Source organism: Ruditapes philippinarum, unplaced genomic scaffold (genome assembly GCF_026571515.1).
Source record: "Ruditapes philippinarum isolate M1 unplaced genomic scaffold, ASM2657151v2 ctg570_1_1_1_1, whole genome shotgun sequence".
NCBI lineage: Eukaryota > Metazoa > Mollusca > Bivalvia > Venerida > Veneridae > Ruditapes > Ruditapes philippinarum.
The window spans coordinates 185,088-329,266 of NW_026859409.1; the positions used below are offsets into that span (position 1 = coordinate 185,088).

General features: G+C 32.2%; 3 protein-coding genes across 7 annotated transcripts; 2 read left to right on the forward strand and 1 right to left on the reverse strand.

Moving 5' to 3' along the window:
* The first annotated feature begins 273 nt into the window (after window positions 1-273).
* Window positions 274-7,404, forward strand: LOC132756385 (uncharacterized). Its single transcript, XM_060747447.1, has 2 exons — window positions 274-292; window positions 6,689-7,404. Exons 1-2 carry the CDS (start codon window positions 274-276, stop codon window positions 7,402-7,404), a joined length of 735 nt encoding a protein of 244 aa, XP_060603430.1.
* A 1,726-nt stretch (window positions 7,405-9,130) lies between these two features.
* Window positions 9,131-25,055, forward strand: LOC132756387 (ubiquitin carboxyl-terminal hydrolase 3-like). Its single transcript, XM_060747448.1, has 14 exons — window positions 9,131-9,138; window positions 10,896-11,066; window positions 12,009-12,315; window positions 12,607-12,661; window positions 13,143-13,161; window positions 17,507-17,620; window positions 18,055-18,170; window positions 18,715-18,825; window positions 19,530-19,619; window positions 20,536-20,654; window positions 21,170-21,286; window positions 22,013-22,086; window positions 22,675-22,715; window positions 23,475-25,055. The coding sequence occupies exons 1-14, from the start codon at window positions 9,131-9,133 to the stop codon at window positions 23,645-23,647; spliced, it is 1,515 nt and encodes a 504-aa protein (XP_060603431.1). The 3' UTR covers window positions 23,648-25,055.
* Window positions 25,056-35,945: 10,890 nt separating this feature from the next.
* LOC132756393 (uncharacterized) lies at window positions 35,946-102,654 on the reverse strand. Of its 5 annotated transcripts, XM_060747458.1 has the most exons (10): window positions 100,367-102,652; window positions 51,332-51,488; window positions 50,478-50,609; window positions 48,673-48,867; window positions 47,975-48,114; window positions 47,182-47,338; window positions 46,517-46,636; window positions 45,778-45,858; window positions 43,955-43,969; window positions 35,946-41,086 (listed from the first exon to the last, which is right to left on the reverse strand). In XM_060747458.1, the coding sequence occupies exons 1-10, from the start codon at window positions 101,743-101,745 to the stop codon at window positions 40,889-40,891; spliced, it is 2,574 nt and encodes an 857-aa protein (XP_060603441.1). In that variant the 5' UTR covers window positions 101,746-102,652; the 3' UTR covers window positions 35,946-40,888. The 5 variants fall into 5 exon arrangements, with proteins under 5 accessions (XP_060603441.1, XP_060603439.1, XP_060603440.1 ...); XM_060747456.1 differs by lacking the exon at window positions 43,955-43,969 and having other exon boundaries at window positions 45,733-45,858; window positions 100,367-102,654; XM_060747457.1 differs by lacking the exon at window positions 43,955-43,969 and having other exon boundaries at window positions 45,733-45,858; window positions 47,975-48,111; window positions 100,367-102,653.
* Window positions 102,655-144,179: the final 41,525 nt, after the last annotated feature.

The following is a 144,179-nucleotide window of genomic DNA, read 5'->3' on the forward strand; positions in this document are numbered from 1 at the left end:
TTCCACACTTTCTCCCGGAATTGAATTCGTTTTTACGAGATAATAATTCCCAATTATAAATATTATTTCGTTTCAACGAAATATAAAATCTTAATTACGAAATATTGATTCGTTATTACGAAATTTTTTTTTTAATGAGAAATAGACTCTTTCCTGAAAAATATACAGAGATATTCCATAACTTGTTTACCTCGTAGAAGCCTAAGCACTGGTTGGAGCTTCGAACATGAAGAAAGTTTTTCAATTCTATATATAAGTAACCCGATAAAAAACATGGCGGATGGCGTGCCCCGTAGGCGCGGGGACTTTTGTCGTCCATTTTCTTATCATGCGGTGTTAATTTCTCCATTTTGATTGGCTTAGGGCAGGCGGTGTACGGGTAGAGGTGGTCAAATCAGGAACAACGGCAATAATTAACAATTCAGTTAATAATCTAATTTGTTAACGATATGCTTGTTCTCGTGTGAAAAGGTTTTTTTATTTCTGTGCCCAAGTCATTATGAAATTATCTCTAGTTGATTAATATGCTCTTTTTTGCAATTATATTACTTGTATCAAGTGCTTAAGAAATACAGTGCATGCGTACTTGAGTATGCTATAGCTAATAAGTGTGCTAAATTTATAACAGAATTTGTAAACATTATAAACCGTCAACACCATTTGCTTTATGGCACAAATGTTGTACAATTTGCATCTGTAATCAATTTATAAGAAACCTATTTTAGTGACTGTAAAAACTTTTTAGATATATTTTTTTTTGAAAACCAAACCCCAAGGCCCCTTTTATAATTTTCTATTTGAAAGATTATTTCAACTAGGTCGGAAATTGGGTTATTTAAATGAAACTTTAGGTTTAAAAAGTGTTTATGAAATTAAAGATTTTTTTAAAATTTTTTTTAAAAGACAAAAAGGTACACATTTTTTAAATTAATGAGAGCTCTTTATTAAAGGAACCAATGGGTTTTTAAAAAAATTTTGGGGGTTTTGTTTCTGGCCCAAAATGTTTAACTAGTGTTTAATTAAATTAAAGGGACTGTTTCCCCCCATAGTTTTCCGATTTTTTTTCAGATTTTTTTTCACGGTGGAAAGTGAAACAAAAAAGTGTCATCTGGCGGTAAGGACCAATTTTATGTTTTTTTAATATTTTTTTAAAAAATTGCATGAATAATTTTCATAAAATAATGTAATAACTTTACCGATCCCTTTTGCTTTAAAATTTCATATTATTGTGTAGCAACTGTGTACCGCCTGAAAAAATTACAAACTTTATTGTTTGATCAATTGTGATTATTGTCCTATTGGTTATTATTAACCATTACCATGATAGTTTAGTAATATCATTATTAACCATTACCATGATAATTTAGTAATATCATTATTAATATCATTATTAACCATTACCATGATAATTTAGTAATATCATTATTAACCATTACCATGATAGTTTAGTAATATCATTATTAACCATTACCATGATAATTTAGTAATATCATTATTTAACCATTACCATGATAATTTAGTAATATCATTATTAACCATTACCATGATAGTTTAGTAATATCATTATTAACCATTACAATGATAATTTAGTAATATCATTATTAACCATTACCATGATAATTTAGTAATATCATTATTAACCATTACCATGATAATTTAGTAATATCATTATTTAACCATTTACCATGTAGTTAGTAATAATCGATTATTAACCATATTACCATGATAGTTTATTAATCATTATTTACCGTTTACCCTTAATTTAGTTTAATATCATTATTTAACCATTACCCAAAATGGACGAATTTAGTAATATTCATTATTTACCATTACGGATGATAATTTAGTAATATCATTATTAAACCATTACCATGATAATTTAGTAAATCATCATTATTTAACCATTACCGATTGATAGTTTAGTAATACATTTATTACCCTTTACCATGATAATTTAGTAATATCATTATTAACCATTACCATGATAATTAGTATATCATTATGTTAACCATTCCATATATTTAGTAAAATCTATTTAACCTTTCCTATTTTATAAAATCTTTATTTAACCCAACCTTATATTTTTCTTATTTTCCATTCCTGGGAAATTTTAATTTCATTATTTTAACCCTTACCATATAATTTTGTAATATCTTTTAACCCTTTCCCTGATTTTTTAGTTAAAATATTATTTAACCCTTTCCCTTATTAAATTAAATTTTTTAAACCAAATTTCCCCTGAAAAGTTTTTTAATACCCTTATTTACCATTTCCTGTAATTTTGTAAAATCCCTTATTAAACCTTCCATGTAATTTAGAATACATTATTAACCATTCCCTGATTAAATTTATAATACCTTATTTCCATTCCAAAATAAATAGTAAATCATTTTTAACCTTACCCCTGATAATTTGTAAAAATCTTAATTCCTTACCATTAAATTTGTAATAGCTTATTTTAACCCTTTTCCTATTTGTTTATAAACATAATATCATTATTTACCATGATAGTTTAGTAAATATCATATTAACCATTACATGGTAATTTAGTAATATCATTATTTACCATTTACCATGATAGTTTAGTAATATCATTATTGAACCATTACCATGATATTTTAGTAATATCATTATTTAACCATTACCATTGATAATTTAGTAAATATCATTATTAACCATTTACCATGATACATAGTATAGTCATATTAAACCATAACCATGATAATAGATAATATCATATTTTACCATTACCAAGAATAGTATAGTATACATGTATTAACCATGATAATTTAGTAAATACTCATATTTACATTGATTAATTAGCAATATCATTCGTACATATTAATCCATTACCGATGATAATTTAGAGTATACATTATTAACCATTTACCATGATTATTAGTAATATCATTATTAACCATACCAATGTAAGTTTAGTAAATATCATTATTAACCATTACCATGATAATTTTAGTAATATCATTATTTACCATTACCATGATAATTTAGTAATATCATTTATTAACCATTACCATGATAATTTAGTAATATCATTATTAACCATTACCATGATACTTTAGTAAATATCATTATTTAACCATTACCTGATAATTTAGTTTAATATCAATTTATGAGCGCGATAGTGAAATAGTAACTATCATTATTTAAACCAAATTACCATGAGTAATTTAGTAATAGTTCATTATTTACCATTACCTATGTAGTTTAGTGAATTTCATTAATATTAACCAATTTACCAATAGTTTAGTAATATTCATTATTTACCATTACCATGATAAGGATTTAAGTAATAATCATTATTTAATTTTAGTAATATCATTATTTAACAGTTACGCAATGATAGTTAGTATTCGATTAGTTTACCATTTACCATTGATAATTTAGTAATATCATTTATTAACCATTACCCATGATAATAGTTTAGTAATATCATTATTTACCATTACCCTGGCATAGTTAGTAATTGATCGATTATCTTAACCGAATTACCATGATAAATTTGAATATCATTATTTACAATCTTACCAATGATAGTCTATGATGATTCGATTATTTAACCGATTACGCATTGATAATTTAGCTATATTCTTATTTACCATTACCATGGATCGTTTTAGTAATATCATTTTATTTAAAACCATTACCATGAGAGTTAGTAACCCATTATTTTTACCGGGGAGGTTAGCGCGATGGAGATGGTTGGAGTTACGATTAGTTTACCATTCCATTGAACATGTAGTGAGACAAAGGAGATCCAAACAAAACCTTTTCCAATAGGCAGTGAAAAACAAACCATATAGTTTGGATTAATCGTTTGACTGATCGAGCGCTGCGGCCAGCTAGCACCTATTAAAGGCGGAAATTACATTATCGACACTACAATTTTTATTTCTCAATATCTTCTTTCTTCGGCGTGCGTGTTTTATTCTCAGCGGAAAATGAAAACAAAGGGTTTTTTTTTTATGGGAGGGAAAACCCCAGCAAAAAGTTTTAAAACCCGTCGGGATTAAAATTAAAAAATTTAGTTTTTTGGGTTTATTTTGTAACTTAAACCTCGTATGTTCCCTTTTCCCCTTTTCAAGGGAATAAAAAGGATTTGGGGGAAAAAGCAAAAGGGCCCAAAACCAAACCCCAAAACCCAGTTATGTGGTTTAAAATCCGAAAAATTTCAAGTTTCGGGTCAATTTTTCCCGAAGGACCACAAATATAAAACGGTGAAAGGGACAATAACTTTACCTTGGTTGTTGGGATAAAATTCGGGAAAAAGTGATCCCCCTTTGAGCCGTGAAATTTAAAAATAAAAAGGGTTTAAAAGACCTGGTTTTAATAGTCTGTTCATGGAAAGAAAAAGGTTTGGAAACTTATTCCGCCCCCAAAACCCCTGAAACCCACTTAAAATTGGGAATCGTAAATTTTTTTCCCCCTGAGTGTTTTTGGGGGGGAAACCGCCCAAGTCCCCATTCCCCGGGGTAAAGGGGGTTTGATGGGGATTTTTTCCCCTTTATAAAATACCGGGGACCATCTTGGCCCGAAAGCAATTTAAAAAATAAAAATGCCTAAAATCCCAGGTTATCTTCCGAAACAAAAAATTTTATTCACTCGGCAAATTGGGCGGGGGATGGGTTGCAAGTCACCCCTCTTGTTTTTGCTTTCGAAAAGGGGCCCCGGTTTATTTTGTCTTTTTTAAAAAGCTTGGGACATTAAAAGCTTGGGGGGGGGGGGGTTTTTTTTTTGGGTTTTTTTTGGGGGGGTTTCCCCTTTTTAGGAAAGGGAAAAAAGTGTCAATTGAAATGTTCCATGTAACCCCCCATTTTTTAAACATCTGCGGATTTTTTTTCCAAAAATTTAAATTTTTACCAGTTTTTGGGGAAAAGGTTTGGGAAATTTTGCTTTAAATCCGGGGGGGTAGGGGTGGGGGGTGTTTGCACTTGACAGTACCGTCCATAAAAGGGCATCAAACCGAGCCCCAAATTTTAAATTTTTTCCCTTTTTGGGCTTTTTTGGCTTTTTCTCTCTATTTTTCGCCCATCGCGTTTTTTTTGGGGGGGGACCGCGTGGGGGGGCCCGGGGAAAAAAAGTTTGGCCCCCGTTAATTCAATTTTGGGATTGTTTTCCGGGGGTCCCAAAAAATTTGTTCAGCACACAAAATTTTTTCTTGGGGTTTTTTTTTGTTTTTTTTTTTTTTTTGGGATCTTTCTTGTTGGATGGGTTTCCCGTATTCCCAACTTAAAACTGTTTGGAAAACCTGTAGGATTTTGTGGGCCCGCTTTTTAAATTTGTCTTTTTTACGGGATATCTGTATTAAAGCGGGTTCATGACCCCAAACCCCCTTTTAAAATTTTCCTTTTATTTGTTCCGCCCCTTGTTTTCTCGTTTGGGGAATGCATTTTTTTACTTGGGGGCCTATGCCGGGTTTTATGGAATGGCTTTAGTGTCCTTGAAAGGGTTTCCCTAAATTTAACCCCCATATGAAAAATCTGCGGATTTTCAAAATTTTAATTTTTACCAGTTATGTTTAAAAGTTTAATTTGCTTAACCTGCCCATGGGGGTGGGGGGAACGGTAGTTTTGCACTTTAAGTTTCCGGATGAAAACTCAAAACAAACCAGGCCCGCAAATTTTCAAAATTTTTCCCTTTTTGGGTTTTTTAGGGGGTTCTTATTTTTTCTATTTTACAAGCCAGGTTTCTTTAAAAGGGGGTTTTTTTGATATCCTTGTTATAAATATGCCTTTTTTAGAAAATCGAAAAAAAAATGGTTTGGGGAAAAAAAAACAAAATCTTTTAGAAAAGAAAGAAATTTGAATCCTAAAAAAAAGGGTCGTTGTACAATGCAGAAAGCGGGAACTGGGGGCAACTTTAAAATTAAAATTTTTTTTGGCTAATTTAAAAGGTTTTGTTAAAAGAAACAAAGGTTTAACCCCAAAAAGGGGTTTGGGAGTTCTACATGCCAGTAGTTTAGGGTGTTAGTTAAATTTGGGTCCCTAATCTATTTACTTTTTCTTGAAATTTTTTTTGGGGTTTTTAAAAATTTATTGGGTTTTTTATTTACTTTTAAAAAAAGGGGTTTAAAATTTTTTTAAAAAAATCATTTTAAACATGAGGAATTTTTTCATCTGGAAAATAACTTAAATTGTTATTTAAAAATCTTTTCCCTTTTAAACACTAAACAAAAATCATTCTTTGAATAATTCTCGTCTGGTGAATATTACTCACTCGGTAAATGTTGCTCACTGAGCACCAGACCGGTGCTAGGGGCATGAGGAATGTTACACTATTTCATTATCCCTCATGAACAGGCTCAATCAAACTGAGTCTGCAGTTTTCTTGTGGTTAATGCTTTTGTGGGACCACACTTTTCCGGCGGATTTTTACTCACTTTGTGAACACTAGTCATTGAGTATTGCTTACTTCATGAACACTATTTACTGGGCACTTCTCACAATATGTTCACTACGCACAGATCACTACCAATTCATAAACGTACACTTGTACTTAATGATCACTTCTCACAATATATGGACAATAACTCTATGAATAATACTCACTTATTACTACTCTCATAATTATATAAGTATCAGGACCGATACTTATTGAACATTATTCATAATAAGAACATTTCTCACAAGAACTACCCATATCATTCCATGAGCGATAAGGTGGTTGTGAGGAAAAAAAGATGATGATAATAAATGTGGTGGTGGTGGTGAAGAAGACAAAGGTGATGATAATGATGGTTGTGGTGAAAAAGACAAACGTGATGATAATGAAGGTAGTGGTGGCAGTGAAGTAGACAAAGATGATGGTTATGAAGGTGGTGGTAAAGAAGACAAAGATGATGATAATGAAGGTGGTGGTGGTGAAGAAGACAAAGATGATGATAATGAAGGTGGTGGTGGTGAAGAAGACAAAGATGATAATAATGAAGGTGGTGGTGAAGAAGACAAAGATGATGATAATGAAGGTGGTGGTGGTGAAGAAGACAAAGATGATGATAATGAAGGTGGTGGTGGTGAAGAAGACAAAGATGATGATAATGAAGGGGTGGTGAAGAAGACAAAGATGATGATAATGAAGGTGATGGTGGTGAAGAAGACAAAGATGATGATAATGAAGGTGGTGGTGGTGAAGAAGGCAAAGATGATGATAATGAAGGTGGTGGTGGTGAAGAAGACAAAGATGATGATAATGAAGGTTATGGTGAAGAAGACAAAGATGATGATAATGTATGTATTGGTGGTGAAGAAGACAAAGATGATGATGATGATGATGAAGGTGGTGGTGGTCCATGGTGATGGTGAAGAAAAAGTCAAAGATGATTATAATAAAAGTGGTGGTGGTGGTGGTGAAGAAGAAGAAGAAAATTTTGGTGATTATATTGAATAAACAGATCATATATATAGCTGTGGTGGAAGAAAGAGAAGAAGATGTTAGTGGTAGAAATCGTCAATTAATTTATTTTTTTAAGCAGCATGCCTCCAGATTCATCCTAATTTTCATGAAAATTTTGAAAAATATTTTAAGAAAAACCAACAAAATATTGTGAAATGAACAAAGAAAGAAAATTTTATTTTGACACATTTCAATCGGCACTTATAATCCACGTAAATTACGAAAAAGGTCAAAATATGCAAAAGTAGTCCAACTGTGTTTATAACGCAGTAGAAATATGGTGATAAATACTCCAAAATAAGTCATTAATTGCATTATCACTTGAATCTTTAATCTGTTTACTTTTCTTAAAAATTTAGTACAGTTTTTCCAAGTTTAAATTTATTGAAATATTTTGGCTCATCTGGAGGCGAGTAGCTTTAAATAGCCTGAATTATTCAGAGTATATTTATTTTAATCATATGGACCTTGGGATATTTAGTTCGGTTGTTTAAAAAGTTAATTGACTAATATTGCAGGTGAATTATTTTATTGCATGAGATGTCATGGGAGATCACAAAAAGTCAATTCCGATTTTATGCTGACTTGTTCGTTTCGTCATGTTTATGTTAAGTTGTACATAGATAATAATCTTTTCTAGCTAATACTGACACGCAATATTTGGGAGTAGATCTATATTTAGAAAACTCCTTTATTTTTTTTACTTGCACTTGCCTAAATCCATAAAGATCGAAAAACTGTGGTTTTAATGAAATAAAATGAACATTGCAAGGTGACAAAATTTGAGATATGAAAGCCAAAAATTATTCATACTTTATTAAAAAATAAATTGCGTTCGCGAAATTAGTCTCTTTTCGCACTTTACAATTTAACGGACATATCACCAATCTCCTACGCAGTGATCTCCCCTTATCAGTACAGAGATCTCTGCCATCACAAACATTGAAATATCCAAATTTGGATATTTATTTTTTTTAGCTTTTTAATTTATTTTTCATTATTTTGTGTACTTTTGATAATTTTTTGTTAAAATATAACGGACGTAGGTACAAAAAGTTAAAAATAAAACAGAAAGAGAAAAATGACGTTAGATTTTCTATGTAACGGTCGATATTTACATTTGAATTTCGACGTTACGTCATGTGACTTTCATCATCATGTGACGTCTGTGAAGGCAGTGATTACAATTCTGCCAAGGGAGGTAATCAGTGTGAGGAGTTTGACATATCACGTGACGATGACGCAAAACATAAAATAAGCATCCGCGTAAAAAACAGAACCGTCGTAGAAATATAGTGCAAATTCTTAACCGAAAATTTACAAATGGCATGAATCTGAGATTATGCACACAATTTTGCTTTCTTCGCATAAGAAGAAAGAATGATGAATGACACGAACTTTTACACTATTCAATAAGGCTTGCCTTTATTTTCATTTTCTCGCGTATGAATAATTTGACCTCAAAATACACAACAATGTGATCCGTTGAATGAACGATAATTTGTGAGCATAACTTGCATATTTTGCTCGTATATGTGGCGTTTTTGGTATTTTACATTAGAGTTTCTCGTTTCAATGTGTATTTAGCATTGGATAATTTGTATAAAAGGACAGTTTGAGAAGATAATCTTATGGATTGCCCTCATTTGGAAGAGTCAGCTCGAGTTACGACGCCCTTTGAAGTTGATGCAAAATCAGTGAATATCCCGTGCACTTTAAGATGTGCAGGTATGATGAAAGTATATATAAAAAACCATGCAAAATTAAGAGTTGTAAGGTCATTCAGCAGTTAAAATTTTTAATAGAAGGAATACAACGGGGGAGTAACTTAATAGAAAAAATTTTTCATTTTCCGTATATTCGCCCTTTAAAAATTTTCGACCCAAAAAAAAAATTTAAATTTTACTTTTCAGTATCCCCCATTTTCACGTAAAAAAAGTCACTCTTCATGACAGTTTTGAAAGTCGATAAAAGGTTTTTTGAACTTAAAACTATTTGTAAACAAGTATATTTGTATTTATATGATTTTCTCTCGTCGATTCTGACTCTTATTTGGAAAAAAAAACTTGCCCCAAAAATAACAAATACATTCATTTTTGTCTTTTTTTAAAAAATTCATTTTCTAAAGTTAAAAACTTTTAAATACTTCAAAAAACAACCGTCAAATTAGAGATGGAAAATTACCATGACGCCCGCTCCTGGAGCTTACCTCATTCGGAAAAACCTTTACCTTATGAAAATATAGGGCCCACCCCTAAATTTGCAGGGTTTTTTTCAGCTGATCTGATCAAAATATATTTTAAATTAAAAATTTTAAGAAACTCAATATTTTTTTTTAATTGTAAAATGTGTTTGATAAATTAAAACATTAAAAATTTTATTATTTTTAAAAAAAAATTTTATACTGAATTGGGTTATGGCCCCGTTCATTTAAACATTTTGATTGGAGATTGGGGCAAATGAGTGTCTAATTAAAATTTTTTGTTTTTGGATGGTGTATTTTTTTGCAGAAGTATTCATACCCAAATTTATTTAGGCCGAATCGTGAAAAGGCCGAAAGATGAGAAAAGGAAATTGAAATTAAATTTAAATTTTTATTTTCAAAAATTTTTTCTGATGACCCCGACAAATTTATACCTGGCTAAATCTTTTAAAAAACAAAATGTAAAAATATTTTGTCAAAAATTTTTTAGGATGAAAATTTGGGTTGAAAAGAAAATAAATTTTTTGAAAGTATATTATTGTAACCCAAAAAAACATTGGCACATTTTTTTCACACTTCAATTTGTAAATTATGATCTTTTATTTAAGTTGAGGGAAATTTTTTTTCCATTACTTCCTTTTTTATCAGTTAAAAACAGCAAATTTTGATTTATAAAAATTAAAATTTAAAAGTATCTATTTCAATGTAAGACGAAAAGAAACCCGGAAAATTTTGACATGTGGAAAACATGCTTGGCAGTAAATATTTTTTAATTTCCATGACAGAGGAAGGGGAAACATTATTTTGGTTTTTTGGGCGTCTTTTGTCACAAATCTGTTATCTTGACCATATCACAGAAGCGACAAGTCCTTTCAATTCCATCTACAGCAGTACAGCTTCAAAACTTGACCGGTGCATGCACCTGTTTTAACGCTACCTTCAAGAACCACTTAGAGGCTCATATTTTGTTCAAACATTGCACTTGTTTTCCTTTATGATTAATTTCATTAAACATACTTTATCAATTTGGAATTAACTTTTTGTTAAAAGTGCAATGGTATTGTACGGAAATTGTTTTCGAATAACAAATTTGATAGATTTTGAAAATTTTACATACTAAGTCTAAAAGTTAGGCTTTAAATGAAAATGTGACATGAACAGAAGTTTATTTTTCATTCAAGTGCTTTAAATTGTAAATGATTTTGTTGCTAAAATACTGTTAGTTTTCCTTACAAGTAGTTTATTTTATTAATTGAGAGAGATAATTTAATTTATTATTTAGATATGTGAGTGGTCATGCATTGAAGCATCATGAATCAAGGACTGGACATTGTGTGTGTATGGATGCTGACAGTTTTGCTGTGTACTGCTACACATGTGATGAATTCGTCACAAATGACACCAAATCTGGACATGTAGACTTGTTGAGGAAAAACTTACAGACCATAAGAAGGTAAAGAGAAAATATATATCACAAGAACTTGCATTTACATTTATGCATGTATATAGAATTTGGTTAATCTGTTAAGCAGTTTTATGGAAGTTTTTGTGAAAATGTAGCACATTAACAAATATTTGTTCACCATTTGGATTCAGGCCAGCTCCATAAAATTAAATGTTTCACCTAAGATCAGGGCTTCCATTATGATTAAGTTCTAAAATTTGGAAGTCAGAGACTGCAAATTGTCTGACATAGGGAGTTACATTATCTAGATAAAGAAAGAAAAGCATTACATGATTTTGGAAGTCACTAGCCAAACCTGAGGAATAAATGACTCCCAAACTTCCACTAACAGTAGTGCGATAGCTCAGTTAGACCACTGGCTGTCACTCCTGAGGTCCCGGGTTCAATCCTGGGTAACATCCTTGGGTTTTTTTTAATGACACTTTCAGTGTTTCTAACCTAACTAGAGTGTACTGGTAAGAAATCCAGGTATTCCTCGCATTAAAAAGTGCTATACACTGGGCATGTAAAAGAACCAAGGGATCTATTCAATAAGAGCTAGGGACTGGTTCCCAGATTCCCTTGTATCTCATAGCTGTCTCTGAAGTGACTAGTCTAGAGTCATGTCTATGTCACCGTGAGGGGTTTGACATTGATTAATGGAAGATAGATAGATAACGGTAGCCCTGCCCAAGGTTATCAATGAATCATGTATAATTGTTCATGTACACATATAATTGTTCATGTAGTACACATATAATTGTTCATGTAGTACACATATAATTGTTCATGTAGTACACATATAATTGTTCATGTAGTACACATATAATTCTTCATGTAGTACACATATAATTCTTCATGTACACATGAACTATCTGCATTATAATGCTTTCCAATAATTTTCTGTTATTTTATTTTTCCCAACATTATGTTTATGTGATTAACTAACAGCGCACAGAACCAGTTACGCCAGAAGTCACAGAGACGACGGTCAGATAGTTCACAGTCTGAATCGGAAAATGACAGAAAACGACAAAAGAAAGACGATAAATTAAAAAAGATAAGACCAAAATCTTCTGGTCTTAGAAACCTTGGCAACACATGTTTCATGAGTGCAGTCTTACAATCTCTTAGGTATGCTGGAGATATTACCTTGTTAATTGAATTAATTAACTACTTTTACAAGCATTTTAGTGCTTTTGTAGAATATATTTTTTCATTAATATGCCATACTTTTGCATTGATGGAAGAATTTGTTGTATTGCACTATGTTTGGAAAATTTTCTTTTTGTTATAAATGAAAATTAATTATGGTGGCTAACAGATGGGTCTCAATGGCAGAGGGTTTAAGGTTGCTCACTTGCCCATTTTCAGTTTGGGTTCAAGTGTTGCTAGGGATTTTGGATTTTTTTTTTTTTTTGAGGTAGCTTACTGAAGGTTAATGACTCTAAAAGATGCAGATTAGTGATGAAATTGTGCTGCATACACAAGAGCTTCCAAGGTCTTCCTCTACCATATAAATGTGAAGGTTACCTTGTGACCATTACAGCATTTTAAAAACACGAAACTGATAGTTTTTGTAGTTTACCCTGCAGATCAGGGCAGTAAGCTGCTTTGAATGTACCAGAGCACAGTTTGGCTAACAAATTGTTCCTGTCCTTTGCAAGGTACTGCTTTTACTTCTGCAATTGTCAGAGCAGAGGTACAGTGCAAATGACCGTAGAAAGGATTTCATGATCCACATCAAGGGAAAATTTACCCGCCTGTCCCGGAATCTAAAACCCGGTCGCCCGGTTTTACATCCCAAAGTTCACCAAAAAAGGGTTACAAGACGTTTCAGTTTCATTTTAAAAATTATCAGCGTAATTTAGTCATGAAAAAATATAATTCTAATTTATGTTGCTTTATAAAAATCAAAAGATAAAAGACATATTGGTTTAAGTTATTACGTTATAAAGGGGTTATGATTTAAGTTTAGTCAAATTTTTTAGTAACATTCAAAAATTTCTGTGGTTTTTATCAAAACAATCCTCCCAGATACAAAAACAAAAAAATTCTAAAATTTGAAAACGCAAAAAATTCAAGGCGGCAATGATGAAGATGTGTAAGTCTTTTATATTAATATAAGGTCCAACAGATAAAAAGGAAAGTTTTACTAACCAATATCTGGAATTCGGTTTTTAAAAACTGTCTTTCTGCTTCCACATTTGTTTGTTTGGCAGTGACGAAGATGGATAGGTCTTAAATATTGTGATAAAGTTTTACGTCTAAGGGAAGATTTTAGCATTTAATCATTCAAGTGCCTTGTCCATTATTTACTGGAAAACAGTATGTAGTGTGGTTCTCCAACTCTTCTTTTTTTTATCTCTCTCCTTGATTAATTCTTAAAGTAAGGGTCATTTGTGGCAGAGTTGTTTAAGTTGCTGATATTGCATTACTTTTATCCTTTTATGTCACTTAACAGTTCCAATGATAAGCAATCATTTGTTTTTTGTGCCCCCACGTTAGTGGCGGGCATTTAGATTTACCCTTGTCCGTCCGTCCGTCCGTTCACTTTTGTGTCGCACGTAACTCAAAAAGTATTTGACCTAGAGTCATGAAACTTTACAGGAATGTTGATCAGCATGTGTAGTTGTGCACCTGGGTATTTTCGTCTGGATATTTTTAGTATTTTCAGAGTTAGTGCCCTTGACTTAGTTAAATTTTGCAATTTTCAACTTGTGTCGCATGTAACCAGGCTGTCAACCAATTCCTATATTCCTATAAAACTCCTATATTTTGGGTCGGAATCCTATATTTTAAAAAGCCTCCTATTTTTCCTATATTCTCCTATATTTTGAATATTTTTCCTATATTTTTTAAAAAATATATTGCCGAGGAATTCAAAGAGATTTAAATTTTGGTACTGCTTTTGGCCTTTTGTATTTTACAGGTAAGAGAATGTGTATGCCTGCATCAGCATCACATTACTATGCTCAAGGCTGCTGTGCTCCACATAGCAATCTGCATGGTCACCATGAAAAGCAGTGCATCAGTATGTCAACTTTATTTTAGGTGACCATTCAGATGATGGTCATGCATTGCTGTAACTTTCTGCCGGGATGCTGATGCTGTGGTTCAAAGCTAATGCAGGCTGTCCGCTGCGTCCCTAAAAATCCTAAAAAAATCCTAATTTTTTCAGTTTGGCTAAAATTCCTAAAAAAGTGAAAAATTCAAAGGGAATTCCTAAAGATGCCCTATTTTTTCACTGAGACTCAGAAATTCCTCATTTTTTTTTATCTTTTGTTATAAACATACTTATAACTTGTAACCCTGTCAAAATAATCACGGACATAACTAAGTTGACCATGTTTTGAACATGGTCAAAAATGATTTGGCCATGATTTGCCAACTCAAAATTGATGACATTGTAACATTGCTATTTCATAATCAAAGCAGTTGTTGATAATCATGTTGACAGCAAAAATACAGTCTAACTTGCCCATGCGACCACGTGTATTAAGCGACTTTTGTCTTAAACGACCACTTTAAATTCCCCCCGATCATTTACTCTCTATATCTTTAATGTATTAAGCGACTTTTGCTCAACGCGACCAGCGACCGCTAATTAGTCACCTAATTAAAATAAAGCTTTTCATTAAACGACCACTTTTACCTGTCAAGTAATTGTGTTTTAAGAGAACGCCGCCTTGTAATGTGACAAGTGTCAACAATCAAAACACAACAAATAAACGTGTGAAAATCTCTATTTCCCAAACCGGTTTAGCGTATGCAAATGAAGGTAAGTATACGCGTGACGTGTATTATCCAATAATATCAGATAAACAATGCAACGCTCCGCCCCTACTGAGATGGTGAATACGCTTGGCTTGTTGACATTTAGACTGCATTGAATTGACCTTGAACTTGATCAGCAGTTAAATTTATCGTAACAATTAGATGTAGTTTGTTTATTTCAAATGAAAAAATGCACAACACAAAACATCTTCACTATTAGGGTTTTCGTGTTGGAGACAAGGAAAAACAACGGAGAAGTTAACAAATTCTAGAAAAAATGTCAAACATGTACGTAATGGATCAAAACTGTTTTGCACCCCGTTTTGTCAATAAATATCAGAAAGTTATGTTTTACATTTGCATCCATTTAGATTATCGGAGCGTACTAATTATTCAACATTTATATAAAAATGAAGTTAAAAAGCATTCCTACCGCATAAGAAAGATGTCATTTATAAATTTTGACTTTTATATCATGCTGACTGTCTTAAGAGACCGTTTCATTAAGCGACCGTTTTGGGTGTTTCCCTTGCGCGGTCGCTTAATACACGTTTGACTGTACTACCATATCATGGTCCTGAAACTCAAATCATAACCATAAGAGTCCACTTATTCTGGAATATTTTGACACTTTTTTACCAACTCCAGATATCTTGAATTTTATGTTTGTTCATTTTATCCAAATTTCTGAAGTGGTCCATTTATATCATATCATATTTAAAAATGATCATTATGAAGCTGTTGTAACACAATCTTAATTAAAAACATGTGTAAATAGTTGTCAAAAATTAATGTACAATTTGTTTACTCACAACTCTTTTATTTAAATCTGCATAATATCAAAACAACATTGTAAAGTACTGAATGGGTTAACGTAGACTTTGAAAAATTAATTCTTTCCCTCATACTTATTTATCCTTTTTGATGTCTTTGTAGCAGAAATTACTTATTTTGCCACAAAGTTTTCAATTTCATTCAACTCTTGTTCTTTCATTCATCTGGTACAATTTAGGAAAATGCAGACTCATATAATTAATCACACTCAAAAATAATTTGGCAGTTCAGTAATATAATGCTCATTTCCAATTACAATGTACACCCATTTTGCAATTATGTGATCTAGATAAACTGCAATTGAATGGTCTGTGTGATGAACTTTTTTGATGTGCAATTCTTTGTGTTGATTATAGATGCTTCCCATTTATTCAAATGACTGTACTAAGGCAAATGCCTTTTTACTTCCTACTTGTACAAAAAATTTCATTTGTCCATATTCAAAAACTGCATTGTGCAAGAATTTTACTGTATAAGAATTCCTTTTAGACACTTGTGGTTATAACATTCCCAAAACATAGGTAAAACATGTTATTTTTGACATGTTCAGCCAGTTTAGAAAAATATGATTTGACCATTTCTGCAGGGGAGGCAGTTGACCAGTGAGTCCACACTGGTAGCACCTTTGCTCTAACTAAACTAGAACATTATTTGTGAGTTACTTTTGTGTCAAATATGCAAAGATTAGCCCTCATCATGGTCCTTTGGGACCTTAGTTTATTTAGTTATAAAATTGCAAATTTTAGCCCTAAAATTTCTATTATGTACCCTAACATTCCTAATTTTAGCCCTGAAATTTCTGAAAAATTACCCTAAAATTCGCCCTTATTTTATGTGGGAAGGTGCTGGACAGCCTGCTAATGGTGTCCTTCACTTATACGGTAGACATTTTATTGTAGAAACAGCATGTGTAAAAGTAAGAATAATTAACATTTATATAAGCATTGGTAAGTTAAACAATTTAAGTTGAAAACTCCTATTTTTTGCCTTAAAATGGTCCAAAAACTCCTATATTTCCTGCAAAAATATTCCTATATTCCTCCTTTATTTTGGATAAGACCTGGTTGACAGCCTGATGTAACTCAAAAAGTATTTGACCTAGAGTCATGAAACTTTACAGGAATGTTGATCAGCATGTGTAGTTGTGCACCTGGGTATTTTCGTCTGGATATTTTTAGTATTTTCAGAGTGATTGCCCTTGACTTAGTAAAATTTTGCAATTTTCAACTTGTGTCGCACGTAACTCAAAAAGTATTTGACCTAGAGTCATGAAACTTTACAGGAATGTTGATCAGCATGTGTAGTTGTGCACCTGGGTATTTTCGTCTGGATATTTTTAGTATTTTTAGAGTTATTGCCCTTCACTTAAATTTTTGCAATTTTCAACTTGTGTTGCAAGTTTCTCAAAAAGGATTTGACATAGTCATTAAACCTTATGGGCAGGTTGCTCAGCATATTTTAGATTTGCACCTGGGGTTTGCTTGTGGATTTATCCAGTATTTGCAGAGTTATTTCCCTTGAATTAGTAAAAAGATTGACAGAACAGTGGCGCGGTGGGGGCACCCGTGTCCTATAGACACATTTCTAGTTCTTAGCTACATTTATTCATGACTAATAATGCACTCAATTTGCACCTTTGGTCTTCCCCAACTGCCATAGCCGTATAGTCACCATATTTCTCTAAAACTGTTGGTGTGTCTTTAAATCAAGTCCTAAAAAAATAAAACATGAACAAAAATTAAACAATAATTTTTCCTTAAAAGAGACATAAACTTGTTTGATGCTTCTGTTTATTTGCTATTATTGACAACATATTTGGGTTTTTTTTCTCTCCCCAGTTTGCTTGTTGAAGAGTTAAGGAAGACATTGATAGCTATATGGGAAGGTGGGAAGTCAGCAATATCCCCAGAATCCCTGCTTCATGTTATCTGGAAACTTGTCCCGAGGTTCAGGTATGTTGAAACGTTCTTGTTAATCCAGACGTAACATATTCATATTACGTAAATTCAATGTGCTTCAAAAGTTAATTGCATAAACCATGTAAGTACAATGTAAAGTAGCATTATGATATTGAACGATCGCATGACAAAACAACCCTTACAGTCATTTTACAAATGACGCCAAAAGACTATAACAATGTCATTGATGTTTAAAATAAAAAACACAACTGAATTACCTTTGAAATGTTAAAGATAAATATGAACAGGTAACAAACAATAAGCAAATTTCAAAAGTTTTTTTTTATTTATTTCAAGACCTATAGAATTGAATTTCTTTAAATTTAAAGTAAGTGAGGTTAATGGTTGTTATGTCATGCTGGGGGGGGTCAATTTTGATAGTGAGACAGACAGAACAATGATGAATGTGTAAACTGTATATATTTCAGAGGGTATCAGCAGCAAGATGCTCATGAGTTTATGAGATATCTGTTAGACAGACTTCATACAGAGTTACTGGCCCTGCTGCCATATACAGCTACAAATAATAATAGCCCATTTATAGGTAACCCTTTGAACTGTGATGAGATAGATTTATATATGATTACTGTGTATGATTACTGTGTTCTTTAATGGAGAGAGATTATTTTAGCATATCGGACTGGATTTTCTGGCAATATCATTGGTGCTGAGAATTGTCCATCCATTTACGAGCTGGGATCGAAAGTGATTAGCCTTTGCCACCAGTATAGAGCCAGGCCAGCCTGACCAGGCTCTATACTGCCAGCTCAGATTTTGTTATTTGATATTGAAATCTCTTAAACAGTTGTGATATTAGGATGCTTATAATTGATCACTCTAGCATATTGCCTTTGTAATTTTATTACTGCTCATCCGAAATCCAAACTGTGCATAATTATTCCACAAACAGACGAAAAACTAATGTTGGATCTATTAGTGTGAATTTACTTGTAATAACTACAAACTGTGCATAATTATTCCACAACGCACCCAAAATAAATATCAGATCTAATACTCTGAATGTAAGTGTATTTAGTATATGCTAAAAAAAATTGTTTTATTTATCTTGTGGTATTTTCTAATTTTAGGTCCGAAAGGTAAAAGTACTATTGTAACAGCCATATTTGGAGGTTTATTACAGAGTGAAGTCAACTGTCTTATATGTGGTGTAGAGTCCAAAAAACATGATCCCTTCCTAGGTACAGTAGATATATTATTCTTGATGGTGATTTCAATTTTAAGTTCAGTTTGAGTACTGTTCAAATTTAGCAAGTAAATAAGAAGCCCTGTTCAAATTAAGCAAGTAAAGAAGTACTACCATCCAAATTTAAAAAGTAAGTGTGTAGTACTGTTCAAATTTAAGAACAAATAGCATAACTATTCAAATTAAAGTGGTCTTTAGCTTTTATTTTCTGTTGGAAAATCAGTTCAGTGTTGTTTCAGTAATTTTATCTTGGAAAAGTGCATCATATCACTGTTAAACCTTCTTCAAAACAGCGTCCTGAGAGCTTTTTATATCACGTTAGTGAAGTTCATTTCTAGAAATAGAAGATTTTTGGAAACAAATTGTCCACTTTATAAATTTAAATATAGAGAGCGGAAAGATAGATTGGAAGTATGGAGGGGTTTCATTATTGTTTATTTACTTTATCATCAGCAAATTTCATTTTCCACCTTAATTCTTTTGATATGACAATTGTAAGTAAAGAGGTATCTAAAAAATAATATATTTAACCTTTAGAAAAGCTTTAAACAACAAATAAATGAGTATTACAGAATAAAACCAAAATAAATTTACACATCTGGAGATGTGGCTCTTTAACTCCTAGAGATATGTGCCATGGCATAAATTTGTAACTATGTATATAAAGAAAGCTGTCATTCTAATGTTTTATTTTTGCAGATCTTTCATTAGATATACCAGTTCAGTATCATAACATAAAATCCTCAAAAGGCAAAGAAAATATAGACCAGCCTGTATGTAAATTAGCAGGTAAAAACTTTCTGTTATGTTTTTGTATGATGTATTCTTTTTCTTTATTCATGATTTGCAAGAAGAAAGAATAGTGGGCACGCGTTATTGATGCTGACCGCTCCAAAAAATTCTATTTTGGATCTCCCTAACCTAACCTCTATTTTGATTGTCAACCCTATATTATTATTTTTTTTGCCTGTCTGTCTGAGATATTGCATTTACACTCTTTGCTAATTACTGTCCCCAGACTTTCTTTGTTGCAATATTGTAATTAGTCATTCAGTTTAATGGTATTAAGCTAAATTGGACTGTAACAGATAAATTATTTAATTGTATATTGATTTGAAAGAGTAATGTTTGTCAATTTTTTGATAAAGTTGGTGACACATGATAGAAATCATAGAAATCATTACATAATCTGCATGTACCTACAGTACTATAATAGCAGTTGATTTGTTGTGAGGGAGCATTTAATTTTGTTTTCATGTAGAAAACATGAATTTAAACTTTTTTTAAATTTGAAAACAATACGGTTTTTAGCTCGACTGTTTGAATAGGGAGAGCTTTTGTACTCGCCCTGGCGTCAGTATTGGCATTGCTGTCGCTGTTTGGTTCAGTTTCTGCATGCAAGTTGGTTATTTCAAAAACTACTGGTCGGAATGGATTGAAACTTCACACAAATGCTCTTTGTGATCAACTAATGTGTCCCATAAGTATGAGTTACCATTGTGAGAGTTATGCCCCTTTTCTTGCTATCAAGCACTGAGAAAAGTGAACAGCTCTTGTTTGTTTCATTTTACTACAATAAAATATCATTGAAATGTCATTGAACATGGTTAAAAAATTCTATATCATCCATGTAAGCAGTATTATCCTCTTTTGTGTATGGGTAGAACAATATTTCAGAGATAATTCTGTTATTTAACCATTTCAGAATGTTTAACGCATTTCACAGAGGTAGAAGAGCTAGAGGAGACAGAGTTGTATATGTGTACAGGGTGTAAAAAGAAACAGCGATCTACTAAAAAATTCTGGATACGTAGACTTCCTAATGTAAGACTCATTTTGAAGGTTTTAAGTGTTAAAACCTTGTCATTTTGCACCATGAAATCCCTTGAGAAATATTAAATTGGGGAAAATTATAAAAAAAATAAAACATTCAGTTGGTGAAAATTGTGTATTGGGAATGATGCCTTATTTTGGCCTGAAAATGCCCTGCAACAGGAGGAATTGTTTATAAACTGCCTGCCTATCTAACTTTCCCCATTAAATAACCAAATTTTTCTGTTTAAAAAAAAAAAATAAACATAATAAAGGAAGTGAAAATGTTCAAACTTTTTAGAAATTGCATGTAGAATGACTGTTTCAATCTTGGTTTTTAGTTTTGCAACAGCATATCTCAGGGATTCTCTTGACATGAACCAGTACCTTCACATAACAATTATTTTATTTTCATATCCAAAATTTGAGCTCAAATGGACATTATACATGTTAAGTTCGACTGCAATTAACAAGCCCATATGGCTATTTTCAGCTCATTATTCCATCATTCTTCTTGCACATTTCAGGTTTTATGTTTACATTTGAAGAGATTCAAGTGGGTGACATCATTTCGACAAAAGTTGGAGACGTATATAGAGTTTCCGTTAACAAATCTTGATATGAACAAGTACATTTTAGACATGGTAAATAACTCAATATAATGTTTGAATGAAGAAAAATATGGTCTCATTTTGGCAGAATACAATATTTTAAAGACTTGGAAACTACTGGAATAAGAATATTTTGAAGCATCTTCTATGATATGGTTATAGTTGTTTAGTTTGTGGAATGAGAGTAATGACCTTGTGGTTTAGATGTTTGCCTCTTAACCGAGGTTTTGCAAAAAAAAACAACAGCAGCAAAACATGCTTCTCTCGGGACAATAAGGTTTTCAATATCAGAATGTTTGAAGTTTGTAACACTAGAGGTCAGTCAATATCATCTTTCCTGTTTTGGCGCCGTATGACCTAAACTGTGTTGGTGTGCCATATCAAACAAACAGAGCTGATGTTTTCCTTATCAAGTTAATTGTACTTGCTGAATTTGTGAAGACCAAGCCTATTTGTATAAACACTTTTATACTTTAAAATGCTTAAGAAAGCTTCTTGACAGCGTTCCCAGGAATTTAAATATAGTGCTATTTGCAAGGGGAGCAGTGGCCTAGTGGTTAAGGTTTCTGCCTGTCGACCCAGGGATCATGGGTTCAAGCCCTAATAGGGTCATGACCATGTTTCTTCATATGACACCAGTACTGGTTGGTTCCAGGAGTTATAGACTCGAAAGTGATTAACATAAGTTGCAATAACTTGTTTCACAGTCAAGCTTAGATAATTATGTTTAAACAAAAGTGCTATTTGTAAATATTTCAGCATGAAACAAGGGGTACAAGTGTAGGAAGTAATATCTATGATTTGGCTGCTGTGATTGTCCACCATGGATCAGGGTGAGTCAACAGTTACCATGTCTTGCCTATCAGACTGGACCCGGTTGTTCAAAACATTGGTTAAAAATAACTTATGAACAATTTTTCATTAGTTTTACCCATGTCAGAATTTTCATCTGGGTTCAATATTTTTAGTATTAATATGCGCTCATTCAATATCCTCTATTATTATAGGGTTATTACTAACTCAAGATTGAGGAAAAGAAATAACAATTACAGAGAGAAAGCTGTGATAATTTTATCATGTTGCTATGGTTATATTTTGTACATATAATAATTTTTTTAATCTTCCCAGGCTAGTTTTTCGAAAAAATGTCTGAAAATTATGAACCATTTAATAGAGAAAAAAAGGAATACCTAAAGAACACCCAAAACTGCAAAATTGAAAATGTTGCAGGCACATTTGATTGAGCTTGTTCATGGAAGGTACTGTAAAGGCACGCGCCCTAGTCCTGGCTTAAGCAGAATTCAACATTTAAACACACAAATGGTGAAATTTTGATTTTAGAAAATCAGCATTGTATTTATGAACCATTAAATGCATGGAAAAGTAATAATTTGTTTATTTTGTTATTGTCTGATTTCTAGGGCAGGGTCAGGTCACTATACAGCATATGTATTAAATGAAGGTAAGTCATTTTATACCCTGGAAATGTTTCCTTTGTATTTAATGGTCAAAGTTTACTTGGACAGTCTGCTATCAGGAAAACAGGAATGATTAAGTGTCGTATCATTATAGAATAGAAATAAAGTATTGCAATGTTAATTTTGTTTTATTACATGCCCATTCTCCTTTTTTCGGCTATGTTTAAACAGAACAGTGTATGATATGCAAATGAGGCGTTTGACATGAAATGTATTTAACTAGGCTGTTATATTTCCCTTAGTGGTTGAGGTAGTAGGTTTCAAATCACTTGCCCCTCACTGCTGTGGGTGTGAATCCTGCCAGTGAATTTGGATTCTTTCATGTGAGGAAGCCATTTAGCTAGCTTATGGAGCATCGGTGCCTGCAGGCAGAGTCCAATTTTGTGAAGAGCATAATATCTCCTACACTCATGGAGGGATTTTATTAAAACTACATAGAAATGTTTACTATGAGAAGCCGTGTCTCAGACATAAACCAGGTCTCTAGTTTAAAGGTCAAAGTCACACTTAGAGCTCATTGAAAAACGCTGGTAATGATTTCTGGCCATGTGGATTCCCTGTCGGGCAAGCCATTGTTTCCTTGACTTACACTTGTTACAGAAACAGGTTCAAGAACGCGTCTATAAGCTTATAGCTTCCTACAAATTAAACTAAAATAAGTTCTGTATACACTGAAACCAAGCTTTTTAACTTGAAAATAAAGTCAGATCCTTTTTCATTTAATATTTTCTCTATATTTCAAGGTCAATGGTACCATTTCAATGACAGTTCAGTAACAGCATGCGAACAGGAGACGGTGATGCGATGTAAAGCGTACATCTTGTTCTACATCCGACGAGAGATACGCCTGCCAGATTATCTTAACGTATCCAACGGCAACGGCCGAGCTGGTTCTCATTCCAGTTCACGTAGTTGAGAAACATTTTAATTAAACCACTTTTTACCAATTAAAGAGAGAGTAGTGAAACTACTTTGTGATCTGGAGAAGGGCATCTTATTATTATATGTTTAAAAAAATCACCATCTAAGCTTATTATTTGATGAGCTAAAAATAGAAAAGAAAAACTAATGGTGAGCAGTCAATATTCTTACAGCCTTGTGCTATTGTGCTATGGGTTTTGTTATGATTAAAAGAAGGGACCTATGACAGTAAGTGTAAAATGACTACACTCTGTAGTTTCAATTGTTGCTGATTTTTTTTTTCAACCAACAAGAGTAGTTTCCCTTGTTTCACATTGATTTTTTTTAGCAACAAGAGTGGTTTCCCTTGAAACACATTGATTTTATTTGTCTACCAATACAAGTAGTTTCTATTTTTACATTTTCGAAATAGTGCTATTGTCGGAAGTAAGAGTTTCTTTTATTGAAATGGAACAATCATTAGATGTAATTAAGTATACTTTTCAATATCAAATCATATTAAAGTAGATACAAATTGAGTTCGGTTATAAGGAATGCAGAAAATCCAGAATTTGACAAGATTCTTTTATTCCGTTCCTTGTATTATTAATACAATTGTTTATAATATTTCATAATTTTTAGGGTGATAATAATTGATAATCAGTCTCATATTTTGCCAGATTATATTCTGGTTTAACCCCTGCCTTGCTGGAACTGAATGGAAATAGCCTTTGCCTTCAGTATATAGCCAGGCCTACCTGAACATCTGATGCAGTCTGACTAGGATCTATATGTGGGTAGCTCAAGTTTTTGTCTTTGGATATTACTAAAATAATCCCATAAACTTTAAATGGAGTGTTCAAAATACAAGGCTGGGCAAATCCTATGTGAAAATTCAGCAGTGTTAAGGGACATTATCTGTAACAAGTCTTGTTTTCGTACAAAATTAAAAAAAACTAGTTCCAACCATGTCAATAAATGTTATTATTTTCTGAAGAAGAAAATAAGAAAGAAAAAGAAACCATTGATTATTTATTCATTGTAATTTTTTTTACAAAAATGTTGAGAATAAGGGAACTACTTTACTCTATCATTATTCAAACATGCATAAAGTTGTGCTAGGATGTACATAATATTATACAGTAAACTGTTTCACAGTTTCATCAAAGTTTTCGTTGAATGTTGGGAGGAGGGTTAAACAACCAAAGTCTTTCTTTTGTGATTAAGAATGAAAGAAGAATGAATAATTGAGGGAAGAATGAATAATTGAGAGAAGAATGAATAATTGAGAGAAGAAATGAATAATTGAGAGTAGAAATGAATAATTGAGAGAAGAATGAACAATTGAATAGAAGATTAAATGATGTAGTGACTGAATGACATTGTGACAGTATTTTGAATAAGTTTTTTATGCCCCGGGCATATAGTATTTGAACCGTCCGTCTGTCTGTCCGTACGAGGTTAACCTAGAACGGCAAGTTGGATTTTTCTTAAGTTCTACCTGTACCAATGGCTTCTAAGTTTACACACTTACTAATCAGTACAAAGTACATGATCTGAGCAAGTTTCATACCTCTGGCTTTCATATTTACCAAGTTATTGCCCTTTTCAGCACTTAGAAAATGAATAATGGTTAACCTAAAACGGCAAGTTGGATATCTTAAGTTCTATCTATACTAATGGCTTTATAATTTCCACACTTACTTATCAATACAAAGTACATGATATTGCCAAGTTATATAACTGTGTCATCCATATTTCCAAGTTATTTCCCTTTTTTCACTTTGAAAATAGGGCCTTGTTCGGCAAGTTGGATTTATCTTAAATTTCTCCTAATTGCTTTATTTCTTTAATGATATCTTTCATATTTAGTAGGTGGATACCTTTAATGGTCCTCTAATTTTTTGTGGAGTAAGCGGTCTCTAGGGTCAAGGTCACTGGTTTAAAAAATAAATATAAACATTTTTGCTCATACAGCCTTTATTTTTTAATTGATGTCTTAGTTTAATACAAACATGCCAAGGGAGGTCCTCCTTCTTTGGCTGTAGTAAGGGGTCATTAGGGTCAAGGTCAATGTTACCAATGTCAAGGTCACCAATGTTAAAAATAGATTTTTACAGGTGTATTGACCTTATTCTATAGACAGATGTTAATTATAATTGATAGAAACATAAACTTTGATGGAGTTAGTGGTCAGTTGGGTCAAGGTCACCAGTGCTAAAAATAGATTTTTACACATTTGCTCATACAGCCTTTATTAAGTGACAGATTTATTTCATATTTGGTAGGAAGATAACTTGCATGGTATTCATCCTTTTGATTGGGGTAGGGATTAGTGGGTCAAGGTCACTTGTGCTAATAATAGATTTTTACACTTTTGCCCATACAGCTTTTATTTATTGACAGATGTATTTCATATTTGGTAGGAAGATAACGTGCATGGTATTCTTCCTTTCGATGGAGTAAGGGGTCATTTGGGTCAAGGTCACCAGTGCAGACTTCCCGAAATACGTCGGTCCGACGGACATGTCCGATAAATTTTGATCAGGTCCGACAATTTTTTATTCCGGATCGGTCCGACTGTCCGGCTTTTATCCAAGCCGCATGTATACAAAATGGCGTCGCTAAAGGTGCCAAACCTGGGAAAAACCGAAAATCTACGTCAGAAGAGTGCGCAGAACAGCAATAAAAGGATGAAAAGAATAGACCCGAGACGAAATTTAATGAAAAATGGAAGCAGAACCATGAATCATTGGTGTATGACAGGGAGGAGATGGAAATGCGCTGTACGGATTGTGCCGATTTTTACGGCGAAAAGATAAAAAACAAAAAGTGTCTTAGAAATACAAACACAAATTTTTCTTTGATTTTGATCAATTTTATTTGGTCTGACAGATTTTGTTTCGGTCCGACAGATTTTCATGGTTTGTCAGACCGAATGTCTGACAGTTTTTTTCAACTTTCGGGAAGTCTGCCAGTGCTAAAAATAGATTTTTACACTTTTGCCCATACAGCCTTAATTTATTGACAGATGTATTTCATATTTGGTAGGAAGATAACTTACATGGTATTCTTCTTTTGGATAGAGTTAGGGGTCAGTTTGGTCAAGGTCACCAGTGCTCAAAATAGATTTTTACACTTTGCCCAAACAGCCTTTATTTGATGACAGATGTATTTCATATTTGGTAGGAAGATAACTTGCATGAAGTTGAATATTTTTCAACTTCACAAGTTAGAGCAATGACTTGGCAACTTATACACTTAACGAAACTTATAAGTACTCCGATTTCAAACTTGCAGGAAAACTCCGGTTTTCAAAATATATACTAAACTTGAAGGTATTTGATTTTTTTTTTACATTGGTGATCTCAGTTACTGATTTTCTGTTAAGTTTGAGTTATTGTAAAATGCATTTACTATTATAAAATGATGATACTATGATAAAAGTTTATACAGTATCGACTTAGACTAGTTATAGTTATTCTAACACAATATAATAAAAAATTGGTCGGAGTACTTATAAGTTTATGGGTAAACATTTTTTGAAATATTGCTACTGACAAGAATCTGAGCCCGGGGCATTTGTGTTTAACAAACACGTTCTTGTTTTTTCTTCTATTGTGCTGGAACATATGTGTACAAGAATGTATGTAGGTACAGTCAAAGTATGTTTAATTTACTGCAGAATAAATGGAATATTTTTTGTGTGTGATTAGATTCGACATTTACAGATGACATGTTAATGCGACTGTGAATATATGTAATGTGGCATTTGAACTGGCTTAAATGAATGTGCATTTTCAGCCACTTGATTTGAACAGTTGTAATGTGGAACTACATCAGAATGGTGTAATGTAATAAATTACTTGTTTATGTAATGTGATACATGATTTGAAAAATGTAATGTGACATTCACTCTTGAGGGATATAATGTGACACTCAGTCTTGAGGGATGTAATTTGACATTCACTATTGAGGGACGTAATGTGACATTTACTCTTGAGGGATGCAATGTGACATTCACTCTTGAAGGATGTAATGTGACATTCACTCTGAGTGATGTAATGTGACATTCACTCTTGAAGGAATGTAATGTGACATTCACTCTTGAGGAATGTAATGTGACATTCACTCAGAGTGATGTAATGCGACATTCACTGTTAGAGATGAAATGTGGCATTCAGTATTAGTGATGTAATGTGACATTCACTCTTGAGGGATCAATGTGACATTCACTGTGAGTAATGTAATGTGCCATTCACTCTTGAGGGATCAATGTGACATTCACTGTGAGTGATGTCATGTGATATTCACTCAGATTGCAGATTGATGAAATGTGACATTCACTATAAGTGATGTAATGTGACATTCATTCTTGAGGGATCAATGTGACATTCACTTTTAGTGATGTAATGTGACATTCATTATTGTGGAATCAATGTGACATTCACTGTGAGTTATGTAATGTTACATTCACTCTGAGTGATGAAGTGATGTTCACTCTTGAGAGATGTAATATGACATTCACTTTGAGTGATGTAATGTGACATTCATTCTTGAGGGATTTAATGTGACATTCTCTCTTGAAGGATGTAATGAGACATTCACTCTGAGTGATGAAATGTGACATTCACTCTTGATGGATGTAATGTGACATTCACTCTGAGTGATGAAATGTGACATTCACTCTGAGTGATGAAAAGTGACATTCACCCTTTAGGGGTGTAATGTGACATTCACTGTGAGCAATGCAATGTGACATTCACTCTGAGTGTCATAATGTGACATTCACATAGGTTATGTTATGTTATGATTTGAATCATAGAATAAGTTGACATTACCATTGAAATCAGAATGATATTGAACTGTTAGGTAACATGTGTAAATTTAGTTTTAAGTGCTAATTGTTATTAAGTAACTTCAGTCAAAAGTGCATTAGGGGTCACCACTATATGACGTGACCCTGTCAGTAACGATTACATTTAGGTCTGGCGGAAAGAAATTCCTGTACATTTATATGAACACTGATAATATCTTGACCCTGTTTAACACGGTAAGTGGCCACTAAATATCTGATCAAAACAGATTAAATAATGGTCAGCATGAGAAAAATATATGACAACTTTTTGTTCTCATTATGAGGATATTTTTTTTTTTTGACTTTTGAGCGAGATATTGCAGTTTCGTGTTAAAATTAAGTCTGCAGTCGTGTTTTGTTAGCTATTACATGATGGCTTCTTCTAAAAGAAAATGTTATTTCCATCTGTCAAATTACGGATATTGTAAGAATTGCCGCATAAAAGAATAACAACAAAGGATTTATTGTTTATAATCATGAACATTAGACATTTTAAAAAGAAATACTATAGGCTTTTTGTAAAGCAATGAATATATTTCAATAAGAAACATTCATATGGGGTGATATTTTATCATAGCATATAATGATACCATTAGTCCCCTTGCCGACCACTATAGGCTTTTTAGACAGTAATTATTTTGATTGGCAAAATATTATTTTTGGTGCATATATTTTGAAACATAAAAGAAAGCTTGAAATTTATATATGCTGATAATTAAAATTACATGTAGGTAAGGGTTGGTTATTTTTAGCTGAAATAATAAGAGGATATTTTTTCGTTTGTGTGAAATATGGTATATATTTTCACGCAAACATGATAAAATGCCACATATTTTCACGAGCCGGTGTGGCGAGTGAAAATATGTGGCATTTTATCATGTTGAGTGAAAATATATACCATATTTCACAAAAAAGAAAAAATAACCTTTTTATTTAATTTCATTATCAAAGAAAATGGTAACGAATCCCCTTGCTTGCTACCAACTGCAATTGTACAGCGCGCAGTAGTTTATGCGTAAGCACGCGCTGTTTGGCGCTACATCGTGATGTCATGTTAACAACTCTTTAAACGTCTGTACAGCGTTAATTACAAAACGGCAAAAGAAGTCCCTTAAAATAAATATGAGTTTTGACCCCGCCCACTTTCATATTTATATTTCATATTTATTTTTAAAAAATATGAAATATATTTGACTGATATAGCACCATATTTCATGGGTAAAGTTCAATAAATCGCCATATATTTTCTAAACTGTGAAAAAAATGAAAATTTGATTCTGATCATATGGTTAAATATTTTTGGTAATCATATTAGAGTGTACATAAAAGTTTCAAGAAAATAATGCAAACTTTGTTAGTAGATTTGTGATTTGACAGTCTGGCTGTAAAACTTGTAATTTATGTGAGTGTCAGGAGTTACTAATGTTGTGTACAAAGCCCTTGAAACTTTTAGCAATACAGAAGTGTTAAATTTGCAAAGGCATCACTTGCGTTAGAATTTGTTGGTTTAGAACTTGTAATGTGTCCCAAGAGTATGCTGATAAATTTTCTTGAAATTACAAAAAAAAATTATAGAATTTTTTTTCCATTGAATTGTTTGATATCTTTTATAATCTAATGTTGAAAACGTTACCAAAGAAGGTTTTTTTTGAACATATTTTTCTTTCTTTTTGTATTATAGCTTACAGTGTACATTTTGAACATAAATTTCATTTAATAACAGTATTGGTTGCTGATAATTACATGAAATACAGTACAGATTGCATGTGAAATACAAATATAGATTGCATGTAATTACATGAAATACAGTACAGTTCACAGGTAAATACATGAAACAGGTACAGATTGCACATAAAATACAATACAGATGTACATTTTGCATGTTATTTGATGAAATAAGTACCGATTGCAAGTAATTACATTGAATACTGTACAGATGTACAAGTTGCATGTATTACATGGAATACAGTACAGATTATAAGCAATTACATGGAATACAGTACAGATTATAAGCAATTACATGAAATACAGTACAGATTATAAGAAATACAGTACAGATTATAAGCAATTACATGAAATACAGTACAGATGTGCAAGTTACATGCAAATACATGAAATACAGTACAGAATATAAAATAATAAGCAATTTCATGAAATACAGTACAGACGACAAGGTGCATGTACAATGTAATTACATTCAGTACAGCACAGATGTGCAGATTGTATGTAACTACATGAAATATTGTACAGATGTACAGGCTGTGTAAGTGATTTAAAGGTTGTAAATACAAGAAAAAAAAACAAAAAAAAACATCAACAAAAAAATATTTTTTGTATATATATATTTCAGTACAGTGCTGTAAAAAAAAAAAAATTGTGATAAAAGCAAATGGGCATTTGTGTCACTTACAATTAAAATATATTACACAAGTTGATTAAAGTGTATAAAAAAAGCTTGGCAATTCTGTTATATTCAACATGTGTTGTAAGTTTATTGTGAGAATCCAGCCATGTTATATGTTTGTTTTACTCTTTATATTGATCTCATTTAGTGTGTGCATGATTTACAGAATAATAGAAGACAATTTTTGTACTGTTTTTTCCTAGTTATTTTTTTTCCTGTTTTTAAGTTCCTTTTTATTTTTTGGTTGACTAAGTTTTGTCAGAACAATGTCTAAGGTTACAAAGAATTTTTCTTAGCTTGAACTCGTACCTCAGGTATCTCTGATTGGTCAGAAATCGGCAGAAGGTTTATATTGGCCAATAAAAATCCAGCAAGATTTCTATTGGCCTATCAAAATCCAGCACATGATGTGTATTGACCAATGAAAATCCAGCAAGATTTATATGGCCAATAAAAATCCAGCACATGATGTGTATTGACCAATGAAAATCCAGCAAGATTTATATTGTGCCAATGAAAATCCCGCACATGATGTATATTGACCAATGAAAATCCTGAGATTCGAGACGGACCTAAGAAAAATGTTTTATGACCTTGAGGCCAGATTTTTCTGTAGACGCTTGTAGAACAAGATAGTTATTTATGTATATATAATTATATGTCTGTACATTGTACATTGTGTTTACACTCACTCGTTTGAGTCTAGTTTGCTTTCTCAAAGAGATTACTTACATTTACAGTTTGTTTTTTTCCATCTCGTATTTCTTTCACAGATGTGTCTTGTAGGGGACATTTTTTGTAAAAAAAAATTTTAACATGTGTGAGATTTTGATTTAAACAGAAGTTTCATTTAAAAAATTAGTGTTTTATACATACAATTTTAGGCTTTTTGCAAGATTTTTGAAGTATTTACTCATTTTGTTAGTTTCTTACTATGGAAGCATCAAGATTTTCAGTTGATTTGAAATCATAACTGTGGCCCCCTATATTTTGGCTTACTGCAGGAACAAAAGCAATACACATGTGGATGCTTTTATAGCTAATACATACACGTAGAACAAAACATGTGTTGGATAGTTTGTCGACATGTACATGTAACTGAAGTGATTGGATGTTAGTGCTTTATTGTTAATGCACGACTGTAAACAAGAGCTATGCGTTGAATAAATGTGAAACATGTGTACACATTAAGCCGATAATATATATATGTTAAATTCTTGATTCACACGTTTTAAAAAATGTGTATGTTTAAGTAACCTGGTACATATGTGTAAAGATAACTATAAAAATGTTTGCATAAAGTGATGCTGGTGCACATTTTAAACGAGACATACATATATGTGAATGTTTTATTCACATGTGTATATATGAACAAACGTTTTTTTACAGCAGAATGATATACATATTAAAATAAAAAGTTGATGTATAACTGTGTAGTACATGTGTAAACATTAAAACGTGTGTGAATGCAGTGCCGCTAGTTGGTTTACACGAGTTGATACTTTAGGTTAGCATTGGAATGACTGTTGTTTTTGCTTGTGTCTATATGTCAGACATAGAAAACGTGGAAACTGTGTTTCCTTTAACTGTTAATAAATTGATTCATTGTCTTTTGTGGGTTTTTTTCTTTTTTTTTCGTTCAGTTTGGAGCTCAACCATACAAAGTAAATGGAGAGATGACAAACATCTAGATTATTGAAGTTTTTGTGTATGTTTGTTTGCCAGGTGCTCCCTCATCTCTCAAATTATGCATATAGGGGCCCCTGAAGTTTTCTTCCAGGGGCGTCCATGGCCAAGTGGTTAAGGTCGTTGACTTCAAACCACTTGCCCCTCACCGCTGTGGGTTCGAATCCCGACAGGGACTTTGGATTCTTTCATGTGAGGAAGCTATCCAGCTAGCTTAAGGAACTGTGGTGGTTCTACTCAGGTGCCCGTTTGTGCCTGAAATAATGCACGGAAGGGCACCTGAGGTCTTCCTCCACCAGTAAAGCTGGAACGTCACAATATGACCTATACTGTGTTGATGTGACGTAAAACCCAATGAAATAAAAAAAGAGTCTTCTTCCACCAGTAAAGCTCAAAAGTCTCCAGTGACCTCTACTGTGTTGGTTTGGTGTAAATATCCACCAAAAACCCCACAAAAACAACAGATAAGGTTCATAACTGTAGCTTCTTCGTCTTTAATCTTGGAATTTTGCTTTTATTATATGCCCGAAAGAATTTCGGGCATATTATGTTATACCCCCTTGCGTCCGTCTGTCTGTCTATCCGTCCGTCCGTCCGTACGTCCGTCCGTCCGTTAGCAATTTGGTTTCCGGAGCATAACTTAAGTTCCATTTGGCCCACAACATTCAAACTTCATAGGATGATTGCCCATATTGGGTAGAAGACCCCTATTGATTTTGGGGTCACAAGGTCAAAGGTCAAGGTCACTATCACCTTAAAACTGAAAACAGTTTCCGGAGCATAACTGAAGTTCCATTTGGCCCACAGTGTTCAAACTTCATAGGATGATTGTCCATATTGGGTAGAAGACCCCTATTGATTTTGGGGTCACAAGGTCAAAGGTCAAGGTCACTATTACCTTAAAACTGAAAACAGTTTCCGGAGCATAACTTAAGTTTCATGTGGCCGACAGTGTTCAAACTTCATAGGATGAATGTCCATATTGGGTAGGAGACCCCTATTGATTTTGGGGTCAAAGGTCAAGGTCACTATTACTTTAAAACTGAAAACAGTTTCCGGAGCATAACTTAAGGTCTATTTGGCCCACAATATTCAAACTTCATAGGATGATTGTCCATATTGGGTAGAATACCCCTATTGATTTTGGGGTCACAAGGTCAAAGTCACTATTACTTTAAAACTGAAAACAGTTTCCGGAGCATAACTTAAGGTCTATTTGGCCCACAATATTCAAACTTCATAGGATGATTGTCCATATTGGGTAGAATACCCCTATTGATTTTGGGGTCACAAGGTGAAAGGTCAAGGTCACTATTACTTTAAAACTGAAAACAGTTTCCGGAGCATAACTTAATTTCTATTTGGCCCACAATATTCAAACTTTATAGGAGGATTGCTATTGGAAGGAGGTAATACTTTATTTAATTTATGTAATGTCTTACAAATGCTTCATCCTTAATATAAAAAAAAACACTTTCGGGCATATAATGCTCCGCCTAGCGGTGCTCTTGTATTTTGTTTCCTTCCCTACCAGGCATTTAGTGTTAGAGTGACCTTTAAGCAACCCTTGTACTATGCCCATTATGAGACAATGATGAACAGAAACAAAGTATTGACCTTGTGTCACTTATAACACTATTTATATTCTTTAAAACGCAGGTATGTGGATAAAATGCAGGAATTGTTCAAAAGTAAAACCATCACCGATAAGGTTGTGGCATAAGTATGGATCAATTCATTTCTTTTCAATTTGATTTACTATAAGAAATTGAGATTTGTTTACCTACCCAGTTGTTGTTTTGGTCATATATTGATTACTATTGCAGAATTCCTGCGATATTTTCACATTTCTGCTTTACAAATAGCCATACCGATCAAAGTGACAATTTGCTCATTTTTTTCGCTGAATTAGTAAAATATTTCAAAATATTGACTTTTATAATGATGATTGACCATAATTGAAGATGAAAATTGTTTTGAATAAAATATAAAAAACTACCTAAAATATAACAAGACTGCTTCACTCCTTGAATGCTACTGATACATTCAAAACGATATTTATAGAAATTGCCTTGGTTCTAACTTTTGCATAGTGAAATATAAGTCAACACAATAATGGCAAAATGTAAAATTATTCTGACCATTTTGCTTTCACCATCTGACTTACCTTTGAACTCACCATCTGACATTTGCCTTTGCACTCACCATTCAACATTTACTGTTACACTCACCATTGGACATTTACCTTTGCACTCCCCATTCAACATTTACACTCACCATTCAACATTTACCTTTGCACTCCCCATTCAACATTTACCTTTGCACTCCCATGTGACATTTACCTTTGCACTCACCATTCAACATTTACCTTTGCATTCACAATCTGACATTTACCTTTGCACTCACCATCTGACATTTACCTTTGCACTCACCATTCAACATTTACCTTTGCATTCACAATCCAACATTTACCTTTCCATTCACCATCTGATAGTTACCTTTGCACTCACCATTCACCTTTGCACTCCCCATTCAACATTTACCTTTGCACTCCCCATTTGACATTTACCTTTGCACTCCCCATTTGACAATTACCTTTGCACTCCCCATTCAACATTTACCCTTGCACTCAGAATCTGACATTTACCTTTGCACTCCCCATTCAACATTTACCCTTGCACTCACAATCTGACATTTACCTTTGCACTCACCATCTGACATTTACCTTTGCACTCACCATTCAACATTTACTTTGCACTTCCAATTTGACATTTACCTTTGCACTCGCCATTTGACATTTACCTTTGCACTCCCCATTCAACATTTACCTTTGCACTTCCCATTTGACATTTACCTTTACACTCCCCATTTGACATTTACCTTTGCACTCCCCATCTGACATTTACCTTTGCACTCCCCATTCAACATTTACCTTTGCACGCACCATCTGACATTTACCTTTGCACTCCCCATTCAACATTTACCCTTGCACTCACAATCTGACATTTACCTTTGCACTCACCATCTGACATTTACCTTTGCTCTCACTATTCAACATTTACCTTTGCTCTCACTATTCAACATTTACCTTTGCACTCACCATTCAACATTTACTTTTGCACTCACCATTCAACATTTACCTTGGCACTCACCATCTGACATTTACCTTTGCACTCACCATCTGACATATACCTTTACACTCACCATTCAACATTTACCTTGGCACTCACCATTTACACTTGTCACCAAGTTGGGATACCAAAATTTGGTGCATGTTTAAGTTAGAACTTGTGCACAAGTATGAGTAAATGTTGGTTTTCAGCTGAAGCCAACAACAAATAAACACAATGAACAAAAGAACACATATTTATCTCTTAATATATTTTATTACCATATTTTAATGGGAAAATTACACAATTCCCATGTTATGTTGAATAATTAATTTATATACTGATGTATGACAACAAAATTAACAGTTTTGAATTCGGCAGTACATTTATGTATGTATAGCTACCACATGATAAAAACGAATGATTTCCTAAAGCAATGAAATGTGGGAAGCAAAGCCTATTTGATTCTATGTTACTTTATATATATATTTAATATCTTAAATAAATGTCTTAAAAATGTTTTGACTTTAAAAGACGTCCTCGAAAATTATTTGTATTGACTTAATTTGGAAAAAAGTAGTCCTGCAAGAGACAAGTGAAAATATGGAAAAAATGTTTCACTGCAGTGAAAAATAAATTTTTACAGTGAAAATACAGAAAATGAAAATATGCGTTTTATTTCATCAGCATTTTTCAATATTTCGTTTATAAGTATATAATACATTACTATATGTGTTACTTGGAGCTACATTTCTTGGATTAGGATACTCGATTTAGTTTCTTTACATTATATTACATATGTCTAACACAATTATTAATATTATTATCATTATTACATCACATTATCCTGTTTTTACTATCAAATATACATACATAAAAAAACTGTGTATAGTAAAATAATATTAACATTTAAAAAAATATTAATAAATATTTACAAAATTATTTTCTTTTTCATAAAAACATTTAAGATATTTACATTTCATGTATATTTTAATACAAAAAGAAACAACAATCTTATGGAAGACCAGATGTGCCTTCATATTTTTGTGATATGCCATGTGAAAAAGATACTATATTGTTTCATGTCCTCATACAAAAAAATTCATACATGTACTTAAATAAACAGCAATCCTAGACTATTCTCAGTGCTTGATAATGAAACAAGATGCAGCTAGGAATTTAGTGTTATAATTCAGTGGAACTCATTGCTAGAGTTATGGCTCTTTGTAAGTGATTAACAATTACTACCATTAACATGTATATAAAGATTAAAAAAAATATGTCAGTGATGAGAAAAACATTTGACATTTAAATGTTAACCAATACCTTACTGGGAGATGTTACCCAAGAGAAGTAAAATGAGCCGCATCACGACAAAACCAACATAATAGGTTTGCGACCAGCATGGATCCAGACCAGCCTGCGCACCCACTATCAGTTTCTTTACTTGTAATAGGGCCTGTTAGCGAACAGCATGTATTCTGATCAGACTGCGCGGATGCGCAGGCTGGTGTGAATCCATGCTGGTCGCAAACCCATTATGTTGGTTTTGTCATGGCACGGCTCAAATCTATTTTGAAGTTTTAGCCAGCCTGTATAGCTCAATGGGTTGTAATCTCGACATAATGGGTTCAATTCCCAGGCAGGCCAACTTAAATTACTAATCAGTCTTGTAGACGAGTCTTTAAATCGAGGTCCCGTGTATGAGTGCTTTAACATTTGGCATGATAAAGAACCAGGAGAAGCTTCTGGAATTGGGGCATCTTTCTGTATCTGTATCTTGCACTATCCTCCAAAATATAAAATGACTAATACTTTTCTGGGGGACTCCCCTATATGGACAACCGGTATCTGTTTCCATGACATACCACATTAATAAACATCTTAAGTTATCAAAAAAACAAAAGAACAACTTTGCTTAAAAGAAATATAGAAATAAAATTTTGATATAAGTTCTGACTAAACATGAAATACTTTTTTATTGTAAATAAAAGCAATGTATATTTATTAATATCTATATTATCAGATCCACTGATTAATCAAAATATAATATAACTTTAAAAACTAAAGTCTACAATAATAAAAAATAGAAAAAAAAAAGAAAGAAAAATAAAAAAGTAAAATGGATTATTGGCTGTAAATAATAAATTCACAACATGTCTCAAAATGTGTCTTAAACCTTTAAAGATGTACTAAAATCCTTTAAAAATTGCTAAGCATTAGTCTATAAGTTATAATGATAAAAACAAAATCTTATGTTTTATTTCAGGTGTTGCCGACTTGACAAAAATACACCATAAATGAGCCGCGTCACGACAAAACCAACAAAATGAGTTTGCGACCAGCATGGATCCAGACCAGCCTGCGCATCCGCGCAGTCTGATCAGGATCCATGCTGTTCGCTATCAGTTTCTCTACTTGTTATAGGGTCTGTAAGCGAACAGCATGGATCCTGATGCTCAGGCTAGTCTGGATCCATGCTGGTCGCAAACCCATTATGTTGGTTTTGTCGTGACGCGGCTCAAATCAAGTTAATGATCATTTTACCAGTGGACTCGTCCATCCTGCAATCTGGACAAAACTATTATTATTAAGGCAGATTTCAAAACAATATGTACTGACTAAAATAGTGAACAGTGCAGACCATGATCAGACGGCACAATTATTCATGTTGACTCTGGTCTGCACTGGTGGCATGGGTAGAAATAAGTTGCAGCTAGCAGGCTTATGGTTATAAAACTTGGTATAAACATAATCAAATTTTTAAACTGAGAATTAATCTGGTAAGATATCGGCTTCCTTGAAACAAATTAATACTACACCAGTAATTTAGAGGTAAAAAATACGTCTTTTGCATAATCTATAAAAAATCTCTTGGACGGATACAACCTATAAAATTTATAAAATTATTTTCAAATGAAAAAATTTGTATATATATGATGATGACTATATAATATGACGTGTTAAAATAGTTAACTGATGTGATTAATTACCAAGGATAATTAATTAGTTAAAATGATAATTAATTAGTTAAGACGATAATTAATTAGTTAAGACATCCTGTTAAACTACATAGGCGTTCATTTAAATTAATTTAGCATAATTTCAGAACGTTATTTATCATAACCTATAAAAGTTTGTGTCTTTTCTTTAGGCATATTACATCAAATTTACTAAAACATCGTAATTAATAACTTTTTATTAAAAACAATGTAAATGAAAGTAAAAATGGCACATTTCTTGTGTCTAATTATAAAGATTTAACATATGTTTTGTTTTCCATATGTTTTGTTTTCATCAGTCCATGAAAAAAAACTTGTGTATTAAGATCTCTTGAAATAAATGAGATACAAACTTTTTTTCAAACTCTGCAATGTATTGGACTAACAAATTGACAGCATAAGAACCCTTTTGTATCACATTTTCATATTGCGATAACAAATTCTATATATATAAATACATAAATACTCATAAACTAGGCACTTTTCCGTTCATCGAGGGTCAATAAAAAATGCACATGCTAATTTCATGATTATCACATCATAGTACGAGCATTTTTCCAACAACCCTCGTTAAAAAATAATTTTTCATCAACATATAACAAGTTAAATATATATTTTGCTAAAAAACGAAATATTTAGACTTTTGATTTTAGACCTTTTACAAATAACTATAATATCTTGATAAGAAATAAATAACACGAGCATATTTACAAGCTAATTATCTATAATCTATCCTAGATACTAATTTTAATTGCCGCTAATTGTTTAGACCTACCATCTTATGTTATTCTAGTTACCTCCATATTATTATTTACATATATTTCAGTAAACCAATGGCCGTTGTCATAGAATATTTATAATTTTAGAGAAGAAGTTAAAATGACCTGTTTCAATTTAAAATAATTTTTTTTAAAAGGATCCTCAAAATAACTTAAAGGCCGATTGTGCCCCAGTATGTTTTATTATTTTTATTTCTCACAAACTTTTTATTTCTGATGTTGTATTACATTTTCCAAGAACTTGCTCACTAGTGAATTATCTTAACCATCTTTTGCTCTGTTGTTTTTTCGGTAATAAGAGTTTTGTATGGAAGTCAAAATACTACACTGTAATGGTCAAATCCAAATGAATATACATGTAATGATATATACGCATTACCATCGAATCTGTTATGAACCATTCTAAATTATCATGAACTTTCAAATTAAGCTGCATATAACTTAATGAATTTCAAATGAAAAATGGAAGTTTGCATAATTTGTACATTTGTATAGTGTTAAGTGATATAAATTCATGAGAAAATATACAATTATGAATGGATGGTAATAACCAAAGAATTTTCCCTTTCCAATGCAATATTTGCAATAATAAATGGACTTGCCTGGTTTTTTAATTTGGAACAGTTCATTTTTGAAAAGGTAGCTGAAGAGATTGAAATGTAAGAAATTACTACCACTGAACAACCAACAGTTGTAAAGCCTGGTACCGGGCTGCATAAACATAAAGCTGCGTGTCCCGGCTTTATATTGGTGGAAGAGGTTTGTCCTCATTGGATTGCATTGTATTGTATTCAATTGGTTAATATAATTATTACTTTTTTATCAAAGAATATTTCCGATCTTACAATATCAATGCGTTTATAAAAAGCGTCATTATAATCATTTATCTGAAGAATTTCTTGAAAAACAAAAATTTGACAATCTCATGTATTTTTGATGGTATAATTTAGCAGTTTTAATTTGTTCATACATGTACTTGCATTGTATCGTCATAAAATCCCCTTATTCTCAAGTCTTTTTTCAAGTCTCACCTCCCTTTAACTACATCATATCATATAAATAAAAAGAAAAATGTTGAACAAAACTTCTTAAATTTTTTTTTGTCCAGATTAATATTTGTTGAAGGAGTACTTCTTAAATAAAAATCTATCCTGCAACATTCCATAACAAATCTTAACTACATGTAATACAGTATCAGGAAAACGACTTGCTTGTTTTCTTCGATCAAAATCATAATAGCAATCATCGGATCGGCCCTTAACTGACTAATAATACCATTTCTGAATACATTTTCTTTTACATGAAAAATCTTCCGAGAAAACCATCTGTCCGTCCGTCTCATTGGCACATGCTTCATAATATCAAACATCACCATCCTTTCCGTAACTTACACACTCGCTACCAACATCAAGCCAACACTAGCTGTTCGATTCTTTCTTTAAAGTTGCTAAAATTTGTTCGTGAAATTCGTAAAGTTCCGTGATTTTGCTGCCTAAATGATCTTGAAGCTGTATGACCTCGTCTTTCTCGTTCTCCTGACTCGTGCGGTAATCCTGTAACAATTGCTGTAAGTCGTGCACTTTTTGGTGTAAACTTCGATTTTCCTCTTCCATTGCCTGCAAGAATATGATAGAATAGATCAATATTTGGTTGCTATTCGACATGAAGTTTTACAGTTTTATAGTTATAATTTCCTTCTTCATTAAATGGTCAAATTTTTATAAAACAAGCAATTATCATAGTATTGCAAGCAATCCATAAGTCCCCTACCGGTTAGAACCCCAGCAACATTCTGATGGGCCATTGGCCATTCAATTTTACCAGTGGATGAATGACATGAATGAACTTAAATCTTTTGAGTTCTAAGTTTGTCTACATCACAGTATTGTGTTAAGTTTCCCTGCCTAGTAAGGAAAAATTATGTTTATACAACCTTGTCATATTATTATGATGTGGGATTTTAAAGTAAATCCTATAAGGAATGAAGTAGTTGGAGTGAAAAATACCAATTTCTCGAAAAAAAATCTAAGTTCAAGGGGGAGATAATTCTGGAAATAGTCTTGCTAGAGTATTTAACCTTCTCAAAAATGTTGAGTGATAATAAGAAACATATATATGAAGTTTGAAGTAGATACATTAGGAAATAAAGAAGTTATTTAAAAAGACAACATTTTTCAAGGGAGGTAATACTGATAATTTTTGTGCTAGAGTTGTAAACCTTGTCACATATGATGTGGTTTATGGCCAGAAACTTATATTTAAAGTTTGAAGTAAACACCTTAAGAAATAAAGAACTTATAGTGAAAAAGCTGAAAATTTTAAATCAGAAATCTTGAAATTCAGGCTATTTGTTGCCATAGCAACCAGAATTTTCAACATGGGAAAAAAAAAGACGTGCATAATCTCCATACTGCCATCTATCCATATATCAAGTTTCATAAAAATATTTTCAGTACTTTTTGCGTTATCGCGGGATCGCGTTTTGTGGACTGACAGACAGACGGACGGAGGGTAAACCTAAAGTCCCCTCCGGTTAAACCGGTAGGGGACTAATAAAAGCAAATGCATATTTTTCATTATACTTTAAAATGTACTGCTACCAGCACATGCTGAAATTTGTAACAGAACCAGTATAGTTCTATAAGCATGGTGAATGGATAAAAAACAAAGGATCAAACTGACAACAGTGACTGGCAGGTGCTTTGAAGCATATTACTAGCTTAACCTATCATTGCCACTTAGCCCCTGTGTAAGTAAACATTAACATAAGTTTTCTATTTGAATCTTGAATTTTCAAAAGCAAAATAAAGCACTGGTTCCTAGTGAGACAGGTTTCATTGATATGCTCTTTAATTAGATATGGTTTTCAAAATGTGTCTGACTGTATTTAATTCAACACAAATGTGACTGTATTCAACACAAGACAGCCTGACTGTATTCCATATAGGTCTGACTGTATTTAAAACAATTCGGGTCTGACTGTATTTAACACACAGATTTGACTGTATTCATGCTAAACATGATTCTTATGCAAACAAATACAGTCATGTATGTGAACTTAATTTCATTCCTACTTACAATAATCATAATAAATGTCATAACATAGCTGTGTCAGTGCTTTAACAAATGCAATTAGAAGAGTAGTTAGTTAAATAATGATAACATAAACTAAAACAATAATGTAACAGAAATATATGAACTAAAGAAAGCAGTCCAACAATAAAACAAATTCTTCTGCAATAACCAGTGAATAATTAGACATTCAATTCCTCCCAACAAATGCTTATAATGACACATTTTATAAATGCATTGATATATTTAGATCTGAAATATTCTTTGATAAGAAGGAATAACTATTTGTTTTTCTCTTCTATATTCATTTGATCACATTCTGCCCTTTATAAAGACTCTACAGCTTGACCATATTCTATACTGCCAACTACTTAAATAATTATAATATTTTTGTATTATGATCTTATAACCTTGACTATTTGAATAAAAAAAGGCCTCTACCATACAAATTTAGTGAAATAATTAATCATAAATGGACACTTTCAATAAAGATCAACTAAATAGATATAGAATCTAACACTGAAATATTTACACATAAATGAGATTCCTTTTATCTAATACAGCAAAACCTCTACCTTTTGGTGGAAGGAGATTTTGATTGTTGCGCACAGGTGTTGCTCTAAAGAGGTTAAAAGTTCATTTTGAAGTCTTACTATAGGAAGAATGGTTACGGTTGTTGTAAAGAGGTAAATGCTCTAAAGAGGGCCAGATTGTAGAGGTTACACCGTAGAAACATATATAACTTGGTTCCTACACTATAGCTTACTACTTGTTCACAAAAATGAACAATCTATACCAATTGTTGGCAACACCACCCCAAAAAGCTAACCTTTTAATTAACAATGTGCATAGGACAAATCACAAATGATTTTAAATAATTTTAAAGCATGTGGTCTCCTCATAAGACCATTTTAACCCTTATCACCCTACATAATTTTAATGGTCTGGTCCATCTTTTAATCTGGACAAAACCATTCATTATCTTTAGGGAAATTTCAAAAATATGTACAGACTGAATAGTGAACAGTACAGATCAGGATCAGACAGCACCAATGTGCTGGCTGATCTTCGCCTGCACTGGTCACATGGATAGATTCAGTCACTACTTAGCTGGTTTAGAGTGAACTACCTTTTTATTCTGCTACTGAATTACATGAAATCGTCGGACCATGGTAATTAGTAAAACTGCTTATGACTAAATAGAAGTTGAACTTTTAAAATCTAAAATTATTCTTATCCAGTTTCACATGCCTATGATGTTTTCTTGTTAATATTTCATTTCTTTAATCATTCTTAAACAAAAATAAATAAATAAAATCTCTAAGCAGAACAAAATTTGAAATAAAAATATCTACATCTACAGACAATCATATCTTTTCATCGCCATAGCAACCTGTGTTTACAATACTTACTTTCACATCATCAACCTAGAATGTTAACCAAGTAAGAAAAACAGATAGAAAAATAATATTGAGAGAAAATTAAACCAAATGAAGATTTAAGGGCATCTTATTATTTATAGAGAGTAATTCTCATGATGTAATTATTTTACAGACACCAAATGTGAAGGTCATGTGGTAGCAGACGCTTTTATTTGACTTTCAAAAGCCAAGGAAGATTAAAATATTCAAAAAACTTGGTAAACATAGAATCTTCTTCCAGGTGAATAAATGTACATAAAATCAATGAGTTACACCATGTTTGGTTTTAAATTTACATAATTTAAAAAAAATACATTTTATATAATTTTTTTTTACTTAATACCCAGTGATACCCCAGTCAGTTGCAAATATGGCACTCTTGCACCTGAAGAATAGTAGGGGCTTTTGCTTGGATGTTAAAACTCTCTGGTAAATGCCCCACAGCACTGGCCACACTGCCAGAATTGTCAGATGGTGAAATTCCTCTTAAAGCCCCAGCACTGCAATATGGACATATCCCAGGCCATTTTGGTGCCAAAACAAAAACACCTTATTGACCAGGCATTGTGAAGGCAAGAGGAAGGTAAAATATTGGCTTATTTAACCCATTCCCGGCTTTCTCCTGATCTAAGGGTGTGACAAATTAGACTTGTCAAGTTGTGCATTACCTTGTACAAATAATTATAAATCTTCATTTGGTTTTTTCAAGATATTGGAAAGACAAGATATTTTTCAAAATAATAGGAATAAGAAATCATAATGCTCAGTATTTTGTATCTATACCTAAAACAACAGATTCACAAAATTCAGCGGCAAGATGAATTATTTACCACATATCAAGAATTGAAATAAGGTTTGCTTCATGGCATTCTAATTTTTGTAAAGCATTTGTATGCAAATTTTGAAGACAATGGGTACAATGAAATTACCATATACATATGTATATACATGTATACATAACTTTCGGTCAAGTGGACATTTAGGGTAAAAAAAGGAAGATTGTTGAACTTTTATATACAGTTCGTATAGCCATGACTTTTTAATTCGAGCATTTCATAGGTCAAAGTTTGATAACCTGTATTTTGAATAGTTCAAACCTAAATGTTTATTAAATTTTGCATGAACATAAAATTAACTTTTCTGTAAAAAAAATCCACTGTTCTCTGGCTTAACGGACATCACACAAGATTTTGTGAGAAAAAAATAAGATGTCAAAGTTCCATGGGCTGATATGATACACAGCAGAGGGTACCAGAACGTATTTTTTCTAGTAACTCAAAGACCCGGACCAATTCTTTCTATTTAATCACTTTCGAAGGACGTGGTCTTGCATAAAATAATTTAAATTTAACCTGCTATAACCAGGGATTTATGCAACTGCGTAACAGCTATGGAGATTGGGTAGAAACTGTGTATCTCGTAATTTGAGGGCCTTTAGCTTCGTTAGCCAAAAGTTACAATGATAATATGCTTTCTGATAAATTTTTGTACAGATATAGGAAATAACCAAATGATAGTAATAAATGAAAAAGATATGCAGATAATGTCTTTGAAAATAATTATTAAGCAAGAACTGTAAATGAAATAATTCTGCAAAAAAAATATCAGAGCGAAAAAGTTGAAAAAATAATAAAATCCTCGAAAAAGACTGAATATTCGATGGTAGATATAAAAGCGTAGTTAGTTCGCTCATTCTTCATGCCTGACAACACATAGATACCTCCCCCGTGCTGGGAGTTGGCACGGGGAAATTTGTTGTCTCGGCTTACTTTTATCATTTTCGCTTTCGAAGATGATCGAAAAAGTGATCCAACCTTGATTTTATTCTGTAAATTTCCATTCGCTGTCTCCCGTGTCGTCATTTCCGCCAGTCGTTGTTGTAATCTATCAACTTCCTGTCAAATGAATTAAAACGTAAAATCGTTATTTTAAAATTGTAACGAAAATGTAAGTCAATTTAATTTTATATGGCCATTTAATACAATATTTTAATATCAGTTATAAAATTAAAATTTATGTGAAACGTTAAAAGAGGTCATAAACTAAAATTCAAATATTACTGTAAATTTAAGTTAATTGACATTCTATATGGCCGTGCAGCTGGAACCTACAGAGGTAATAGGTTAAGGTCTGATGTCATCAAGCTTAACCACTCAGCCACTGACGTCCCTAGGAGTTATACTGATAAAGCCATCAGTACAAAGTAATACCACATGCTGTTTGACCAGAATAAATTTTAATATTCTTGCCTGCTTACAGGCCCATTAAGCACCCCCATACTACAATTTATCTTCTTAGTTAATTTTCATTTACAGTGTTCTGTTACTGTTTCCAAAACAAGGCCAAGGCTAATACAAAAGCTGTTAAGGTACAATATGGAAAGTAGGTTTAATAAGGATTTATATATATAAGTTGCATAGGGTCTCACATGAAAAGTTGGGATGGGTAAGAAACGTAAGGAAAAAATCAACATTTCGTAACAAAGCAGGGCTTACACAGGGCATATACCAAAAGAACAGTAAGTGATAATATGAAAAAAAGTAAAATGTAGACCTGATCTTTATATTGATTTTCTCTCTGTAATGTATCCACATTGTCCCGTAGTTCAGTCACCTCAGTTTGTAGACTTGATACCTGGTCAGGACTACTCTGGCTCTTTTCTAGCTCCGAAATCTGTGAAAGTACAAAAATTCAAGTCTCAATTTTTCCCCCGTATAATTAACTATACATGACCATTATACATGTATAGATATGCTGGATGAAAAGGAAGAATACAAAGAAACCACATGTCAACATCGTATAAATATGAACAATATTTAAATTATGATTTCCCGGTTTTGAACCTATCTGGTTGACTTCATCAACATGTATAGATATGTTTGATAATATAAGTTGCCCTATATGACTTCTCGTGCCCCAGAAGTAAAAAGTTTCCTTGCCTACCATTAATTCTTAACATTCTGAATGCCAATTAACATGGGATTGCAGGTTCGATCCCTACAGGGTTCATGATCATTTTTCCTAAAATTACACAAGTACCATTCCATTAGTTCCATTTGGCCTGGAAGTTATTCTGGCTTTTATGGCAATACAGCTTATAAATAAATAAATAATGTTTCAACTCAAAGATATGTTCACTACAAGCATAGAAATTCCAATAATAAAACAAATAATTTTTTGTGTGTCATATTCAATTTATTCGCACAAAACTGTCTAACCTTTTTCTTCATCCTTGAGGTCTCATCCTTGTAGCCACCAAGTTGCTTCTTCCACTCTTCAACATTGGCCGTAGATTCTTGCAAAGCTGCCGTTAGTCGAGCATTATTGTTTTTTAATGTCTGTAACTCAATTTCCCATTTCTTCGCATTTGCCGAACTGTGGGTATAATCACATTAATATCTTATTATATTATAATATTAACATTTATTTGCCATGCAACATCATGACTTTTATAAGGTAAAATTTGGAAGATGGCTTGCTCAATACATTTCTCAGAATTTTAAGAATTTAAATACATTAAATATGCACATGCCTGGTCTACATATAATTTTCTGTTCTAATTTTGTTCTGATAACATGCTTGCAATCACAAAAAAAACAACAAAAAAACAAAAAAACAACAAAAAAACTTTTTCATTTTCATACATTTATCACAAGCAGAATAATTTTTCAATTTTGCTTAGATAAATAATACCAGTCCCCTCCACTGAACATTGTACCAGCCAGAAATCAAATGAACTAGCCAAAAACTTTCATATGAAAAACATTGCTGTACTGAGGCAGGTAGGCTAGTGGTCAAGATGCTTGCCTCTCAATCTAGGGACAATGGGTTCCTCCCTTCACAAGTGAAGACCGTGCTTCCTCATATGACATCAGTACAGGTTAATTCCAACAAGCTGACTTAGAACTCGTTCAGACAAACTTTCACAATCAAGCTAAAATAAATATTGTTTTTTTTTTTTTTTTTAATAAACTGGCACTGCCTTAATGATCAATATGCTCTACTGCTTACCTTTGAGCTAAAGCAAGTTTTAATCGGTCATTCTCGTACTTGAGTTGACTCTCTGGAGAAGAACTACCATTTGAGCCGGGATTGTTAAAGGAATTTCTTCTCTCTTTCAGGTTTATGTTTTCTTTCTGTTCTGTTTGCTGCTGAAATTATTCCAAATGAGCCGTGTCACGACAAAACCAACATAGTGCGTTTGCGACCAGCATGGATCCAGACCAGCCTGCGCATCCGCGCAGTCTGATCAGGATCCATGCTATTCGCTTACCAACCCTATTACAAGTAGAGAAACTGATACCGAACAGCATGGATCCTATTCAGACTGCGCGGATGCGCAGGCTGGTCTGGATCCATGCTGGTCGCAACGCACTATGTTGGTTTTGTCGTGACACGGCTCAATTCTGTATTGTTTCCAATTCAGTATTTCAGTAATTTTGTCTTGGAAAAATGCATCATATCACTGTTGGGCCTTTTTCTGAGAGCTATTTATAGCGCGTCAGTTACTTTTACAAATTGACGTAAAGAGAGTGGACCGATAGATTAAGGGCATCGAGGGGTTTCCATATTGTTTATGAATTTTGTTGATGCCAAATTTCATTTTTCACCGTAATCTTTTTGATTTGACAATTCTATGAAATGATTTATCTGAAAATAACTTATTTATCATTTAAAAAAAGCTGAAATAGGCTTTAAAAAAAGTTTACCTGAGGTTCTCTCATAGAGGTAAGACTAGAACTTCTAGTATGGAAGAATCCTCTATTGGGCGGAGTTTCCCTGGGCGTGGTCGTTGACGATGATGATTGACTATCATCACCAGTACCATTTACTGTTGTCGGTGATTGACTTTGCACTAACTGTTGCCGTGTCATCTCTTTTACCTCTTTGAACTTTTCAATGAACTGTTAGACAATTAAAAAAGAAAAGTTACATTATAATTATGGCATATTTTGTTACAAATTGACTAGACTATATAGGCAAGTCTGCATTGGATGACCTAGTAATCAATAATACTACAAACAGCATAAACCTACAAATTTGCCTTGAAAGACAACTCTAGAAACGAAGACAACAAAATAAGGGGAGGTAACCATATTATAAGATTGTCAATTTAATTTTTTTTCAACTCATGATAAAAATTCACCTTAATTTGACACATTTCTATCAACGCCTGTCACTTAAGACGGGAAATTTTGAATCATTACCTTTTAATGAAAAGTGACCATCATATTACATTGATCAGAGATCTATTAGTTTACACAAGCATTATCTATCAATGAGGAAAAGGTAAGAATCAATACTGTAACCTTATATAGATTTAACTGAAGTAGATCAAACTTGACCAATGGTTACAATCTACTTGACCAAATACTTTAATCTATTTTTATCTTTAAATTGAACTGACCAAGTAAAATATGGCAGCCAATTTTTCTTCCTGCTCTTAAAGAAAGGAGGAAAGGGTTGAAATGGTTTAGAAATTCCAGCTATAGTAATGTTGTCTTAATAAGGTAATATGACAATTTTTTAGCTTCCATTATAGAGAAAGAAAGAGAAGCCAGGTGCTTTTTAGCTAGGACCTGCTTAAAGATACTGGGAGTTACCTTGTTAAAATATATGTAACAAAACTTACTGTGTAAGCTACCTTAGTCATAAACAGATTCCCTGTAGAAAATAATTCCAGGGCAGGACTTCAAGTGAGGCATGTGATTTGAAACCCTTTGAAATATTACATAACTTCTTATATTCCTCCCCACACACCTTACTGAGGTAGATTAGATTTTTAACACTCCTCCCCCCCCCCTGTAAAGCTTACATTTTTTTAAAGTTAGAACAGCAGGATTTGAACCTACAGTAGATTGAAACATGCCATTTGCAAACTCTATGCAACCAACCATAAGTAGCACTTAACCACTTACATTCCTCCCCACACCCCTTACTGATGCACTGATTTTTACATTCAGTGCAGCTTACATTCTATAAAAGTTATGACTCATGCATGCATCATGCATCTCCTCTATATTGCCATCTGTCACCATATTAAATTTCAAAACAAATCTCCTTGAAAGAGAATAAAAGTCATGAATGAAGACAAAAGCTTCGATGCAAGATTTGCCAGGTGGAAAGACAGAAATCAGTTACGATCTCCTTGCAAAATAAACATTTAACCTTAATTCTCCTGAATTTGTGTAATGGATTTGCCAAGCTTTGAATTTGGAATAGTCCATTCAAAATTTAAGGGATTTCATATTTAATCAAAATATAAAATTTGAGCTACGAACTTGTAATTTTATATTCAGACTTATATTATCCAGGGAGCCTGTTATAGTGGTCAAGGTATCTACCTCTTGGCCCATGGGTCATGGGTTTGAGCCATACTTTGCTCACAATCATGTTTCTTCATAGGACACCTGAGTGCTGGTTAGTGCCAGGAAGCAGACTCTTAAGTGTTCAAATAATCCTTAAGCTTTCATAATAATCAAGCTGAATTTACATTTAAAATAGTCACACATACCTTTGCAAGGTCAGCCTCGGTGCTAAATCCAAGCCCATATACTGTGTTTGCCCTAGGATCTGACCACTGCCCAAACTTCTGTGACGTTTTCGTGAAGGCCATGTTTGGTGTAATGGTACTGTTAATGATGGCCTGAAAGTTAAGGTCAAAATATTTATATAAACTATGTTACTATACGTCTATTTTAGCCTGATAGGCTAATCGGCAATGATATTCTAGCTTACAAAACGTTGGTGGTTCTACTCTGTTTGTGCCTGAAATAGTGCACAGAAGGGCACCTGAGGTCTTCCTCCATCAGTAAAGCTGGAAGGGCGCTATATGACCTATATTATGTCAGTGTCACGTAAAACCCAATTAAACAAACAAACAAAACAGTAATGATATTCAGTTCATAAGTATTATTATATAACAAAATCTATATCGCAATTTATGCAGTAATGTTACAACTATTGCCCAACTTTTATTGATGAAAATACAACGTATGTCTGGAGTCAGCGCACCAACACAATTTAGGTCGTATGATGCTGAAACCGGAAAGAAGATTTTGACTTCAGGTGTTACAAACTTAAAGCAACACCAGGGGTCAAAACCACCTCACTTGCTGGAGCTAAGAGAGGCATAGATGCATGGAACCCATTTAGTTGCCTCTTACGATCATGCAGAGATAAACGATGGCTGCAATCTGATGCCTCAACCTTAATACAACCCATCAGCCACATAAGAAAATTTACTTTCTATCGTTTGTAAATGAGGGTAACACTGGCAATTACTTTAAAAGTTTTAAGATTATCAAATTTTAACTTAGTATATAAATATAATGGTCATCGCTAAGATATAAAGGTCCCCTTTTTTACCTTGGACCCTTCCACGCTGATGATTCTGTAAGTGTTTCTAGCACTATCATAGTAATAGGAGACTGCGACGGATGTTTTACTGGCTGGTAACCAATTCTTTTTCGTCTCTGGGTCAATTTGGAATACATGGCATCGCACAGAAAATATGGGCTGCTCCCTGAAACGATATAAGATAAATATGTAAGATAAATATTTAATGGGACAAATAATAAATGCTCCCATAAATGATATAAGATGTGTTATCTCAGACAAAATATGGGCTGATTCCTGGAAAAATAAAAGACATGACATTGTGTAGTCTCTGTAACATAAATGTGTAATCTCACTCAAAATAAGGAATGCTCCCTGAAACACAACTATGTAAGCTTACTGAAAATAAGGGATTCTCCCCCAAAATATATTTGGTTGCATAGAAAAAATGGGTTACTCCCTGAAAAAAACAACATACAAGATATATAAGGACTCCAAAATATACAGTTTCATTATTTCAACTATAATTATATCAACCATAGAAAGTTAATTAAAACCATAACAAGCCTTTCAGTTGGCTCATATCTATTTATTCATATACACAAACTTGTTTGCTTAATCAACGTAGGCACACAGAAGGTGATAATTAATAAATCAGATTGGTACAACTTGTTTTACAGATTTCCAGTAACCATGCAAAATGCTTGCTTGATTGAAAATCTGACCTTTCAGAATATGTTCTGCTAATGTACTTAAAAGTGTAAAACACTACTAATTTTTTTGAAATGGTACACTGTCTGGCACTTTAAGCATGTATCAGTTGCTTAAAGTTGCATTCCATCCCTGCGGCATGGCTTTGATATGCTCACTGGTTCACAAATTAAATATATTCACCAGATGCTGAATGCTTTAATCTTTTCTCCATTACAGAACATCTTTCTTTTAATCATCTTCCATTGGCTAAATTAGCCAGGCTAATCATAGGACTTTAAGGAAAACTCCAGTTAAGCATTGGACATTAACCCTTTTTTATCTGCTTATTTCGTATGAAACTAGAACTATCACTAAATGTGATTAATACCACCACAAGTCTGCTTCGGAAATGAGGATGTTACTAGTAACAGAATACCTTGTAAAAGAATTGAAACATAGAGTTATGGTTGTGGGCAATTAAAGATAATTGTGGTTCATGTATGTTGCATTTCCTTTCAATGTGGTTGGCCATTGATGAAGTTTAATTGAATTACTCTGTAATAAGTCCAGAAAGACAAAGAAAAAGAACAAAGGGCAATAACTCTATAAATACTGAAGATAGAGTTATAGTTCTTGTGCACTGCACTTCCTCTTATTGTGCTTGACCATTGTATGAAGCTGTTTTGAATTCCAACCAGTACGTTTTAAGTTATGCTCCTGACAAGGAAAAGTATCAAAGGGCAGTTACTCTGTATTTTGTCAAAATGGAGTTATGGCTCTTGTGCACTGCACTTCCTTTTAATGTCCTTGACAACTGTATGAAGTTGTATTGAATTCCAAACAGTAGTTTTAAAGTTATGCTCTGGACAAGGAAAAGTAACAAAGGGCAATAACTCTGTCATTAGTCAAGATGGAGTTATGGTTCTTATGCACTGCACTTCCTCTCAATGTGCTTGACCATTGTATGTAGTTATATTGAATTCCAACCATTAGTCTTCAAGTTATGGTCCGGACAAAAAAATCAATGGAAAAGTAACAAAGGGCAATAACTCTGTAATTACTTTAGAATGAGTTATGGTTCTTGTGCACTGCACTTCCCCTTATTGTGTTTGACAATTGTATGAAGTTGTTTTGAATTCCAACCAGTTGTTTTCAAGTTATGCCCCGGACAAGGAAAAGTAACAAAGGGCAATAACTCTGTAATTAGTCAAGATAGAGTTATGGTTCTTGTGCATTGCACTTCCTCTCAATGTGCTTGACCATTGTATGTAGTTATATTGAATTCAAACTATTAGTCTTCAAGTTATGGTCCGGACAAAAAAAGCAATGGAAAAGCAACAAAGGGCAATAACTCTGTAATTACTTTAGATAGAGTTATGGTTCTTGTGCACTGCACTTCCCCTTATTGTGTTTGACAATTGTATGAAGTTGTTTTGAATTCCAACCAGTAGTTTTCAAGTTATGCCCCTGACAAGGAAAAGTAACAAAGGGCAATAACTCTGTAATTAGTCAAGATAGAGTTATGGATCTTGTGCACTGCACTTCCTCTCAATGTGCTTGACCATTGTATGTAGTTATATTGAATTCCAACCATTAGTCTTCAAGTTATGCTCCGGACAAGGAAAATGCAACGGACGTCTGGACCGACCGACAGACTGACCACCGGGTGACTCTAGTCAAAATATATTGACGTGCCAAAGCTTGATTCTGAGATATTTTCGTTCTGGGGCAGAATCTTGCTGTTAAGGCGAGATATTGCCCAGACACGAAAATAGCACAATATCTCGTCGCGCAGTACAATTAGTTGGACTACGGGTGACTCCTATATACCCCCCCCCCCCCCCCAAACTTCGTTTTTGGGGGTATAAATATTGTCCTGAAATGACCTGGCTTATCTTATTTTAATATGGCTGCAACCTGACGTTAATGGTTTACATATTTATGAATTAACCTTTTCCCCATAAGGAACTTTATACAACTTTAGAATATTAGGTTACCTCCCCTTGTTCAGAAACTCCTTTTATGAAGGGATATTCAAGGTGAGAAATAAATTACCATAGATTTTTATACACTTTCTCTTCAAGAATAATTCCAACTTATTCTAATACATGTATATCACCTTATGGGAAATATGGTACATATGTGAATATGAATAAAGCTCAAATAAATAAAGTATTCTTGAATTAAGTTATCTATAAATGAAGTTCATGCTTGCCCATACAGTTCAATCTTTCATGTACAGGATATTGGTGTTTACAAAGCTGGGGTCACGACCTTTATTGTAACAACATTTTCTTAATTCAAAAGGCAGTCATTCAAATAAGGCAACAAAATATCTTAACCTCAAACAATTTTATTACATTTTTATGTCCAACAACCAATACCTCTATCAATATACCAATATTTCCTTCACACTTCATAAGTTTTATAACTTACTTAATTGACTTCTGCTTGATTTATTTCACATTGGATATTTTCAGACAATTACCACTCATTAGCACAGGTAAACAGACTGGCAAATTTCATGGTCAAATGAGCATTAGATAATTACCTATAATTATAAATTTCACAAGTGACTGACTTAAAATTTGTCAGACTAAAATCTGTCGCACAAATTTTTGCCCAGGGGCTATATATATAATTATGTCCAAATCAAACCGGCCATGTCCGATTCAAATTGAACTTGACAATGTAGTGTAAAATTAAACTGAAAAATGTCGTATTGACATAATGATTGAATGATAATACACAATTGGTGTTTAATTTCCCCCTTCGTTCATGTAAATAATGGACTGATGATTTGTTTACTATCTTCTACGAAATATTGTAATTTATGATCGAAAGATATAAATTACATAGAAACAAAGAAAGAGGAACAAAGAAATAATACCAAGCATTTTATCACCACACAAGTTCATTTCCTGCTTTATAATTTTACTTGTTCTGTCCTGACTTCATCTGGTACCTATGAACAGCTGTGTCTTTAATAAGACTTGAACCCGGAACCTAGAGTTGTTCTAGTCAAAATATATTGACGTGCCAAAGTCAGATTCTGTGATATTTTTCGTTCTGGGTCAGAATCTCACTTCTAGAGGCGAGATATTGCCAAGACACAAAATAGCACAATATCTCATCGCGCAGCACAATTACTTGGACTACTCTGGATCCAGAATCAAGATTCCTACAACTCAGCCAAATTGCTCTCTTCAGCAAAAATTCAAAGTACCCTTAAAAGTTAAATCAAACAACACATTGGCAACAATCAGTCACAGTATTTCCAGTAATTTAGTATCAATATGAAAATATCAAAGTTTAACCAGCACTTACTTTGTTAGAACCTCCTGGGCAAGAGCTTCCAGTTGTGGGTTCAATCCTGGAGGTTGCTTCATAATTTCACAAGATTGTCAAGAATGTTTGTATCAATTATTGTTATGTAAACTTTTAAATGTTCTTCATCAAGTTTAATTTAAAACATGTCTCATACCACCACACTCCTCCCTTCTTTTCACAAAAATAAACAATAAATCTTTTTATCGTCAGTAATTGATCTCATTACGGACTTAACACAAAAGAAATATACACGACACAATCCGGTTGTTTCACAGTCCATTAATCTAAATAACTATCCATCATATGATTTCCTTTTCCTCCAAAATAAAAAAGAACGTATAAAAAATCAGAATGTCACTCAGTTAATGCATTATATATACATGTATATCACCGTTCCCAATTCCCGTCAACCTTAAATTCAATCGGCATTCAATTTTAACATAAAAATCAGTACTTAAAAAAAAAATGTTCGCAGGTTTCAAACGTATTTTGCCTAAAAGAACAGCAACAGTGAAAAATCATGAAATCCGGTTAAATTAAGATCTTCACAGATGGAGGGTAGAAAAACAAATTTCACAATCTAACCATTTCCAGTCAATTTAAACTTTAATTCACCTGCAGGTACTCTGGCTGGTGTTTACCTTGGAAATAAAAAAAAAGGTAAAAACAACACATAGCCAAGTGAAGCCATTCTTAAAATAATCTCAAATCTTTCCTCAGTTAAAATCTTTTTTTTCCTCTCTCTGTTTTTCATACCCTTATCATCTGTTGATAGCCAAGAAAATATGTGAGAGATCAAGACAAATTATGTTTATATATGTATTTATATTTTTATATACATAAAATAGACAACTTTCACATGATAAGAAGATTAAGGAGAAAAAAATTTAATCGGTTGGAATGTAAAATGGTAACATTTTGTGGATGCTTTTTTAGTTTTCCCAGGAAATCAAATATAGTAACAGACTGTCATTCAGAGTTACCTTCTGGAAATTATAACTTTGTGTAAAATGTTTCCATTTTTATAAAAAAAAGATATATAATATAAACTCCAATATTATAGGGCTACCAAATTTTTAAATAAATTGATGTCCAAAGCTAGATTCGGAGATATTTTTTGACCAACTCAGGACATGAGATTTTGCTCGTACATAAAATACACCAATATTATAAACCCGTAGTTGGATTGATTATTACATAATTACTCGCACTTATTCCCCAATAGTAAAGCATTGAAAGATGGACTTTAAATATAAGTAAAAGATTTTTTTTTATTAAAATCGCACAAGAAAACGCAAGTAAATTAGTTTTTACAGTACACATTAATGTAAATGTACATATATACTGTACCTATTTTAGATCAGATGAAAGTTTTCAAAATTTCCGGGTCTTCCTGCCGGGTTAAAGTTTGCGGCTTAAATGTCGGTTCTGGTTAATTATAGTGTAATGATACAATCAGCACAATAAATTAGTTAAACGCGTTATCTCAATGGGCTTAATAAAACATCAAACTCGCCTAATCTGAAATACATAATGCCGGAAACATCAGTTTTGTCTGACATTAAAAGAGTAAAAACCTTGTATCTCTAAAATTTCTGATTCTTTCAAGAAGATTTTATGTAAAAAAAAAAGGTATCTGTGAATCATTTATTTCTACAGGCAATTCAAAGTTTTTTGGAGTTAATTACTCTACTGTAATATCACTTAATGATATTTTCCGAGAATGTTAAGTCTCGGAATTATAGTGTTAAATTGCTTTTTCATCTTCATACACAACTTCCGACATACGAATAACGCATGTTTCTAATTAACAAGTAAAAACCAATTTCTCAAACCATAACTTAATATTTACCATTAGATCATTTACTACGAACATTTTTTTTCTCAAATCATCATTAAATCATTTACTATGTACAAATTTTAATATAAATTAATTTGAAATTAACAGTCCAGGTGACTTAATTAATATTATACAATTATAGGCCCAATTGGCCGGATGCAAATTTCTTCACTCATAATTAATTGTACATAATTATGAAATTTTGCATATGCCAGAAATTAATAAATAATTTACTCACTTACTTATAGCAATAATTACACTATTTTTTATTCAAACCAAACTTACTATTTAAATTGTTTCATCTGAGTTATCAGGCTGGTAAAAAAAATAAAATTAATTTAAGTCATAAAAAATTGACCCACTTTTTTTTTTCAAACCATGGATGATTTTCTTGTTACGCAACAGACATACAAAAAAACAACAGTTTTAAATTAAAGATTATGCATTTCTGAGGCGTTATGGGCCTTAAAGGTAAGAATGCTATATAGTGGACTAAATAGTGAAATATTTTAGTCAGATCTTGCCCCCTTTTACTTTCCTTATGAGTAATGAACACTACAAATATTTTCATAATCCATTCAACTATTTCAAGATACAAATCCTAAAACACTACATTTATAACTGCATTCAGAAAAATAAACCATTTATTGCACTTGACATATTTTACGTACTAAGTTTTAAATCCCGATTTAACAAACACGCATAAATTTAACATCCTCTTTATTTTCACATGCGTAGAATTCCTTCGCACACATTATACAAAACACTTGTCTCATTAATTGTCGAGTATTGAACCTACTACTTTAAAATACAGGTGTGACAGAGGATATACCGTTATAACTGTATCTTTTCGCGGACAAATTATCACATTTTTCCGCTGGCCGCAGTTGTCGAGTATCGAAGGTATTCAGAAAGTGTTCCCATCTTAAAGTAAATATTATCCTTCTTAAATCTATTAACAGTTAAAATATTTATATATAAAACTAAACGTAAAATTTAAATTTCATATAAACTAACTCAATGATAACGTATGTATATTAATGGTAATATGAACATTTTTATTGAGGAATAAGAAATTTGCCCTTTGGCCAAAAAACAATTTCATTACTTTTGAAAACAGAAAGTGACGAAAAAACGAAATATCATAAATTATCTCAATACCAGCAAATTTACCCGTTTAATGAACTGAAAAATGTAATTTTGGTGATATAAAATTTGATAACTTTCCAGTTTCTTTGATGTTTTATATATCATTTTGTATAATACAAATTAAAATACTGAAGATTGTATGAAATATTCAAGATATTGTATATTATATTATCATAAGAAAATTATGATTAAAGTTTACCGAATTTATTAAATGGGTCAGGCGGAAAATATTACAGTACAAATAAACTAATATACTAACAAGTAAGTCACAAGTGAAAAATTTGAATACAATAATGTGTAACCAGAGCAGCCCGAAGGATACATTATTTAATTTATGCTAATTTTATTCATATACATTTAAATATCAAATTATCTCACAGACTGTCATTAAATTAAAAGCTTCAGCTAAACTTTTAGCTTAAAACACTCAGGGTCAATAAATAATGAAAATCTTCACTAAGGGCCCTCAGACATGGCTAATTAAAAGTAGTTTAATTGTATGCCAAACTTCTTTTATAAAAATATTTAACACCCATTATTTTCTTTTTGTAGCAGCATTATACCTAAAATAGTCATTGAATAATTTAATCTTTAATGTTTAACTTATCAAATAAATGCAAATTAGAATAATTTTAACATAATTTACTGCCCTGTAGCAGTTAACAAAAAAAACCTCAGAGATCTTTTTTTAAAGTTGATTAACTTATCAATATGATGTTGCGTTGAATCAATGACACTCTAAATTACCCTGCTGGACCCAAAAGAGATTTAAGTCTTAAAGTGCCACCAGTATATATTGCAAGCCCCGTCTGCTCCAAAGTGCAGTCTGATTGACCCAAGGCTTATTAATTACACTGCTGGCTCAACAACTTAAATTTAGTTGCATCTTGATAATCCCCAAAATAGATAATGAACAGTCCCAAAAATGGAAGCTGGACAAGTCCATTTATAAAACTCAGCGAATTGCAGGTGTTAAAGACACCGACAATAACTTTCAAAACACAAATTCAGATATTTTTTTATAAATTTTATCACACCACACCATTTATTCCTTGAACAAACTCTAAATTTACAAACTCTAAATTTAAGTCCAACAAGTTAACCTTTTTTACAACAGAAAGAAATTAATAAATCCGAAATTTCTTAAAATTTCTATAAATCCATGCAGTACGCAATCTCACTTTATATCTTGTGCAAATGTTGATAAATAATTTCCAAACCGCTCTTTAAAAACCATTTCTCTGTCTCTTTTAAATATTATTGATCAATACGTTTTAATAGCTGGCAGTTTTATTTATCTAACAAACCATTGTACAATAAACCCTGAATGCAGCATATTAAAAAAGTAGGAATCAGATCGTATTTAGAAAGTTCTTTGTTAAGTGTATATGGTATAGATAACGAAGGTGACGTTAGTATCTTAAACAACATAATCTTTTGATATGATTGTGTACACAGCCAATTTGTAGTTATTCAAGTTTCTGTTCATAACAATAAAATTCATGGAGAAAGAAATCTTAGATGTTTTTATTGCGGCATTAAAATACGAAAAATTATAAAGCTTTGTTGAATGACAGGATTTTAATAAACTATCATTTAGATGATTATAATAAATGCTTACATGCCAAATATGTGCAACATGTTCATTTTCAATCCTTTAATTAAGGGCTAGAACCATTTTAACTTTTTTAATGCAATCGGCAGTTCTGTACAACCACCACAGAGTGGCCTTCTGTAGAGCAATATACTCTTTACAACAACTGTTTAAATGATTTCTCTAAATGAGCCGTGCCATGACAAAACCAACATAATGGGTTTGCGACCAGCATGGATCCAGACCAGCCTGCGCATCCGCGCAGTCTGATCAGGATCCATGCTGTTCGCTATCAGTTTCTCTACTTGTAATAGAGTTGGTAAGCGAACAGCATGGATCCTGATCAGACTGCGCGGATGCGCAGGCTGGTCTGGATCCATGCTGGTCGCAAACCCATTATGTTGGTTTTGTCGTGACACGGCTCAAATAAGACTCAAAGGAGCTCTACAGAGTCAAAAGCCTAAAAATCATAGAATTTAAAAGTCTTGCTTTAAATCAAGTGGAGCTAGCACTTTAAATGGGAAAATCAACAAGGACAATAATAATAGGGTTCAAACCCATGATCTCTGGTTAAATGGGAGAACAACTTGCCAGGTCACTAATCTCTTGGACAGTCAGGTTTCTCTGTATTCATATACATATATATACAGGTAATTATTTCTGACACCTTGTTAACCCTTTGCATTCTTAGGAACTGAAAGTAATTATCTTTTTGCGCCCAGTATAGAGACAGACCAGCCTACACTAGCATTTAAGCAGCCTAAATGGTGACCAAGTTCTCAGATACTGTTGGCTCAGACTCACAGTCACCAAATTTTCATCCAAAATCAATAATGTGGAAGCTCCAGGACAAGTCCATTTAAAAATCGGTAGGCTAAAAGTAACTGGATGTCGGAATAACAAACCATTATTTTGTTATTGATGAGCCTAAAGATTATTATGTGGCCTATCCTTTTACCTCAATATCCCCCTATATCAATTTACCTCAATCTCGATGACTATACACCTTCTTAACAATGGATCCGAATTCAATTTTCTGCTTCATACACAAGTATGTGACCGCCATTATAATTATACCCCTGATAAAATTACTTGACGCACTGTACATGACACTACAGTAAGAAAAACAGTTTTGATATTTAGTATTGCGAGGCATCGGGACAAAGAAAATGTTGAAGTTTTGTCGAATTTTTTGTTTTGTTGTATTTTTAGTCACATCGACATTATCAAGGTTATATTGCGACTTTTTTTTACCTTTACTGATTGAAAAGGACCGCAGGTGCCTCATTTTACGTTATTTCAGAAGTTGTATACAGCAGTGACGGGGCAAGTGATTTGTACCCACATGGCCACATGAGGCCTCATTAGTTTCTTGTGGCGTAATATTTTCACAATATTATCAAAAAAATATAAATGGTTAAATTGTATATAAGTCAAAGTTTCACGACAGTACCAAATTGAAAAAAATTTATATCACTTGGTATGAAGAAGACTTTCAATCATTTTGGAAAATAGACAGACTAACTATAAATAAAAGTGGCCCAATAAATTAATACAAAAATTTTGTGAATGGCCTCTTCATAACAACTATATAACTAAATTATACAGTATTTTAATTTAATCTTATACTTATAGTAACAATATAACTTAAATTTTTTTAGCAGTATTCATTTTTACTTTTTAAATATATAAGCATTATAAACGCTAATCGACTAGTATACCATTTAAGGGAGACAACAACTAAATAATCAGTCAAACAAGAAAAAAAAATTGTATGAATTGTCTCCCCTGAATTGACAAAAAGCTTGGTATGTAAAAAAGTTCAGTACAAAGCAATAAAAAATATTTTACGACATAAAATGTAAACAAACAAGTCAGGGGACAAGATAATAAAGATCTCGATGAAGAATCTGACACAAAAGAACAAGTGTAATTCTCCATGTATACACTATAAATACTGAATTATCTTTGTTAAAATTTTACATTTTAAAACCACAGTGTCAAGAAGTAGACAAAAAAATAATCAGAAAAAAAAAACCAACTTGCTTTTATTCAAATAGATAGAAATCAAGTAATAATATTTTTTTGCAAATTACTTTAGTGTATTATTTCTCTACAATGTAGTACTTTAATTAAATTAAGATTTAAATCCAATAATTGCACGAGTCTATATGTCTTGAATATGTAGGGTTGATCAAGGGGTAAAACAGCTTGACAGGACATTACCGAATGATCAATTTTCATTTCATCCTTTTTAGGTTTCTCTTGCTATTCTTACAATGCATGCTCCAATTGTAAACAATTATTTCTTTTTTTTCTTCTAAGATTCGGATGTAAACATTATACTACATGTATATGTATGAGAATAATATAATCAAATGTCTGATTGCAACAGCCAAAAATAACGGTACTAGATAGAAGTACATGAAAAATGTATTCATTTCCAAGTGCATTATGGAAAACATGAAAATATTTCCTCCAATCTAAATTCAGAAAATCTTCGCAATTCAGATAAATCAGTAATAAAAGTAAATAGGTCTGGGAAAACACTGTTGAATTGTATACACAAAAAAGCAAAAAACACAACGAGGAATAATCATTTTTCCAACATTTCCAGAATCATTTGAAGATTTCCTCCCAGGAACCTGTGTATCAAAATACATCAGATAAAAACATAGGGAAACTGATGTAAATTCAATGTTTGCAGCCGATTTGATAACTGTTTTTTTTTTGTTTTTTTTATTAAATCCCAAAGATTCTTTTTATCTTTTAATAATTTCTTTGCCAAGTAGTACGACTTCATTCTGATATAAAAGATATTGACATAATGATGGTCCCTTATATATATTTATAAATAACGTTCCCGTCCCGTAACATTATGACCCCTAAATAATGGCAGCCATCAGACGACCCTTAACCCTTTACCTTATATATACGCAAAACAACACACTTTCGACCCCCCCCCCCTCTTTTAGGCCTCAAATAGTGAAAAAAATGTCCTATTTAAGCCCCAAACACATGTTTTCGTTTGAGAAGTGTTGCTAAAAAAAGTGAGCACTTTTTTGGCGCTGCCCCCCATCCAAAACATACATCAGGGGGTTGCCAAGAAAATTTTGGTCAATCATAAGGTAATGTGTAACTAACGCTGAGAAGCCTTTGACTCTATCTCAATCCCTTGAGAAGTTGCAGCACTTTGAAATAAATTTTGATGGAAAAAATCAAGGCAAAATAGTGATTTTTGGCAATTTTGAGGTGTCCCCTCATGGCCATGGTAACAGGAAATTTAAGACTGAGCATGTTGTTTCAAAGGCAATGGTCCAGTCAACATTTGTGCCAAGTTTGATTAGTATTGAAGCATTTTTCATAGTTTCATAGCAGTTTGAACTTGTAACAGGAGGCTTTTCAATGAAAACGGCCATTTTTTACAATATGCTCATGAGGGTTAAAGCAACATGCCTCAAGACGCATACTAAATTTTCATAAAAATTTAAAAAATATATTTTAAAGTAAAACTATTGTGAAGTGAACAAAGAAAAATATACACATTGCAAGCAGCACTAATAATGCAATCTAAGTTAATTACCATAAAGAGGTCAAAATAAGAAAAAATAGCTCTTAGCATGTTAGTAACGCAAAATTTTTTAATATGGTGATTAAAACTGCAAAATCAGTCCTTTATCCCTCATAACATATAAATTGTTACTTGATTCTTAAATTGTTTTACTTTTCTTAGAATCTTAGTACATTTTTTTCTGAAATTTAATTATCTTGAAATATTTTGGCTCATCTGGACTGGCATGCAGCTTTAACCTTTGTTTGGACGTCAAAAATAAGAAACAAGAAGATGACGGTCATCGTAATACAGTTAAAAAGTGGACCATTGGAAAATCGCACCACATGGATAAAATGAAAATTTTTCAGGCTTGCAGCACTGAGACCCGGTACGTCTGCCGTTCATTATAATTATAAATAAAGAACCTTTAATTTTCAGACTAATATCATTTTTGTTGTTGTCGTTTATCTTAAACAGTGAATATCAATATCTATTAAAGTCAACTTTCCAGCTACATTTTAGGGGTGGTGTGTGTGAGGGGGATTAATTAAGCCTTTAATTTGTATATTACTGCCTCAGGACCTATTATGCATTATTTCTGGCACTTAGAGGAATTATTTCATTTAAAGGCACTGAACTTTTCTTAGCTGTTCCAATAATTATCTTTTCACATATGAACACTTTAATATTGTTTAAAATACATTATGTAAGTAATTTGAGTCAAATTATACCTTAAAGAAATTCTATAATATTTGTTTTTATTATTGAAATCTATCATAACCTAGATTTATCACTATGTTTATCTTTCATAATTTAAAACCAAGGCAACTTACAGAAATTTAATAGGGAAAACAACATAACATTTTTGTAACAATTCTGAAGTGGGAAAGGAAAACCCTGAAAATAATATCAGAAAATACCATAAAAAGTTCAAAAAGCAACATAAAGATTGAGAATACATAAAAAAACAATATAAAATTTGGGAAATACAGCATAAAATTCATCAGCTTTTACACGCAAACTTTCTTGATTATATCTTTCTCTGAAAAAAAAATTATCAGTTAATTCTAGATGCAGATCTGCCTGCAGCAGACGCTTCAATTTCAAACTGTTTCAGAACATCTGCACTATATAGGTATTTTATTTATATAAACCATCCTAATACGACATGTACATGACAGGAAACCGATAAAGTTGTACAAAAAATAGTAACATTAATGCTTAACAGAAATTACATTATCTTATCATACTGTCTGAAAAAAATGTTTACTTTCTCTTTCTGCGCATTAATTTTATCAATATTTTCTTAGGAAATCTTTGTATCACTTAAAAATCTTGTGTTTTTTTTTATTTTAATGCGTGCAAAATTTATATCTTTTGACTACTTTATAATGTACAATATGCAAGAAATCAGGTCACATTGTACAGAAGCTGTACTATTGATGGCTCAACGTTGGTGTTTTGATATTGAAACCCCTTCAAATCACGAACGGACTTGACTTTTCGTAATTCGGTTCACATAACCGAGCTGGATAACTAACTAGTTAAATTACCAGTTTCTCTGCAAGAAACTATTTACCACTTATGTGAGAGTCAAAATTAATGTCAATTAATTAGATTCAATGTCCCAGATCAATTGTCACCTTGCAAGGTATTGAACCAGTAACCACTGGATTACATCCTATTGAGCACGGAGGAAGTTAGTAAGTTGTCATTAACCCATCCGTTAGTATTATGTTGATGATCACCGAGTAACAACCAAGGCCTAATTTAAGTGATTACAGATAATATATTAAACCTTTGTAGTCAAAGCTATCAATTATATTTCAAATCATCCAGCACACAGTAGGATAAAAGTTTGGATCAATTTTCCAAGTTAATAGAATAAATGCATTTTGTACAAGACATTGGAGAGTCTGCCAATTGGGCTCTTGGAAGAATGTCTGTACAAAATTGTCGACCCAATCTAATTAATCAAAATCTTAATTGATACATGACAGACGCTTCAAAAGTCGATGTCAGATTAGGTTCAGCCATTCTGGACTGCATGGCTATTTCTGAAAGCTCGTGTAATTGGTTCATTCGCAAATGCAATAACAATGAAAAATTCCTAAACCACCGAAAAGCATGTAATAAAAATCCCTATTGAGCTACGGAGGAAGAAGTAACCAGTTGTCCAATTACACCCAGTCCTTAGTATTATGTTTGATGATCACGAGTAATCAACCAGCCCTAATTATAGTGTATTATAAAAATATTAATTAAAACCTTGATAGCGAAATCTATCACTTATAATTCACCAAATCAATCCAGGCACACAGGTAGGAGTAAACAGGTTAGGATCAATTTATCCCAAGTAAATAGGAATAAATGCCATGTTGTGACTAACATTGGGGAGGAGGTCTTGCCAATTGGGCCATCTTGGAAAGAGAAATGTCTGATAACAATAAATTTGTCAACCCCAATCTTAAATTATCAAAATCTTAAATTAGAAACATGACAGACTGCTTCAAAAGTCGCTGCTCAGATTAGGGTTCAGCCAATCAGGACTGGCATGGACTATTCTAATAAGCCTCCGTGGTATGGTTCATTCCAATGCCAAGTATAAATGAAAAAATTCCTCTCACAGGAGACAGACAAGATTCACTCACAGACCAATAAATCATAATATTATAATTATGATCTATAAACGTACAAATAATAAAAACACCCATTCAATTTATGCTTTATCAAAAACCCTTCAATATCTCAAGACTTTATCAAGATGTTGTTTTTAAAATAAGAATATCCAAAAAAAAAGAATACAAAAAAATCTTGGCATGTATATTACCATGTGTACAATATTGTCAGATTTGAAGACGGGTGTGCAGATAAAACTTGTCAGATAGGTGTTTACAGTGCATGGTGAAGTGCCAGCAATAATGAGCAGTATCAGCTCAATGTCAGCTCCTACTTCAACCCTCACATCATCAACCTTACACAAACCTTACTTCTGGAAATGCTTATCATTATCTATATTCATTTCAAAAATAGCCTTGAACCTGCTGACACTAAGTACAAGCCTTCAATCCAATATAATAGAGCCGTCACTCTGCACTGCCTAGCGGTATTAGACGTCTAAAAAAGCTAAATAGCCATGAGAAGCATGGAGAACACACGTCCAATTCTTAAGCCAAGTCATGATCATGATTTTGCTTAAAGAAGGTTCTGATTGCACCTTAAGAGTCATGGTTCTTAGTGATATTATACCCTACAGTCGTTGTGAATTTTGATATGTGCGTGTAAAGAAGTCCTTGGCTTTGACATATTCAGGCACAGACTGCACTGTAGAAGATATTTTTCAGGCACAGCTTGCACGGTATATATACATATTTTTCAGGACAGACTGGCACCGTAGTGGTATATTTTTCAGCAGATGACCGTAGTGTACTATTTTTCAGTGACCTATGTACCAATAGAATGTGTTACTTTAATGACTATTTACATTAGTGTCTTTAGTAAGATTTAAGCATTCTGACAGGTGTGAGGAGCATTAAATTTGATTACAATTTTCTCAACCAACAAATGAAATGCTCTGCCACTAATACAGAGTCAGCACAGCCTACATGTATATTCACTCTGATAAGACTTTATACTCATTAATTTAATGCTTCATTTAATATTTTGACAATAAAATCTCTGCATAAATAGCAATGAGAATTCGAAATTCAAAGGTAGGACTAGCATATTACACAAATTGCGCTTTTGTAGATCTCTTCATGTTTACAGGCAGAGTAAAGAATGAAATATACAGCTGTTTAGAAACAAACTTTTTTTTTCAAAAAGTTAATTTTTTCTCTCTGATAAATTGACAATTAAACTGATAAAAAAACTCAAGCCCATGAATATTTACAATCCCTGTCATTAAAAGCTGCATTCTAATCTCTGTTAATCAAGAATATTGGTCCATTTTCAATCAAGCGTTTAATTAAACAGCTGAAATTCTATTGCTACAGTTAGCAAATAACCTGCAGCTTTAGACTGTGGTGAAATTGAACATTAAACAAACAAAGTCCAAAACAACAAAGTTTAATTTCATGGAATTTCAAACACTCTGACTCACATTCCTTCACCTCCAATTTGTGACAAAGTAAAAAGAAATCATAAGAAAATATGTAAGTTATGAATTTTTGATAAAGAAAACAAAGAGCTGTATTGAAGTTGACATTTCTATAAATTGCCCAGACAATTATTGACTTTAATATTTAATGCCAACAATTATAAAACAGCCTAACCTATCAAGCTAGCTTTACCTGGTCAAAGTTATTTCTTATAATTGTCAATAAAGCAATGTGAAAATTGATGAAATTAATCTGCCATTTTGTCGGAAATAGAACATCAAATTTAAGTTTAGAAATAATGATTTTATAATTATACATCCTAGTCAAAATATATTTACGTGTGCCAAAGCTAGATTCTGAGATATTTTCATTCTGGGTCAGAATCTCGCTTCTGCTTTATAGTTGGACTAATATGGTACATTGAATCCTACTCAATTCTGAACATCTTTTGGTTGTTCTTAAGAGATTTATATAATTCAAGGACTTGGAATCACATTTTTCTACGATTTTTTAGAGACAATCTCTCTTTACATGTTCATAGTACATGTAATTTCCTTCTAAAGGCACTTAAAAGGGCCTGATGATGACTGCAGGATGACAGGCCTCTAAAGTTACTTTCAAAGCTCAAGCCTCACCAAACAAATATTATTCTAATTCAGTTCAATTCATTATATTTAATGCACTGTTAAATTAACGCACCTTAATGCACCAAGTTTCATTTAACATCTGTCCTGGCTGACCTTGTATTTCTGAATGTATTTCAATGTAACAGTGTAAAAACTATTTTTAGCATTAGTGGCCTTGACCCAAGTATATAACCACTAACTGAACAGAAAGATTGAGAACAACACAAGTAGGTACATAGCTAACAAATACGATTAGACATCGGTCTATGAATGACGCCAGGTAAAAAGAATGTACCTATGAAATCTGAAAGATATCAGTGACGAATGAAGACTGTAATTGCAAAAGCATATGAGCCGCGTCACAACAAAACCAACATAATGGGTTTGCGACCCGCATGGATCCAGACCAGCTGCGCATCCGCGCAGTCTGGTCAGGATCCATGCTGTTCGCTATCAGTTTCTCTACTTGTTATAGAGTTGTAAGAGAACAGCATGGATCCTGATCAGACTGCGCGGATGCGCAGGCTGGTCTGGATCCATGCTGGTCGCAAACCCATTATGTTGGTTTTTGTCATGACACGGCTCATATACATCCGCTGACCTTGACACCGACCAAAGTCACCTATTGCTATGCCCAAAGTAAGAGAACCTTCAAAGGTAAATATGGGAGATATCAGACAAAATAATGGTGAATGTCGGAAAAGGCACAATGAAAACAACATAAAAAGCAGGAAATCTATTTTTTGATTCAGTGACCTTGACCTTGACCCAACTGAGTTGAAACCCCGCCCAAAGTGTCATGCATTATAAGATAAGATAAGAGTTTTGATCATGAATCTGAACAAGAGGGCCATGATGGCCCTGAAGTCGCTCACCTGTATATAGGCCCACAGAGCGAGGCCAGTTTAAACCCCAGGGCTTTTATTTGAACAAAATTGGTAGACACCCATTAGAAAATGTTTCATGCTAAACATCTAAGGTCTAGCTCGTTGAGTTTTTAAAAAAAGATTTTTTAAGTTTTTACTATACAAATATAGTTAAAAGCAATGACATCCCTAGGGCGGGGCCAGTTTTGACCCCAGGGCTTTTATTTGAACAAACTTTGAAGACACTCACTAGGAGGTGTTTAATGCTTAATATCTAAACTCTAGCTATTTGGTTTTATTCAAAGAAGATTTTTAAGTTTTTGCTTTACACATATTAGGAAAATTAATGTCCCCCAGGGCAGGGCCAATTTTGACCCTAGGGCTTTTATTTGAACAAACTTTGAAGACACTAACTGGAAGATGTTTCATGCTTAATATCTAAACTCTAGCTATTTGGGTTTTTTCAAAGAAGATTTTTTTAAAAAGCTTTTGCAATACACATATAAGGAAAATCAATGACCCCCGGGACAGGGCCAATTTTGATCCCAGGGCTCTTATTTGAACAAATTTGGTAGATACCCATTAGAACATCTTTCATGCTAAGTATCTTAGCTCTAGCTCTTTGGGTTCTCTAAAAGAAGTTTTTTTAAGTTTTTACTAGATGCATAAAGGGAAAATCAAAGACCCCCTGGGCAGGGCCAATTTTGACCCCAGGGCTTTTATTTGAACAAACTTGATAGACACTCATTAGAAGATGTTTCATGCTAAATATCTTAGCTCTAGCTCTTTGGGTTCTTTAAAAGAAGATTTTATAAGTTTTTACTATATGCATATAGGGAAATCAATGACCCCCTGGGGCGGGGCCAATTTTGACCCCAGGGCTTTTATTTGAACAAACTTGGTAGACACCCATTAGAACATGTTTCATGCTAAATATCTTAGCTCTAGCTCTTTGGGTTCTTTAAAAGAGGTTTTTTTAAGTTTTTACTATATGCATATAGGGAAAATCAATGACCCCCTGGGGCGGTGCCAATTTTGACCCCACTGGGCTTTTATTTGAACAAACTTGATAGACACTCACTAGAAGATGTTTCATGCCAAATATCTAAGCTCTACCTCAAGAAGATATTTTAAGTTTTTTCTATCGGTTGCCATGACAACCAGAGTTCTGCATGGAATTAAATTCTTTGACGATTTTTAAACGTGACCACCAAAGGAACATTCCTGTGAAGTTTGGATGAAATTGGCTCAGCGGTTTATGAGGAGATGTCATTTAAAGTAAAAGTCTACGGACGCCGGACGGACACCGGACGAAAAGCGATCACAAAAGCTCACCCTGTCACTTTGTGACAGGTGAGCTAAAAATTTCACCATATAATTATGTAAATTAACTAACAAATGTTACTCTATGTATAGCACTACACAATAAGTTGACACAATGTCAAGGTCAATAATATAATTTCACGCTTTATCTGAAATATCAAAATTTCTTCTGCTTACTTACCTAACTAAACGGAAACTGTAATTCCTCAGAACAGATGCTCCAGTAGTTGTCACCGGTGTTGACGAAACAGAACTCATTATGTCTGTTTTCATAATGAAACCACACCTTTTAAAATGATCAAGCTCTTAAAATCGTCAGAAGAAACAAGATCTTAAAATTGACACAAAACTTGTTTTTGCTACTTTAATTCCAATGAGTAATATAATTTAAATCCAATGAAATCTACAAAATCACTACTTGGGTGCTTATTGCTTCCGCACAACTTTGTATTAAATTCTTCACTTTTCCCTATTATATACCAATAAATTTTCCAATATCTCTCCACATTATACCTTTTGAATATTCAAGAAATGCCAAAATTATAAACTTCAATGAAAAACTTCAAAAGTTTGCTCTGACAGTAACAATAAATCACTCTAATTGATTTTCCATCTCTAGAAATCTTTTCAGTTCTTTTTTCTTTTCTTTTTTTTCAGTTAAAGATGTTCCATTAATAACAATCTCAATTTTATCTGTTTGACAATTGTTAAAACGAAACAGATTTATTATAAAATGGCATATAAGTCATAAAACCTCATCTATAATCATAATTCCATCCTTAATACTTAAATTCTGAATGACTTTGAAATATTTTTAACCACTACCTATATCCTAGATTAAATCGAACATCCAATATCAATCATCAAAATCCTCCCATCGGAACCGATATCTAGAATTTGATAACCGATACCCGACTTATCTTCGACAAAACAAACAATTAAGCATTGTAATTATGACTTTATGATACCCGTCCACTTGACTCAACTTAAAGAATTCTACCGATATAATGATTTTATTGCGAGGGTGCGCCTTTTAACATTTATATATAGTCAAATTAGACAAACATACTTCTTAATTTCCAGCTTTAATACATGTTTTTAAAAGTCATCATTAATTTTTGTAACTTTCAGAGTCGTTTTTTTTCTATAAAACTAATTTTTGTAATATTCATTTCTTGCTATTTTTTCCTATTATAAATTCACTTTTTAGCTTTTTTTCCTTATAATTATTGCTCTTTCTAGCTATTTTTTCCTTAAATTTCTCTTTCTAGCTATTTTTTTCCAATAATTTTTCTTTCTAGCTTTTTTTCCCTATAATTTCTCTTTCTAGCTATTTTTGCCTTTTAATTTGACTTTTAAACTATTTTTTCCTATAATAAGTTTCTGTTTTTAGCTATTTTTTGCTAAAAATTCTTCTCCTTGTAGCTTTTTTTGGTATAATTTTCTTTCTTACTATGTATTCCTATAATTTCTTCTCCTACCTTTTTTATTTTATAATTCCAGATCTTTTTCTAGCTACTTTTTACTGTTACTTAATTTTCCTTTAATCTATTTTTTCAAATAATTTTTCTCAAAAGTTAATTTCATTTCCATCACTAAATGTACATTTCAAACTTAATTGAACTCACTTCTCCCAACTTAATATATCCCAAAAGTCATAGATAAATACAAACTATTAAAGTGTACTTGAAAATTGACAACTCAAACAAATTATTAAAAATTCCACAGCACACCTTCAATTGAAATTATCCCTATAAGTCAACACGCAGCTTGATATAGGTAAAGTCCAATATTAACCCAAAGTTCAATATTAACCCAATCACTATTTGGATAAAATCAATCACTTCCAATCTAGGTCATGTTATGACAAGTGAAGGATCCCTGGTTGTGTATTTTTACGAAAAAAACTATCAATTCAACAAAATCCTCTTACGTTAATCCACTTCATAAAGAACATTTCAATATAACAAGGTACTTTTTGAAATCTTATAAAAACAACACAAACCAATATTTTCATACCTTAAGATATCTCAGTGATTGTTGAAACTTTTCCATAACAATGTAAACAATACACTTTATAGTCTTAAAGAAACAAAATGCAAACACAAATTTAACACACTTTAAAAATGTCTGATTTTTTAAGGGTTGCGATTAAATGCTTTTTTTTTACTAAAAACTAAACGGTTCCTACACAAACAAAAAAGGCTCAAATTTTCTTTGTATTCAGAAAAAAAAAAACGAGAGAAAAAAAGACCTTAACGGTCACCTTGCACAAATACAATTCAAATACAGTAAAAAAAGGTCAGTAAATGTTTGGTTAACATGTGTACCATAAATAAATAAAAAGCCTGATCAATACATCTCAAGTAATTAAAATCATAAAAGTCATGTCGATACATGGTACGCCTTTCGGATACATTGGACGCCTCTCGATCTCTGTAACTTCGTATGAATGTCTGTCCCCGCATTAAATCACACGAAAGAAAAAACAATCTGTCCCACGACGAAAAAAAAAAAAAAAAAATCTAATAATTCTTCTATTCCGTATCAATGAACCTCGATCAATGCCAGACTTTATCCCCATATTTGACATACAGTATTAAGCTATTTTCACCTCAATTACTATTGAAATATTGATAAAAACTGAAAATCAATCATCTTTATAAGCTCATATCTCAATATATACTAGCCTAAGAATATATATTAACTTGTTGGCACTAAACAGCTTTGAAATTTTTTTCAATCCTTTGAATATCTTTATTGTTTTGTTTAAGTTTTTGGGGGGGATTTGTGCAAAAGAAAAGATTTCTTTTGCTGATTTTGGTAATTCTGGTGTGTTTTTTTTTTTTATCCTATTCAACCTTTCTCATTATTTCCTTTTTTTGCCCTCAAAATGTTGATATTTAAGTAAAAATTTTACAGTCATGCTTTAAATTAATTATAAGGTAGTGGAAACAAGTATTTTTTTCCATTTTGGTCGAAGATCATAAGATTTAAAATTTCAAATAATATTCTTATAACAGAATTTTTTATCTTTTCTGTTCATCTGTGTGGTAATTATAAAAAAAACTAATTACTATAATTATAAAGTATTTTGAAATAGAAAATTTTGAATAAAAAAAATATATATATCACATTATCATTTGATCATGAACATTATAATTATCTAAATCTTTAATTTCTGAACCAAATTAGATAATTATATTAAATGTTTTAATAAGATATTTAGTGGAACCTTATACACACATACACAAAAAAAATCAAAATGATCAAAATTTCAACTTGTATTCTAAAAACAGTAAAAAAAAAATCCCACATTAAATTAAGTTTCCAACCAAACTTGTAGACTTAAACTATAAAGTTTACAGTTTTGTAATATACCTGAAACTAACAAATAAAATGATTTATGGCCATAAAGATTGTTTTTATCAAAGGTTTTATTACATGTCACTGCCCCATTGTTTACAGTGATAGGTTTAAATACCTTACCTTTATATAGGTGTGATAAACTGCTATCTTTAAAATAAACATAAAAGTTCCTCTTTTATGACTTTAAAAGTTTGTTAGTAAAGAGCTTTTGGGTAAAGTGCCAGTTTATAGCAAGATTTCAGTTTTCTTTTGACCAGCAGTTACACCCTGTGCATTTATTTTCCTAGCTAAACATTCTGCATGGGACTTAATGCAACAGAGTACTAACATTTTTCCTGCACATAAATAAACATTTATGCCCCCCCCCCCTCCCACTCAGCTTTATGTTTACAGATCAAACTAGAAATACTAACTTAAGTGCTCAGCTTGAAACTGCACACACACAAATCGGTATTTTTCAGCCAAAAAATTTACAAATCAAATAAATGTGGTGGTCTTTGCCCCTCAAAAGACGAAGACACGATAAAGTGGCCAATCATAGTTTCCTTGGCTCTTGCATTTTGAGGCGAAGACACAAAAAACATAGGGCACCAATTTGAAGATTCAACATGATAATGTCAAGTGTAGTTATTTTGTACAATGGATATATAATGATGAATGTATTAAAATAACAATTGTCAATGAGTAATCTTAAGATTTTCTCTTATAATTGCCGAGGTTTGAATGATAGCATTAAGAGGCGTGATATTTTTAACTTATTCCATACCAAAAAAGCTGATATACTCTGTCTACAAGAAACTCATTTCATTAAAGAAATTGAAAAAAAAGTTTACTCCGATTGGGGTGGATTATGTTTTTTTAGTCATGGAAGGTCAAATGCTAAGGGTGTAGCCATTTTATGTAGGAAAAATTTAGGTATTAAAATAAATTCAGTTAAAACTGATGACTCTGGAAATTTTATAATTTTACAAGTATCAGTTGATTCAATAAATTTTCTACTAGTTAATGTTTATGCTCCAAACATTGATAGTCCTAATTTCTTTAAAAATATTTTTGATGTTTTAGATTCTTTTAGTGATAATGATTCATTAATTTTTTGTGGAGACTTTAATCTTGTTCAGAATCCAGACTTAGATTACCATAATTATAAATCAAAGGTTCATAATATTAAGGCTAGAAATTTTTTATTAGAAGCTATTGAAGATAAAGACCTAATAGACCCTTTTAGAGAATTACATGGTGATGTCAGAAAATATACATGGAGACGAACTAACCCTATACAACAAGGCAGATTAGATTTTTTTCTTGTAACAAGTAATCTGTATCAGTTTGTACGTAAATGTGACATAGATGTTAGTTATAGATCTGATCATTCTATTATATATTTAGATTTTTGTTTTGTTCCTGTTAGTCATGGGAAAGGTTTATGGAAATTTAACAATGCTCTTTTACATGATATTGAGTTCCTTGATATAATAAATAAGAAAATAGATGAAACAAGCAATTATCATAGTATTGCAAGCAATCCATAAGTCCCCTACCGGTAAGAGCCCAAGCAACATTCTATGGGCCATTGGCCATTCACTTAGGTTCCTATTTAAAGTAAATTTGTTGAAAAGGTTCTTTAAAAGTGATCACAGGAAATAGTTTTTATGTACAGACAGACTGAAAGACACTCTAAAGTTATTTTTTAAACATCCCTGTTATCAGAATATAACATTTTTAAAATCCTATCATGATTGAAGAAGTTGGAGTAAAAATTACCAATTTCTCAAAAAAAAGTCTAAGTTCAAAAGGGGCATAATTCTGGAAATAGTCTTGCTAGAGTATTGAACACTCACAAATGTTGAGTGACAATAAGAAACATTTATATGAAGTTTGAAGTAGATAAATTCAGAAAAAGAAGTTATTAAAAAAAACAATGTTTTTTCCATGAAAATTTCAAGTTCAAGGGAGGTAATTCTGATAAATTTTGTGCTAGAGTTGTAAACCTTGTCACATATGATGTGGTTGATGACAAGCAACTTATATTTAAAGTTTGAAGAAAATACCTTAAGAAATAAAGAACTTATAGTGAAAAAACTTAAAAACTAGAATCAGAAATCTTGAAATTCAGTCTATTTGTTGCCATAGCAACCAGAATTTTCAACATAGGAAGATAAGAAAAGGATGTGAATAATTTCCATACTGCCATCTACCCATATGTCAAGTTTCATATAAACATATTTTCAGTACTTTTTGTGTTATCACTGGATCCAGGTTATGTGTAAAATTTGCCATATTTTCAGTCTATTTGTTGCCATAGCAACCAGAATTTTCAACATAGGAAGAAAAGAAAAAGACGTGCATAATCTCCATACTGCCATCTATCCATATATCAAGTTTCATAAAAATATTTTCAGTACTTTTTGCGTTATCGCGGGATCCAGGTTATGTGTAAAATTTGCCATATTTTCAGTCTATTTGTTGCCATAGCAACCAGAATTTTCAACATAGGAAGAAAAGAAAAAGACGTGCATAATCTCCATACTGCCATCTATCCATATATCAAGTTTCATTAAAATATTTTCAGTACTTTTTGCGTTATTGCGGGATCCAGTTTTGTGGACGGACGGACTGACGGACTGACTGACGGACGGACGGACGGACGGACAGACAGACAGACGGACGGAGGGTAAACCTAAAGTCCCCTCCGGTAAACCGGTAGGGGACTAATAATATTTTTTTAAGAAACATTTATATGAAGTTTGAAGTAGATAAATTCAGAAAAAGAAGTTATTAAAAAAAACAATGTTTTTTCCATGAAAATTTCAAGTTCAAGGGAGGTAATTCTGATAAATTTTGTGCTAGAGTTGTAAACCTTGTCACATATGATGTGGTTGATGACAAGCAACTTATATTTAAAGTTTGAAGAAAATACCTTAAGAAATAAAGAACTTATAGTGAAAAAACTTAAAAACTAGAATCAGAAATCTTGAAATTCAGTCTATTTGTTGCCATAGCAACCAGAATTTTCAACATAGGAAGATAAGAAAAGGATGTGAATAATTTCCATACTGCCATCTACCCATGTGTCAAGTTTCATAAACATATTTTCAGTACTTTTTGTGTTATCACTGGATCCAGGTTATGTGTAAAATTTGCCATATTTTCAGTCTATTTGTTGCCATAGCAACCAGAATTTTCAACATAGGAAGAAAAGAAAAAGACGTGCATAATCTCCATACTGCCATCTATCCATATATCAAGTTTCATAAAAATATTTTCAGTACTTTTTGCGTTATCGCGGGATCCAGTTTATGTGTAAAATTTGTCATATTTTCAGTCTATTTGTTGCCATAGCAACCAGAATTTTCAACATAGGAAGAAAAGAAAAAGACGTGCATAATCTCCATACTGCCATCTATCCATATATCAAGTTTCATTAAAATATTTTCAGTACTTTTTGCGTTATTGCGGGATCCAGTTTTGTGGACGGACGGACTGACGGACTGACTGACGGACGGACGGACGGACAGACAGACAGACGGACGGAGGGTAAACCTAAAGTCCCCTCCGGTAAACCGGTAGGGGACTAATAAAATTACAATATTGTTTACCAGTTTATGAAATAGATTATATTTTAGATATACAAAATACAGAAATAGATTTTGTTATTAATGCTGAACTTTTTTTGGAGACACTTTTAATGGAAATCAGAGGTAAAACTATTTCTTATAGCTCGTTTAAGGCAAAGGAAAGAAATGTTTATGAAAAACAACTAATGGAAGAAATTATTCATATTGAACAAAATTTAACAATTGAAAATAAAGACAAACTTTTACATTTACAAAAGGAATTGAATGAAATTAGATGCAATAAAATTAAAGGTGCTATGATCAGGTCTAGGTCACAGTGGATTGAATTAGGAGAAAAACCTTCTAACTATTTTTTGAATTTAGAAAAATCACATTGTTTAGCTAAAACAATTCCTTTCCTAGAACTTGATGACGGAACTTTTATATATGATCAAAAAGATATACTTACAGAAACTTGTTCTTATTATGAAAATTTGTATAAAAATGTTGTTTTGACTGATGACTCTGATATTGATAAAGAATTAGAGAATTGTGATATTACTATGTTGTCTCAGGATCAATCAGCAAAACTAGAAGGTCTCCTTTCGTACGATGAAGTCTCTTTTACATTAAAAAATATGAAAAATGATAAAAGTCCTGGATGTGATGGATTTACAGTTAACTTTTTTAAAACCTTTTGGAATAGAATTGGACATTTTGTTGTGAAAGCTATTAATTATGCATATAATGCTAATTCATTTTCTAGAAATCAGAAATTAGGAACCATAACATGTATTCCGAAAGAAAACAGGCCAAAACAATTTCTAAAAAATTGGAGACCAATTACCTTATTAAATGTAGTATATAAATTAGCTTCAGGTAGTATAGCAAATAGATTAAAAACTGTTTTAGATATTTTAGTGTCAAAAGATCAAACTGGATTTGTTAAGAATAGATATATTGGTGAAAATACTAGATTATTATATGATATAATGAAGTTTACTGAAGATAATAATATGCCAGGTTCATACATGTGACAAATGAAATGGGCCAAATCTGGATTTTCAGCTGGATTTTGAGGCTCAAAACTTGATTTTTTTATCGACTCGAATTTCAGTGCGTGTTTCGCACATTTGGTTCAAAGAATCTATATTACCCTAAAAATCATTAAATGATCATACTTTTTATGATTTTTTTTGTTGATCAATATTAATTGATTTCACCAAAAAAATAAATAAATAGATAAATAAATAAGTGTAGTCATACTGGCTATTTCTAAAACAGTCACACTTTCACATTTCATTATTTTCAGTTTGAAGAATTATAATGTCTTTTCAGTCATTCAATAATTAAACACAAGCTATTTGAAAACGTGTAACAACTATTCATAAACATAAGACTATGACAGTTATATAACGTAACATAAGTAAAAGACTCAAAATTAATGCAAGAATCGTTCTGTTAATTAAATCCACATTTTTGCCTCGATGATTGCGTAACTCCTAAACAAAACAAAAAATTACCCACTCACTAAAAATAGGTTAATTAGACATCTCGAACAGGTTTTGAATGATCCACTTTAAATGATTCTGCTCCCCTTTAATCTTTATCAGTGCGGCACTAATCAAAGAAAATCAAAGGTTGAGCCGAATTCATACATGTAAATTTACAGGGTAGTTTTGATGACGTAGCGTGTAATACCTACTGCAAGAGGTCAATTGACTGACACACGACACGTGATAAGTTAAACATGTGAGAATAACTTTGTGCCTGCTGCACAGTAAATGGGCCAATTGTGTTAGCATCTCAGTCAAAAAATAAAGTTAAACATACAAGACAATATTTGCTCTTTTTAAGTACCTTAGGGTGTCTATGACAATATTTTTGGAAAGAAAGGATAACTTTTTGGATACCTTTTTCAAAATATTACATCTCTTGCGGACTGTGTGGGTAGGGGACGGATGTTACAAAGATATACTAAAAGTCTGAATATCTTACAGTTTATAATAAAAATTGTATTATTTCTCTTTATTTTATTAAAATATTATGTGTTCTGATTAATGTTACAAAAAAAATCCAGAAAATTCATCTTAGATATAAAAATATTTGCTTTCAAATTTTCAGTATTTTTCACACAAAATGAAATTTTCAAACATGTTAGAAACAGAGAGAAATAAAACAAGGATAGGTACACCAAATCATACTTAAATCAAATATGCAAACTCATTTCTTATAAAACAGTAGAAATTATAGGACTTTCTTTTGTATATTTCTTGTCAGATAACCCAAAAATGAATTGTATCAGGGGGACGGATGTTACATTTTTGGGGGGACGGATGTTACACTAGATGTTTAAAGCTCATAGTTCATACTTTTTTTTTGGTTTTATTTTAAAGTAATATAATTTATAAGAGTATATGCTTTGTACAGTACAATAAATGTAAAATAATTGAACAAATTATGAGAAAAATGTAGAAATATACCCGACAATTATGGAGTTTCTTACTATTTGCGTTTCACAATGAAAAGTTGCATTGACTTAGTTTTCTTCCATTTATCTTACATTTGAATGAACATTGAAATGTTTGGAATAAAATAAAAACATTGCTAATTAAACAAAAGAATCTTTGTTTCCAGATAATGCATTAACATTAAAAAGATAATGTCATACCAACGGTACCTTTCTATACATGAAATTATTTACAAAACTCTTTTAAATTAGTTAAATAATAAAATTTATATTTGTAAAAGATATGATACAGTGTGAAGTAAATAAGTTTTCAGATTGAAACATATGCAAGCTTGAATTTCTCATTACTAAATACATAAATTATACACAATTAAAAATTTTCATTAAAAATTATAAGATTTTAAATTGCTGCAATTAAGTTCTATCGATTTGATGAAATTTTAAGTAAATTAATGTGGAATTTTAGCAGCATTATCCAAAGATTTCATTATGATTCAGTATCATAATCTCATTATTTCAAACTTTTAATAATTCTCTGTGTAAATATGTCAGTGTACATGAACTGCTTTAACTTAATGAATTAATTTGTCATTCAATAAAATTTATTGGTGCGAAATAATTTGCGAAGGTTTTTTTTTACAGAATACTTTTCACAATTATTCCAACTTTTTCATTACAGGAATCCTTACCTTATCCTTTACTTACAAGGTTCTTTCACTTTATTAACAATAATTAAATGGGTCAAATTGTATGAAAAAATGTGCTGAAGTTTTTTGGGGGGAAAAAAAAATCTAAAAATTTTAATCAGGGTGTTGAATTATATTTTTTTATTTGTTTAAAATTTTTCAGTGACTACATATTTAGCCTATAAAATTTTGAAGTTCAATAAATCCTTTGACTTAAATGATCTTCAACTTCAAAACTTAATGACATACATTCTTGAAACAGATATGGTAGTCCCTCCCACTGTTTTAAGCATAATATATATCACCTTAATAAGGCACCCCCTACTGTTTTGTAATATATCACACTTCCCAATATACACAGCTCCCAATATACAGCTGGTTAACTTCCAATAAAGTGCAAGCCCCTTCTGTGTGTATAGAGTTAAGATCCATATCCCACTGTTTTATGAGGGGCTGGGATACATGGTTTGTTAACTATTAAGGCTAAAGAATTTATGTTTTAACAATTGACCAATTTTAATCACAAAGATACTTTCAACATCCCTATCTTTGGCACCTCTTTCTATATAATTATCCTGTTAAGGATTTTGTGTTTGTTTCTTCTAGTTGTTTTTTTTAAATAGTATTTTATTTGTTGTGTGAAACATTCCTATACAGTTGCAAAGCTTACTACTTCTCTATCATGCATCATAAGAACAAGATAAGTTTAGTATTACTGTAAAAAGAATTTTTAGTTCAATTCTGTAACATCCGTCCCCTTCTGTACCCTTAGTTTGTAAACACAGAATAACAAAAGATTATATTTGTTATAAATTCATATAAGCTTAAATATTATCTTAATAAGCTCATAGGTCCACTTGATGTTAAGAAATAAAATATAAATTTTATTTCAAAGTAAATAATTTTGTTATCAGAGCAAAAAATACTGATTTTTTTTCAAAATTAAGGAATTTCGTGTTCACAAATAATATTTTTTTTATAAATACATCATTTCAGTGCTTTATTTCTGTTATTTCTTCATTTTTCATTGTAACTTTGGTGTTTTAGTGTAAAATTCCCTTTCCAGTTACAGTTTATGTGAGATTTAATAAGCATCTTATATAGGGGGACGGATGTTACGGGGACGGATGTTACAGACAACTTTTACATTATTGTATTTTTTTTCTCATAAACATAGAAATTGGCATTTTTTATAACATTTTCATTGTAAGGCTATCATTAAGCACCAGAAACATTGTTTTTTATGAGTATTGTTTTATAATTGGATATTTTATGAGAGGGGGACGGATGTTACAGTTTTTTCATCACAAATTTGTTTTTACCACTAAAATGCCTATTTCGGTAAAAATGTTTGAAAATTTGAATTGAAAACACTTAATATATGTTTTTAATTCATATTTCATTAGATTGAGACAATAAAGTACTATTTTATTTGTAATTGCTTAAAGGTATACTTGTTTGCTTAACAACTGAATTTTGAAAAAACTGATGCATTACAAAAGTCTGATTTTACTAAAATCATCTTAACGATAAAAACCAGGATGATGTATACCAAGTATTATATATCACTGGAAAGGTTATTAAATTTCCTATGTGCATGTTAAAAGATTTAAGTGATAAATTAAAACAGATAATAGTGGTGTTAATTCTAAAAACACCAAAAAAACCGATGCTAACACATTACATGTAAAATTGGACATTTTTAGGGTATAAAAATGTCTGTATCTTTATTTTGGGTAATGCTATCACAAAAAAATTTGGGGCACATTTGCTTTATAGTAAGTCCTATATAAAAACACAAAGAATAATAGAAAATGCAATATATTTTTTAAAAAAGCCTGCATTACATGTATTTTTGAAAAATTGGCCCATTTACTGTGCAGCAGGCAATTGGGTATTAGACTGTTTATTACGTCACCTTGCTGTCAATTAGTGACTAAACATTTAATCCGCTATAATTTAGGATACTGACAGATAACAATCAATGCCCGGAGGCACGGTTTACATGTTAGATACAGGTGCTGTGTTTGGTTTTTTTTTTATGTTGATTTTTTTTTTAAATATCGGGAATTCAAGCTGTAATATCGGGAATCGGGATCAGTGTTGAAATATCGGGATTTTTTTAAATCCCGCCGGGATGTCACATGTATGCAGGTTTAATTATGATGATAGATTTTGAAAAAGCTTTTGATACTCTGTCTTTTACATTTATTGAGAAATGTCTTTCGTTATTCTGTTTTGGTCCTATGTTTAGGAAGTGGATATCTCTGTTTTTATATAATACTGAAACTTGTGTCATATTAAATGGTTTTTTATCCAATTTTTTTAAAGTTAGACGAGGTTGTAGGCAAGGCGATCCAATTTCACCATATATTTTCATTTTATGTGCAGAGATATTAGCAGTAAAAATAAGACAATGTAAGGATGTTAAAGGCATAATTATAGATGGGGAAGAATATAAAATTAATCAATTTGCAGATGATACATCACTTCTATTAGATGGTTCAGAAAAATCTCTCAATACTGCTTTGAAGTTATTAAGTAAGTTTACAGAAATTTCTGGATTAAAGATAAATTTTGACAAAACTAAGGTTATCAATGGATAGGCTCTCTTAAATATAGTACAAGGTCAATTAAGACAAGATGGAAATTAACTTGGGGTGATACTCAGTTCAAATTGTTAGGTTTAATATTTGATGTTGATTTAGAAAAAATGATTGACTTAAATTTTAATGAAAAACTTCAAAAAGTAAAAAATAGTATCATTCACTGGAAAAAGAGAATATTAACTCCAATAGGAAAAATTGCTGTTATTAAGTCAATATTGCTTCCTTTATTTACTCATTGTTTCACAAGCCTACCAACACCAAATACTGTATTTTTGAAAACACTTAATGACTTATTTTATGATTTCATTTGGGAAGGCAAGGCAAAAATAAAACAATCAGTACTTATTAAAACATACATAGAAGGTGGTTTAAACATGGTTGATATTTATAGTTATATACATAGTTTAAAGATAAAATGGTTTAAAAAGATATGTTAGTAATAGCAAAAGTAAATGTTATAAGCTAGTAAACACATTGTTTAATATTGATAAAATTTTTAACACTGGAAAGATGTTTTGTAATTTGATTATTAGTAAAATAACAAATTCTTTCTGGATTGATGTTTTAAAAGCTTATATGGTGTTTGTAGATAAACTTTGTATAGATAATATAGAGCAAGTATTACATATGCCACTTTTTTACAATCACAACTTTTTAGCAGGAAATAGATATATTTACATTCAGACATTATATAATAAAGGAATCAGATTTGTAAAAGATATTATAAATGAACAGGGTAACTTTGTAGATTTGATATATTTAGAACAGGTCACAGGTAAACCTGTGAACTTTTTACAGTATCATAGTTTAAAACAGGCAATAAAAATGTACATGCAAAAGTTAAATATTTCTATTAGTAACAATTTGCTTAATGTTCAATATCCTATAATAAATTGTTATGTTAAACCTATTTTAACTATGAATAACAATAAGAAATATGTTTATGAAATTATAGCTAAAAATTCAGACATACCTACAAGTCAAGAAAGGTGGAACACATGTTTTAAAGATAATAACATTAATTGGCAGTTAATATATAGTTATGTTTTCAAATGTTCTAAAGATTCATATATTCAGTGGTTCCAAACAAGAATTATTCATAGAACTTTAGCTACAAACTCACTTTTGTTTAAAATGAAAATTGTTGATAATAAAATGTGTACTTTTTGTAAATGCTGTGAAGAAACACTTTTACATTTATTTTGGGAATGTCAGAAAATTCAAAGCCTATTTCAATACCTTAGAGAAAACTTACATAATTTTGACGATGTTCTTTGTTGTAAATCATTCATATTAGGTACAGAAAATAAAGATTTTAAATATGACATATTGTTTCTAGAATTGAAAAGATATATTTATTTGTCTAAGAGAAAAAACTTTTTACCTACATGTATTGGTTTTAAAAATAGTTTGAAATTAGCATGGAATATCTATAGAAATACACATTTGACAGATGATGAAAATAATAGATGGTCAATTATAAGATCCTTAATTGCTTAAACTACACTTAATATGTGAAACAAAACTTTACCTCGTAACAGATTGTTTAATTGTTTATTAATAAGTAGTAATTTTTATTGGTAAAATATTTTTGGAAAATAGATGAGTTTATTGTATGCATGATGCATGTTGTTTATATTTATATGCAAAATATATACTGTAGATGTATTTGACAATATTTACATGAATATAATTATTTTGCAACATGTATATTGTATATTAACAATGTAAGGTATGATGGAGGATGACCCCGACCCCCTCATACCTATTACGGGGTAAATAAACGGGGTTACCCAGATGGGGCCTCAAAAGGAAAAAAAAAAAAAAAAAAAAAAAAAAAAAACATGATAATTTTACAGAAAAAGATCTCGTTGTCTTTGCCTGTTAAAATATCGTTATTTCGCCTAAAATATATATCGTGTCTTTGTGTTGGGGCTCTCAAAGTCGAAGGCCAAGACATAATAAATTGTGTCTTCACCTTCGACTTTTGAGGGGCGAAGACACAAAATGGCAGAAATCAGCCACCACTAAAGGTAAGTCACCTTTTGGAAACACAACTGACACATTTCAAACAAAAGGCAGAGATCCCTCATGAGAGCAATGAAAAACGTATGTATAGATAAACAAATGAAAATCATAAATATGGACTGTAATTTGAGATTGTTCACTAGAGATAAATAATGATTAAGAAAAGCACATGCAAAGAATTGCTCTGTCCAAAATTTTTATTTCATTTAAATTTTATACAAGGTACAAATTAATCTAAACTTGGCGAGAAATAATTAAAGAAATAGCAAAAAAAATCAGAAATAGCAAAAAATAATCGTACAAAAGGTAAACAATAGTCATTTATAAGGAGGCTGACAGATGCGCAAAATACAATACCTTGAAGAAAAAAAAACAACCACCAACAGCAGAACACAGTGCCACTGATATATTGTTACTGACTGGATAAATGTATTATCTACAGTAATTTGTGTCCAGATAAGACAATTACAAACTATTACACTGGTTGTCTGACAATTTAGTCTGTAATCTGTCTATCTTATCAGGTGAAGGTGTAACATTGGTGTAACATCCACTGAGATAGACAAACACTTTACTGTAACTATCATTAATTTCACTACAATTCCTGAAACTGGTACCGTTCAGTGTTGTTATATTTTTTGGTTCTTCGGGATCATTGATTCTAGCACTTTTGAGTGTTTAAAATTGGGTACCACTCACATAGGTGCTAGCGGGCGAGAGGGATGTTGCATTTAGTCAACTTATTGACTCAATCAAACCAACGCAAATTTTGTTGCGATTAATGCTTCCGAGGGATCATTCTTCTTCCAGAATTTTACGGAAATTATAGCAATGATATATCAATTCTGTTCCGTTGCCGCCAATTATCCCTTATTGATATTTTATTATAGATTATTCATATTGTCCTGTATTCAGTGTAACAATACTAGAAAGAATTCAGTGTAACAATACTAGAATTTATTCATAAACTTATAAATGAAATATGAAAAATATTGATGAAATAAAATGCATATTTTCATTTTCTGTCTTTTCACTATAAAAAATATTTTTCACTGCAGTGAAACATATTTTCTGTATTTTCACTGCTGTCTTGCCAACCCTACTTTCTTCTAAATTCAGCCAATATACAAAATGTAAGGGAAAGTCTGCATCTTTGCATTCTAAGAAAAGACTCTCAACATCTTGATAACCCCAAAAACTGGTAATGGGCATTTCCAAAAAGAAAGATAGACAAATCCATTTAAGAAATTCAGCATGTTCAGGGTAAACTAAGTTGGACTGTTCTAAATATACAGCAGGGGATGCTGAATTCACTCACAAGGAGAATTATAAGGGTCCAAAACACATTAACAAACAAATAAAGCAACAAATGAGGTCAGTAACGGCAAACATGTGATAATATTAGAGTATCAATATACCAGGTATGTATAAAATAATAAGTAACAGATATTGCTAAGATGATAATGAGGATATGCAAATTGCTCTTGATTGATCTTCTGCATAACTCACAATACATACCAGTAAGTTACTGTAAGTTAACCGAATTTACTCATGATTATGCCACGGCACTCTTCTTTCCAATACATTTTTGCAATTTCAGGAAGAGTTTCACCTAAGAGTTGAATCCAATCATTAATCAGCCGTTATCTCTGCTGGGTATAGGGGTACTAAAGTTGTCTCCCTTGATTGTCAGGGGCCAACAATGTAATGAACTTGTAGAAGTTATTTCCCTTGATCCTCAAGTACCAAATGGAAATCAAAAGCAAGAAAATTTCAACTCATAATTTTGCCAACTTTATTAACACTGCCATTTCTCGTATTGAAACTAATTTAACACAAATAACAATAACAACAGTGATTTATATGAAAATGTTGCACCTCCATTAAATTTCCTTCAACATCAATACTGAAATTGTAAAAATGTATCATGTACCAAATGTATTGTGTACCAAATGTTTCATGTACCAAATGTTTCATGTACCAAATGTACTATGTACCATGTACTAAATGTATCATGAACCAAATGTACTATGTACCAAATGTTTCATGTACCAAATGTACTATGTATCAAATGTACCTTGTACCAAATGTAAAGTGTACCAAATGTATCATATACCAAAATGCACTAAATGTACTGTGTACTAAAATGTACTGTGTACCAAATGTATCATATACAAAATGTACCATAATGTACCAAATGTACTATGTATCAAATGTACCAATTGTCATATGTATCACATGTACCAAATGTAATATGTACCAAATGTACTTACTACCAAATGTACTATGTACCAAATGTATCAAATGTACTATGTACAAAATGTACTATGTACCATGTACGAAAAGTACCATGTACAAAATGTATAATGTACCAAATGTACTATGTACCAAATGGCATTATAACAACATTGTTTCCAGCAAATAATTGGTAACATAAACATTGCACTTGTGTATTGAGAAGACCTGGTATATGCAAGGAAACAGCTCTCAGAAATAATCTAAACACACTGATGTTTTGTGTAAGACATAAATCTTGGACAATCTTCAGTAAATATCTAAAGCACTATCTTCAATCAGAGAATAATCTTGCAAACAGCTTATGTTGTCTTCTGGTTTTTTTTAATGTAGTATTTACTATATTGTAAAAAAAATAATAAAACAAGAATAAAAAAATATATAATGTAGTCAGGTAGTTTTTGTTCTTTTTTTGTCTCAGGTAAATGTCATGTTATCAAATTATCAAACAAAAGATTCAAAATTTATCTTCTGCTGAAATAATTCTTAATCAAGACAGTAAATAAAATACATAAATTTATGAATTTTTGCTTAAAATAGTACCAAAGTATAAGTTAAACTAAAGTAAAGGAGTCTTTAAATTAAAGATACATTTTGAAATTTGAATTTTTAAGTTCATGCCGGGTTCCAAAATAACAGGGTCTGCTTAAGAAATGAATGTGATAATGTTGCATTAAGTTGCATAAGTGATAACTAAAGAGCTTCTATGATAAAGGATAATTTCATCATAAATGATAATATATAAAAAAGTTAGTTATCATTGACAGGGGATCAGTAGGACATCATAAAATGATAATTAAGATATAATTATGTATTATAGGTGATAATTTAGGGTACATGTCTTGCATTGCTAGTGACAAATAAGATATTCAAATGTAATTGATAATTGAAATATTGAATTTCAAGTGAAAATTAAGATATTGTATTGTATTTTGAGTGATAATTAATATTTCATTTTTTAAGTGATAATTTACAATATTGTATTGTGATAATTTAAGATAATTATTGTATTGAAACTGATAATTTAAAGAATCTCCACTGTCACTGTCAGGTCTAAAAGCCTAAAACAAATAAAAGATAAATTAAAATTTGAAAGTCTTCCATATAAGATCAACTAGACTACACATAAAACTGAAATTCGAAAAAGATAATGAAGAAATTTATTGATATTTGACATTTATCTCGTGCCTACTATTGTTGTTTATTTCACAGACAAAAATAGCTGCCGCTTTCGGGCAAGGGAGACAAATTCAGTACAAAATCTGGGAAATATCAACAAACAATATATGTCAGAATCCTGTACACCCTTCTTTCTATTTTTAAACACCTGGCACAATAAGGGAAATTTTATTGCCAGAAGAAAAGCTGTACAGGGACCTGTTTATCATGTTTAATTGTAAAAGCACCTGACTTCCTACAGAACACCTGAGGGCAAATATATATCATGCCAAATGGTGATACACCTCCTGTTAAATTCTGTTTCCGCATTTTAAGTATGTTAGTTTTGGCACGAAATTATCCAATAATTTATCAAATTTCTTTATACATTCTGATTCAGAAGCTCTCAAAACCGATCAAATCTCCACACATCATGAGTTCCGATATGAAAGAAATTGTATTGGTGTATTTATGAAATTGCCAAGATCATGATAGTATATTTTTTCACAATAGTTAGCTCCCTTTGTATAAAAGTGGCATATTTGCAGCCATTTTGGGGGATATTAAAACAATATATATTATACATTTTGTGTAATATTATATAATTATATACACAGTTGTTTTATGAAAGGGAAAAAGTCATGAGCTGGAAATTATAATACACAGAAAAATCACACACAAAAATCGGCACACCACAGCTGGACCTGGAGTATATAAAATATAATTGCCACTGGCCTCTTCAGTCCTTCTGATTTCAATAGGCCGTTAAACAGTTATTGCACTAAGGTTTCAATATGTTTGATAAAATATGAAAGTCAGGAAAGTAAACAGAATTCAAAGATGCTTTTTCAGTGAATAATGTTATATTCTTTTACAGAATTATAATAATGTGAAGAAAATTGTTTCTTAAAGCACCCATATCAAAAAGGTTTTTATCATCAGCTTAAAAGTCATGAATAATATATAATAATATATAAGATTACAAGAAAAGCATTGATGCAAAGCATCAAAGGGCGACGCCAAAAGAATTTGATCAAGATTTGCACCTAAATACTTAACAAAAGATGTGTACTTTATAGCAGTACCATTACATGTGACCTGGAGGCTAGGGCCAGTTTAAGTTGAAACTTAAAACAAAAAAGAATAGACTCTGTCTTGCCAAGATGCAAAGACAATTTATAGTCAATTAAGCAATCTTATAAGACTCATGCTATAAGAAAGAATTTCTTCAGATTTATTTTACGAGACACAAGGATTCCTGAGTCATCAGCATATAATCACAGGCACAAGTATCAGACCTGGGAAGAAAAAATATGACCAGATGACCAGATTGGTAAAAAAAAACTGTGTTTATAAAAACCAGAAAAAAAATGTAAATAATGATCCCCTTTAAAAATATACTATCAACTTAAAGTATATTTTTAAAGGGGGTCATTATTTACATTTTATTTTGGTTGTTGACACTTTTAAGATGAACACAGGTTTTTTATCAATCTGGCCATATTTTTTCTTCCCAGGTCTGATACTCGTGCCTGTGCATTATAATAAAAGCTTATTGCTTAGGGTTGAAGACATGTCATTGACATATATTAGACATAAAAGAGGACCTTAAATGAACATCAGGGGGACACCATAGGTACTCAGAGCAGTAGTAGAATGAGTACCAGCCACATCCACCAGCTGCGGTCTATCAGAGATAAGACTTAAACCATGTAATAATGTCATTATATATGGCTGATGCTTGAAGTTTCATGAAGAAGAAGAAAAACAACTTCTTCATGTGCAGTATAGTGTGTTCAACTGTATCAAATGCCTTTTGTAGATCTAAAAGTATCATGCAATACTGCCTTTGTCCATTTCAAATAATGCAATCTGTTAAATGAATCAAACATGTGTCAATTGAAAAACCACATCTAAACCCTGACTGAAACTGCCTGACCATGACTCGAACCCATGACTTTCAGAAGATCAACTGAGCTATCCGGCCGGCTACACATTTTCTCTTTAATAATGAAACAGTTCTAAACCACAACATATTTCCCCACTATATCGATTTGTGTCCGTGAATTTCTTATGTTACAGAGCATAGGAAATTGAACTAATGCTTATATGCAGTCACAGATCGAGAAAAACTTTGAGCTTGACCAGAACTCAAACCTGTGACCAACATAAGAAATTTTATGAAGGCTGATTTGTATTTTGCATCAAGGGCAGCGGGCAAAAACATGAAAATGCAACAAACAAACCACTTTGTGGTAGATTGTATTTTCATGTTTTCATCTGGCGCCCGGTTACTTTTTGTACTATGTTGGTTTTCATGTGGCACAAATTACCCACTATAAATTTAGTGCACAAATTTATTCAAGGGCAAGTAACAATCTACTCTATGTACAGTCTGTTGTCGGGTTGACTCAGGAGACCTGGAGGTTGAGACCGGTGTCCCTTCATTACAAATAGATAAGACAGAAGCTGTCCTTTTAAAACTATGCACATGTTAGAAAAAAAATAGAATAACTATTCAGAATATGATTTTTTGAGACTTTATTAATTATATTGCTTGATCCAAGTTTAAGGACATTTTCAATTAATGCATGTTTTATCATTTATAACTTTAAATGTAAGTCTCATCCCTTTAATAATAATGACATAACTGTATCTCTTTAAATGCAGAAAAATTATAAGTCTCAACATATCAATATACTACAGTCTAAGATATATATGTATGCACATAACATTAATAATTCCCAGTTTATATTAAATAAATATGAAATCCTAACATTAACATTAACATGCTTTTGATGACCTTACAACTGGTGAATTATATACAACAAAAATAGTATTATAAGTAATACCTAAGATAGACAGAAAACAACAAATAATTTAGTAAACATAAGTTATTTCCCCTTAAATAGAGAAAACCTGAAACCCAAAAGAACACCCTAAACAGCAAAATTATGAAATGCTGCATGCTCAGTTTTATTAAGCCATGCAAATTAATGGTAAAGTATTCATAAAAAATAGATGGCCATGTGACAGCAGTAATTGCAGAAAATCGGATAGCTTTCAACATCGGGATACTTGTACACTTTGTAAAAACAACCATTCTGCGCAACAGATAAATGTTATTAGGATAAAATCAATAGGATAATCGTTTACAACAGTTACATTACCTATCCTTATACTGAATTGCAGGTGAACTTTCTTCTTGTAGGAAAATTTTGAAAATGTATAAATGAATGAATGAACTGATACGGCCTCAATCTAGACCACAACGATATTCGAAATCCGGGTTTTAGTATTGTCAATAAAACTAAGGGACAAGCTGTTAAACTTAACCTGCAATTTCGTGAAAATAATATCACAATGCACATGCTTTTTACATAAAGTTATTAAATACAAATATAACAACACATTTGTTTACTTGATTTTTACGAATCAAAATAAAACTAATTAACACAACATGAAATTAACTGCTAATAATAACAGCTCCTTCCATAGGCAAAAATAAAAAGCATTCCATAATAGACGACGCCGCTCACCGGCGTCGCCAACAAAATAACATACTCCAGGGATTGACCTTCAAAATGGGGACCAGGGGAGATAATGCATGGTATGATGTTTGAAAATATTGCTCAGTCCAGAAACTTTTGGGTCTCAGTGGAGTTCCTTTAAAGGGAAGACATTACTAAATTGTAATATCAAATGTACAAAGTTAAAGCTACCAGAGTCGAGGTTTTCACAAGAATTCTCTAAATCTCTCTTAAAGAACATTATAATTACATAACCCTGTAATTAATAGCTGTTTTTTCTTTGTCCATGCTCCATAATTATATATCCCATTAGCATAAAACTTCTTGTCTATGGAGAAACTGCCAAGATATACATGTTACTGTGAAAACTAAAAGTGAGTAAACAACAACATCCAAATCTGTCTTCACTGCAGGAGAGCGAAGAACTATACCTCCACTAAGAAGAGGAAGAACTGTAACCTCCACTAAGAAGAGCTGCTCCTAACAAAAAATCAATCACTTGCGTCTAAAATTGACGAATCTACACCTTTTTTCTCACCTAGGCAGAAAAATATGAAAACAATTCGTAACTACGTAAATTAAGACCCACAGCAAGTTATTACCATTCATATTTGTTTTTGTTAAGTAGTAATATATACTGTCAACAATTTTCTATTTATATGAATTTTTTTAGGATTGCTCGAAGAGTGAGAAACCATAGGAATGATGTTTCCATAGAAGGAGAGAAATCTGACCAATCAAAACACTTCAAATACCGCAACAGGAGACCAATTCATTCAAATGTCAATATCGTAAGATTCTACTCAGCTGTGGGTTTCAAATTTAATTCTTCTATTACAGTGATAATTCTTCCTTCCTTGTGATAAGGAAGAATTAATATTATTGTTTAACTGAAAACCAGAGACTTATATCGCAGCGGGATAAGAAGCTCTAAGAATAGAACATTAATTTTCCAGTCCTGACCAACAATCCCTTGAGTGAGATTCAGTGGCCCTTGGAGTTGAACAATTTTCACCGTCCTGTTTTACGTAACCAGATGTACTTTTTTATCCATTACTAAGAATAACTACATCATTCTTTATTCCTTTTAAAAAAATTTGCAACTTTTTTTGTTACGGACCTTCTTTTGGTTTAGTAACATGGCTGCATATATATCATTTTCTAGTGTCAAACATGCAGGCGTAATACGAAATTTTTTTTTAATGTAAAACCAATTTTTTAAAAATTAAAAAATGTGAATTTTAAGCCTAATAAATTGAGAATGACAATTTTAAAACTTCAGATAGAAAGTCCAAACAGAATCAAATGTATCCCCGCAGAATCTTGATAAAATCATTTTTTTGTATCATTGGATGCCATCATTATATCATCATGTAGGGCCCTCATTGAAATAATTCCTCGCTTTCCAAACCAAAAAAAGGGTTTTTTATTTAGGAAAAAAATCACTGTTTTGGAATTTTTTTTTAAAGATGACAGAAGAAACCAGTTTGGATAACAAGGGGAAAAGTTAAAAAAAGAAGAAAAACGAACGCTACTGGGTAATAAAAATATAACCAGTCAAGAGCCTCAGTGTCTTCACAATTACAATAATCTACCAAATTATTACCTGAAAGCCCAATTAATGCAGGCATTAATGTCAAAACATAAAAGTAGTCTGTCAATGAACTTGATTACAAAACTGAAAGCAACCGTTTCATTTGTAAACACCACCAGAAAATGATGTAGAAAACAACTGAGCAATTCTTCTAAATTTCTCTCTTTTGCTGTCAGAAATGTGTGTTTTAACACTTAAACCCACTGAATTTGTAATATGGATTTGCTCAACTTTGAATTTTGACCAGTCTATTCATGCTTTTTCCCAGTGTCACTACGGGTCAGCATACCAGACCCATTCCTAATGGCAAATATGATTATTTTTTCCCCAATCTTTGAAGCACATTACAAATTAAATTGAAATTCTCAATATCGAAACCAACAAATTTTCTGGAATTCATTCCAGTATGGTAGCAGACAGATGTTTCCACACATTTGATTGTCAAATTTTACTTTCAATGATATTTGCATTGGTTGGAATAAACAATTTTGCACAATTCAAATACTCATGCCCAAAAGAGCATGAAGGAGATTTTAAAAGGTACCAAATATTTTTCCCAATAAAGAAATTTTATGACACAAAATTTCCCAAACTGGGCAAGGTATAGTCTGATTTTATTGACCTGTCAATTATGAATACATTATAGGACTCATTTAAATATTCGATCCCACTTCGGTTTGGTCCGTGTAGTTTACGAGAATTAATGTTGAGTATATTAGTCATGGATTGAAAGTCACGCCAGCTTAATGTGAGGGTTTTCGTTAATTCACAATAGGACAGTCGGTACCGTAAAGAGAATGCCTGATAATTGAGAGGTCTGTGGTTCGATCCTTACTGTTGCAATTGTTTTAGTACTCTTTATTTATTTTTGCAGTATATTTTAATGGAACAGATTTGTAGTGTGTTTTACGGCATTGAAAAGACATTTATTGATTTTAATCCGTTTTAATTTTAAACATGAATTCTTAAAAAAACATGTTATTTAGAAAGAGTATATACATAACAAAATTAAGTAAAATATAATAAAAAAACGAACAACATAAAATAATCATGTATAGATTAAATAATGTTGAAAGTATTAATAAGAAAAAAAAAACATGAACTAACGCGGCCTCGAACTTATAACACGTATGGCACTCAGATTATAAACTCGTGATTTACCCTACTGCTCTATAACGCTGAGTACACTTTGTTTAGAGATACAAATTAAATTAAATTCCATCGTACAGCGTACATCTCACGGAACTTACCGAACATCTACCGAAGATTAATATACTGTGTGCATCGACCGTGTAATCAGTATGTAATTGACAGGTTAATAAAACCAAACAATACTTTTTTTTCAAAAATGGCTAGGAAAATGCCTGCCATTCAAAGCTACAGGGATTTTCATATCAAAATTCAAATATCATGAGCTGCAAACAGGAAAGTGTCTGGTCATGAAGCTGCAGGAAAAGTGGACTTCACTGGTTCATACTCGGGGTGACAAAGGCTTAGTCAGTAGCGGCCTTCAACTTTTCTAAAGGTTAATATGTTATTTTTATATAAATTGTTTCGTCAAATGAATTTAGGTGGAAAATGAAATTTGCCATGAAAAAAAGCATAAACAATTAGAAAACCCTTCAATACTTCTTATTTACAGGTTTCACTCTCTATATTTAAATATTAGTAAAGTGGACGGTTTGTTTCCTGATCTTCTATTTTTAGAACCATTCTATTTTTAGAACCAAACTTCACTGACGAGTTATAAATAGCTCTCTGAATGCTGTTTTGAAGTAGACTTAACAGTAATATGATGCACCCTTGCAGATAAATTTAATGAAATAATTTGTTTGAAACAACACAGAATTGTTTTTTCACCCGAAAATAAAAGCTGAAGGCAGTTTTAATCATAAACTTTAGACTCAATTCATCGTTAATAAATTTTGGCCTTGTACGTTTTTCCACACAAAAATCGGTATATCAAAATGCTTCATTGGAAACACTTGAAGCTGATTTTTTTTCTCGAATATTTATGTTTTACGCAATCGTTTGCCAAGAAGTGCTCCAATCAGGCCTGTTTTATCGTAAAATTATGTAAATATTGCCTGATAATAGTCTATAATAAAACTTCAAAGAGCTACGTCTTACAAACATTAAAGTTTTCATATTGTAAACAGGTCAGCCCTGTACGTCTGGCTGGCACATCATTTAACAAACTTCTGACAAAATCAAATAACTGAAAATGTAAGAAATACAAATTTGTATGTATAGTGAAATCATTTTGATTTGTGTCAAATCATATTGCTTGATCTACATGTATTTTCATCGAAAAGATATTTTCTGAGTCAGCACTCATCTGCAAGAAAAGTAGCTTCTAAATCAAATGTGCTGGCACCATTTTTCTCAAGCTCTCTTAAATTCTACACATAATTATGAGCAGACAAGTGAAATTTTTGACCTCTGAATGAGTAAATTACCTTCTTTGCTATCTTCGCAATGTTTGACTTTTCAATACAATTTTCAAAATTTTCATGAAAATTAGCATGAATCTTTAGGCATGTAGCCTACTTTAAAGGAACGTTGGTGATTTGTATTATATAAACTGACACCGACAATTTTAAAGCTAGGAAGTTGTCATATTAATTGTAGGATTTTCATTTGACTGAATTGTGAAAAAAAAACACCAAAAACAGAATTTATTAAAATACCTTTCATACTAAGAGATTTCCAGGAATATTTTATATTCCTTCAAACCTTTATCCTTCATTTTAATATCATGATATTATAAAATACCATAATTGAACTCCAATAACATTACTGGCTTTTTTTTTATTTATAATTTAGCAAATGCAAACTTAAAAGAGTAATAACAATTTTGTTTGTTGTGTAAAATCATGACATTGTTGTATCTCTTTTACATTTAAGTGAGACTTAACCAACATTTAGCAAATATTTTCAGAACTTTATTTTAATCATTCCTTTAAACAAGAGGGCCATGATGGCCCTGGGGTCGCTCACCTGAACATAGGCCCCCAGGGCCGGGCCAGTTTAAACCAAAGGGCTTTTATTTGAACAAACTAGGAAGACACCCATTAAAAGATATTTCATGATGTTAAGTTTTTACTATACACAAATAATGAATAACAATGACTTTTGCCCCCTCCCCCCTCTCCCTGGCAGGGCCAATTTTGACCCAAGGGCTTTTTATTTGAACAAACTTGGTAAACATCCATTAGAACATGTTTCATGCTAAATATCTTAGCTCTAGCTCTTTTGGTTCTTTAATAGAAGATTTTTTACTTTTTACTCTATGTATATATAGGGAAAATCAATAACCCCAGGGACAGGGCCAATTTTGACCCCAGGGCTTTATTTGAACAAATTTGGTAGACACCCATTAGAATATGTTTCATGCTAAATATCTTAGCTCTAGCTCTTTAAAAGAATTTTTTTTAAGTTTTTACTATATGCATATAGGGAAAATCAATGACCCCCTGGGGCGGGGCCAATTTTGACCCCAGGCCTTTTATTTGAACAAACTTGGTAGACACTGATAAGAAGATGTTTCATGCTTAATATCTTAGCTCTAGCTCTTTGGGTTCTTTAAGAGAAGATTTTTTTGAGTTTTTACTATATGCACATAGGGAAATCAATGACCCCCTGCGGGCTGGGCCAATTTTGACCCCAGGGCTTTTATTGAACAAACTTGGTAGACATCCATTAGAACATGTTTTACGCCAAATATCTAAGCTCTAGCTCTTTGGGCTTTTTAGAAGAAGACTTTTTAAGTTTTTACTATATGCATATAGGGAAAATCAATGACCCCCTGGGGCGGGGCCAATTTTGACCCCAGGGCTTTTATTTGAACAATCTTGGTAGACACTTATTAGAAGATGTTTCATGCTTAATATCTTAGGTCTAGCTCTTTGGGTTCTTTAAAAGAAGATTTTTTAAAGTTTTTACTATATGCATATAGGGAAAATCAATGACCCCCTGGGGCGGGGCCAATTTTGACCCCAGGGAATTTATTTGAACAATCTTGGTAGACACTCACTAGAAGATGTTTCATGCCAAATATCTAAGCTCTAGCTCTTTGGGTTTTCTAGAAGAAGATGTTTAAAGTTTTTTCTTTTGGTTGCCATGGCAACCAGAGTTCTGCATGGAATGGAATTCTTTGAACAACTTTGTTAAGGCTTCACACAAGGAACATCCCTGTGAAGTTTCATTATGATCTGCCTTATGGTTTCAGAGGAGATGTCGTTTGAAAAGTGTGAACGGACAACGTACGACGGACGACGGACGACGTACGACGGACGACGGACGACGGACGAAGAGTGATCCTAATAGCTCACCCTGAGCATAAGCTCAGGTGAGCTAAAAATATCTTAAAACAGCTTTGGTTTAAACATATTGATTGAGAAACAAGTTCTTGAAACTAAATTATATTAATCACTTTAAAGTCCAGCTTCCTAGAACTAACCAGACTCATTACTGGTGTCATATGAGCCGCGTCACGACAAAACCAACATAGTGGGTTTGCGACCAGCATGGATCCAGACCAGCCTGCGCAACCGCGCAGTCTGATCAGGATCCATGCTGTTCGCTTACAAACCCTATAACAAGAAGTGAAACTGATACCGAACAGCATGGATCCTGATCAGACTGCACGGATGTGCAGGCTGGTCTGGAATTCCATGCTGGCCGCAAACCCATTATGTTGGTTTTGTCGTGACGCGGCTCAAATATTATGAAGAATCGTAGCCGTGACAGGAGTAAAGCTCCAACCCATGATCCCTAGGTTGATATGGCAGACACCTTTAACCACTAGGCCAGTCTGCCATTGCTCCCCTTGGCTTTTAACCCGCCTTTAATATTCAAGAGAACGAGTTACAAAATAAATCAATTTTTTTATTTATTTTTTTTTCAAATAACCATTATCTTAAACATGAAAAATAAAATTTCTATCTCTACCATCTATCTATACAGAGTTATTTCCCTTATCAATTCCCAGCATGCAATGAAAGACTATCACAGTCTCAGCCCAAATTTTGTTTTCCAATCAAATTTATGGCCGTCTTGAAAAAAAAGTTTCTTATTTTCAAAGCCACAGTGATAAAAAAGAAATAAAAAAATGTTTGAACATTATCAGTCAGCCTTTGAGAAAACCAGAACATCTTTTGGGTCTGACATTTTTAGATAAGCGAGAAAGATAGCTATAAATAGTTCGCAGATAGAAAGATAAGGAAAGTGCTTCCATTCTGCCTAAAAACAATGTCTTTATCTTGGTTTTAACCTTTACCAGGCTAAAATATCTTAAATAGACTTTTCCATCTTTTCAATTTGGACATAACCAAGCATTTATCGTTTTTAAGGAAAAATTTCAAAATATTTGCTCAATGCAAATGACTGAAAAGCGTCGGGCAGTGCAGACTATCAGATCATATAGCAAGGTACAGACATGTTGATTGATCTTGGTCTGCCCTGAAGTCACAATGAAGCCACAATTGGGTAGGTTCAGCCAACACCACGCATTAAGGGCAAAGGATTAATAGACACATTATAAAAGATTACACAAGATCTTCTTATAAAGTCTTTCAGACCGTTAGTATGAACGTAAGTATGAAAATGCTACAATTAGTTAAATTTCTCAAAAGCTTTTATTTTCTGGTGCTTATTTTAGATTTTTTTTTATTTACCAGTATTTTTTTTTTATTTTTATTTATTTATTTTTTTTTTTTGGTTAGGTGCTATGTAGCTCCAACACAGTATAGGTCATATGGCGAATTTCCAGCTAGCTTTACTGGTGGAGGAAGACTTCAGGTGCCCACCTGTGCATTATTTCAGGCACAAACGGACACCTGATTAAAACCACTAAAGCAAGCTGGATAGCTTTCTCACATGAAAGAAACCAAAAAGCCCCTGCCGGTACTTCATGACAATTAACAAAGTTACAACGAACATGATTGTATCAAACAAATAAATTTTTTCAATATTAAAATATATTAACATAAATCTATAATTATATTCTCAAAACATACTTATTATTATTGCTTAATCCACGCTCAGAGTATGCTGAAAAAGCCGAATATATATAGATACCGCTCATCATTGGGCTTCCATAAAACAAAACTGACCACCTTCAATAAAACAAAACTGACCACCAACTACACTAATCATCGGCACCAGACACAGGCCACAATTACTAATTAGCATAATTAACAAATCTCTGATGAGTATACATGTAAACTATAGGTATCTATACCTGCATGTAGATTACTACCAAATTTCTGCGTATTTTCATTCCCGCAGAAACTCTACTATGATACACTTTTACATCTATCATTGGCTAATGAAACATGTAAAAGCCGAGTGATGCATACCAGATGCCGGCCAGAGGAAACCACCTTACAGCAATAACTCAACTCATTTATTGGTTTTAGAGAGGATCTTGTCAAGGGATTAACTTATTACCCTTTCTCTTTTATATATAATATATATACTTTCATCTGGTTAAAGACTCCCTCACAACAGCGTAAAACTCCAGAACATAAACAGCAGGTGTCATATTTATGGATTTTAAGGATTCACACTTCTGAGAAATAAAATATCTACATGATCCAAACTTCCTTGACCAAATGAATAAAAATCTAAACCACAGCTACTGATACTTTGATAACATGTGAAGTTATTGAATTTGTTGAAAAAAAACTCACCTATTTTCATATTCACCACCATCAGGGCTGGAATTTCCAAGAACTATGAATTTTTCAGAATGAAACCTGCTGCTGTCTTCTGGAGATGTCCGATGACCTTGTTTGACCTCTTGTTGTGACCTTGAATGTTTACCCTGCCTTGACCTTTTGACCTCTGGTGAGGCAGGATTTGGAGGAGACTGGTTTAATGATTGTATCAGATCGAAAATGTTAGCCTGGTATTCCTCTGGTGATACGTAGGAACCAGTCAATGAATGGTTTGATGTTTGAGTTGTGCTGGATGCATAACCGGCTGGCAACATGTCCTCTACAGGGAATTTAGGGACCATTGTCATGTTTGTCAATGTACTGGCGGTCATGTTGTACGTTGCAGTTGAAGAGTCTGTCTTTTGTGAATCTGACGGTGAAGGTATATCTCGGTTATGCCGTTCTATTGCTCGTAATTCCACATGTGCCCCATCTTTTGTCCTAACCCATACATGACCTTGTAAGTTCACAGGACTCCCAACAGGTGACCTTCTTACGCCCAACCTATCTGGGCTTTGAGAAACTTTTCGTAACTCTACTCGGGAACCACCTTTAGTAGCTGGTACCCAGTATTCCTCTTGCAATGAGACTGACCTTGGCATTATGATTATTTCTGATCCTGGGCTACCATCAAACCCTTCTTGGAACACTTCAATTACTTGAGGACTAACCTTCCCATCAGAACCTGGACGATTTTCACCATCTGTCAAGTTTTTCTGAGGTGACCTTCTTGTATTTGGAGCAGAATTCATTCGTTCTAGAGTTTTGTTTTTTCTTTTAGTTCTCGGACTTGTTGCATAACCCTGCCATTGTATATCCTTTTGTGCAGTTTTAACATCTTTGTCCTTTTCTGATGTTAAATCTATCTCTGATTCACCTTCAGTAGTTGGCAAGTCTTGTAATGATAAGTCCTTAGGTCGATCTTTGTGCCTATTTCTTGGCAGAGTATTGTAAAAATTAGTCCAAAATTTATCTTTCGACATCGCCAATTCTTGCTCAGTGGTTCCGGTGGGAAGTGTTCCAGATGCACTTCCTTTATAAACTCTTGGTCTGAGTGATGTTGAAACATTCATATTTGTATCAGGATTTCCGAAAGTTTCTGACCTTGAACCGACAGCCTCTAGACTTCCCGCCTTTTTCCCTTTGCGTAAACTCCCCTCGAAAGTGTCCTGTATTTTCTCACGAAAGCTTCGAGACCCCTGAACTTTTCTCGAAGGTCTAACATCTGTAAGGGAGCCCCTTCTTTTTAGGGAAGCCAAATTATGAGGCCTTCCATGAGAGCCATCGGGTTTACGCTCCTTCACTTTACTTTTAGGACTAGCACACTGTCCTAGAGCCGCCAGCCAAGACATTATCCAACTATTTTTACAAGCATTCCATTTTTATCACAAAATCATTGCGCACATCAAGAATCAAACATTGTAATCAACAGCAAAAAAACACAACAAAAAAGCACTCACAGTATTCTAGGCTCTACTGCCTTACATATAAATCATCCTTACAGAATAAAAAACACAAAACGCCATTACTTTGAATCAAAAACCAGCATAACAAACATCCATACTTCCTCAAGAAAATAAAAATTCCATTGAGAAACCTTTACAACTGTATCTTCCTAATAAATCAAAGACTCATAAACAGTGTGTTCCTTGTGCTTTAGATTATTATCTCATTATCAGTTTGGTATGAAAATAATACTCCATCTATACTCCTATACATCCCTATTACAGCCAAGAATAAAAGCATCACAATAGGTAACTCTTCACTGTTGGAGTACCAATCACCAGGTGTGCAACTTTTCTACCTTCTGATTTTGAAGAGTACTCAATACAAAGATCAAAATTTCTGTGGTGTAACTGCCTTTTTTTCTGCGCAGGCAGCATTGAATTTAACTGTTCATAAAAAAATTACCTTCGGCTAATGACTCTGTCATTACTTAAATGAAATAATACGATCTTAAGATTAAATAAAATTCAAACCTTCGGTCGAAACTTTACAAAAGTCACGAATAAAACTATCAAAAATGCTAAGCCTCCCTCGAACCTGATATCATATTCATTCATATTTTTCTTTTATCATACGTTTATATCCATTTTAATGAACATATTTAATCCTATGCCAAACTTTTATGTAACTTCGCAACAACAATCCACGAATCTAGCCAGAAAGATCACTATCCAAAAATCACTACGGTTCTATTTTAAGCAGTTAATGTATATCAATAGTGGAGGGAACCGACTCTGTAGTTTTGCCTTCCTTGATCTAAGAAAATTAAGCCGGCAAAAAAAAAAATTAGTTCTTCAAAATGTTGGTTGGCATGGCGTTTTAAAAGAATCCAGGTGAAATACAGGAGGTAATGCGGCTGTGTAGAATACATTAGACAGATAGTAGTATCATCCAGATATCTAACGTTGATAGTTCTTAAAACATACTCACCGTGGATCGCATGTGCACATCACTAAGATTAACGCAAAAAAAAAAAAAATTCAGGCTTTATCAAAAACCAACACCCAAGATACTGTATTTTAAACAAATGGGGAAAAAAATTGATTTTTTTAAAACAAATTCATGTAACCATTTTTTTCTTATTCTTTTAATTGAGTTTATCTTAATTTTAAAGGTAAATCAATTTTTTTTTCCCCCATTTATGCACCCATTTTCAGTAAAAAAAAAATATGCCTTTATTATGAATATAGTTTATATTCTGTTATTTCATCATCATTTCTAAGGTTAAGTACTTTTTCCAGGTGTAGCACAAAATTGTAAATATGAGTTTTTTCAACATTTAGTTTAATTCAATTATTTTATAATTTATAGTATATTTAAGTTTTAACTTATAATGACAATGAAATCTAAAATAAAACAGTGCACCTGCTGAAGAACTAAATTTAGATAATTTTTTATGTTTTTCGGTTAAACCTATAACACCTCACATCAATTATCAATCACCCAAAATGCTAAATTACCCAAAATGCGAAATTACCCAAAATGCTTAATTACCCAAAATGCACTTCTGCATCCTGTGTATACTGTGTCAAGTACTATATTTTAACAGCGTGTCAGATAAATTTATTCTCACAAATGATTAAAAAATTATCATTCATGCATTTAAGTTACTATTATGCATGTAGTACATTAAATTAATAAAATTAAAATCCCATCCTCTCTCCTTAACATAATAAAGAAATATCATGAGCTCTTTAAAAATGCAATGATCTATCAAAGTATGTACAATAATATGACAATGACTAATTAAAGGAACTCCACTGAGGTTAAAATTAAGCCTTAAAACATAAAATTTGAATTTCTTACATAATTATATCAGCTGGGGCACTTAAAACAAAATGATGATAATACAAAAGATGATAATGAAATATACTAAGAAATAAATTGAAAATCATATTTTTGTGCTTATATAGTCAGATCTGTTTCAATTTTGGGTCATTTTTCATAATAAGAATAATTATTCTGGAAAAACGGAGTTAGAAAATGATCAGAAATTTTGCACACAAATTATTGGTCTAGACCTGACTGGAACATTGTAATATCAAAATTTTATTTCCAGTCCCAATTCACATCAAAAACCTCTGTTGGATCCCTTTAAGACTTGAAAGATTTTAATTTTAGAATAAAATATATAGCAACACATTACAAATATCTCTTTTTTTTCTTTGATTTAAATTATCGTATACAATATTTTGTAGTTCCAATTTTATAATCATTTGTTGTTGTTGCTGCTCTTGTTGTTTGTTAAATGTTATTTTTAAGTTAGATGTAATTTTCAAGTTAAATGTAAGTTTAAAGTTCAATGTAATCATAAGTTAAATGTAATTTATAAGTTTAAAATACAGTTTTAAAGTTAAATGTATTTAAATTTTAAGTTAATTATAATTTTAAAGTTAAATGTAGTTTTTAGGTTAAATGGAAAATTTAAGACTCTTTTTCACAAAATTATGAGTTAAATTCTCTCTATACAAACAATTTGAATGGTGTGTAATTTTTATGATGATTTAACTTAACAGAAACCTTTTCACATTTTTACAACAGGCATATCATTCCACTTGATTATTTCAGCGAAGCAATTATTACTGGAAGTGTGTTGTACATTTTTACATATGTTCCTACAGCAATTAGCACCTTGGTTGATTACCTGAGCAGTAAGTCATAGAAAATATGTACCTCATCAAATATACTGATATGCCTATTCAATACAGCATCAAATTAACATTTTCTCATTATCAACATCAGCAGAAGCAAAAGAAGGCTTAATATGAAAGGTACGAAAATAGAAAGTCAATACCATTGGTATATTTATCCTTATATACCATCATTGTTTTTTTTATTTATTTTGTTTAATTGCTTCAAAAGTGTAAGCAATTACATTTGGTTTACTTGCTTGCCATAATTGTTTCAAAAAAATAAGCAATAGCATTCTGTTTACTTGGTTGCCATAATTGTTTCAAAAGTGTAAGCAATAACATACAGTTTACTTGCTTGCCATATTTTTTTTTCAATTTAAAGTGTAAGCCATTACATCAGGTTACTTGTTTGCCATAATTGTAATTGTTTCAAAAGTGTTTGTCATTGCATTCACTTTAGCTTGCTTGCCAATTATAAATTGTTTTAAAAGTGTAAGTCATATGCATTTGGTTAACTTGCTTGTCATAAATATTTCTAAAGTGTAAGTCATTGCATTAGGTATACTAATGTTTCAAAAGTGTAAATGGTATATTTGCTTACCACAGATGTTGTAGAAGTGTTTCATATAATTATAAAAACATTATAAACATAATTATGGGAAATAGTGTTTTTTAGAATATTTTTGCAAATAAAGCAATATATGTCAGAAAGTCAGTATCAGGAATTTCAGCAAACATATTAGGAAGTGTCATATTCACTGAACACATCTGTATTGTATGGACTTAGCACCCAACGATTACAACACTAATAAACAAAACCTATCAACCATTCTTTCCCAATTACAAATAACCTAAACAAAATGAGCCATCCACTAAACTAGAATAAGAAAGTTATGTGTGTATTACCAACCTAAGTTTCACCTTCATTAATTGACTGCAATGTTATTATCTATTTTTTTTTGTTTCCTTTATTCTGTAAACCCTAATGTTTCTAACAATGAATCATACAAGAAGAAATCATGTAAAATAATTACATTGTATTATGATTACAGCATTTTATCAATTATTGATAAGGTTTTTAAATGACATTCTAGAGTGACCTTGACCTTTACTTACAAGATCTTACAGAGGTGCAACTTGTTAACTAAATCAGTATTTTATGAACTAGTATAGTATAATATTGGATAGAGATGCTGTGCATCAAATACCATTGCAGAGTGGTGTAAAATCAATCCATTTTTAGAAAGAAAAGATAGCTAAAAATTAAATTGTTTTACAATTTAATTATAATGCCATGACCTTTACATATGACCTTGACCTTATGTGTCACATCTTATGTAAGGTAATCTTCTGCAAACTAAGAAATGCTTCAGCAGCTCTTTAACCAATTATCATTCTAATAAAAGACAAACCACATATTATGTGCATGACCTTGACCTGTAAATTAAGTCAAAGGTCAGTATGGCAGCAAAAATTATATCTAGTAATTAAATTAGTCCTAGTCAATACAAAGTGTACAATAAAGCCAAATACATGATAAGCACTGCAATTATTAATAATAGTTAATAATATATGCATAAATTATAAACATATAAAAAATTTGACCTTGACCCCTAACTGACCGACTGATTTAGCTGGACTGCTAATCAAACTTTCTTTTATGTGCATTTTTTTGCACTGCACAATTATTTGCATATACAGAAAAAACATAATGATAAGCAGATGGGAATCTGATGCCAAATCTTCATCAATGCATGTCTTGCTAAATAACATCACCTACACAAAATGAACAAGTCAAATATATTCTCTCAGGCAACAGCAACAGCTTAAACGTTTGGATATTCAGACCTCTTGTAAGCCCTGCCCAATGCAAAGAAAGCCAGATACAGAAGCCCAAGGGTTTGTTGTTAAGATTTTCCCCTAGCAATTTTTGTGCCCAAACAAAAACCATGATAATCTGACCCTGTGGTGCAGGGAAAAGAAGCAAATTGACTCATTTCCCCTGCCAGGTCCCTATGAGTACCCCATGGTTGGGGAGGGGAAAGGGAAGGACCTAATGACAATAAACTGTCAATAAAATACTGTTTCACATTTTACATAGTAAAATTTAATGTATATTTGTAAGATAAAAATACTTGCTAAAAAATGTTGACTAGATAGCATTCTAAATGAACAGGCTCTTTATACCTAAAACTTTCAAGTTTTGTGTTTAAAGAACACCTGTTTATAAGCAACTATAGATGTCTTTAACTTACAATTACATGCAAGGAAATAAAATCATTATAATGTTCCATCAATAATCATATTCTCATATTTATGATACATTCATTTATACTGTAATGGTTAAGGTCCATTAAAATTTGCACATTTTTTTAATCTTATTTCCGAAATCAATTTAATATGCATTCCAGTGAATTAAAGGGAGATAATCAACTACTGCGAAATACATGTAATTATCGATTTAAGATTTAATGTTAATATATAAAATTATCGTGTACACACATTTTTTTAATCAATTTAATATGCATTCCGGTGAATTAAAGGGAGGTAATCAACTACTGCAGAATAATCATTTATTTCATTATCTTTTAAACTTATTTCCGTAATCAATTTAATAAGCATTCCAGTGAATTAAAGGGAGGTAATATCAATTTAGTTTTATATATAACAAATTATATGTAAAAGCATTGATGCTCTTGGTATAATTATAATTTTTACATCTGGTATTTCACTCCACAGTAATGTATAATATGAGCCGTGTCATGACAAAACCAACATAATGGGTTTGCGACCAGCATGGATCCAGACCAGCCTGCGCATTCGCGCAGTCTGATCAGGATCCATGCTGTTCGCTTATCAACTATATTACAGGTGGAGAAACTGACAGCGAACAGCATGGATCCTGATCAGACTGCGCGGATGCGCAGGCTGGTCTGGATCCATGCTGGTCGCAAACCCATTATGTTGGTTTTGTCATGACACGGCTCATATCATGACTTATCATAAAACAAGAAAAGCTATATTTTCATAAAAATATAGAGACATATAAAATTTTGCTTACAGAAATGGTGCTTACAGTCTTACAACATCAGTTACCTGACAATACTTTTTTCCTTTTTTTCCTTAGTTCCTTGAAATTGAAGATTCAGTGTTTGCAAAGCAAAACTGACTGTTATAAAATACATGTTTGCTCTTTCTAAAGAAGGAAATATTTATTCATTTCTAAGGCATAATGTGCCTTTAAAAACATTCTTTCAAAATAGGAAATTGCGGCAATTCCAACATTAACTTCAGTTTACAATCGTTAATTGAGAAAGACAAAATAGTTGAAATATTGGAACTGCCTGAAGAAATAACAGCGTATAAAATGATATGGTACTATAAAAATAGTTTCGCTAGGTGTGTTTTCCTTTCATTCAGTAATTTGCTTATTTCCGATGCACTTTTCATAGCATGATTGACACTAGTGATGTCTGAAGCACATGAAGATGCGGGCTTGATAAAACTATATAAAATTCCGCAGATATTTTATTGGCAGCAACTATCTAACGTGATGAAAACTTTTGTGCTAATGGCGTCCAATTACAGAGTGATGTTAGAAATAGACATAATTGAAGTAGAAATGTAAATAATTATCCTAAAATGCTAACGGGATTTAAGTGTTTGGTAATTTTATTTTTTTTCGTCTTAAAATTAAGAAGTGCATGAGTTTGGATGCCTGGAAGCAGAAAAGTATAAAAAAAAATTATATACTGAGTGTTTAATTATATACAAGATTATCCAGAAGCTATATTTAGAATATGTACTGACTGCACCTATGATCTTCACTCTCTCCTAAAGGTCAAAGGTCAAGGTCAAATGATAAGGTCAGTCTTTGACCTCTTTATAACTACCTTTGACCTTTGGAAGACAAAATCTACCAATGTCTCTAATGAGTCAATGCTGATTGTAAGGACTGGGGATTTTCAATCGTCTTTATGTACCAAGTGTAAAATTCTACAGTTAAAACCAAACAGAGAAAAAATAAATAAACAAATCTAACATAATAATCATCGCCACTCTTTATTCATTATAGCGCAGTCAGATACAATATACCTCAAGCTGTTTCAGGTAAATTTTTGAAATTTCTTCAAACAAATTCTGATCTTAACATGAATCAGTTCAAAACTATTATCGAGCAGTGTTACAACCCAACAGAATATTTTTGACTGATATGTGAAATGTATATCACTGACGAAGTCTATGCTGATGATGAAGTTGCTGGGCTCCTGGCTGTTTTATAAATCAATCTTGTCTATATAATACACGGAATGATATACTAAATAACTCTGTTACAAAGATGGCTTATCAGCTGGTACCTATCTTATACCACAGGGGGAAACTTCCTGGCCGTAATAACTTATAGGCCAACCATAGAATAAGTAAATTAGATATATAAGTCCTGCTTTAGTGCCTAATAAATATAGGCCAACTAAACAATAAGTAAATTAATAACCATGCAGTTCTAATTTGTGTCCATAGAATAAACCAATTATAAATAAACAAATCCTTTTTCTGTTAGGTAAATTGTGTACCAGGTCTTGTCTAACAGTACAATAATTTAAGTATTAATTATAACTGAGTCTTGTGTAATAGTACAATAAGTTAAGTATTAACTGAGTCTTGTGTAAAAGTACAATAAGTTAAGTATTAATTGAGTCTTGTGTAATAATACAATAAGTTAAGTATTAACTGAGTCTTGTGTAATAGTACAATAAGTTAAGTATCAACTGAGTAGTGTGTAATAGTACAATAAGTTAAGTATCAACTGAGTCTTTAACAATAGTACAATAAGGTAAGTATTAACTGAGTCTTGTGCAATAGTACAATAACTAAAGCAAACCATCAATACAGTCTTGTGTAAACTAAATAAGTCCTGATGGTTATAATGATCTTTCAACCGAGTTCTATACAATATAATAAGTATCAACCAAGTTTATACTGACTTTAGAAAGCAAAACACCATTGGCGAGCACCAAAAGGCTAAGTATGCCTTATTATACAAACATACCTCTCTGAAAAATTTATCTCTATATATAACATTTTGATGCTTTTAAAGAATCTCTCGATACAACATCTCCCTTTCAAAACGAATTTGCTTTCGGATTAATTTCTGTAAAATTTGATACGGATTGATTTTAGTTTTTTAATACCACCCGCATAGTACAGTCTGATTGGTGCCAAGCTGGCCCGAAACCTACAGTTTATATCTCTTGCGATATACGTTCTTAAAAAAGAAAGTATGCCTTCTTTCTAATATATCTGCTACAATCAAAGAGAACGCAAAAGTCTACAAAAAGGTTAAAGCATTCATTCAATATACATTGTACTTAGAGTATAATTATTGCCCTTGAGGACCTTCCCTTTACGGGGCAGCTAAGGTCTGCAAAAAGGTTGAACTTTTTATTCAATATAATAAAAATTAAAGTATAATTATTGTCCCTAGAGAACATTCTTTTTAAAGGGGCATCTGATAAGGTCTATGACTTCAAATCATAAGCGCTTCACCACTGTGGGCTTAAACAACGCCAGGGACATTGGATTCTTTAATACTAAGAAGCTATCTGGCTTTATAGTTAAGGAACGTTGGTGGTTCTACTAGAGTTTTGCCTTGAACCTTAAATAATGAATGGAGGAACACGAAAGGTTTTCCTCCACCAGTAAAGTTGGATTGTCACCATTATCATATTATGACTTTTACTGTGATGGTGAGACTTAAAAAGTAAGTCTTCTTTACATTTTTTAAATATTTTTTTCTATTAATTTTTTTTTAATCAAAAGTAGATCAATTTTTTAAGAAAACTAGCATTTGTTTATAAGCAGCCTTCATTGACCTACAAGCAAGTTGGAGAATAAATCTCTGGCAATGAAAATTTAATGACCCTAGAATCTGCTAGCTGATAATCTATCTCCTCAAAGCAACAAGTGGCTGCTTCAAGCCGAAATATCATTACGCCAGAAATTATGACAAAATCTTTCAAAGCATCAAAAATTCTGCTGTAAAGATCATAGAAATCTGATTAATTTATCAAGTTGGTAAAATGATTTTATAAAAAAAATTTTTTTGGCAAAGATGGGCTTTGACCCATTTTGGCTTTGAGCTTGTAAAACTTTTTTCTATATTCTGTTTCGAATCTCAGGGTTTTCATTGCTCAGTGTACATTCTGGTCCTGTTTCTCACCAATCAAAAACACAAAATTTAAACTGCTGTTTCTCTCCAAATTTAAACTGCTGTTTCTCTCCAAATTTAAACTGCTGTTTCTAACCAATCAAATATACAAAATTTAAATTGCTGTATTTGACCAATCAAAAACACAAAATTTGCTGTTTCTGACCAATCGAATACACAAAATTTGCTGTTTCTGACCAATCGAATACACAAAATTTGCTGTTTCTGAGCATAAGAGCATTTCTTTATAACCTCCAACCTTGATCATAAGTAAGCACATTGGGAAGAGGGGTGCAATGCATATATTTCACTGTGTCAACTTATTACAGGTAAAGTAACACTTATATTCTATTGCATTTTGTCATAATTTCACAAAAGTTAACAAAAAGGTCATTAAAGCTTTATGCTAATCAATTCTATTAATGCTAAACATCTTACTAAGCAGAGGGGCGACCATTTTAGGAGAGATAATAATAAGGTAGCTATGGTTTTTCAAAGTTCAATCTGACAGTATTTTAATGTACAAGTAACAGCAACATTTATCTACAAACAGGCATAAGAAACAAAATTACATCCTTCATTTCTATCCCTAACCAGTTTTTTTTCCTTCATTTTAGTCACCTCTATTATCTTATCAACATAAACCATTTTAACCTGCTTGCAGTTTTAAAGGAAATTTTCAAAAATGAAAAATAAAATTTACTTTCAATATAGTCATTAGTCATTACAATAAAAAAAAACTTTGGCATAATGTAGAACAACAACATTATGCTTCAATAATGAGTACAAACAATTACTGTTCATGCTTCATTTAGACTGAACACATCTGTATAATTGATTCTGGCACAAGACCTGCAACATCTGTGAGTATAATCCAACAAAAACAAATATTTCAAGGGAAGCAACCTATCTTCAAACTCTTACTACTCCTTTACAGAGTTATCTTTCATTACTTACGTAATAGTATGCCAAAGACTATGGAAATGATCACAAATCACGCGAAAACATCTCCAAAAAAATAAAAACACACTTCCTCACTAAAGTATAACAGCATTAAGTGCCAGACATAAGTAAAAACACAACAGACAATAACATAAAACAATAAGATGAGTTGACATGGGTATGAAAACTCGTTTTTATAATACACTCTTTACTACAACAAAGCATCAATACCTGTAGCTTTATGACACGCACGCATAAAATAACCACAGCATTTTGCATGTCTTTGTTAAATTATAAGCTTTTGAATACCATATGTTCAGTTTTGGAGCATTCTTTTGTCGCCTCTACGCACAAGGGCTGCGCAACAGATACAATAGTTGTTATTCGGAACTCAGCAAGTATGGGTTTTTCCCTGTGCAAACTAGTTTTTACCATTATAGCTACACTGTACATTGTCATTCACGATAGATTAGTCGAACTGTTGCACCTATTTTCCGAGTTATAACTTGAGAAGTTTGAAAAAAAAAAATCATTTTTTCATGTGTTTTATTCATAAGTTTGTTTTAATAAATATTGTAAAACTAAAATTTGTTCATATTTTTTTCCAACAAGCACAAATCTTTTGTTACTGATCTGCAGCAGTTACTTCCCTTGATCAATACAGACATTGACATCAAGTCATAACAAATGTGAGAAATGTATTATGCAGGCTAGATATAGCTATGAATTGGGCGCCTGATGCAAGCTAGTATTGGAAAAAAAATTCATCATGCGAGAACAAAAAGGGGAATTAACCCTTAACCTATATACCTGTATAATGGCTGACCCTCCATTTTTGTCCCATAATGTTCCATTATTATCAATTTTTGAGATATTAGTATGAAAATTTGAAGTTGGTCAGCCAATGATATAAAGCCTGGTCAAACTGCTAAGTGCAGGCTGGCCTAGCGTTATTCTGGTTGCGGAGGAAATTCTCTGTCGGCTAAGAGATGCATTATAAGACTCTGCAGTTATTCAAACATTCAAACCCATTTAGTCGCCTCTTACAATCGCACAGGGATAAATGGTGGCTGTCATTCTTATGCCTCAACCATTTAAAGCAACTCCTCAGTGACATGGGGTCAGAAGAGTTTGTTTTTTGTAATTATATTGTTGTTAAAATTGAGTATTTTAACTTGCTTTGACTGTGAGTAATTCTATTACAAGGAATGCTTGAATGTTTTAAATAGGGGTGTCAAGGTTAGAAAAATTGCTAACCATTTAAACTGTGACGTAATAACCGTGTTAAGTCAAGGGCAATAACTCTAAAAATACTAAATAAAAACAGACGAAAATACCCAGGTGCACAACTACACCTGCTGATCAACATTCCTGTAAAGTTTAATGACTCTATGTCAAATCCTTTTTGAGTTACATGTGACACAAGTTGAAAATTGCAAAATTTTACTAAGTCAAGGGCAATAACTCTAAAAAATACTACATAAATCCACACGAAAATACCCAGGTGCACAACTACACATGCTGATCAACATTCCTGTAAAGTTTCATGACTCTAGGTCAAATCCTAAAGTGGGGGCACAAAAAACAAAGGTAATATTTAGAATAAATTTATAACTTTTCTGTTCCTTAGTTCCAATACTTGCCTAGGTTACTGGTTATTGAATTTACTAACCGGTTTTCAGCAAAAGACCGACCATACCACTAGTTTTAAAACATGTGAATAGCTAATCAGCTTTAATATCTTATCTTGCTGGAACAGAAAGTGATCAGCCTATGTCGCCAGTATCATATCCAGGCCAGCCAGTGCACATCCTTTTCAGCTCTATACTGTGGGTAGCTCAATTTTTGTATTACCATGTGAAAAGCTATCCAGCCTTTAAATCCTAGCTCACCTAGCTTGGACGGATTGCTACTAGTAAAGAGTCAGGCCAGCCTGCACATCTCGTCACCAAAGAGCAGTAAAGAGCGGTTAACTCCTATCAAATTATATAAGGACTTAACTTGTTATTCCACTAAGGTGCCATCTAACCAGACTCTATGTAAACTGTTGGAAGGCTCAATTTTAGTAATAATATCATTATAGAGTAAAATCCCTTAAAACCTTCAATAGACTGTCCCAAATTCAAAACTTTGCAAATCCATTAGACAAACTCAGCAAGAGACTGCAGGTATAAAACTTATGGACATCTGAAAATCAACTGTCTATTATGATTCATCCTTACTTTTGAGATTGTTGTCCATTTGTCCCTTCCCTGATTATAAGTTGGTACAGGTATAGCTGGGAAAACAAATTATCAACAGAAATGCCAAACAAATGTTTTATTGAAATTCTTGCTCACATAGGAAGTTATTTATTTGTTAAACGGAATGAATATTTTTCATTAGAATACAAAATCTTACGTCATTCACAGTTTTTGCTAAGGATCGTTACTGTGATATCAAATCATAAATTATTTGACATTTTGAAGAAAACAATATCATTTCAACAGTTTGATTCAGTATCTAATAGATATTAGCAAAAAAAAATGAATATTTTCATTAAAAACCAAATCTTACGCAATTCATTTGGGATCGGTTAACTACTAAATTATTAGACATTTCAAAGAAAACAATATAATTCCAACAGTTTTATTCAGTATCTAAATGTTATTATCGGCCATGTTTATTGTTTTTCCATATCATATTTATTTTGCTTAAAAATCAACCTTTTAAACTGGTCATTACTACCTATGTCTAACCAAAAGTATTTAATTACTGAAGAGAACTACTGTTAAATGTTTAAAGATAAAAAAGAAAAACTTTCAGTATTTCCTCATCAAAACTAGCAAAAATCGGTCTGACCCTATTTTAAATTAGAAACAGTTTAAGTTTATCTATTTTGTTAAATATATTTTAATATGCTTATGTATAGATTTAGTGATCAAAGTTATGTTTTGTCCAATGAGATCATTCCATTTTTTCAAATTCTTTGGTAACATTCAATCAATATCTAAGACAAGAGCCAGTTGAACCGGGTGATGCTCTCTGGATAGGTTTTGGACACAGAAAAGTATACCTCTAGTAGTTAAAGAGTTAAAAGTGCAATAATTCCAAAATAAGGCAAGGCAGAGTTACTGTTCTTTGCACTGCAGTTCTACACAACAAAATATATCTACAACTTAGTTTCTTGTTGATAACATACCAGACAAAGTTCAAAGTGTAACAAGAGCACCGCTAGGCGGAGCATTATATGCCCGAAAGTGTTTTTTTTCTTTTCTAAGGATGAAGCATTTGTAAGACATTACATAAATTAAATAAAGTATTACCTCCTTCAAATAGCAATCCTCCTATAAAGTTTGAATATTGTGGGCCAAATGGAACTTCAGTTATGCTCTGGAAACTGTTTTTAGTTTTGAGGTAATAGCTACCTTGAACTTTGACCATGTGACCCCAAAATCAATAGGGGTCTTCTACCCAATATGGACAATCATCCTATGAAGTTTCAACACTATGGGCCAAATAGAAAGTAAGTTATGTTCTGGAAACTTTTTTCAGTTTTAAAGTAATAGTGACCTTGACCTTTGACATTGTGACCCCAAAATCAATAGGGGTCTTCTACCCAATATGGACAATCATCCTCTGAAGTTTGAATATTGTGGGACAAATAGACCTTAAGTTATGCTCTGGAAACTGTTTTCAGTTTTAAAGTAATAGTGACCTTGACCTTTGACCTTGTGACCCCAAAATCAATAGGGGTCTCCTACCCAATATGGACAATCATCCTATGAAGTTTGAACACTGTCAGCCAAATGGAACTTAAGTTATGTTCCGGAAACTGTTTTCAGTTTTAAGGTCATAGTGACCTTGACCTTTGACCTTGTGACCCCAAAATCAATAGGGGTCTTCTACCCAAAATGGACAATCATCCTATGAAGTTTGAACACTGGCGGCCAAATGGACCTTAAGTTATGCTCCGGAAACTGTTTTCAGTTTTAAGGTCATAGTGACCTTGACCTTTGACCTTGTGACCCCAAAATCAATAGGGGTCCTTTACCCAATATGGACAATCATCCTATGAAGTTTGAACACTGTGGGCCAAATGGAACTTAAGTTATGCTCCGGAAACTGTTTTCAGTTTTAGGGTCATAGTGACCTTGACCTTTGACCTTGTGACCCCAAAATCAATAGGGGTCTTCTACTCAATATGGACAATCATCCTATGAAGTTTGAATGTTGTGGGCCAAATGGAACTTAAGTTATGCTCCGGAAACCAAATTGCTAACGGACGGACGGACGGATAGACAGACGGACGGACGGACGGACGGACGGACGCCCGGGGGTATACATAATATGCCCGAAATTCTTTCGGGCATATAAAAATGAACAAAAGGCAATAACTACAAAATTAGGCAAACCAGAGTTACGGTTCTTGTGCACTGCACATCTACTCAATGGGATCTATCTACCAAAGTTTCATGTTGATACCTCTTGTTGTTTCAGAGTTATGTCCCTGACAAGAAAAGGGGACAGACGGACGGACAAAGCGGCGACTATATGCTCACCCTTCGGGAAGCAAAAAAATCACACTCACACCATGTCAAGGATTTAAAATGCAATTCCACTACTAATCAAGTAAAAGTTATAGTCAACAATTCCATTAATTCCTCGCCACACATATTTTCATGTAACTAATTTCATTAATGCTGACTAACAAACATTTTTTTCCAGTTTAATTGTGTAGGAAGCAGTATAAGTACTATGCAATGAGTGTGAAGTTTCTTGCTCAGGAAAACAATGGCTTGGCCCTGATGGGGTTTGAACTCAATTTGGGTTCTATATGGAGATCATAGGATTTGTAATCTTGGAGATGCAGGTTTGATCCTTCCACAAGGCAAAATTTCCATAAAAGTGAACTCTCCCACTTTTAGCTGGAGACTCCCACTTTCTGCAGCCATATTTTCAAAGATTTTTCTTAAAATAAGGGGTATTTTCACAAATTAAAGAAATCTCCCTATTTTTGATGTCAGGACTAATAATCTTTCTTTGTTTATTGCAAATACTAACATTTTCCTCTTTTTGAAGAAAAATCTCCCTAACAGTTGGTTTATCTGCAGAGAAGTGGGTAATTACAGGTTTAGTTATCCAAGAAAGCTGGTTAGGTTGATCAACCATGACCTAATTACAAAGAGCTCATCAAACAAACCTGGGCCCAAGCCAAGTCGCAAAAGCGCAACTTTAATGTTCAACTCGAGTACTGTAAGCTATGTGAGTTTTGAAAGACTCGTCCGTTTAATTGAATACATTCGCAATTTCGTAATTTTAAAACAGAGTAACTATAAAATCCGTATTTCTAAATCTTTGATATTGCAAACCGTTAAGCGTAGCTTGGTATCCTTCGCACTTATGATAGAAACCCATAATAGAAATTGTGACAACCAAATAATCGGGACGCAGTTATAAATACACAAATGAGGAATCTAAAACAGGCAAAATTTAAAATAAAATAGATCGATAAACATCAAACTAAAACTTTACTAAAAAAATTCACAATTCGCTCTTCTTTTCTTTTTCTTTTATTTTATTTATTTTCAAAAATTATAAGAAATTGCATAAACAAACAAACACTGCCAATCAAATCCAAGTTGAAAAACAACAACAAAATTTAATGTTCTACCAACATCATTAATGAGTAAGCAATATGTGAGAATAATTTTCAAAGACTCTTCCTGTTTAATTTGAAATAATTTGTAATTTAAAGACCGTAAAAAATTAAAAACAGATGTAATTCCTAAATGAACTTTTTTTATTTCCTGTGGGTTTTTTTCTTTATTTTACTTTGATCATTGCCAAACCAGTTAAGCTTCAGCTTTGGTATTCCTTACCATTACATGATAACAAAATCTTCCCTTCAATTAACAATTTTGTGACTTTTATTTAATCAAATACATCTGTTGGACGTCATGATTTTAGCAATAACAACAAACTGAGGAAGTAGTCTTGGCAACTGAAAATCATAGTCAGGCAAAATCAAATCAAGTTTTAATGGCAGTATCTGGATAATGGCATCAAAATAAATTGCCCATTCTATCTAAATACAAATCTTTCACAAAATCTCCTCTTCTCTTTTTTTCTTTTTCTCTTTTTATTGGTTGAGTTTGTTGTTTAAGTCACACAAATACTATAAATGTCAATTATGGTGACTTTCCAGCTTTCCTGGTACAGGAAGACCTCTGGTTCCGCTCCAGGCATTATTTCACATATATACATCACCTTAATGTAGTAACAGATTAAACTCTTATATTATTAAATAGGAGTTAACCCATTATACTGCACTAAGGTTGCAATATAAGGGGACAACTGAGATTCATCGGTCTTCCGTGATTATTATCCCTGTGCATATGAACTTGAACCCGTGCATTTTTCTATGAAATAGGTATCTATTTGCTAATCAATGAGCGAACTATATATCGAAAGGTCTTCCTTTGAATTTTGAACTCTTACTGGCCCGTCTATTTTTGTAATTAATGGTGATGATCGTCATTATTTCAACAAACTGCTAAAATTGAGAGCTCAATTGCCACCATACAAAAAAGCTAATTGACATTTATGCTGGCAAACCACTGGCAACAAAATGATTAAACATTGAGTTTGAATGATAATATTGTGATCAAGTGTTGTTTTGTCCACGTTTGAAACAAATCCTTGCATAAATAATACAAGACATGCTATCAGGCAGAATGTTGAGCTCGCTCGTCTGAACCTATGAACTTCAGATCAAGGAGAAAGATGTATACATAGGTGTGAAGTGCACAACACATCCTCTTTATACCCAAGGCATAATCATGACACAGTATCATCTTTGGTGACCTTGACCTCTGACCCAGTGATCTGGTTCATGTGAATGACACAAAGTCTCATGATGAACATTTGTGCCTAAAAAACTCAATTCATGTTATTGGAAAATTCCTCTATATTAATGCACAAAGAAGTTATGGCAAGGACAAGTTTGGATGCAAACACGCATACCCAAACACTGAACAGCAATTTCACAACTATGTTGAGCGCTATTGACAAAAATCCTCTGACCACTAAGCATAATACTTCAAAGCATAAGCAAGATACAGTGCTGACAACCAAATTTTGATATTTTTATTTGACCTCTTATGACCTTGACCTTCATTTTGCACAAGACATCTCAACTCAAAATGGAGAAAATTTGTACTAAGTTATATTAATATCAATCCTTGTCTATAGAAGTTATACTAGTAAATGAATGTTTTATTTTGTTATTTGACCCCTAAGTGTGACCTTAACCTTTACCACAGACACCTGCATTGTTCTCATGACACTCCCCCTCACTATGGAGAACATTTGTTCAGAGTTACTTAATCCCTTCATGCATGTGGAAGTAACGCACTGAACAGTTTTGTGTGACCAAGGCAGACATGGGTTTTATATGCGGCACACCACCCCATCATGGTGAGCAATTGTACTAAATCATTTGGAAGTTCTTCAAAGAAATGGCAGGATAGACCAGGCGCACAGACCGAACTTTACCCCAAAAGTGGTGACTAAGTCAAACTCATCCCTGAAGCAGGCTTGACAAAAATTATGACAACTTATCTGAAATATTAGTATAAAGATAATGATAGCAAGAATCAGTGAAAATTCAATAATTTAACCTTCAAGGTCAAGGTCATACATGAGCCAAGATTAATTTGAGTTGTGTTCAAGTTTGAAGACAATCCATTCAAAAATAAAACAAAGTTATAGCCATTAATACCAAAAATCAAGCAAAATTTAGACATTTCACCTTGAAAGTCAAGGTCATTTATCAATGAAGGTCAAGTTTAGTCTGGTCTATTTGAAGGTCTTGTCCCAAAGGTTGTTGTGGCCAAGTATGAAGACAATACACTTAAAAAGTTATGTAAAAAAAAAGTTGATCCAAAAATTAAAATTTTAGACAACATAATAGACTGTATGACATATGAACTATTAGTGGATAGACAGGTGGATCATATTAGGATCCAAATTATATTATTAACCACTTGGTGCATAATAAACTCACTGCTCTTCAACAAAATTAATGTGAAACAAATAACAATTTCGAAACAATTCTTACATGCCAATAAAATGAGTAAGAATCATGCATTGGTCTAAAAATAAATGCACTCTTACTTCCTTGTTCAGCTTCTTCAAAGACAGAAAAACATAAACTTTTAACCCTTACTATTCAAGTTAAAATATATTTCAGCATTGAAGAAAATTACCTGTAAAATGTGTTCATCAAAGAACATTAAAAAGCTTTCAGGCAAGCAGTAGGTAAATAAGAAATACATTTCAAAGAAAACCTGATTGTTTATAAAGCTAACAAGTTTGCAGTATATCATAGATTAGTATCAAATTCACAGACTGTTAAATGATTTTCTCTGCAAGAATTCCGAGATTACAATAGCTCACCTGCGGGTATCAGGCACTGGAAGGTATGTCGCGTGTACATCAATATGCGTTGACTTGTATTTTAACATCCTGTTTCACTATAAACACCATTTAATTCATTAACAATAATTATCCTTATTCCTCCAACCACTATACATTCATAACTATAATATCTATATATATAATCAGCAAACAATGTTAATCAGACAAGAAAATTGCCATTCATGTTTCAGTGATGGTATAGAAGACGAAATCCAGCTTTTTCTTTTTTTTTTCCCACCACAGACACATGTTAAGCAAATGTACCACTCACATGATCTACAGTATAGATTGACGTGCTAATTAGTGTAAAGAAAAGGCAAATACACCACTGTGCAGGGAAATCTTTTCATGTTGAAAGGAAGAATTTGAGAACTATAGGTATTAATTATTCATAGATTATAGATGATTATTTTGCTTGTGAATAAAACAACAATTAAAACATGAATGTGGATATATATGCATGAATTAATAATGGGAAATGAGTGTTTATTATTTTAATATAGATAAGTCAATGCTATCAACTTCTTTCAACTCTTAAATTATAACCTGCTGAATTTCTTAGGTATAAATGGACTTGTCCAGCTTTCATTTTTGGAATTGTTCATTATCACCTTTGGGTATATCAAGATGAAAATCTGAAGTCATTTAGAGCCTGGTCAGACTGCATGGATGTGCAGTCTGGCCTAGCTGGCTCTTAACTGGTGGCTGGTACATGTATTTCAATTCCAAAACATCAGAATGCTGCTGATGGATGGATATTTGTATCATTAATTCCGCCATTTTCAATTTTGGTTAAATTTAATCATATCAAAAGAAATTGAATAAATAATCACAAAATGGTTAGAAATTATAATTATAATCCTTAAATAAATGTGATATAGTTCCTCTACCTGTTCAGGAGATTCATTAGATAATAAACATGGTAATATTGCATTTATGATATATATTATATAATTATGTAATTTGCAAATTTGCCTAGATGATTAATAGAAACCATTCTGAAACTTATTAAATAATTTTGTAAATTGGTAGGTTTTTGTTTTTATGACACCGATATTGTCAGGGTTTTTTATTTCATCATAATTATAATTTACATGCTCTGGCACTTTTTTGTATCATTAATATCATTATATATATTATGTTAGAGTTCTTGCATCATTTAACAATGAAATTCCATAGACTTTCCTTTCAGCAATTTGTTAGGAAAATTTGGAATGTCTGTAACATTTAGTTATATACCTGTATGATTTCCTGTAGACAAGCTATTCTAATCATCAATATTTATGTACGATCACTGTTTAATGAAATGATACTATAAGCTATTAACGGAACAGGGGAAATAATCAACGTAACATCATCAGGTGTATTTTTTATCATCAATTCAACATAAATTTAGGAATCGGGAATGCTTAATGATAAAAGCCAATTACCTTTAAAATCGCACAGTTGGTCCATGTGTCACAGTGGTTAAGTGCTAATTGAAAGTGACCATTATCAAAGTCATTGGATGGTTTAACTTAGTGAGGGACTGATGTCGAACATGTATTAGTAAGAAATAGGAGAGTGTCAGTGGAGATCAATTGAAAGCTAGTTCAGCGGAAGCCTAACCTAAGTTGGCAGGATATACGTGACTGTCAATCAAGCCTATATCCGCAAAACCGAAGTAAACATCAACGGAAGCCAGACCTGCGTAGGCAAAACGTAAGCATCAAATTAGCAGTCGATCCTATATTCAGGACATTCAACCAAATAGAGAGAAGATACATTAACTGATGAGACGTATAATAAATCATAACATCAGTAAATAAACATATCATATATCAAGTATCAAAATACAAAAATTGAGGCTGTCCACTACCAACGGAATTAAGCCTGGTCAAAGAGCACTAAGAGCACTAAATGTACACTCCTGCGGCCTGGGTGATCTATTAGTCTGGTGGCAAATCAGCTGATCCCTTTCCATTCTTACAGGGTAGAGCTGTCAATGATTGAGTGCAAAGTATATCAACAATATATCAATATCGGATGATGGACAATATATCAATATCGCATGATGAACAATATATCAATATCGGATGATGACCATCAGCGATACACCAAAATATCGATAATTGCTTGTGTATTAAATTCACTTTCATACCGATTATAGTAAAAGATAACTTTTGTTCATATAACAAATTATGTTGTGTCTTCTTTATAAAGCCACCATTGCATGATTTTTTTACTCAAATTTTAGACCATGTTTTTTATCATCACTTCTATGAAATTTGTCAATTATGTACCAATAGCTTAGTTTAAGACAAAGACACCAGCTTTTGTATATGTTTTGGATGAATTTTTACAATCTCTAGAATAATAACAATATTCATGTCAACATAAGTCTTTTTTTATGTCATCATAAGACCATTCATGTTGCCCTGTCACCATTGGACTGTTAATGTTGCCATAAGACTATTTATGTCACTGTAAGACTATATATTTCACCAACGCTATTTATGTCACCGAAAGACCAGGGTATATTCCACTTATAAGACTGTTTATTGTTACAATGAGACTAATATTTTATGTCATTTATAATGCCATCAAGGCTATTCATGTCATCGTCACCATAAAACTGTTTTTGTCACCATTAGCCTATTATGCCACCAAGGCTATTTATGTCACCATAAGACTATTTATGCCATCATAAGACTGTTTCTGTCACCACTAGACTCTATGTCACCAAAAGGTTATTTTAATGTCACCATAAGACATTTTATATCACTTTAAAGGCTATTTTTGTCCCCATAAGACTGTTTTTGTCACAATAAGATTGTTTATAACACCATAAAACTATTCATGTCACCATTATGCCATTTATGTCACCATCAGACTGTTTATGCAACCATCAGACTGTTAATGCCGCCACAAGACTGGCTTAATAATTATGTCACCAAAAGGCTATGTTAATGTCACCATAAACATTTTATGTCACAAAGGCTATTTCTGTCACTATAAGACTATTTCTGTCACAATCAGACTATCTATGCCACCATCAGGCTGTTAATACAACCACAATATTCTTTATGTCACTACAAGATTCTTTATGTCACCACAAAATTCTTTATGTCACCACAAGACTGTTATGTCACCAAAAGATCCGCACATTAAGGCTATTTTTGTCACCATAAGATTATATCACCATAAAACTATTTATATCACCATTAAATTATTAACGTCACAATGCATGAATGACACAGCTATTCTAAATTTCCACAGCTGAGCTTAAAATACACGCATTCATATCTCAAAATATCTAAAAAATATTTCAGCATGCAAAACATAAAGATAACATATTCCTACCAATAATATTTATATAAAAAATCTCATAATATTTGTATATAAAATTCATAATATTTGTATATATATATCTCACAATATTTGTATATAAAACTTACGGTAGCTGTCGAGGACTTTTGAATGTTTTCCCCATCGGAATGTTTCATAAAATTATCCATAAATTCACAAATTCTGCAGATAAATATTTGCCAATACATCAAGTATCAAAATTCTTTACCACAACCGAAAAAAAGTATACGTTTTCATTCTGTGTATAGTATTACCAGAAGGAATTCCACCATTCCACAAACAATTAACCGATCTCCAAATAATTTGAAATTCAAACTACAATTCAGTTCAAATGATGTGATCTAGAATTTTGAATTAGGTGTCCAATCAATGATTAATTAAGGATGTATTGATCAATGATGTCTTTATAACTACTTAGAGTGTCAAGTCATGCTTGACAAGAAAAAAACACATCACATCTTATTTTTCAATTGATGTTCATTTGAGATTCTTTTTTTATTGTGATTTTGTTTGTGATTAAGTATCTATAAAAAAAGTAAAAGATTAAGATGGTATATATTAAACTATTGAACTTTGGATACTTTTTCTTTTTTGGGTTTACTTTGTTAATACACTCTTCATTTTGAAATAAAAAGAAGAGAAGATCTGAAAAAATCCCTAAGTTGTATTTAAATGGTAGAAAAGTAGGAAGATTTAAGATTTATTTTATATCAATAAAAGATATTCATTGTTTGTTTCTGTTATTTTTAAGCTTGCTTTTTTATGTGAACAAAATTATATGAATCTCAGAAGTAAAGAAAAAGCTATACAAGTTATCTGAATCAGCAGTAGAAGTCAAATACATAACTGAAATCAGCAGTTACTAACAGTGGACAGAATACATGAATTATCTCAATCAGCAGTAGTCTGGTCAAAAGAAATAAATCATCTATTTCAGAAGTAAAGGTCTAAATACACAAATCATCTGAATCAGCAGTAAAGAGGACAAAATACTGAAGTAGAGAGAACAAAATATATACATACATCATCTGAATCAGTAGTAGGGAAATCAAAATACATAATTTATCATATTCAGCAGTAAAAGTCAAAATCTATTTATTATCTGAATCAGCAGTAGAGAGGTCAAAAAACATACATCATCTGAATCAGAAGTAAAAGTCAAAATAGGATTACCACCTGAATAAACCCAATTAGCATTTATAGTAACGGCAAACCATAACAGTACAATTATAAACTTCTTTAACCTTTTCTTTCCCTTTCAAGTTCTAAACATATTGTAACAAACCATCTTCATTTTCATAATATTTCAGACAATTTCTTTTAACCCTTAAACATTTTCCGCAATGTTATAATGTTATACTAAAATCTAATGTACTATGCTACCCGAGTATTCAAAAAGCATTTATACCTAAAGGGTATAATAATAGAATAACAAATCAGAACTTATGTGTAGATTTAATACCTGATATGCCTTTATTGTTTTATTCAAATCATTTTAATATCTTTTTGTTTTATCTTGATTTGAAGTCTTATCACCCTGTTTGTTCTAACCTATTTACTTTAATGAATTGATAGTATATAAATATCAGAGGATCATCAGCTCATCAAAGACTGAAGTTATGTCCAGTCTCCCAGCAATAATCTCACTGGAGCAATTCACAGATTAATCTCACTCTGGAGTGATTCACAGATTAATCTAACTGGAGCAATTCACAGATTAATCTCACTCTGGAGCAATTCACAGATTAATCTCACTCTGGAGCAATTCATAGATTAATCTCACTCTGGAGCGATTCATAGATTAATCCCACTCAAGTGATTCCCAGATTAATTTCATTGGAGCGATTCACAGATTAATCTCACTGGAGCAATTCACAGATTGATCTCAGTCTGGAGCAATTCATAGATTGATATCACTGGAGCAATTCACAAATTAATCTCACTACAGTGATTCTAAAATAATATCACAAGCAATTCATATGATAATGCCAATGGGGCAATTCACATATTTATCAGACTGGGGCAATTTACTCTTTTGAGCAATTCACAGATTAATCTCACTTGAGTGATTCTTAGATTAATCTCACCTGACAGATTAATCTCACTGGAGAAAATTACAGATTTACCTCACTGGAGTAATTCACAGATAAATCTCACTCAGCAATTTGCAAATGAATCTCACTGGAACTAATTCACTAAAATAATCTCACAATCAATAAACATAATAATATCATTAGGGCATTTCACATATTTATCAGACTGGAGCGATTCATAGATAAATCTCACTGAAGTGATTCACAGATTAATTTCACTTATAAAGTGATTCACAGATTAGTCTCTCTAAGCAATTTGCAAATTTATCCCACTTAGAGCAATTCACTAAATAATCTCACATGCAATTCACATAATAATGTCATTAGTGCAAGTCACATATTTATCAGACTGGGGAAATTTACAGATTAATCTCACTTAAGCTATTCACAGATTCATTTTACTGGAGCTATTCACTAATAAATCTCATTGAAACAATTAACAGATTAATCTTACTGGACCAATGTATAATTAATCTCACTGAAACAATTTGAAGATTAATCTCATTGGAGGAATTTATACAAACAAATCTCACTGGAGCAGGTCACAGATTAATATCACTGGAATAATATACAGATTAATCTCACTGAAACGAAAATCACAAAATCTAATCGTACCAATATGAAGACTTATCTGAGCTATTTCCTCATGTTGTTACCACTTATATCAAACCCTTTTTTTGGGGCCCTAGATATGGTGCTTTTAACTACTACATGGGTTTTCCTACCATAAATCGCACCAGTGTTGGTTGAGGAACCTGAGGCCGAGAATCTCACCTCCAATGAGATTTGAACCCTCGACCTCTAAGTAAGGAATGCGGTGCTCTGACCACTTCATTATTCTTCCTCCATACACCGCACTACCTCCACAAATCACTCTTCCACACCACTAACTGGGTGGGCTTAGAAATGTTAAAACTGTTTAAAAAGGAAACTAATTTTTCTTTCTCTAAACTGCTTAGTCTGTTAAATTACATTTGTCTTGCAGACTAAATACATGGCAACACTCCAGGTCGTTGTTTTGAAATTTAGAAAGCAAAATCAAGTGGTTGCAATTTTAAAATATGAAAACGATTCTACAAGTTTCCAGAGATTGTTTATTGCAATAATACTTACTTGTGTTATTATAATTATTGCAATTACTGGAGAAAAAAAAACAATAACACTTCTGCTGGAATAAAACGCCCCGAGAAAATACTGATCTATTTATAAATTGTTATTGTAGGTTGGATTAAATTGGGGATTTCTAAGACACTTAAAATAATGATTGTATGAATATATTTTCTTCTTGCAAATTGCATTTTAATACACAAACTGTATGGCATTAATCCAGCATCATAGCTGACTGTTTCATATTTTAATTAGTAATTAAAACTCCAGGTTTATTTCCATTCAAAGAAATGGCCATTAATAGGCAATATAACATATTCAAAGAATCCTTCACATCCATCAGTAGAAAAAAAAGTGCAGCTACACTAGTACATTTTAACAATCAGTCATAAATTACTTATTTAGTTTCTTCTTTTTCATTATCAGTCACGAACAACCAATTAAGTGGCTACTTTTTACACAATCAGTCATAACCAACCAATTACCTGGTATGTGGCTATTTTTTGACAAAATCAATCATAATCTACCAATAATGTGGCTATTTTATTACAGAACAGAACAGAACAGATTTTATTACACATAAACTGTACAGTTTCTAGTGTTTAACAATGAATAATACATATAATATAATATTGAACGATACATATAGGATGAAAAGTGAATGAAATTATTATATATAATACAATAATGGATGAACTAATATTTTCTTAAGAAACAACATGCATACATTATATAATGAAAATCAAAAAAGCAACATGTAATTGCATGTTAAAGAACAAAGAAAAAAAAAAACACATGTACTTGCATTATGTGATAATGTGTGAATTCAACAGATACTTAAAAAGGAAAGTAGGAACTATAATATAATACCTAAACAGTTCAAACAGGGAACCATTAAAATGTGCATATAATATTATTGTAAATGAATTACCATACTTCAAGAAGTTACATTGGCACATTTGCAAGAATTTGATTTCTAATTTTAAAAGCCTCAAAAATATATTTGCTAAACGTAAGTAATTCTGAAAAATTTTGACTATTTAAAAGGTTTACAAATTTAAACATACTTGGTTTTTGTCTGTAAAATTTCTTTATATACTTTTGACGAATTACATTGTATTACACAAATAATCATAACCAACCAAATATTGTGGCTTTTTTTGACCCAATCAATCAAAATCTACCAATTATGGTGGCTATTTTTTGACCCAATCAATCATAATCAACCAATTATGGTGGCTACTTTTTTGGTACAATCAATCAAAATCAACCAATACTGGTGGCTATTTTTTTCACCCAATCAATCAACACCAACCAATTATGGTGGCTATTTTTTGACACAATCAATCATAATCAACCAATTCTGGTGGCTATTTTTTGACACAATCAATCAAAATCAACCAATTATGGTGGCTACTTTTTTACACAATCAATCATAATCAACCAATTAAGGTGGCTACTTTTTTACACAATCAATCAAAATCAACCAATTATGGTCGCTACTTTTTTACACAATCAATCAAAATCAACCAATTATGGTGGCTACATTTTTACACAATTAATCAAAATCAACCAATTATGTGGCTACTTCTAAACAATCAATCATAATTTGGCATTTCAAAGATGCCAGTAAATTCTGCAGTTGCCAGTCATTTCTCCAACTACTGCAAGGCTTACAGAGGTTCTTTTTTATGTTCTACCTTTATTTTTATTCTTAACCCTTAGCCTGTTGGCTGATACAGAAACTTAACCCAAGTGCCCTGTGCAGACAAGCCATCTACCACCATCTGCACACTTCACTAGTACAGTTCACTCTTCAGTCAATACAGATTTTAAAATTTTCCCTTACCCATGCAGACTATTTAAAATAATAAGTGTGGTAATGGTTAATTAAAAAGATCAAATACTTTTAATTGATAGAACTATTAAATATCAATAACTATAATCATAAACCTTTATTTAAGTCACACAAATACACAACTAATTCTTTACATGAAATAAAACAACTTTAATAGTCTTACTCCTGGAAGATAAATGAATTGAGCAATTTTTTACAAACTAATCTATATTTTTAACAACCAGTAACGTTTTGACCTATGCTGGTCTGAGTAATGATTTTCATTTACAAATCATGGTCGTTCATTTATTTTTTAATAACTTTATCAGACATGAACGCAAGCTGTTAATGCTGGTAATCAATTTCCACTTTTCCAATTTCCATTTTTTCTTCACCCCATGATCAATTTCCATTTTACCAATTTCCATTTTTTCTTTCACTCTGTTTACATCTTTAAATCAGTATTTTTTAGTTTACTTTCTTTTTCATGCAGTTTAAGGTCAGTTACCAATTGATATAACAAATCTTACATCAAAATGAAAGTGAAAGTGGAATAACGAATGCCGATACAAATTTATACTGCGGAAAATATTCTACGTAACAAATAAAAAAAAGTTACATAACTTACTTGTATGGCATTCTATACAGCTTGTATTATGTAAAATTCATTTAAAATCCTGTTGTTTAATATGATCATTACACGTTTAGAATGTAATAGTTTTATTGCTGAAGCATGGATTCTAACCGATGGTAACATCTGGCTTGACTCCATTGTAGGCAAACATTCACAGGTATATACAATATTGATTAATATATAACAACAACAAAAATTGATGACTTAAGAGAAGAAAAATTAAATGATCTTTACAGTTTGACCTTTAACTCCCCAAACTGTAGGTACCACACCCAATTTTAGTTCATGACAATGATTATGAAAAAAAAAAAATTACATTTTTTTTCAAAGCAAGTGCACCTTCAAATGGCAAGCTATAACCTTGGCCCAGCTGTCACAATCTTAAATTCCCAATATATTGAATTAAAAATCTAGATATTGTTTTAAGCTGATGGGTAAAATAGTTCAACACTGGTTTTGTTGTTGTTGTTGTTTTCTCAATTGTAAACATATATAATTATAGGTCACTTTGGTGATGTAATTTATGTCAAACCCCATTTTGAGGACCTACACATGCATTTAACATCACTTCAAATGACAAAATCCTCCGAGTGGGACAGATGCTGAAGCCACAGAGTACCAGGTAAGTATTCGCACTTAAGTCAATTAAGAAAGTCAAAGGAGAATCTCACCACTAAAGGGATTTGAACCCATGACTTTCAGATCAAAATTCACATTCTCTAGGGGGTTCACCACCCTTCTTCCTTTTATGGTGGAGGAAATCCTTATATTGTCAGAACGATGCAACATTACAATTCTTTATACCTCCACTGCATTATACCACAATATGGCAGTATAATATGTTTAATGTTCAACCTAATTAATAGCTTGCTTATTAACTAAAAAATGACTATAACCTTTGCCACCTGAGTAAAAATTCAGACTGGTATGACTTAAAATTTAAATCTTAATTTCTCAAAAATTGACAATCGATGGTTCAAAAAATAGAAGCTTGACCGCAGTCCGTCACATGAATTCAGAAGGTTAAGGGTTAAAATAAAACTATATTTAGCTTTTTAAGAATTAAGTGGAAAATTGCAGAAAATCATTAAGTTGGGAATAATCATAAAGGATATAATAACATTTTAATTTAAGAATTTGAAGTAATTTATGAAAGCTTATAAAGCCTTTAAAATCTTAGCTTGTGTTTATTTCCTCCATTAGAAATTTATAGTTTGTTCTGCAAAAAAAACAAAAAAAACAACAACACTGCATTACCTGAAACAGTTTAAAGCTGTGATATAACATAATAACCATCACTAATGCTAAATACTGTAAAAGACATTTCCATCTACTAATCTGGACAAAAACATTCATCATTTTTTGGGAAAGCTTCAAAATAAGTATTGACTGATCAGTCTAACAGTGCAGATCTTGTGATCTTTATTCGGGTCTGCACTGATGTCATGGACAAATTCAGTTTCCGCAGTAGGCAAAGTCTTAAACAATGTCAGAGTGACTATAAATTACTCCATGCCCCGAATCCTGACCATCTTCTAACAGTCCCAACCCAACCCTTACCCCCTCACACAAATCCCCACCCCCAAAAGCAAAACATTCGGTAAAATATCTCAATCACTATAAAAGAATTACAAGAAAACTAGAAAAAATAATCATTTGATTAACATAAATCATCATAGAACATTGTATACCTATTCATATACATGTAACATAAATTATACATTATATGTTAAAATACATATAAACAAATCATATAATAATATTTAAAAAAAAAATACAATAATTATTACTGCAAAACGCTTACCATGTCATTTTTTTGGGTCCAAACTCGTATTTACTTCTCAAGTTTCATTCGCAAAAGTTTACTTAAGCATGGAAAGCACATTAAACATAATCTCCTTCCTTTGTCTTTGTAAACTCCCTGATTTACAGAAATTCTTAGGCTTAACAGTGAAAACATGGAGAATACGTTACCAATTGCCAGCATATGCTCTTGAAATTGTACAACATCAACCCCAGGATTATAGTGAACTTTATATGTCTCCCCAGTGAAAACATTTTCCGAGATTTTACAGATATGACTAGTAAAAAGTTAAAAGAAATGAAAACTGGCAATTTCTCAACAAATTTCACTCTTGAATGAAAATTTTTTGGTCGGTAGGTACAGAGCAAAACTGTTATACTGCACTTCACTCTGTTATTGAATTACTATTTTTATTATGCAAGAATGGTTCAACTTATGCTGACCTAAGGGGAATAATGATGTAAAAAATGAAGAGTTACAGCCCTTCACCCTGATGAATTTTGATGTAAGAAATGAAGATTTACAGCTCCTGACCATACTGAATTTTGATGTAAGAAATGAAGAGTTTCACCCCTTTTAACTCTGCTGAGTTTTAATGTGCAAGGAATGAATAGTTACAGTCCTTGACCCTTCTGAATTATGATGTAAGAAGAGTAACAACCACTAACTTGCTGAACTTTGATGTAAGAAATGAAGAGTTACATCCCTTGGCCCTCCTGAATTATGACGGAAGAAATGGGGAGTTACATCCCTTTACTCTTTTGAATTTTGAGATAAGGAATAAAGAGTTACAGCCCTTGACCTGCTTAATTTTAATGTAAGAAATGAAGAGTTAAAGCCCTTGTCGCTGCTGAAATTTGATGTCAAAATCTAGAGTTACAACCCCAAACTTGCTGAAATTCAATGCAAGAAATATAGAGTTACAGCCCTTGACTCTGCTGAATATTGATGTAACAACCTGTACTTCCCTGAATTCATATAATGATCTTGTCCTGCTTTGTTTTTGGAATTGTTCATTGTCTAAGAGTGGTTTAGTTGGATAGTCATAACAAAATGCTAAAATATAAAGCACCCAACAGTATAGAGCCTTATCAGTCATTGCAAAAATGTGGCCATTCTAAACCTACTGAAACCAAAAGTGATAAACCTTTGCCAGTTAAAGGTCAATCCAGCCCACAATATAGTGCAGTCTGTCCAGGCTTTTCACTGTTGGCTATTTTTCTTTAATTTTTTTATCTTTATAGTGGACCAGTCCATTATATAAATTCAGTATACCAGTCTGGTTCCTTACTGGTGGCATATGGAAGTCATTTATGCAGGTAAAATGTCAAAGTTGAATATATTCCTTGAGTGGATAATGTAAGTGTTGTTTGAAGTTAAACTTAACATCTAGGATCTGCTTAAAAATAAATACAATTTGTACAATATTTACAAATAGAAGTTTGTATCAGTAAAGTTGTCATGTGCCAAGTTAAAAGTGACTGCTGTTTAGATTGTATCACTTTATATAAAAAAAAAATTCTTCAAAAAAATGAATAAAGAATTTTCTAACTATTTTATCTCACGGTCCTTCAAGCATTGCACTATATAATGACTTTCAGCAGAGACTAGCAGTTAGTAACAAGATGTTGTTCCATGTATCTAACCAGACTTACCTTAGAATCTGAGGTTAGAATAACAGTATGTCCGAGAGGTTTTTATCCTATACATAAACACATACTGCATGGGTAAGTGAAAAAGGTACAACTATAATACACAGAGTAAAAAAGATAATAAAAGAGCAATTCAACATTTCTATTACTTACATATGAAAGAGACTAATTTAAATGTTCCACCATAAAGTCAAGAGTCAAATCACTTTTTAATCACACCAGAGAATTCCATACAAAATATGAAACTCCATATTCCTTGTATAAAACTTATCTACTACTTTAATTTATCTCTAAACTGCAGCACCATATTAATTTAATTGTGTCAGTTAAAATGAAAAATGTTTCACATATAGAAAAAAACTTACACTGTTGATATGAAGTAAATGTACTTTAAGTTAAGGTAGTAAACTTTATTACAGTAAAAATGATATATAATTAGGACAATAACAAGACTATGGTATTGGATAACCTAATTGTTTAAATCATTAGAGTTTTGGGTATTGATTTCCGAGATAAAGTACAAAATGGCCGTCTTAAAAGATTCAGTGAACCTTAAAATCAGATATTGACTCACTTTTTTTCTCTCGGTGACAAGTATAAAGTGTATCGTAATTTTAATCAATTTTAACCAATGCAATACTGACCGCAGGTATTTACATAATTTCAGTGTATCCTGCAAAAAATTTAAAGGACTGTCAGTAAAAATCCAGTTATTATTAACAATCCATAGAACGTTTTTTGTCTTTAAATGCTTGGTTTAGACACTTCCTAAAGAATGTCATTAAAACAATACAATTCCCTGCAGCAGGAAATCAAAAATGTAGCTTTTTTTCCTCCTATAATGGAGACTAAAAATTCAAGGGGAAACAAAAAGCGATCCTTGCCAAAAAAGTTAAAGCAAAAATAAATAATTCAGGGACAGCAAAATCAATTGTTCATCTTGCCCAGGTTCTCCATCAGCCTGTACGGACTAGTTATTTTTTCCTCAGGAATCTAATTTATAAATATCATTATTTATGGACAAGTAAAAAAATTATTAAGATAAAACAAACAAATAAATCAAAATCAAATTTTCACGGCCCTGTTATTGTTTTATTGACATATTTTATTTAGTGTCATGTTCCTGAACCAGACTTCCCTGTTCTACGACAATTCCGGTTCTAATGCCAAGTTCCAAGAAGCTAAACTCCTTTCGCTATCTTTTTAAAACATTTGGCACTAATGACCAAGCCTTAAATTGGCTAAAACTGATCCCGCATTTTCTGTGGGGCAAAAGTGCGGGGTATGAGGTTGTTGTAGCGTAATCCCCTTAATTATCATCTTGAACCGAATCTTTAGATTCCTATATAATTATGACATCTAACATCTATTTAAGCTTATTTGTTTTGCAAATACATTATAAGCAAATATGTTTAAACCTGAAATTGAAAGCTTACTTAAATCTTGTATCGTCTGAGTTTTCAGAAATCATGTCCTCCTTCTGCAGGCTATTCAACCTCTCTCTAAATACTCTCTTTGGCGAAATGAAACAGTCGTAAACATCTTCATCCTGAATGTCATACACAGGCCCTGGAATCACAGGAAGTGATTCGTACCAACCGTCTCCGAAACATGGCGACATTCTTGGCACGGGAGACATTCTTGGTGTGGGCAGCTTTCTTTGGACTCTTATCACATGGGCAGGTTCACGAAAAAGAAATTCCGGAAAGTCGGGAAATACTGGTAGATCTTCCATTATTATTCTTTCACGTTCGTTATTGTAACAATATACATGTACTTATATATACTTTTAAATCATTTGAATAAAAATATCCCCAAACTATGCTTTTTTTATCTTGGACTAGCACTGATATAAATGAATGTCGATATTAATTATGAAAAAAAAATGTTTTTTTAAGAATATCCAATTTTGTATCATAACGCTTAAATCCACAAGAAAAAACAAGATTTTATCTGCATTTATGCAATGTATTTAAACATATGTGTGTATGTAATATAGAAGAAAAACAAAACAAAAATTCTTTGGTCAAACACAGTAACTTGGGGCAAGATAATCTTGACTGAATGTAAAACAACTAAAAAACAAAGCAAACAAAGTTCATACTTTTTGTTCTTTGTCATTCAATTAAAAAAAAACACACTTTCCAAAGCCAAGCAAATGAAACTATTAGAAATAAATTTAACAAAATTCTGTTCTTTTTTACAACAGTTATATAAGTAAAAACTTAGTTCTAACTAAACAATGCTACAGAATAAACAGCACTGCGTAAACATAGAAACTATTTAAAGCATTATATTTAATAAAGGAATATACTTCATGAACTTGACTGTATTCTGCATCAGCAACATGCAATTATTCAAAAGTTGTCTTCCACCCTCCCTAATGACCTGTCTATTTCTGACAAGTAAATTAATTCTCACACCTACCTAAAACTAGGTATAGCTGTCATACTAATAATTTACTTAATGCTAAAGGGAACAAAGCTGTGTGGATCAGTGAGGACAGCTTCTCAATTTTAAATGAGCCGCGTCACGACAAAACCAACATAATGGGTTTGCGACCAGCATGGATCCAGACCAGCCTGCGCTTCCGTGCAGTCTGATCAGGATCCATGCTGTTCGCTTACAGACCCTATAACAAGTAAAGAAACTGACAGCGAAGTTGAGCGAACAGCATGGATCCTGATCAGACTGCGCGGATGGTCACAAACCCATTATGTTGGTTTTGTCGTGATGGGGCTCAAATGAGTTTAATTGTAAAGATATTTAAAACAATTAAGTTAAATTGTCATGATTTTAAGGCACATTATGCCTCAGGAGTCGATACTTTTTTTATTGTTTACAAAGATCAAATGTGTGTTAAATAATGCTTTAATATAATTATGACCAATGAGTAGCATTTTGGAAACAGGAAACAGATACCAAAAATAAGCAGTTCTTGAGAAATAAAAATAATAGCATTTTGGGGTATTAAAGGGCCCTCAAAACTGAATCACAGGCCTAGCTTTATTTGTGTTATGGACTTAAAATTGACTTGAATTGTCAGTTTAAGAGCTTATTGTATAAAAAAACCTCATACTGTCAAAAGTAAAATCTATGGTGATTTGTATTATAGTATAGTTAGTGATTAACTAATTTATTATTTATTGATTAGTGATTAACAAATTAATGATTAACTCAATATGGTATACTCTCATTAAGCTATTTTTGATAAAACCTCAGGTTAAACTTGAGAAAATTAAAAATATGTTGAAAAACTCCTTTAAACATGATTATTCAAGTTTTATTCATCTGACTGATCATGTGGCTGCCACTACTGTTCCTCTATTTGTCCCCACAATTCCATGTCACTGCCATTATTATGGTTACAAATTGAAGATAATGTGGAATGACCAACTTCAAGTGTAGGGCATTTTATACCATCTGACTGGGCCTTCAATGAGTTTGTGTAACCAAAAGACAAAATCCCTGCTATTCCCAAGAAAAGATGGTGGGTGAAGCAAGCTGGGTTTGCAATGAATGGACTGGTGCAAAAACAAACAAGAGGGCCATGATGGCCCTGAAATCGCTCACCTGTATATAGGCCCCTGGGCCAATGCCAATTTTTAACCAGGGACTTTTACTTGAACAAACTTGGTAGACAGCAGCCATTAGAAGATGTTTCATGATAAATATATATCTAAGCTTTAACCCTTTGGAGTTTATATGAGAAGATTTTACTAAGTTTTTTACTATATACATATGGGAAAAAACAATGAAACCCCCTTCCCCCCCCCCCCCCCCGAGAGGGGCCAATTTTGACCCCAGGGCTTCAATTTGAACAAACTTGGTAGAAATTCACTAGAAGATGTTTCATACTCTAGCTATTTGGGGTTTTTAAATGAAGATATTTTAAGTTTTTACTATATACAAATAAGGAAAATCAATGACCCCTCCAGGGCGGGCCAATTTTGACCCCAGGGCATTGATTTGAACAAACTTGGTAGACACTGACTCAAAGATGTTTCATGCTTAATATTTATGCTCTAGCTATTTGGGGTTTTAAAAAGAAGATATTTTAAGTTTTTACTGTATACAAATAAGGAAAATCAATGACCCCCCGGGGCAAGGCCAATTTTGATGCCAGGGCATTTATTTGAACAAATTTGGTAGACACCCACTAGAAGATGTTTCATGCTTAATATTTAAGCTCTAGCTATTTGGGGTTTTTGAAAGAAATTTTTTAAGTTTTTACTATATACAAATAAGAAAAAATCAATGACCCCCCGGGGCGGGGCCAATTTTGACCCCAGGAAATTTATTTGATAAAACTTGGTAGACACTGACTAGTTGATGTTTCATGCCAAATATTTAAGCTCTAGCCAGGCCTCGACACTAACTTTTTTAGCAGGTAGTAAGCCGGGGCACTAGATTTAAAATTTAGGTGGTCCTTCCAGAAGTCAGGAGGTCAATTATTATTACTATATTATTATTTTATTGTTTTTGAATTTTGACTCTTTGACTGCAGATTTAGAAAAAAATGCTTTGAATTGATTACAAAGATGTATAATTTCCTTTTACAGTAAAGAAAACAGATATATTTAGATATATATTTTTTCATCTAATTAGAAATGTAGGAGAGCATTTGAGTCATGCAGTAGGTATTCTATCGTAAAGTTATCTGGTTCTCTTTATCTCATTCAAAAATACATAATAGGGTTTGTACTTAATATGTTATTTTTATATTGAAACGACTACTCCCCCATCTTAAGTTAGGAAATAGTGAAACCATTAATTTTGTATCTGCCTTATTTTCTTACTGTTATTCAAATATGTATTGCTGATACATATGGTGCGTCTAACTCTTATAATCATGATCAGTTTCTTTTATAGATTAACATTTTTAATAAAACTATTTAGAATCTGATTCTAATTCTAATCTAATTCTTGTCTTTAAAAACAAGGCAATATCTAAGGATAAAAAAATAATAATACCAACGTTAAATATGATTATAGTTTAGCTTATTTTTCTCCAAGCTTATCATACAGAATTTTTACCTCCCTGTTGCTTGTTGGTTGATATTTATTTTTGACATTGAGTATTTTTAACCTTTTGAAGTAATTTAACTCTGGAAGAAATGGATCTCTTATCGTTAAAATAAAGATAAGTAGCAAAGAATTACAAGTTAATTTTTTTCCATTTCATTTCATTTGCTGCCATTATTCAAGTATCTGACATTTAAGTTCATCCAATGTTCCATACAATATCATAATTACTAGCAATGGAATCATTTGAATGATTTTTCAACCTAAATTAATATCACAAATTCTTGCATAAACAAAATTTAAGCGCCTGAAAATGAAAGTTATTGATGACTTAAAAACTTCTTGAACTGATGAGAGATTAATGAACCATATAGTTACATGTTTATCGGACAAACGATTTTAAACACCAAGTATATAACATGTTTTTGACCAAATCGCCATACTCCCAAATGAGCCTTACACCACCCAGATAATTCAACTGGTCCAACGGACCAGTGTCTTTTAAAATAAGGTGGTCCTTGCCAAAATCAGGTGGTCTCGGACCAACGGACCATCGCTTATGTCGAGGCCTGCTAGCTCTTGCGATTTTCTAAAAGAAGATATTTTAAGTTTTTACTATATACAAATAAGGAAAATCAATGACCCCCCGGGGCAGGGCCAATTTTGACCCCAGGGCATTTATTTGAACAAACTTTGTAGACATCCACTAGAAGATGTTTCATGCTTAATATTTAAGCTCTAGCTATTTGGGGTTTTTAAAAGAAGATTTTTTAACTTTTTACTATATATAAATAAGGAAAATCAATGACCCCCCGGGGCAGGGCCAATTTTGACCCCAGGGCATTTATTTGAAAAAACTTGGTAGACACTGACTAGGTGATGTTTCATATTAAATATCTTAGCTCTAGCTCTTGCGGTTTTCTAAAAGAAGATATTTTAAGTTTTTTCTTTCGGTTGCCATGGCAACCAGAGTTCTGCTTGGAATTAAATTCTTTGAACAATTTTTAAAGTTGACTACCAAAGGAACATTCCTGTGAAGTTTGGATGAAATTGGCCAAGTGGTTTATGAGGAGATGTCGTTTAAAGTAAAAGTTTACGGACGGACGACGGACGGACACTGGACGAAAAGCGATCACAAAAGCTCACCATGTCACTTTGTGACAGGTGAGCTAAAAAACAGGCACCTGAAATCCTCAAGGAAAAACAAAACAGAAATTGTCAGAACAATCTGTATCTATCTCCCAATCCTGCCAACATGTTGTTATAAAGTACCTAAAGTTCAACACATGCATCTCAAGAATTACATCAAATGCAAGCAATACCCTAAGATTCATAAATTTAAAAACGGAATATCAATAGAAAAAATCAAAAAGTTTAACAACTAGCTTATAAATCCTTAGTAAGACCCCAGCTAGAATATGTATAAACTGTTTGGGAGCCCCTACAGACCAGCCTGCCTTACACACAGTCAAACATTCAAAAATTATAGATGGTCCAAAGACAAGACACAAGTGATATGCTGGGTAAATCAATAACAGCCATGCTGGAAGATCATGGCTGGCACTTTCTCTAGAGTATCCCTGATTAGACTTTAGACTTATTATGTTTTTGAAAATTTACCATAATCTAGTAGCCACTAGCCTTCCCACCTACATTAAAACTCCACCTAGGCTTGCTAGACATATGCATCCCCTCTCTCTTAGGAAAATACAGGTTACATCAGACTATCACAAGTTTTCGTTTTTTCCCGTATCACATTTTGGAACCAGCTCCAAAGGAACAGCAGCACACCTCCAGATTCACGTTAATTTTCATGAAAGTTTCGGAAATGTATTTAAAAGTAAAATTTTCTGAGGTGAACAAATAAAGCAATTAACATATTGCAATCAGCATTTACAATCTAAGAAAATTACCAAAAGGTGGTCAACATATGCAAAAACAGCCCTTACTGTGTTAGTAACGCAGTAGAAATACTGAAATAGGGTGATAAAATACTGAAAAAGCAGTCTTAAACCGCATCTAACATGTTACATATCATTTGGATTTTGAATGTTTAAATTTTAGTACACTTTTTATCAATATTGATTTTTTAAAAAATATTTTGGCTCATCAGGAGGCGAGCAGCTTTAAACAATGACTTGTAGTTTTCAATGTCTTTCACTGTCCTGATACTATGTTCATTCTCAGGTTTTTACTAATTCTTACAGTCACATCTTTCACAAACACTTCCGACATGCACTGTTCCTGCAGTCGCAAGAGGGGTTGGCAGTACTCAGAGATAGTTAGATACATGTATTAAGTTACTCTGTGCAGTAGAGAAAAATCAGGTGAAAAATACAGATAATTGTGAACCTATTAGAACTATCACATACATGTATAGACATCATAATTCATATGGCCACCCTGCGGCCTGCCATGTGATAATCCTACACCTTGAAAAATATTGCTATTTTGTGATCAGGCACTAAGTATAAGTGAGATTCTGACCCAGAACAAAAATATCTTAGAATCTAGTTTTGGCACATGAAAAAAGATTGTCTAGTCAAATGACTGATTAAGACCGCAGATTATGTCTGAAAGACATTTTACTATACTGCTGTTAAGGTCACATGATGCCATCAAATGTGGCAACATCTTCAGTAACCCTCTCATGGACTTGTACATGTACCAGAGACATAGGTAACAGAGATAAGCAGCTCCTATATACTCCATTGAAATATCACTCATGCCTATCAAAAAGTGAAAGACTAGGCATTTTGTAGCAAATAAAACTTTATGAATGTACATTTGATCCTTAACTATTATATACACTTTCAAAGGTCCATCTTTTATCTATTGCTGCATTTTAAAAAGTATTGGAAACTTTCCATGCTTTTCATTTAAAAAAAACAGAATGTACCCACAGAGCCAGTTTTTTGTCATATGCATAATTTTGAACTAGTCAAAATATATTGATGTGCCTGAGATATTTTTCGTTCTGGGGCAGAATCTCGCCTTTTCAAAACTTAATCTTATAAATTTTAAGTTGACACAAAGAAATTAATTAAAGAAGAAACAGGACTGCGCATCAATTATTAATAGTGTCAACATTTCCGAACGAAGTGCATATTGGCCAGAGTACCGGTGTCGGTGTTGTCAAATAGTCGACACATTTTAAAAATAAATATTAGGTTGAATATATTTTCTTTACCGGGACAAAAACATTTCTGGAACATCACTTAAACAATACCAAATATCCAAGCCGGCTTGCGCTCAAAATCCTGGCGCAAATTTCACCACAGAAAAGGTACTTTTTATGTTGTACATAGAGGCGAGATATTGCCCAGACAAGAAAATAGCACAATATATCTCGTCGCGGAGTACAATTAGTTGGACTAAGTTTCAAATAAAAAAATTAGCAGGCAGGCTAGATTATTTTAACTGGCTAGGAAGTTGCCTATCTCTGTTATCTACGTCTTTGTTTGTACCAAGTTCTTTTGGTCTAGACTGGTGGAATTCTCAGCTGCTCCTATGAACTAGTCCGTCAATCCATTTGGTGAGGTGAAGGAGCAAACTTTTTCAGATTTTTTCCGTCCTAGTCATACTGTTTACTGTTTCCTTGGAGTATTGTAAGCACTTCTGTGCTTGTTGACTCCCTCGATACTAATAAGGTTGACTTGCTGTTTTTCCTATTTTAGTTTTTTTTTTATCTTATACACTTAAATAAAATAAAAACAATTTCTCATTGTCCTGTCCAAACTTTTACGTCCCGGGGAGGTGTTTGACATTAACGGAAGATAGAGAGAACAGGAGAAAATATCCGAACAATGTTGCATATCCGAATAATTATCAACTATGTAAGTTTCTGCGGTTAATTCAAGCCAAAAATATAATGTCATTGCTGTTTTTCCTTACAATTAATACAATACAGTATAAAAATACATAATATAAAGTCTTACCCGTCTTGAAATTCAGTCATCATGTTCAAAAATACATTTCAGTATTTTCTCGCACTTGATTTGTGGTTGATTTGTTTTCATTTGAGACGGTGTAGATATGAAAGTTGTTACACATACATTTTCTGACGATCGCACTACTCTAAATAGTTGTGAGCATACCTACAAAGCACAGTGGCATTGTTTTGACCTAAGATATGTTTTATCTTGTTATTCATAGAAAAAAGTCTTTTTTGTTATATATAACAATAACAATAATAACAACAATCATTTTTTTTCTATATTACATGAATAACAAGATAAACATGTTTTAGGACTAGCTAGGACCTTTGGATACTAGATTTTACAATTTTTGTTAAATATTGGCACAGAATTACATTTAATAAAGGTAAAATGTGGTCCCAGAAATGTCCTAAGCTAATGCAAAGTCTTAATAAATTCTATCATACATTTTACAATGTGCATATTATGCTTATGCAATTGACCGTCGCATAAACCTTAAAAAATCATCAATTTGTAATATTTTTCCAAGGCATAATGCTGATTTTTAAGGCTCCCACTTATTTACTTAGTTATGAGCATTGCAGTATCAAACAAAACATAAGTTTTAATTTGATGTCTTTTGAGACGTCGTTGATATCATTTAATTAAAAAAAACTTTATACAGTACAGGTGTATGACTATTGAGAGAACGAAAATTATTTTCTGTTAAAGCAGGGTCTTTCAAATAGAATTTTCTATTTGAAAGACCCTGGTTAAAAGGACTCCACTAGGTCATTTTTTACTTGACGGGACTTGAGATATTTTTTGAAATTTGTGTACTATCTGATAAAGGCCCAAACAGTAACTAAAATTGTGTCCAATATTTCTGAACATTCGCTCTTTCCATTTTTTTTTCATTTTGCAGAATAATTACTTAAAATGAAAAGCGTTAAAACGACTTTAACTAAAATACGATGAAGATGTACAAAAAAAAAGATTTTCTAATTCTGAGTATTTTTACAATTTTCCCCCATTTTAACCCCTATATATTATACAGTTTTTGAGAAATTGGCCTTAGTAGGAAAAAAAGTAAAAATAGACCCGAGAGCAAAACAGGAAATAGGGATGGACATAAAATTAACCAAAAAAACGGAAATTACGACAAGGCTCTCCTGCAGGCTTTTTTGTGAAAGAAAATATAATTTTGAAGAGACCAAGGCTATACTCCACTCCATCCCCACACACACTGAACAAGCTAAATTAGGGGCGACCAAATGATACAATTGATATTTTTTACCTTTTTTGTTTTATCATGGTGTTTTTGTAAATATGAATTTATACATGTAGATCTATATCACAATCATTCTAAAAGCAAATATCATTTTGAAAACAACATGCCTATCCCAAAACAAATACACAAAGCATGATTAATAAGGACGACCAACGGATAGAATTAATTTACATTTTTAACCATGTATATTACGAAATGCTTTCTTTTCTTTATTTATTTCAATATATATTTATACATGTACATGCCAGGGAATAACATGTATATCTGTCTAAATATCTTTCATTCAAAACAAAACCATTCAATATTTTAAGGAAATTTTCAAAATAAGTGCTGAATGAATAGCGAACAGTGCAGACCATGATTAGACAACACGCATGTACCAGCTGATCTTTGTCTGCTCTGGTCACATGGTTATTATTAGCTTCCGCCGGCCAGAGGATTTAAGGCAATGAAAATATTGTAATCAATGCGGGTTGAAATATAATGTCTAAGCAACCATATGAGCAAATTTATTTCTTTCAATTTGGCAACCTATATTGTTACTTACCTTAATTTGTTGCTTGTTACGGCCATATATTGCACATATTCGGCATTATTACGAAAGGTGTCCAAGTTCTATTGCAATTCAATGCGTATTGTTGGAAGATAACGAAATAACGCATTCCTTCAAAGTACTCTTCAGCATATGCACAATTTCAGCCTTTTTAATGCATTTTTAGAGACATTTTAGGGATACCACGCAAAGTATGAGATATGCCCCCTCCATTGCATTATAATTTGGACATCCCTCGTACTGCACAATTCCTGAGTTTTTTTCCCACATTCGTGCATAATGTGATATATATACCGGATATACACGGAAAAGTCAAACTATTAAGACGTGCCAAAGCTACATTCTAAGATTTTTGTTTTTGTGTTTTTTTTGTTTTTTTTTTGGTTATGGGTCAGAATCTCGCTTCTAGAGGGGAAATATTGCCCTTTCACAAAATACACGTAGTACAGTAAGTTGGACTAACATGAGATTAAGGTACTGCCATGACGAGTCAGGAACTACTAGTATGCAGATTATTTTTATTTCCAGATTATTTAATGCTATTTTTTATGTTATTTTCTTCGCAACTGTACCTCTATTGGGGAGATTATATTTATAGTTACATAAGTTACAATTTCTCAATAATATTACCTGTATATATGTAGATGCCATGTACTTACTAACTTCTTTAAAATCCCATGTATTCTAAAATCATTATATTTTAATCACAAAATTTACAAATTACTTCAGGCATTAATTGCTGCAGAATCAACATACTTTAATAGATATTACTTGTC

Excerpts from the sequence above, each read along its gene's own strand:
- LOC132756393 (XM_060747456.1), bottom strand. The coding sequence starts at position 101,745 with ATGTCTTGGCTGGCGGCTCTAGGACAGTGTGCTAGTCCTAAAAGTAAA. Across the intron at positions 48,868-50,477 it reads CCGAGGCTGACCTTGCAAAG|TTCATTGAAAAGTTCAAAGA; the intron begins GTATGTGTGACT and ends ATTGTCTAACAG. Across the intron at positions 48,115-48,672 it reads CCTCTATGAGAGAACCTCAG|CAGCAAACAGAACAGAAAGA; the intron begins GTAAACTTTTTT and ends GAATAATTTCAG.
- LOC132756387 (XM_060747448.1), top strand. Across the intron at positions 19,620-20,535 it reads GCCTGTATGTAAATTAGCAG|AATGTTTAACGCATTTCACA; the intron begins GTAAAAACTTTC and ends TAACCATTTCAG. Across the intron at positions 22,087-22,674 it reads ATTGTCCACCATGGATCAGG|GGCAGGGTCAGGTCACTATA; the intron begins GTGAGTCAACAG and ends TCTGATTTCTAG.